General features: G+C 38.6%; 2 protein-coding genes across 6 annotated transcripts; both read left to right on the forward strand.

Annotated features, from left to right (window-relative positions):
• The first annotated feature begins 9,877 nt into the window (after positions 1–9,877).
• NSMCE4A (NSE4 homolog A, SMC5-SMC6 complex component) lies at positions 9,878–20,571 on the forward strand. Its single transcript, XM_050899176.1, has 11 exons — positions 9,878–10,180; positions 11,459–11,539; positions 12,130–12,260; positions 13,334–13,485; positions 15,484–15,583; positions 16,999–17,089; positions 17,578–17,672; positions 18,434–18,482; positions 19,196–19,287; positions 19,870–19,961; positions 20,485–20,571. The coding sequence occupies exons 1-10, from the start codon at positions 9,892–9,894 to the stop codon at positions 19,951–19,953; spliced, it is 1,164 nt and encodes a 387-aa protein (XP_050755133.1). The 5' UTR covers positions 9,878–9,891; the 3' UTR covers positions 19,954–19,961; positions 20,485–20,571.
• Positions 20,572–21,436: 865 nt separating this feature from the next.
• On the forward strand, positions 21,437–107,134 carry ATE1 (arginyltransferase 1). Of its 5 annotated transcripts, none has more exons than XM_050899005.1 (12): positions 21,437–21,509; positions 23,085–23,148; positions 23,501–23,563; positions 24,298–24,401; positions 25,215–25,487; positions 31,254–31,486; positions 34,396–34,524; positions 46,426–46,458; positions 53,018–53,199; positions 57,765–57,864; positions 85,301–85,421; positions 103,992–107,134. In XM_050899005.1, the coding sequence occupies exons 2-12, from the start codon at positions 23,087–23,089 to the stop codon at positions 104,168–104,170; spliced, it is 1,479 nt and encodes a 492-aa protein (XP_050754962.1). In that variant the 5' UTR covers positions 21,437–21,509; positions 23,085–23,086; the 3' UTR covers positions 104,171–107,134. The 5 variants fall into 5 exon arrangements, with proteins under 5 accessions (XP_050754962.1, XP_050754960.1, XP_050754958.1 ...); XM_050899003.1 differs by lacking the exon at positions 34,396–34,524 and adding an exon at positions 33,217–33,345 and having other exon boundaries at positions 21,451–21,509; XM_050899001.1 differs by lacking the exons at positions 21,437–21,509; positions 34,396–34,524 and adding exons at positions 21,817–21,919; positions 33,217–33,345.
• Positions 107,135–144,179: the final 37,045 nt, after the last annotated feature.

Genomic DNA, 144,179 nt, shown 5'->3' on the forward strand with positions numbered 1-144,179 from the left:
CTTCAAAAATACCTTTCTCCCATCCAGCTGAATGGAAGTTGCCAATGAAGACAGGGACCCTACCACAGCCTGCAGGAGATTTCAAAACCTGAACCTTCACAGAGATGTCTCCCCCTCGGCCCCACTCTGCTGCCTACTCTGGAAGCTCTCCAAACTATTGCTTCTATTTCTATTTCTATCCTGCTTGCTTTGTATCAAGCCCCACAAAATAACTAGCAAGCAATTTACAATGTAAATTATTTTTTGTATAAGCAGGAAACAGTCTGCAGGCATACCTGTGAGTATGAAGTATAAGGCTGGAACTGGGGGCATTTATTTTCTTTGTTTTTTGCAGTAGGCTGTTTGACTGGCTTTGAACAGGTCTCCTTTCTAATCAGCCCCACAAACCAGTGCCCATGTGACAATCCAAGCACATCCAGTCATTGACAACTTGCTTTTCTGATAAAATAACCAAGCTATAATATAACTTAGATCAGCTTCTTCCTAGACTAGGCTGCTTTCCACAGCTTGCCCTGGGATTGTCAAAACGCTTGATGAAAAATAGGAACTAGGTAATTCTGGAGCACATGCAAAGTGATTACTGACCTCCCTAAGCCAGGGTATCCAAGCCTTTCATTGTCACAGATCTCTGTTTTAAAGATGGAAGAATGCACGGATGTAGGTGTAGATGTAGATGCAGATGGCAGGGTACTGAAAACTAAGCCAGTGAGGATTAGATCTTCCATCCATAGGCCCATCTGACATTTCTGGCCAACTACTAGCCCTTCTACCTTTCTCATTTCCAAAATCTCTTTAAAACAAGATTTATGGATATATGTGTTAGAATCTACTTAATTAATCTCTGAATCTATAATTAAGAAGTTTTGACATGAAAGGATGGAGATTTTTTTCTTAACTGCTACATGTATAGCAGGTTTCTGACTCATCTCTTGGGCTGTGTAAAGGGAAAAAGGTCTGCTCCTAGATAATTAGCAGCTTGATCCTGAATAGCTGAATCATGACAAGCTATAAGCAGTCTATTTTTTGGATAAGATCAGGTTTTGTAGGAAATACCAACTTTATAATACAGATAGAAGCAAGTCTGCCATTGTCATCCTGTGTCTGTCAGTATGATTGTTAGTTTCTGCCTGAAGATAAACCTATCTTTTTAAAGACAGATTACTTGAAAAATAGTTTCCAAAACATACCAAAACATTGTGGTAATATAAACCTCTTTCATTAAAAAAAATCCAGAAATAATTGAAGTGGCCATGGTCTTACATGCTGACAATATATTTCAATATAATGTCTGCAACATTAAAAATAATAACATAATCAAATTCTTGTTAATCTCAAACTAGTGAAGTATTATTTTAATCTGATTAGTTCTCCTAGTGGTTAAGGCTAGAACTGACTTCAACTACCTGAAGATAAAAGGTTTGGGTCACCAGAGGCAATATTCTACCTACAGATGTTCAGTGTTGTGTTTTAGAGCCTGAAGCAAACTTCATTATGCATGAAAGGACAAAACATCGTAGTCAGTTCTCACTTAAGAACATCGTCAAACATCTGCATAATCTTTCTAGTGACTAGCCAGCTAATTTTATCTCTGAAATTCTGCATGAGAAACACACATTCTTGTCGTTACATGGCCACTTAAAATCAACAAGCAATCCTTTCTGAAACAAATCCTTAGAACTATTTCTGAAAAAAAGAACAACGGTGGAAGAGAGCCATATTTAAAAACTTGAGCATTTGCAAATAGCTATTACAGTCTGTAATGTTGTAACATGTTTTTAAGACAGCTCTTTTAGGACATGCACACTTAATGATCAGTCTCTTGGTCTTAGAAGGATACTGACTACATAGACATGATCCTGTAGACTACTTTATACGTTATCTGGATTGTAAAACAAGTTATACAAGAGATCATGAAACTATAGAACCTCAAAGGAGCCACTGTTTTTTTCTGGTAAGGAGAAAAGATTCTTTTACTTATAAGACACTCCCTTTGCCTTTTTGTAATGTCTAAAACATAATTAGTGAACTGTTTTGAGTCTAGACATTTTTAAATTTAAAGAACTAATAAAAAATTACTTACCCAATTTTCCTCTAGACTAAAAATGAAAATGCACCACTCTGTCCCTGATTTTCATAACCTTCTGCACTCCTTCACTCCTAGCTGGTGTATGGATCCCCTTTCTCCCTGGATCACATGAAAGTGTTCTATTAATGTGAATTGGCTTATGTTTGAGAACACTATGCTGGATAGCTATGAAGTGTAAGGAATCTGACCCAGGGAGCTGTAGGGCTATGACACATCAGTTCTTCACAGGAATTCTCAGATGCTGGATGAGAATAACATGAGATAGGTCCTGTACACTGGGTGCAGACGACCGTCATTGTTGTTGTTAGTATACTGTTTGCTTAAGGCAGTGAGACAAGTTCATGATACACCAATGTAACTGGAATTTTACCCTCTGGCTTTTCACTCCAGGACTATAACTCCTAAGTATCAGGCTGTCTCTCTCACCTGACTAACTTAGTAAGCGAAGTTCGGCAAAATGAATCAGTTTAGCACATGACAAATGTATATAACCACAGCATGGCTAAAAGTGATAGCTGCCTTAAGAAAACCATTGCAAGTCAGCACTGCTCCGCATATTTCATGAGGAATGCTTTGCTGGAGTTCAGAATAAGCATTTGAAGTCTGGGAATGCTAGTAGATTACCTGGCAGGAGGGAAAGGAGGAAAAAGAAGTCTCCTGCCTCCATTCCATTCTTCATCCCTTTGCCTGTGTTCAGCCTTCTTTTGCCCACACCGTCAGAAAAGAGGGAAAGCAGCTTGTCTCTTCTCACGATGGGTAAGATAGAACTTTCAGCCCACTTGTTTCAATGTAGTGGTTGAAGTCAGAGCGTTACATCTGTGAGCCTTTCAGGAAAAAAACATGCCACTTCAGTATAGAGTTGTCTTAACTATAAACCCCCAAAGCACATGTCACTGGAATAGGAAACCCACACCAATCATAGAAATGACTTTTAAGTAGAGCATGTTTTCAGTTTTCTGGTACTTTTGGAAAATCCTCCCTTGGAATACATTATTTCAGAGAGGAAAAAATTATTTCTTTCATAATAGGTTGTGAGTTACAGGCCTTTAAACACATGTAACAAACATACATTCACATCAGCAGAAGATATGAAGAAATGATTGCTGTGATAGGATTAAACCTCTCACAGAAGTGCTTAGGCTTAAGTCAATTGTTTGCATGGTGTTGGCAATATCTAATAGGTGATAACTTCTAGAGATTGCTATAAAGAAAAGTGAATTCCTATGAATTTTCTGGGAATACAGACATTATTGGCAAATTAAAATTTCAATGTCCAAAAAATTGCCATGCAGTTATGCAAAATATGGGCACAACTCTACAGAGCACTAATTGGCTTTTTCTTTTGCAAAAATCTGACATTGTTCTGCATTTGCTTTTAATTCCTTTGTTCCTCCATTAGAAATGTACTGGGTGGACCACCAAGGCAGCAGCTGGCTGGCTATTCTGTGCTCTGAGGCATCATTGATATATGTATCTACTTCCTGCTCCTTCTTGCAAAGATTTTTTTTTTTTATTTTCCTAAACTAAATTGCTGTTTGATTGTAGGGAAAAAGTGGAAGGTTTTGAGCATTTTAGTCTCCGCCAGCATGACTTCCACATGTTGTTGTAGCAACCTTGTGTCAATCTTTCACTTAATGAAACCTTCCAAGCCATTAGAAAGGAGTTCCTGGTGCCAGTGAGGGTTTGATCCTGCCAGGGTTTTTTCCCCGACATCCCACCAGATTGGGCCCCAGTTTTTTTTCAGAGTTCTATTAATAATTGTTCTTTCATATTCCTCTGAAAATACCTTCTTCGACTGGCACAACATATACTGTGATTTGATGGTCTGTAACCTAATCCACTCTGCTGAAAGAATATCTGGTGCCAGATTTTTACCTCCCACAGGATTATCTGTAAATATGGAAATAAAAGCTTCTGCAAGAACCAAGTATATGAACTTACACTTCTACATTGCTAAAACAATTTTTTTAAGTTAGCTACACTTATTGAAAGAAATTCCCCTCATCTGTGTTTGCTTGCAGAGCTGGCAGCTGAACGGCAAGTATCTCAGATGTTTTGTTTCTGATGTTTTCAATTAGTCTAGGCCCCATTTCAGATTACCAGGATTATGTTTATGGCAGGAACAGCCATCACTGGGCAACAGGTCCTGTGTTGCAATATTCTTAGACAATGAATTTCTCGCTTTATCTCTTTGTCCTGAATAGTAGCATTTATTTTGGTGTATTCAAGGGGAATGCAAAAAGTTTATGCTTTAAAATCATAAGCAACACTCCTGGGCAGTGACTAAACTGCCTCATTTAAAAACATGTCTTTTTCCATTAATGCCTAGGAACATCTGCTAGCAGATCGGGGATCTTCACATCAGGAGACCAATCTTCCAGAACTGGACAAATTATTAGATTTGATACTAAATCGAATGGTGGTAGATCCACAGTTTATTGGCTCTAGATGCATGCTGGGCAGCTCCCGAGCTATCTGACATGCACTGTGAACACCACTGGTAATTCACTTCTCAGCACGGTAAAAAAAAAACAAACCATTATTGCTCTGTATTTGATGACAATGGAGACTGCCTATTGCTTGCTGAAATACAGTATCCATATGAGCTGCTGCATATCATGGTATATATAAAGTATGCAGTGTTAAGAATCAGAATTCAGTTGGAGATCCTCTGCTAAATGCCAGAAACTTTATGTGCATTTCTGCACTCTGAGAGGAGGCAAAAAAGGGAATGGTGAAATCTGCACACAGTGAATCTCTGCTGAGATTTTTGAATATCAAATATATTTGAAATATTGAATTTTAAGATTCCTCTATGTGAGTCTTCTTATTTCAATAAGGTTTTGCATATATGCATGTATGAGAACTGAATGAACATCAGACGAAAAAATAGTCTCGGTGAGTAAAACCAATTTGAAAATCTCACAATCAGGTGAACGTGGACCATTTTCTTAAGTTACTGTTTCCACTGTTGACGATAACAATTGGCATATATACACCATAATAGTCAGGAAAGTAGAGATCTAACTATCTGGGCAAGCAGAACTCTCAAAATAAAAATGCAGGGGAATGTCTGGCAATATTGCAAGATGTTTAGTTCGTATTAAGCATAGTCAGATGGTATTAAAAAACTAACTCACATTTGTTAAGACTATATTTGCATCCTGACATCTAGACTCACTGGGAGGAGAAAGTCCACATACGTTAAGGGCATATGTGGTCCTTTCTTAATAATATCCCCCTATATTTCCCCTTTTTCTGAAGCCATGTGTTGTGAGTCAGCTTACAGAAGGCAATGGCATTATTTTGGAAGGTGAGGTCTGGGAAATGACAGGTGATATTGCATGTGTTGTAAATTAATTTTCAGATAAATAATGTAATTCTTAAACAGAGTTAGTGGCATAGGAGGCAGAATCTGCTGGTTGCATGACGCCGCTTCTGGCTTCCAGCTGTTAAACTATGTTTGAAAATCGGCTTACTGTACAGTCTGCTCACGTTTTCCTAAGAAAAATGAGAGGGGAACACTGCTGCGAATTCTCTTGAACAATGCACAATATGCCCTTGCTATAGCTGAGACTGGTAAGAGTTCCTCACAACCTGTCCTATAGCCTGAAACACTGTTTTCAGCCCTCATTCTTCTGCTTTTCTATGCCTTTCACTGTCTGTATCAGGAACCTGCTGCCCACAATACTGCTACAGCACAGGTCAAAAATCATTCACGTGATAAGATAGTTTATGGACAACTGTTACAGCAACAGCTGGAAATACAGGATCTAGTTACTGCACAATTTAGGCACTTCTTCCCACTGAAATCAACAGGAGTCAAGAACCTAGACATCTTTGTAGACCTAGGGCAGGCCTGCAGAATGTATGTGCCTACCTACATGCAGGATAATCAGTGCTGGCACAATGGCTCTGCATCACCCTCCAGTCATGAGACAGCACACTGAGGTTTGTGCTGGCTGACACTTCCACCCCTGAAATTCTGTCCTCCTGCAAAAAGATGCCATTATACCTTTACTCTCGGTGCTCCCAGATTCAGTTTCTCCAGATGACCCAAGATGACGTGATACTTGGTTATGATGTCTGAAACTGCCAGTCTGTTCTCTGCAAGAAGATGGAATAGGAATTAGGAGTCCTGATAGCACCCCCCTTCTGTCTCACACATGGCTGCATGGTGCGTGCTGTGACAAGCTGGTCCACATGAAGACCAGCAGTAGGCTTTTCCTCTCATTCCTACCACTTCCAAGTGGCGTGTGTGGCTTCAGTGAAAGAGGTTTTTGTGATGAAACTGAAAACTGAATTCATGTTAAACTCCACCAGTCGATGAGGAGTGGTCTTATTTCACATATAAATACAAGCTACTGTAGGAATGTGACAGTAGTTGTTGAAATCCTTTTATAGTGCACAACATTCTTGTTAAAAGTGAATTTATATGCTGCATGGTATTTGTTGTACTATTGTGCTTTTTAGTGTTTAATTTTTGGTTAATGTGGCTTGCCTCTTTAAGAGGCAGCTCAGTATTTTGCATTTTGTACTGTATTACAAAGTCTTTGGAATAGGGAATATTTCTTACTGTGTGTTTGTGTACTACATTGTACAATGGGCCCCAGTCTTGCTTGGATCCTCTCTTGAGACTTTCTGTGTTAGGGTCCAAAAGTGTATTACTCATAATGAATTTGCAATGCAAATTTGACAGCACTCTACTAGTCACACAAAGTATAAGAACAGAAAATTGTTCAAGAGTCCAAACTATAACTCAATAATTTTGTATTGAAAAATGAAATATTTTAAACATATATTTTGAAAGATAGCTTATGCATAGTTGCAGTCTGTAGTCCAGCAGAAGTACTGGTTTGGGGAAGACAAGGTAGATCCATGACTGTTATACTGAATCAGTCTGATCTATGAAGATGTTTTAGAACACCTGCTAAAAATACTCTAATTAAACACCACAATAATTAGAGCAACACAATAGTATTAATCACATAATGAAGTACTAAGTGTTACGTATTTATATTTTGCAGGATTAATTTGAACTTGAAAATTAAGCAGAGAAACCTGCAAATAAATTCCTAGATTCCTCACAATGAAAAGGTATGATTTTCAGAAGTCATTAGGAAAGTTCCTAGAAACCAACTTTTAAGATACTATATTGTTATTTTATTCGTGTATTATAATAAAACCCTTATATTGATAATTTGGAATTATATTAAGTGGCATCTGTTATCTTTGAAACAATGTATTTGGTTAAAATCATCCTTTAGGATAGCTTTGTTGGAGTCTAATGGATTCACACAAGGAATTCAATTTGATGGGCAATATCTTTGCATGGATCAGAGCTTTTGCAAACTTGTAAAAAGTTTCATATTAATTGTACCAACCTGCGGTAAGTCGTGCATTTAGATTTTGCCTCAAGTTTCACAAGTATGTTAAGTTCTCAGGAGAACCCAACACACCTCTGGATTAATGCTCAACTAAACTATGAATGTATAAGAAAATTTGGAGTTGACTGACGTGCACTACGAAGAAAAGAAGATTGTGTTTTGGGACTTCAGGGGGATGGAAATCCGGGCTATTGTATGTGTTCTTTTAAAAAATCTGGGATTCATCAATGCAAGTAACAGTATGTTTTTGTTTTTAATGACCTGCCCTCTTAATAAAACGACTTTTATTTTCTGTTAAAATTACAGAATACTTCATCCCAATGCCTTTTCTGTAATACAAAGTGTTTTTCATTCTGTATCAATAACGTGAAAGATTCCCAAATTTGAAAATGTCCTATAATGCTAGGGTTCATTGTACCTAGAATGCCTTCTTTTTCTAACTAATTTAAGAATATACATTAACAGCGAAAGAAGAGCGAGTCAGTTGGGAGATGTAGTCTTGCAATAAGAATCCTGTGTAATAGACCTTGCTTTAGAATCAATACAAAATTGGACTTAAATTATCCGACTGATGATGAAGCCACTTCTTTTTGTCTCTCTGGCTGTTTCACCAACAATTTCCAGCCTACTGAAGCCCTCAAGAAGTCACTGTGAAATTGTGAAGGTTCTGAACTCTTTTCTCCTGTTTCACAATTCACTGAGATTGTAAAAACTTCTAGGCAATCCTGTCACTATGTTTGAACACTACGTAGTACACTGAAGCAGAGAGCATATGCATTACAGTAACATTATGAACTCCACGATTAAGGGGAGTTACATGCTGTAACCAGGAAAGCAGGAATTAAGCTTTTAGCATATATGGCTGTTTTAAATTTCTTACAGATTATAGCAACTTGATATTGTTACATATTCTTTTAATTCTCTTTTCGTCAGAATCTTGTGCAAACTCTATACTCACACCTGAAATAGATTGCTAATGATTGTTTTATCTGATTGGTGTGATAACATAAACCAAAAGTCTGTTTCAAGGAACTCTTAAAGTAGGATCATCAGGATGTCAGAAATAATCATTCAGCACACTTCCTAAACTACTGATATTTATACAGGAGTTCTACAACTTATGATGAACTATGAGAAAATAAGGGCAATGAGGGACGTTACATGGCCCACTGCTCCAAATTAGAAGCCAGATCCACCATTACACCAAACTCAACTCTAATGATACTGGCACTGGGAAAGGAATAGGAGGAGAGGAGAAACTACATATTAAAGAAATTTTTTTTAGTCTGTAATATAAAATGCTCATAATTAAATGACAATTTGAATACCGCTGATTTTCCAGACTCGTAACGCTTGGTTGTGGATAACTTAAAAATACTGAAGATACATTTCTTCCTGGTAAATTAATAATACATATTCTTACATTTAACTTGACCTTAACTTTGTTGTCTTTTGTATAAACAATGCCACCAGTCACGATTAACTAATTTAGGACTCTATTCCACTTCAAAGTATACATTTGTTACTTTATTTGCCAGAGCACAGATCCCTGCTTAGTGATTAATCTATACATATTATAAGGAAATATATATATTAGAGATGCTCAGTCAAGTATATCACCCCTTTGTCTCTAATTTTCACCTCTTCTGCTCCTCAGATGTTAGAGAAGCTTAAAAGTAGATGAAAGGTTTGTTACGATCGGATTCATCATTACATTTCCACTCCTTAATAAAGGTGAAAGTTCTAGCACTTTTCTGCTCAACTTTTTAAAAGCAGAAAACTTGCTTAATGCAAGAGGTAAAACGTCACTTCTCGGACGTGCGTGAGCGGACCTCTCGGGGATTCATTCGAAATGACTGACTTCTTAGGCGCAACTTACTTGGGAACGCGCTAAGGACAACTACCTGCCAGGCTCGACACCGGCCGGGGGGCTGTGGGCGGCGGTCGGTCCGGCTGCTGCCTTCCCGCCCCGTTACGAGGCCGCGGTTACCTCAGAGAGGGGCCGCCGACCCTCGCGCGCCTCCCGCCGGCGGGCGCCCTGAGGGAGTGACGCCGCCCGCCCGCTCAGCCTGCTGCCGCCGCGCAGCAGGGAGCTTTCCGCTTTCCGCCTCCCGCCCGCTCCCGCCCGGCGGGCTCTTCACTCCTCTCCCGCCCCGGCAGCGACCTCGCGGGGCGGCGGCGGCGATAGCGCCGGGGCCGGACCGGGCGGTGGCGGCCTTGGCCCCGCCCCTCCGCCCCGCCCCATCCCCGCCCCCGCCCCGCGGGTTTGGCCCTCTCGGGCCACCGTCGCGACCGGTAACGGCGTTTCCGCGCCCTTGGTGCCTTCCGCGGGGCCGGGCTGCCCGGGCGGCGGAGGCGGCGGCGGCCTCCCGCGCCTCTTCCGCGGCGGCTCGTGAAGGCCCGGGGCGCCGACCGGCGATGTCGGAGGCGAGTGGAAGCGGTGATGTCTCCTCCTCGCGAAGCGCGGGCGCGGAGCGCGGCCGCCTCTCGCTGCCGTCCACCTCGGGCGACGGCGCCGTGCCTCAGCACAATCAGCAACGGCTGTCGAGCCGCCCGCGCCCGCCGGCCTCCGGGGAGGAGGGAGAGGAGGAGCCGGAGGCGGCGGGCCAGCAGCCCAGGCGGCCGGAGAGCGCCGAGGGCGCCGGCGATGAGCGCAGCAGGAGGATGATCCGGAACCAGTACCGGGAGCTCATCTACAGCGTGCAGCGTAAGCCCGGGGTGCGGCTCCCGCCGGAGCGGTCCAGCCCGCGGTGGGGGCCGCCGGCCTGTGCCCGGCCCCGGGGCGGGCGCGGCTTTCCTCCGGCGGGGATGCCTCTTTGTGCCGGGGAAATGGGGGCTGCGAGTGGGTGCCGAGGCAGTCGTTTAGGTGGCAGGCTGGTAGCCTGGCGAGCTAGTTGTTTGAGGAACTCTTAAAGCTTCCGTGGAAGCTCCGAGTTCCTTGGACTGCTGCAATTTTGGGCCTGTAGTTAGGTCGAAATTTGTCTCCCTGGAAGCATTTGCATGCCCGAGGATAGCAAGATTGTGAGGGATTTACCTGCACGTGACGTGTGTGACTGCACTGATGCAGGGAAGCTATCAGCTTTAGACTCGGAGATGTACTGAAAGCCTTCAATTTTGCGTTCATGGTGTTTGAGCTTTAATTTGAAACTGCAGGTACCAGTATTTGCTTGTACCAGAAAGTTATTCTCAGGCTTTCCAGAAAGTGCTATGGGATTTTTAGCGTCTCTGTAGATAGGTGTGTCAGTACTTCTCCCGTGTATGTTTGGAGTGTGCTGTTTTTCTCATGAAAGCATGACAATGGTTGTTTGAGTAAGCACTGCCAAATTTGACAACATGGGGTGTTGTTTTTCTGCATACTTGCTAAATTTGTAGGGTTGTTTTACAAGAGAATACAATGCAGTTTATGGATGATCGAGTCCGTGTAAACAACAGTGATATGTCAGTGCATTAAGTATGGTGTATGTCTTTAAAAGCAGTGCTGTGAGTAGCTGTTCAGAGTGGAACACCTGAAAGCCTTGTTAAATCGTTTGTATACTGTTACATATAAGTAACTGTATTTGACATGGTGATCTTCGGAAGTCACCAAGCATGCATTTTTGGGGGTTTGTTTGTTTCTTTCATGAAAATCCTTAATAACTTACAGGTAGGATGAATAACATACAGAAAACTGTGGTATCTGGTAGCTGCTTTGACACAGATACAGATATTTTACTGGAACCAAGAAGAATCTGGGATCTGCTAACATAAATTCAACCATATAAATCTTATTCCATTGAAGTAAATTGAAACTTTCTACTTCAAACTGAGTTAATGCATAAGCATTAATAAAAATGGAGCCTACATAATCTTGCAATTAATGTACTGTAACTATGTTCTGTATTTTTGTGTGTATGATGGGCCAGTTTTGATTAAGGTGTAAGTATGTATTTCTCGATGCTTCTATATTTAAGTAACTTAGGATTTCATTTGTGTCCCTTCCCCCCAGAAAATCGTGAGGATATGCTGAGTTCAAAAAGCAACAGACTGACAGAAGCTTTGGAAGAAGCCAATAAACTGTTTAGTGGAGGTAAAACAAATTCTGTGGTCCTTATCAGAGGTGTTTGCTTGACAGCTGGCCAGGTGTGAGGTGATGATGCCTTATAAACAAAAACGGGCAAGAGAATGAAGTTGAGGTCCAAGTGCTTTATCAGAATTATTGAAGTATAACTTGAAATAGGTATGTTTAGTTGAAGAGGAATTGTTTGAGTGAGTTGATATGGGAAAATAAATATCATTACTTTAGTGTTTGTTTGTATTTAGAAATACTCCTTCCTTTATCTTGACTCTGTGGAACAATATATATAAGTAGTACATATAAAAGATACTGGTGTAGAGGGGTTCATTTCACTTGGAGGGATGGAAAACGTGTCAATGAAAAATGCATTTTATTCTTTAAGGTAATGTGTTATTTTTCTGTGCTTGCATTTGTCAGTGTCATCCTCTCCTTTTCTCTCTTTTTTTTAAAATGCAAATATTATTATAAGGATTATGTAACTGTGTTAGAGGTCATTGCAATAAAATGATTTACAAAGCTCTATACCCAGGATGGTCTGCTAAGTTTTATTATTATATTTTTGACAATTTCATATTACTAACATGAAGTCTTTTCTCTAACAGTTTCATGTGCCCGAGAGGCTGCGCTGGATGCCCAATTTCTTGTCTTAGCATCAAATCTAGGAAAGGAGAAAGCCAATGAGTTGCACTCTGAGATGACAGCATTTGATTCACTAGCATTTGCAGAAGACTTGGTGAGTTCCAGACTCTGAATTTGCCAACAATTTTGCTAGAGGTTTGCCCTATTTGTTACAGAATCACAAAATAAAAGCCTCAGATTGTCAGGCAGTACATGACAGTTCTGATGGAATTTAACACTCTTCCTATGAATTGCTTTGATTGACTTTCTGGTTAGTGTTGTTAATTGTTTTAAACTACGTATTAAGTATTTCCAATATGCATAGGGGAAAATCTAACTTAAAATGCAGACATCCCACCCATTGTTGCATTGCTGCTACTTTATCACAGTTCAGTCAGTTTGTGCTCTTAGGGTAGTCTTGTGCACTTTTTTTATACCCATTGTTTTGTAGTTTCCCAGTAGCTAAGTAGTTTCTTTATACTGTCCACTGCTTTATATGTTTTTGGATGGAGTTCTCAAGGCCCTGTGTCACTGACAAGAAATGGGACTTTGGATTACTTGCATGCTTTTAGACTTGACATGTTTGTCTCTTTGTACTGTGACTGGGTAGAAGACTCAGTTCAGAATAGCTTTGAAGCAGACTCCCCCCCCGCCCCCCCCCCCCCCCGAAAATTTTCTCTTATGTTACAGCAGATTAGTAAGGAGTCTGAGTCTTTTTGGTCAAGTCTAGAGCTGTGCAGTATAAAAAACCATCAAATTCAGTTGTTTTATTTAAGTTTTCCCTGGGGAAGTCTGGATTGGTGGATGCAGGGTTGGGCCAAATGAGTTGTTTTATGGTATTTGAGGAGCTAGGCTTCCTGGAAGTGTGTGGTGTTCAGACACTGTGAGACCTCTTAGCTTTGTAGTGCAATTTAAGTAATGCTTTGCTACTTCATACATCATTGAAATTCTATTGGAATATAGGCAGTTTTATTTACCTATAGCTCCTTTTTTCATTGCTTGCTGAACACAAGTCTGTATGTGAGTGTTTTTCTGTTTTCACAGTATCTTCAGGGAAGTCAAGGTTCTTATGCAGTGATATTAAATATTAATCTAGCAGGACAAACACCATAATACAGTATTTCACCATTAATGTATCTACTGATCTTTCTCTAAGTGAATTTTCATTGCAGCTTTTTTCTTTTGTAGCTAACCTTCATGGGTATAAATCGCATAGAAGTAGAAGAAAATGATAGTGATTCTGAGGGCATTTCAGGTGGCTATTTACCTAGTAATGCCTGGCATAAACTGGGAGAAGAAACAGAAATGTACTTCAGAAGAGCACCTTCTTTTCACTATATGTAAGTTTATTTAAGGAAATAGTATGTACTGCAGCACAAGCTAATGGCCTTGATTGATTCTTATCTTTAATGCCCTGAGCTTGCATAGAGTTTAATCTGGCGTCACAGAGTGTCAACAAGAACTTCTATACGGTCTCTCTTCTTATGGTACAGTGAACTCCTTGTCTCCAAAATATTTCACAGTATTTCTCTCTTCGATTTTGATTTGGCTTGGCTACAAAATAATATCACTTGTATCTGTTAGAGATAGCAAGGTATTCTTGATTTACCTGTTTCAGACCAAAACCAGTAGAAGTTATCTTCTTTCCTTTCAAAGCTGACTCTTCCCTCATCTTTCTCTCCCGGTAGAAGCTGCAGCCAGAATCTTGAATAGAGAAACCTTTTTTTTTTTTTTTTTTCTTCTTTTTTCTTTTTCCTTTCCTAGACAGTTATGGAAGGTCAGTCCGTCAGGGTCTATATCTTTTACCTGATGATCGTATTATCATGAAGAGACCAAGAGTTCTTCTTGTACGTCTGTGTTAATGGGTTGTCTTTTAGAATCTTGCTTTCTGGCTCTGCCTTCAGAAGAAATCACCCGATTACTGGGAAATGGCCTTATGTAGAATTAGCGTCATCTCTCTTTATGCGTAGACAATCCATTTAGTAGGAGCCTTTTTAGCTGCTGTCAAATGATCCTTAGTCACCTGGCTTATAGACAACGCTCCAATTTAAATCTCGCATAAAGTCAGCCTACAATAGCAGGATCTAGTTCAATGAAATTATCTACAGTAGAGCTGATAGAATATTATTCAGTTGTCTATGCTTTTACACTTGTTCCACCCCCCAAGAAGTATCACTGTAATTGTAAGAAAGTTGCTGAATATAATAATTTGATCATACATTATCTGATATTTAATGTTGGATAGCTGATTGAGATATTTCAAACATGTTTGCACTTTCAGGCTGTAAGCTCTAAACGATAAGTATATTTTCCAGTCATTTTTATGATCTTAAGACAAAACTGACTGCAAGAAAGACTTTTTTTTCTCACTAGTTGCGTTTTGACATCTTAAGTAATGATGGGCTTCTTTTGATGGAGGATGTGTGAATATTCGTGAAATGTTAATTTTAAATAATAAAGTGTAGTTCTCAGTTTAGGAAAAGAACTACTTCTTTCTGACTCCATCTATTCTTATCTGAGGCCTGAGTTGTTTTTTTTTTTCATGGTCAGTCCGTGACTTCTGAAATTGAGCAGTCGCAACTCACCCAAGATAGGGAAAAATATGTGCTGCAGAATTTTTGGGTACCTGCTGAACTGACTTGAATTGAGTCTCGATTCACACTCTCTCCTTTAGGCATCTAACTTGGTGGAGATTCAAGGCAATCAAAGTTAGGAGCCTAAGTCCCTTATATAGTCAATGGAGAGAGGTAAGCACTTCAAGAAAGTGCCTAAATCTAGCACGTATATTACACTCACATTGTTTAATGAGAAACTTTGGATCTCTTCTTAGTGTACTAAATGTTCTATCGATTGACTATATTTTAAAAATTTGTGGCTTTTTTTTTTTTGAAAGAAAAAGCTTACTGCAAATCTGAACTTATAGAAACTAAACAATAGATGAGAGGTAAATATTGTATGGAGAGAGTTTTCAGGCAGAAAAGTTTGTCATAAATTCAAATGGAAATATTGGAGGATATGAACCATATACTCTGTTTCATTTCTTAACTAGCTTTAAGAAAAGTAGATTTAAAGTTTTCAATTTAAAAAAAAAAAGTTGGAATAATTGCATCAAATTTTATACATCTGTTGATAATTCTGGTATGAGGCTGCCCACATATATTGGGAGCAACTTTTGGGGATGGTTCTTTACAGAAATATCTGAATGTGATGAGGCTTTATTTTTAGATATCAGTCATTACTTTGCAGTTTTGTCAGGAGATCAACTGCTCAGTATATCGATTTCTTAGCATACATTGTAAAACTTATTTCCATATATATGTTCTTTTTATTTCGGTTAGGTTGGGATCTTTCAAGTCTGATCCTCCTGTACCAAGGCAACGGATTGAGAGGCAGAAAAAGACTACAGGAGGAGAAGAAAAACGGGCAATGCCTGCTCAGGTTTGCGAAGTGTTCTCTTTATTAATGATTTGTTATGGCATAGTTATTACAAGTGACTTAAATCTTTCTGTTCATGTTGTTCTGGGTTTTGTAGTTACAAACCGTGTAGTACGAAAGGATTCAGACTTTATTCGTTATTAGGCTTCTTGATTTGTTTTGTGTGGATTGCGGTATTTCACTGAGTGGAAGGAAATAGTATTTACAGACTGATTTCAAGTTCAGAAATAGGATTTACAGACTGAATTTTCAAGTTCAAATTAGCTTATTTGCTCTGATGCTCATTGCTTTGAAAGGAAACAAAAAGGAAACTTCTTTACATTAGCATGTCTTCAACTTTTATTTAAAAAGCGTAACAGTGTGTGGTGTTTGCACAGAAATGTGGTTAACAGCAAACTAATTAGCTCACTTCACCACTATTTTCCCAGCTTTCTGTTTCCCTGTTCTTTCTGTCTTGCTCTGGCAGAACGGCAAAAGTCTGAGAATACTTACGGAGAGGCTTACATTTGAAACTTTGAAAAAATAAACCATGTTGTTATGGGCAACCTCTGGCTGATAATGCCGGTACATAGAGGCAAAATGTTGAGTATGTCTTTTTAAATATAGCCTACTTCATAATAATCCAAATAGTGATAGAAGTTATTCTGATACAGTTTGTACTGGGAAGAAGAGGAGCTGGAGGGTTTGAGAGAGTTGCTTCCAGAAGTGAGTGACTGCTCTTTGTGGTTTGCTTAGGTAAACACTGATGATCAGCATACATGTTACATCTGTGTTAGATACACAGTTATGTGTGAAAGTTTCTGTAGCTTGCTTTATTGCAGGGTGGTCAAAGGGTAAGTTGTTAGCTAACAGGAACAGCAAACAGGTTACTGAAGACTGTACTTGAGAAGTGAATTTGGTACTCTGTTGATTACAGTACTTGAAGGATGATTTGGAGTACCCTGCTTTACAGATAATGAACAAATCTGTAAAATCACAATAATCATGTCCTTTGACCATGCCAAACTTCATGCCATGATGTTTCTTACACGTAAACTTAGGTGGCTTTTCTGAAAAAAAGTTAAAGATCTTAATGAACTGCCCTTCTACGCTTATCAATAAACTTCTTCAGTAAGCTCACAGACTATGTACCACTAGAGGTAACCCGTTCCACTGAACTATTGGAAAGCAAGCATAGACCTGTAAATAGGCTCTAAACATACAAACTGTGGCCTTTCAGTTTGATATTATAAGATGGGAATTAATTCCTAAAGCACTTTGTAAGTTGTCTCGTGTTTGCGTAAGTGTGCCTGTAACTGCATGTGTGGCGTAGAGAAAAAAAATCTATCTTTTATGTTATGTGTTCATAAAAGGCCCTTTTCATATTCGTGTTTTACAACAGTGGTTATTTGAGGTGAAACTATGTTTCTTTTTTCCAGTTAAAAAAAATGGAGGAGTCTCATCAGGAAGCTACAGAAAAAGAAGTAGAGAGGATCTTGGGATTATTGCAAACTCATTTTAAAAATGATCGTAAGTATGATTCAATTAAGCTTTTAAAGCTTTAATTTGATGAAATGAATACTCTTAATCTTCTACAGTTAAGAGTGGTTAAACTATAGAAACAAAATTAGGTGGAGTTTGCAAGTAGAAATCTTTATGTTGAAGGATATATACTATGTATTTTTTATGAACACTGATCAGTTGTTGTTTGATTGCAATGTAAATTTAAATCCTACTCTCTCCCTCTTGTTAGGGCATGCCATTTTTTAGAAGGCAATCAAATAGTCACTGCGTATGTATATGCATCTGGCAAAAGACAGAAGAAAATAATATTCTCTAGAAGCCGTTTCTTTCTGCAGGCAACTGGGAATTCAGCATTGTAACTAAATTGACATAAACATTCAGTTAGCTTTTAAAAGGAGCACTGACTTTCTTAAGTTTGTGTTTACATATATTAGCTCTGTGTATACCACCTGTTTGGTGGGGTTTTTTTAACAAACCCATTTTTGCATCTCTAGCTGATACACCTATTTCCTTCTTTGATCTTGTGATTGATCCAAACTCTTTTGCCCGCACTGTGGAAAACATCTTTCACGTGTCCTTCATCATAAGGGTAAGGCATGACACGTTCTTGACATCTTATTTTAGATACTAGAAATATTGATTTGTTGTTTTTATGGCTTCAATATTGACAGATTAGGATTTAAATATTAGGAATCCTAATTTGTTTTCTACAAACAGTCTATGGTATTTTGGTAACTGAAAAAAAAGGAAAAGAGTTGACAGACTATTTTTTTCGTTAGATTTTTCTACTACAGTCAATTTACCAATAAAACGAGTGAAATTTTTGCTGTCAATACACTTTACAAAAAGGGATTCTAGCTCACATTATTTTAGATTATAGAAGAGTAGTCATGGAGTATAGAACGGTTATTGAGGTTGTAGGAAAGTATGTCAGTGCAGTGTTTTATGTTCTTTTCAGATTTGCACTTCAAACTATATTTAGTTTGTCTAATAAATAAAATTAATTTGGGAAAAGAGAAAAACTTACAAATATATTTTGACTAACTTCAGGTTTATAGTGAAGAGTGATGTGATTATTAGGTGTTAAGTATATTTAATGAATAGTAATGATTTTTAATAAAATAATTTTTTTCTAATCCAACAGTTACCAACTGTCCTATATCAGCTGCATTCTTTATGAATAAGTGCTATATTTAAATGATTTTTCTTATTTGGTATGCCAATTAAGATTCTTTATCAATATATCTACCTGTTTATGATTATGTAATATATTAAGTAAAAATATGAAATATCAGTGCATTATCCTAATTAGCTCTAATTTCTGAAACTTTAAATCCTACTGTCTTTTAGGATGGTTTTGCAAGATTAAAGCTGGATGATGACAAATTGCCAATAATAGGTAAAATCTAGCTTTAAAAGACTATAACTGTTTTTTGTTACAACATTGAAAAGTAGCTACATCTTATGTGTTCACAAAGTTTTAGGTATATGTTTAGCTGCAAGAGTAGAGATTTGGGGATACGCAGTGAATGTAATTGAAGGCATGCAGAGATTTATGAGAGGAACTGAAAGGACTGAGTCTCTTTAAATATCAAAATATGGAAAATGGCCATTTGCTGATCTATACAAATTAATTCTATTAATAGAAATAAAAGATTATTACCTTTTCTTTTAAGTGATATTTACACTAATAAGTATATGAACATTGTTACGCTTTGCTGAGAAAAGATATTTTTGTGTGCAAGAAGTCTCCTTTGTCTATCTGAGTTGGGAAGTGCTGCAACTTCAAAACAGTTGAAAAGGAAATGCCATCCTATGTACGAGGTCTTTGGCTTTCATTCCCCCAGGATATCAATGGGATTAAGACTTAGGTGGGATTTCATAAAGGATTAAATACTTGGGTCCTTCTGGGACTCTGAGAAATGTTAGTTTCTAAATTTTTAGGAGGTAAGACTAAAGAAATTTCTGAAGTAGTATATGGTACAGGCTATCGATAAGAGACTAACTTTGTGGAGCATGTATAATTGATTTGGGTTTTGTGAAGCTTTTGTGTTCCTGGAGGAATCTGACTTTACAAGTGTAAAGACTATGAAAATACTATATTTTGAACAGAACCTTCAAAAGACAACGAGGGAAAGGAGGATGACCATAGTGCTGGAGCACGGAACCAGGTTGTCATCTCTCTGAACCATCAAGAATGGAAGGTATAATAGATAGCACTTGATACTTTTGATTATTTTTTTTTTCTTAAGTGTAAGAATGCATCCGAGAGCTGTGCTGTTATGTACTCTGATGAGGAGAGGTGTTCCTGTATATATTATCACTACATTTAATTTTATGGATTCCAGAACACTCACAAATCTAATGAACGCTTTTAACTGCAAGAAAACTGAGAATTGGGATAGTAATTTCATTGTTGATCCTTGAAGCCCGGTCAGTTTAAGTGCTTTTAAGTTGTGCAGTGACTTGCCTTTACTGTTTTATATGAGGACTGCATAAATTATGGAGTCTGTTTCTTCCCTTATATATCATACTTGCTTCTAGAGGGGAAGTTCTCCATACGATTTCCTCGCTGTTTCCTGTTTGTAATAAATCTTAGACAAAAAGTAGTTTTTAGCACATACAACTCTTCTGCTTTGTCTCTCACTCAGAATGTGCAGAAGAAACTTAGTAATTTGACATAGTGCTTTAGTATGAGAAACTTATTACTTACCTGTTGGTAACTGCAATTAAATTGAAATAGTTCAGCTCTTGTAACTTACTTACTCTTTGTCATCTCTAACCAGGAGATTGTAGAAACATATGAAATAACAGAACCCATGATTAGCCCTCCTTGTCACAGAAATGAAGATGAAATGGAGATAGCTTAATTCTTCAAGTAAGTTCTTTTAATAAATCAAACTAAATAAGGATACAGTGCATGAGTTCCTTATGCATGTGGAAGAACTGCAGGGCAACTACCTGTGACTTATAAATGTAGAAAAACTGTAAGCAAGGTAACTGTATAATGTCTGGAACATTTCTATATTCTTGATCTCTTCATGGAGCAAAATGTAATCTAGTCTTCTACGCAGTAACTAATTGAAAAAAAACTTTATTTTTACATTTGACGGTCAGTTAAGGGATGTACTTGAGTTAATTTTTGGAACTTTATACTCGTACTTGGAATGCAGTGCTGTGAAGAATCGTAGCTTAGTTTTTGTATTTTTTTTTTTTTTTTATAACCTACTGACAGCTGATGTTGTCCTAAAGAAGGACTTAGGGAAGCAGGAGACAGCCTGGTTCCCTCTAAAATCCTTTAAATGATAGGATTGAATTCTTTTATTGTCACAGTTGTTTGGTAAGTTCCAAATCTTAATGCATATTGTCTTACTGTCTTCTCTTATTTTCCTTCCCCCTAGGTGCCTTAAAGAAAATATTTTAAAATGTTTCCTTCAGAAAAGATTTTATATGTATATATTGTAAAATTAAATTTATTTTTATTGGAACATCTCGACACTATATACGCTGTCTTGTTTATACCTGTCCCAGGGTTATTACCATATACTTTCTATTTATTATGGCTTTGTTTACTTATATAAAGTTTACTGACACTTAAAAGCTTTCATAAAAAGGAAATGCTATCCCCCTTCTTTCATCCCTTGTCTCTCCCCAGTAGTAGCCTGCAAGTGGAATTTACATGGTTATCCATCTCTGCTGTGGTAATCTTGTTATCTAGATGATCTTGGGTGCTGCAGGAGAAATTGATACTGTCTTTCTGTTCTTACTCTTCTGGAAATCAAGGTTTGAGTTTGCAAATTTGGTCTCAATTACAGATAAAAATTCCTCCTTCCTTTTTTCCTAAGTCCATCACATGTATTTGGGTTTGTAACTTGGGTGGGACAGCTATATTAGGCCATGACATTATTTTCTTCAAAATAAATACAGTCTAGCTCCATCTCCAGAAAATGCTCTTCGGAGGACCACCGTCTCTGGAGTTTTTAGGACTTCTTCTTTATCTGTAGGCAGGGTTTCTGATGGAGCAGCTGAGGTAGTAAGTACCAAGTGATCTGCTGTCCTGCTACTAGCACCACTGTTAGAGCATGTTTCTGGGGGCTGATAAAATGTGGTCAGGCTGTGAGGGTACGCGAAAACGTAGTTTGATCATCTTTGGTCATCTACAACAAAACTGAGAACTAAGTTTTCGTGCAAATCCAGCAAACGGGGGGGGGAGGCCTGGCCGGGGCACGGCCTGCACCTCTGAAGGCGGCAACCTCCGCCGCTTCGTCCCGGCGGGGCCGCGGCCGGGCGGGGCGCTGCCGGGCAGGGACACTGCGGCGAGCGGGGCCGCCGAGCGCCATGCCTACCGCCGTGGTGGAGTACAAGGGCTGGAAGGAGGGCTACCGCTGCGGCTACTGCTCCTCGGAGCGGGGGAAGGTCTCCGCCGGTAAGCGGGAGGAGGTGGGACGGGACGGGGCTGCCCGGGCGACTGTGGCGGGAACCGCGCCCGGGGGCGGGGGAGCGCGGCCGCCCTCACTAAAGATGGGGGCGCTTGCCGGGGCAACCGCCCCAGGTGCCCGCGGTAAACATGGCGGAGCCGCCGTTTCCTGTGGGCGCTGCCCGTGGCCGGCCCGTAGCAAAGATGGCGGCGGCGGCGGCTGTTTCCGGGCGTCCCGGGGTGCCGTGTGGGGCGGCGGGCAGGGTGCTGTCCTGAGTCGGGCGGCGGGGCAGGGCGAGTGGGTCCCTCGGGGGAGATGGCGGCGGCCGGCAGCTCTCCGAGCATCGTCGAGTACTTCGGCGGAGAGGATGGCTACCGTTGCGGCTACTGCAAGAACGAGACCGGCAACCTCTCCCATGGTGCGGCCCGGGGGCAGGGCGGGCTGTGAGGGGAGCCGTGAGCGGGCCGGGCCGCGCCGGTGCTGCCGGAGAAGGGGGCGGCCGGAGGCTACGGGGTTGCTCCTGGCTGGTGCCGGCGGGGCCGAGAGAGGCCTGCGAGCGGCGGGTAAAGGCGGCGGTTTGGCAGCAGCCTCTGCCCTTCCCGCGGCTGTCCTGCCGGCAGCGGGCAGCTGCCCTTCCCTCCGCAAAGCGCCCGAAGCCGCTTGCTCTGGGCTTGGGGGGGCGCGCAGCGCCGGCTTCCCGAGGCAGCCTGCGAAGCGAGACGGGGTCGGTGTGGGGCCGGGGCCGCCGGAGGCCATGGGCTCACCGGGAAACCTCGCCTCGTGGTCTGGTTTTATAGGAGTACTTCGCCAGTCGAAGGGCAAACCATCAAGAATAACGGGAAAGCTTTGTAAAGGATGAAAAGTTTTAATGATTACTATCATAATATACGCACCCTAATTAAGGATGTAGTTAGGATCTCACCCTAAGTGTTCTCTCAGTACGGCTTTACTTCTCAGGTGCAAGTGCCCTGTCTGACCCTCCAGCGACAGTCCGGCTTAACCCGTAGATAAGAGCCTGTGTGCCTGGCAAGGCTCGATGGCTCTAAAGCTGTGGCTGGACAAGTTTCGCTTAGGCCAGTTTGAGGGGAAGCAGACTGTATTCTTTTCCCTGGTGAAGAGGTGGCCGTCCCTGAGCTCTGCTCAGCTCGGTAGCTGCCTGGGCAGTTGCTCTCCGAGGTGTCCCTGGGAATGGTCTGTGTCAGCTTCAGCGGCTCTCTGAAGATTTCTTCTGGCCCAGTGTTTCTGACTGATTTTAACAAAATTAAGGAGCAATTTTATGTGATTTTGTTGGTGTATCTCTGGGAAAGATAGCAGGTGGAGAGGTAAACTTTTAACTTGTACAGTCAGAGCAATATAGCTGATTGCATCCCAGGATTTATGTTGGTTTCGGTTTTTTTTTACACTTCATGTCGGTGTTGAAATCAGTAACTTATGACATCTATGAATACGCCAAATCGTTGAAAGATATCTATTCGAAAGTCACCATTAGCCACTCAGATTTACGGTAACATTTCTGTAGAACTTGTTGTATTTTAAAGCATAACTGTGGTCAGTCAAGTGTGTTACTGTATTCTTTATTTCAGGTATGTGGGCGCATTCAATGACAGTTCAAGATTACCAGGATCTCATAGACAGAGGATGGCGAAGGTAAATTTAAAAAGAAAATACAAAGCTGTGTTGTCAGTTTAGATACAATTTAGAATCCAGATTTAAAATTTAGGTCTGTGAAAACAGTTAACTGGTTTCCATAAGTAATTGAAATAGAACTATTTGTCCAATGCTCTGCGACTTTTTGTAGCATGATGCTGTCAAACACGAAAATATTCAGTTATTTTAGAAGGATAGTATTTTAGTATAGCAGCAAAAGGTTAAGAACTTGCTTCTTGACTTTTGTTACTCATGTAATATTTTGATATTATTTTAATAAAAGAGGTTGGTCTTCCATTTTTTTTGTAGTCTAAGTAACAAAAAATCAATATATATTTATTATTATTTTTAGAAGTGGAAAATATGTCTACAAACCTATCATGAATCAAACGTGTTGTCCTCAATACACAATAAGGTAAGAAGCTCAAAATATACTACTGTAAGTGATTTGACCACTTCAAAGATGTTCAACCGTTTGTGTTTACTGCTTTAAATACATAATACTTGAAAAGTTTATCAACTTTCAATGATACTTTGAATACTAAATATATGCTGTTGGGTTTGTGGATAGGCACATCAGCAGCTTTGTGATATTTTCCTGTAAGCAATTTGCTAAGCGTGTACCCTTGCCTTTTGCTTCTGGTTTGCAATCCAAAGCAAGAGTCCTATGATTGCTCTCTTGCTTACTGGTTGCAGGTGACCCAGTATGTCTGTATCTCACAAACACTGCTTTAGTAGCCCAAATAAGAGAGGCTGTCAGTTGAATAGTTATGAATAATTCTAGATACACTTTTCCTGCATTAGTAGTTAGTATCAATGCTGTATCTATAGGATGGATAAGTGAAAAATTCTAGTGTATTAGCCTCCTAGGAAAGCTTTTTTACGCAGTGCTTGAGGACACCTTGACATATTTTAGTGGTTCTAGTGATATACACGCAAAACATGCCATAAAGAATGATATTATGCAGTACAAGGCAACAAGTTTATTAACTCAAAAATGTTGATAAAATATTTGACCACTTACTATAGGGAAACTTAAGAAATAATTAGAAAATACATATACAGTGTAATTTTTTAAAGTGGTTCCTTAACATTTTTTTCTGAAAGAATCTTTCACAAACGAAATGGTCATAATTTTTTCTTTTTAAGGTGCCAGGCTTTGCGTTTTCAGACCTCCAAATCTCACAAGAAAGTTTTGAAGAAAATGTTGAAATTTATTTCCAAAGGAGATGTTTCAAAAGTAGTGAGTGAAGGTAAGAAATTGTTAGTGTTTGAAAACCAATACTGATGTTTGAAAGGAGGATCAAGTACCTGCTTGAGTGATTGAATGGCTAATATGCTTTGATTTTTGTATGTAGACCCCTTTATAAAGGTCTGGCTAGGTTGTGTCTTTACGGTGTGTTTTGAATCAAGAGCCCAGAGACCAAATTATGCAGCTGACTTGCTCTATTGAAGAATAGTTTCTTTACTTTTTGCATAGACCAGCTTATTTTCTTTTTCATCTCTGGGCATGTGCTTACTTTCTAGCTGGGTGCCATAGAGAATTAGACCCTGTTTTTACTTCTGTCGTAAAAGGGATAATGTGGAGAGGACTAAGCAGGACAGTGGGTGGCAGAGAAAAGGAAGAGCAAGCAGGGAAAGGAGGGTTTTTCTTCCAGGTGATTGAACAATCACACTCCATTTATCCAAAATCAAAACCAGCTGTTCTCAGTTGTGGTGGAACTTGTTGTGTTGGTTCTGAATCATTATTATTTGTCTCTCTTTTTTTTTTGTGTGTGTTAGTGTTAGGGTTCTTGGATTTTTTTGTTGTTGTTTGTTTGAAGTTATGGCATGAGCTTAGTTGACTGCCCCATTTTAGTGGAGAAAACAAAACGGTTCTCGTGAGTGAGTTGGTGCTGGTAATTCAGGGTCATAAAGGAAGCTTTCTGTTTTCAGACTATTGCAGTCACTTTGTTGGAAAACAGTTGTAAAATTGGAAATGAGTTAATATTAATGTTAATTGTGCAAAGTGTGAGCTGAGGTTATACAGAGAGAAATTCACTTATGCAGTTTTTAATTATTTACAGAAGAGCCTATGGATTCCCACATAGAGGATGTGGCTGCATGCGATTTTGCATACAAAAGTGAATCTCATGTCAGTCAGTCCGAACTGACTCCCTTGAGTGTGGATCACGCAGAAAGGGTGGAGTATGAAGATAAGGACACAGGAGAAACAAAAGAAGAAGTGAATGTGCAGACGGTGGAATCGGCTTCTCTTCAGATATGTGCAGATAAAGACACACCAGTCCCTGGAGAACCATCCCATTCGGCTAAAATTGTTCATGCACCACCTAAGCCAGGTAGTCAAATTTCCGGTAGTAATTGGAATATACTATCATGATTTCGCATGTTGTTGAAGTCCTTCTTTTTATCTTGCCTAGTAAATCAATATTTTTTTCTTTTTATTCCCTATACTCTTCCCAGTTTATGGAACTATAGTGTATAAGTTGAGAGGTGCTGTGTGTTACATGTTTTCTTAGTTTTTCCTGAAAGTTGCATTGATTTTCATTATATTCAGTTTTTTGAGTTTAGTTACTGAGAATACGTATCTACAGCTGATAGTTTTCTGTAGGCTATTTAGATTGCAGTCAGATAGGTCAAGGTGATTCAATCTCATCAGACATTGGGACCGGTTTCCAGTTCGGGATGCTTTTGTGTGCAGAATAAGATGTACATCCAGCTTTCCCTTTCTTCTGTAGGATGTGGTGACTCAGGCTTTGTGTACCTTGAGGTATGGTTCATAGAATCATAGAATATCTCAAGTTGAAAGGGACCCAATAAGGATCATCGAGTCCAGCTCCCTGAGTTGGACTCTCTGGTTGTGCAAGACTAAGAGCTGGATACAGCTCTGGCTGGTGCTGTAGGAGTGCTAGTTACTGAGTTAGGTTAAGGCTTAACCTTGTCTCTTGTGCAGCAGTCGGAAACTAGTTTAAGACCCAAGAAAAACACCCTACGTATTGTTTTTACATTTCTTCATTTCTGCAGGTCATCTTGTTGTAGTACAAATTGTATTGTTTACACCCTGTGAATGCACCCCTGTGAGTAACTTGTTTAAGGCTGTGTTTCTTATGCTTTCTTAGACTATTTGCCACAGACCTAGCTGGCATTGGAAATGCATTCAGTATATTACTGTGTTTTTTATTTTGTAGGCTTAAAGGAGATTATATAGCTTTCTGCTGATTTAAAAAAAAAACCACAAAAAAACCCCCCGAGAAAACGTACAGAGACTTCTGGTCCTCTATAAAGAATTTTTCTAGGTGAGCTTTTTCATCTGTTTGGGAGCTTTCCTTGTTTTATGTTTCGGCTGACTTTAGATTCAAAAAGCAGTGTCACTAGAGGATGTGAAATTATGTAGTAATTTCTCCTTTTTGTCTTGCTGTGACCTTAATATTACATTTCTGTAAGAAAGTGCAGTAAGTATGTACAAGAAGTGAGGCAATCTCCCTCACTTTACTTCTGATGCATTTACACAATGCTACAGCTCTCGTGCCAAAAACTGAAGGTAAATGCTTATTAATTTCTACAGTTTTTTGTGAAAGTACATGGAATATTGGTGGCATTTTAAATATAATAGTATTAATAATTTTTAGTATAATACTAATTTTAATAGTATGGTCACTTCTTTCCAATACGGAAGTTATCCCTCAGTCAAGCTTTTGTATCATAATTGTAAAGATTTCCGAAATGCTGCCTTTGGGCTGAATTCGAACATGAAATCTTTACCCTAAAAAAGGATAATCTCATTGTCAGTCATCTGACTGTAATCTTTTTTGTGTGATAGCTGTTATGGTATCCCTTGCTGTGGCATGAGAGCCTGGATTCTACATCTGCTTGCAGTGGTGTTAAGCTTTTCACGTAGCTTGTTGTGACAGGGAAGACTGTATGTCACGGCTGGTGAGTGATCCTCTGTGTGGTGTGATCATACCTGTTGCACATGCAGAGGAGTCCTTGAGGGTCCCTGAGGAAAAAAAAGTAGTGCTGGAAACTACTGCTACTAGGGCATGCCCACAGAGAAGCTACAGCTTCTCTTTTGTGCTGGCTGTGTTCTTGTGGGACGTGGGTGATTTCTGGAAGGAAGATGGTTAAGGGGTGGATGGATTATTGCCAGAATAATTCATTTGACCAACAGCTTGCACTGGCAAAGAAGGCAGAATTGCTGACAGGCTCTTTGTGGCCCAGAGGTTGCAAATGAGGCAGCCTTGTCTTAAAGATCATGTTTCCAGTTTTGCATAGCCTTTACAATGGCCTATTCAGAAAAATAAAGGGTATTTTCTGAATTGCAGTTAGTTACGTGGTCAGTAATGTTAGTTAAAATCCTAGTGGCGACTGGATGCTTTAGAGTTTCTGCATATGTTGGGACATCATACTAATTCCTAATTTCACTCACCTATTACATGTTATGCCAGTATTTATGAGAATGTCAAAGTACCTTTTCCTTCACAAAGATTTTTGTCTCCTTCTATAGGGTGGCTAATTTCAAGTAAAATAATGTTGTTTTTTCCTTAACGAACAGTCATTCCAGTCAGATCAAGTTTTCACCAGCTTAACAGGCAATTTTGCATCTAAACAAAAAGGAAAGTTTTCAGAAATGCTTGATCAGAAAACCAATAGTGCTGCATAGAAGCAGTACTGTTACACATTCCTGGAAAACTATTTCAGAATTTTTAAGACTGTATTTTATATTTTGATTTTATAAAATGCAGTCAAAACTTTTATAGCCCTGATATAGTTTATAGTTTATATAACTTTTATTTGTTGTGCAAATTTTCAAAACCCTCTTGTTCTTAAAATAATTGATGACAATCTTTGGGTTATGTAAACTTCATTTTGGAAGCAAACTAAGTAGATATTGACAGCAGATGGCAGTCTTGGGTAAATTATTAGTGTAAACCTGCCATTGTTTTGAAAAAGCGAGGTATGGTCTTCAGTTATGTTAAGAATAACATTGGGTAAAACTTGAAACACTGGAAATGCAGATAAAGAAAGCCTGAAACGTTGTTTGTACTCTATTTCAGAAAATGGGGATTTACTTTTATAGAGGAGAAATATGCATTAGTGTGCTTCTTTCTTCCTGGAGGTTTTAAATGAAATATAAAAGTGAATAATACATGCATCAGAAGGCTTATTTAATTTGTCCTTAATTCTTTTTTTAAGGGTAGGTGGTGTCACAGGTCAAATTCAGTTTAAAATTTTCCAGATAGAAAATTGTTTAGTTTTTATCTTGGAAAATGTAGACTTATTCCGTAATAAGATTGTTTAATTGCATTTTATTCCTTTATAAACAAAACAGGTCATTGTCCTATAGGAGTAATGGGCTGTTTCTGCACAGTTTCAGATAGAAAAGAAGGTTTGCTTATGTCTGTATGCACATTCATTGTTTCAAGAAGTTTTTCTTGCTAACTTACAGCTTATAGAAGATACGAGACATGAAACAGATCCCGATACAGATGAAGTACTCATTCTTCGAATGTATCATGAGTATTTTAAATAAACTCTTGCTCTGACTTGTTTGCCCTTGGACAGGTCACATAGTATGTGTAATTTCCTCATAATATTTGTCCTTTTCTGGTGAATAATTTTAGCTTTATGGATGAAACAAATACTCAAAAACCTTAGCTGAGAGGTAAGAACACTCAATCAGACATCCTACAATTGCACTAGCAGATTTTATGAAGACTGCCAAGGTGGTATTAGCTCCTTTTCTAAGTCCCTGAGATGCTCACAACATTTCAGTTGTCATGGAGTCTATGTGGAGAAACCAGACTGGGACTTTTCTGGGCGAGCCACGAAGAGCTCGCTGCTAACTTGCCCCAGGGGTGCACTTGTAAACTCTGTAAATTCTGTATGGTACACACATTAAAAAGAATAGTTTACAGCCTTACTGATACTTAAAAGTTTATCCCAATGTAAAGTATTTTACCAATTTCTATGATGTATCTATTGGTAAAGAAAGATGCAGGCGGTGACTCTGAGGGCTGCAATTCTTTGCAGGTGAAGTGACTCCAAACACATCAGTGAGCTTTTAAAATACCAGTGCTCTCACCATTTCCAGTTTGCAGAAGGATACCACTGTTCTCATTGTCCATGGGAAGGTTTGACATGGGTAGAGGACAAGAAAGATGTCAGTTTTGGCTAATAAGTTATTGGTGAGGAGGAGGAAAGAAAGCTCAATTTCCGTGTAATTTCCAGGCCTTCAAGAGAGTAAAGTGGGATTAGCCGTAGTTAAGTCTGGGTTTGGATTCTTCTTTATTACTTATAAATACTAACAGAGTTGGAAATGTGTCTTCTTCCTAATGCTTCAAATGAAAGCACCTCACCGTTCAGGGTACTTTCCCATTTGAAAAGGTAAGTCTTTCAAAAGTTGCCAGTGTGTCTTTTGCAAACACATGGATTTCAGGAGAAAGCCAATGGCGTAAAAGACTTCTTCAGCAGTTTGTCATAATATTTGTTACAGTTTTGATTCTGTGCAAGGTATATGACTGTATTTCCCTATATGGGAGTAGTTTTTTCCACTCCTCCTCTCTTTTCGAAATTTTTAATATTATGGCTCTTTTTCGGCCTCCAACTCATCTACCACTGCCCTAAAAAGTAATTAAAAAATGCAGAATTAGAGTTACTTTGTATTACATTAGCTGGCTGCTGATGCAATTTTGAGTGCAATTTTTCCTCTGCATGGAACTTGCAACAGCAGCTGCTAAGCTGAGCAGGTATTCCTTGAAAATAGATTATTTCTTCCACCACTGTTTCCAGCAGTGCAGCAGGTTCATACAGCTCTTAGACAGCTTCTGGAGTGAGGTATGGTGTTCAGTTACTTGCGTGCACTACATGGAATAGCCAACAATGATGTACAAATTTTAGGCAGAACTGAGAGTGTTAGGAAAATGTTTCTCGCATTTTGTAATTTTTACAAATTTGAATTTATGGATTTACAATCAGTATTAAAAACATACTGTCTAGGGAAATTGCTACTTGTTTGTTTGGTAACCATCCTTTCAGTGCATGTAGTGGGTAGCATGAGGACCAGCTGTCTTTTTTTTTTTTTTTTTTTTAATTGAAGAAAATTCTGTATTAATTTTTCTGGTACTGGCATTCTCATATCTTGACTTTTTATCTTACACTAGTGTCCTAAGTATAAAATCAATCTGGCCCCTTTGTTGAGGAATTTGGACCACTTGAATTTTTATCTGTGCATGTCTTTGGATTTGTGTTGCTTTGAAACTGAGTTCTTGTAGCACTACGTACTGTTTTCCATGCTGATCCATTTGGTTTCTAGGTTTGACTTCTTTTTTTAAGTAAATAACACTTCACAAATAGAACATGGTTCTATGGTTGGTTGATCTATTAAAGGTAAATTGATAAAAGTGAATCAATTAGTAAAAACAGACAATCTGAATATAATTTTGAGCAAAGATGTAAGCCTATGTGGCCTTTTACTCTTCTTTTACGTGATATTTGTAGCATTGCCACTAATTGTACTGGCATTGGCAGCGTTTCTATATACTGCATAAGGATTCCAGGTGACAAAAAATAATGCTTTTTTGTGTGTGTGTCTTCTACAGGAGTCTGTTCTGTAGCCACTTGGGTTTTTAATGGGGTAGAACAATTCTCTGTGAATTTGGCTGCGAGGTTTTGTGATTGTGGGTTTTTTCCTTTCAGTATTTCAAGCTGATCCTGTAGCTGTTTGGATGTAGTACACCATCATACCATACATTAAACAGGAGCTTTTCTTTGTTTCCGAGAGGGAGATGTGGCAAAATGATTTAAGGACAGACTTAGCAGGAGGTCTTTCCATTTTAGTTTTTAAATCTATCGTTGGCTCTGGGGTGGAATTGTGGTCAAGGTGTTTCCATAGTAAAGTGCTGCATTAAACACCTGTAGAAGAACCACCATTGCAACTTAGCTTGGCATCGGGCATTCTTGGTAGTTGTAAACACGAAAGACCATGTTATGTTCAGACCACAGTCTGCAATTAATGGTGATTTTAACCATTTCTTTTCAGTGATTATGTAAGAACTACTTGTTTGTTGCAAAATGTGGTGTTTAATTCTTTGCCTGTGCCCTTGTAGGGAAAGGGGCTGATCTGAGCAAGCCACCGTGTCGAAAAGCAAAGGACATACGGAAAGAAAGGAAACTGCAGAAACTCCTTCAGAACCAGATGCGTGCGTTTGAAGGCTCTCAACTTCAAGCAGGAGATCAGGTTTTCCTCTTGCAAAACTCTAAGTCTAAAACAAACCAACCTAAAACCATTGAAGACTTCGTTTTTGTCTCTTTGCCTGATGATGCACGACACAAATTAGAGGTAATGTCTCGTTCACTGTTCTTGGAGGCAAACTGAAGAAAAGTCTAGTTAAAGAATTTTTTAAATGCTTATGTGTTTAGTATCTGTGACTTTAGGGAATGGTTATAGTTTAAATCTTGAAATATATGTGGTATTCCATGATACATATATATATGGTGCAGCTGAGCTCTGTGTAACCACAAGAGGGTACTCTTGCGCTTGCAGTCAGTCGTAGCAGAGACCAGTAGTTACCAAAATAACTTGCAAATTGATTTCATACAGTGACTTCAAAATGAAAGACTTTGAATTAACTGAGTGTTGAATGATGAGAGAGATTCAATATTTAGTTCTGCAGTATATAAATACTTAAACTATCTATGGTAATGAATCTTGACAAGAAAGCAGTAACTGTTCATAAAATTAAACAGATAAGAAGATAGCTGGTCTTTATAAACGTCATTGATATGTGTTGATGTCTTTGGAAGCTGTAAAAGTGATGGTAGAAAATTTTGCTTAATATACTGGTTGCCATTAAATCTATTAGTAATACAGAGACAGTCATCTGGAAGACTTTTGGACTTTAACATTTGTTAATCATAAACCCTTTTTTTTCCTCTTTTTATTTTTTTCTGGAAGCTGGAAAACTACTTGAATATAATTATTTGCCTGTAGTTATTGATTATCAATGATGGTATTGGAAATTAAATTTTTAATATTCTTTTGGTAATTATTCACCGAGGTAGTGATGATGACTTAAAAGATTCATCCTGAATAACTGACAAGAAGCCATGAAATTGATCCATCTCACTAACTCCTTCAGATTTTCTGATGAGTTGCATAACACAAGTATGATGGCTTTGTCTGAACATCTTCATTTAGAAGATGCAGAGAGAGTTAAAAGGAGGATGGTTCCGGCAGTGTTTTCCCAGATTGTCTTTGTGCTCCTTACTATGGCTGTCAAGTGTGGGTTGTGGGTTGGTTTTTTTTTTTTTTAACAGATCAGAACCACTGCTATTTGTGAAAATAGAACCATACTGAAAATTATGTGGTTTTTGGAATGAACTTATCCTTAAATATGCTTGAAAAGAAATGCACTGTTGCTCATGTGATATCATTCTTTTGGTTAGGAAGCAATCATTTTTACTAAGAACACTTTTTAATTTATAATTTTTTTTTTAAATTATTTTATTTTTGTGTGTGTAAGGATGTTGGTGGGGAAGATGGATAACTTGCTATTATAATTAACTTGTAATTGAATATGGGAACATTGTTTCCTCTTCCTCTTTCAATTTGAAAAATACCTAGAAATCCCCTTGGGATTATTGCAATAAAAACATAGTCTTTATCTAAAAAGCACAGATACAAGTCTTCCAAATGCATGGGTCCTTCAAGTATTTTTCAGTATAGTGTGAAACTACAAGAGAAGATTTTTAAAAGTACAGAAAATCTCTTTAAAATGTTGATCTGCATACCATTTGTTGGTATTATTTCCTGAAAACTATTTGTATAGCTCTTCTGTAGGCATTTTGGTTATCTTAATTTGTAGTTTGAAAACGTTGTATGTTATTCAGTGTAAATATAGAAGCTTTCAGTGGCCTGAATTGAGCTGAAGAATTGTCTAATATTAATTAAATTGTTAGAGCCCTTGTGCAGGAAGTCACTATTTCTCTCTGTTTTGATGTTTGTATATGTATAAATATATAGTTATTGCATGATATTGTAATAATAAATGTGTCTAACTTCTTCTGAAGGTGAGGGTGGTGAGATCATCTCCACCAAGTTCACAGTTCAAAGCCACATTTCAGGAGTCTTACCAGGTCTATAAACGTTACCAGATGGTTATTCACAAGGACCCACCTGATAAACCAACTATAAATCAGGTCAGAAGGCCAAATGAATTTTATGCAAAGCTCACCTTCCCCTCCATTTCATGTGTCTTGTTTCTAGGAGAAACAAATGTGGATTTTATATCCATTGTATATTCAGGAGCATGTAAAATACTGCATCAAATAAAATCAACATCCTGAAAGTGCAAACTCTTTTGATATCTCTTCGTGAATGCCACAAATATTTGGTCTTAATTGCAGACAGAAAAGTTGGGGAAGTTACATGGGTGTGCTATTGGGTAAGAGATGGAGAGGATGAGGCTTTTGGAGATAGATGTTGTGGGCCCTATAAATACAAATCCCATAAGAACTAAAACCAGCTGGACACTTAGCCCGATAACTAGTCTCATTGGCTTTGGTTTGAATGCTTCCATAAGGAGGAACTAGCATGATCAGGGCCAACATGTGAGTAAAAATTTATCACACATACAAATTGTTGGTTTAAGGTTCACAGAAGTTGCATAAACCTCTTCACTTTCAATTTGAGCCCTTCAAGAAGTAATCTGTGCACTCCATCTAAATTACACATCGTTACTGCTTCTTGTAATGACCAGGCGGTGTGTAATAGCTAACTGTCAGACATATTACCTCTCTAATACTATGAAGAAAAAAAATCAGGAGTTTGGAGAAAAAGTATATGTAGCAAGAATATGTAATTGCTAAACCGGGGCAATGAGTGATGTGCCATTAAAAATAATACATTTTAAAAGTCCTTGAGACTGTACAACGAAAATAAAATTTATGGTTGATTTGTTAAATAGCTTGGTCAAAAAATAGGTTGACTAAACTGGTGCTTTGGAGTGTTCTGGTGTTACACCATTTTTATTCTTTAATGAAAGCATCAACAGTCAGTTTAAGCTTAGTGTTAGTTATCAGACTGTCCCCTGTAGGAGTATTTTCTTGTTACTATGTTTAAAGTAGAGAACTGACTTCAGAGGCTTTGAAGTGGATAGGAGGAGATCTTTCACTAGCCTTACCTTCAGAAGCATATTATCTGATGATACGCACTCAAAATAGTATGCTTGTATTTTCCTTGCTCTGAAGGTGAGGTTAGTACCTGTCTCCTTTGAGGACCCCCAGTTCAAATCATCCTTCAACCAATCAGCCACTTTATTTGCCAGGTATCAGATGGCTATACACAAGGATACACCTTCTGACTGTGGCGAAAATGAGGTACAGTTCACTGCATGCACCTTTATGAAAACATTTTTTTTTAATGCGCAGTTAAATGGTGGGAAACGGTCTCTCTTAGAGTGACTCCAAGTATTAAAATATTACAGTTTCCATTTTGGGAGGGAAAGCATTGTGGTTTTTAGCAAGCTTCTGTTGCAGGCTTCAGCCCAGGGGAAACTGAGCTGAAGAGAGAGGGTTTATGCACCATCGTAACTAAAAAACTAATGTTAGTAATGAGTTAAGTAGAGCTGCTGTTTGTACATGATTTGTAAAGAGGCCTGGGACTGAGATTTCCACTGGAAATGGGATAATGGTATGGAAGTGCTTTTTTGATGGCAAAAGCGTCTTCTGCTTTAAAGCTGTTCGGTACCTTTTCCACATTTCTCCTTAATTTTTTGTGGTCTTGCTTAATTTAACAGGTGAAGGTTTTGAAAATCTTAGTTTTATTCACACTTCATTGCTAAGCATACCTCTCAACTAGAACTCACCTTTGCAGTAGAAATAGTGCAAATATTCCCGCCAGCTGACTGTCTGAGATTCAATGAGAGTACGTTTCATATGAATAAAGCCTGCTTTTAAAATGGTGTTTACAGGATGCTAATCCTTATCTAATAAGTAAAAAAAAAAAAAAAAAAAATGCTTGTGGGATTCTAAACAAGCAGCAATTCTGCATTTCTCTGGCAGGTGGCACAACATTTTCATTAGCAGAATTAATAAAATTACTTCAGATCTGTCATTTCCATCTACTGCAAATGTACGACTTCAGTATTGATCAACTGTCTAGTAAGACTTCTCTGTTCTTGAGAGCAATACTTGCAGAAGTGATACCTAGCAAGCTGTGGCTGCTTTCCAGGTAGAATAATAAAACCACATAATCATTTTTGGCTTTAGTTCAAAAGAGTGTAAGAAGAGCTTTTTTGTGAGATCTCTGTAATGCTACTGTGAAAAGCCATAAAATTTATTTCACTTTGTTTTGTAAAATAATAAGACTCATAACAATAAGTAGTAGTCTCTGCCCTTTTTATAATTACTGACATAAATTAGGTTAATTATAGTAATGTAAAAATTGGAAACATGCTGAGAAAGATTGAGCTATTTACTAGATATGTACCAGGCATTACCTGGTCTGATTAGGGACTTGATTTGTCTGCTACAATGAATGTATTTCAGCCCTAAGGCATATATAGCAGCCTATATAGCATATATTCCACCGTGCATTTGCTCTGAAAATCTTGTTGCTGCAGAGAGGGTGCTAAGAACTTCATATACTTACTTATTCTTTGTTTAAAATTATGGATTTTTTTTTTTTTAATACAGTCATTACATCATGAAGCATCGAGAGCAAAATCACGATGGCTGCTTGCAGTTCAGTTCTGACTAACAGTTACCTCTCAGTTCATCTAATCTCTGTTTGGGTTAGAGTGCATGGTTTGGTGTAGACTTGGGTTTGATGGCCTTAATCACCCATGGAACTTTGGTTTTTAACTGAGGGAGTCTAGGGAAGGAAAGATGCGTTAAGGACAGTTCAGGTTTCCACCACCTTAAGGTGTAAAGTCTATCTTGGGAATTCCTGTTGAATAGGAAGGAAACAGATTTTTGTTCATACTGCTAATAGTTTAATGGATTTTTATCCTCCTCTTTTTCCTTGTTACTTGCCATAGGTGTTTCCCTGCTCTGCCTTTATCTTCTCTCTCTCTGGCATCACGTTTGTGCAGGCTTAGTATAATATTCCAGGGGAGACATAAGACCTTCTCTGAAGCTTCTAGTAAACATAAAAACTCAGTCTGATGCTGATGGGTTTTTATTTAGGTCCTTCTTTAGCACTAGTAAATTATCTTGTGTGTTCACGTGACTATCTGGCTAAGATGATCTTTCTATTCAGTTATTAGGCAGTAAAGCTCAGTCACTTCAATCAAAAGCATTTTGTATTTGATCCCTGCAGGACGTAAACTGAAGAATACGTTACACAAGATGTATTTTGGTGCACATTAGAAGCCTTTTTTCTTTTTTTTTTTTATACCGAATCTGTGTGGGAGGAGAATTATCCGAGTCACTTTTAAGAACAGAAGATACGAAGTAGGGTAAAACTAATCCAAGTTATTGAGAGGAAGGTTGTAAAATGCTATTTGAAAGACCTCAAACAACTTCTTCCTCTTTTTCGGACTTTTTAATATATCATACAGACATTATGGAGCCAAGCAGCTCTTTAAGTAAAGGTGGAATGAAATTCTGTTCTATACACAGGGCTTTTTATCAGGGTGGTAACAAGTCTGCTTTGGGCTTTAAACTGGCAAACATCCAGGAAATTTTTGCATCTAAAAATTAACTTTAGCTTTTAATCTGTGAAAGCTAATACATCTGTGTGTGGTGGATGAACCATCTTTTGAGGGAGACTCCTGCGTACTTTTGTGTTTGGAAAGTTTCTAGTTTACGAAAAGTATTTAATTTTATATTTGGCTGAACACTTCATATTCAGAAACCTGCCTATATTTAAATTCAAAATCCAACAAAAATTGTTATGGGACATATTAACAACTTCTTTTTGGAATATATTCTTAGATTGTTGGCATTACAATATACTGTCTGCCTATGTTAGCTGCTAGTCTAGTTTAATATTAACCTTATTACATTAAAAGCCAATTTTAGAAATAGATTGAGAATTTTGGTGATTATTTGAAAATAACACTAATGTGGAAAGTTATAAACCAGTTCACAGTATTAACAAAAGGTATGTGAACTATGAAGCTGATTATTGCTCAATGAGTGTGAAAGAAGGCCCTCTTTTTGCACCTGTGTAATGTATATACATCTTTTCATCAAGATTTTATGTGAGAAGGGGGAATAGATGATTTCCAGGCCAGGGAATCCATGGAATACTTGACACCAAAGATTACTTTGAACTTCTGGGCACTCTCTGGTTAGTGCCACTTTGAGACCCGTGATAACTGATGTTTCAGTGCCCTTCAAGACGGTGGGTCTTTTTGAATTTTGCCTTTTCCTCCTTACTTTCTTCTCCCCTTCTTCTGCATCTCTGATGGAGACTGCAGTAGCACTAATAATAGTGTGTGTTCATTAAAAAGAATGTAGTTTGAGATTTTGCTGGGGAGAGTCCTGCGATGCATTTTGGTGGTGCAGTATTGATTCCTGATTGAGGCAGTGACTTCTGTTTGTTCTAATAAAAAGCAAGGTAGAAATTTCATAGTGGAACAAACTTTTTCCAAGTCCCAGAGTTGGTGTTAGCCCTGCCGTGATGGAACTTGCCTTTTCTATGGAAGCATCATCATAATCTTCAGTGCCGCTCTCATTGGCGAGTCGAGGATTTTGTAAGATAGAAGTATATATGTTATCTGCCAAATAAGTTAATATTCTAGGAACAGTTTTGAGTTTGCTTGCTGCTCTAACTAAAAGCAGTTTAGCTTGCACATCAAAATTTTTCAGATCTGTTTTTATCTTGACATAAAAGCTACAACTATTTTCTGCGTAGGCTCTTGAACTATTGATTATCCACTTTTCTCTTAGTTTGTCTGGTATAAATTGAACTTCCCTTGGAAATCTTCTCAACTCTCCCAAAAACCTTTGGTCAGTTGCTACAGGATTTCAGCTTCAAAACTGACCTGATTGTCTCTGTGTCTAACTGATGTTACGCAAAGTTGTTGGCACCTAAGAATATTTATGTCAGCATGTTTTTGTTGAATGGAATTGGTGTCTTGAGGAAAAACATAGCAAATGATTTTCTAATTAAAGGTTGCTTCATAATACTTGCTCTTAAATAGTGCTGTGGAATAACTGATATTTCAGTTTTTCTCTGTGGGAACACAAAACCTTACTAAGCTGCTATGTAAATGCATAGTCATCCACTGTTTTAGCAATATGTATACTCCTATCTTAAAATGAGTTGTTGGAAAAAATCAGAAGAATTAGGGGGAACCTCAACAGATTATTAAGTGGTAAAGTATAAACAGCTTCTGAATGAGGTAAGATACAGTCATGGAAAATAGGGGTATCACTGCTTATTGGAGAAATTTATCCAAGGCTACTCTTGAATTAGCCAAGTCCCTGAACTGCTCACTTTTGGAAATTGTGAAAATGTGCAAAGGAAGAATCTGTTTTAGTGTTTGTCATATTCTATGCATTTCTTCTGGCCCTTAATGGAGGTACTATATGTGGACCTTTATCTCAGGTCCAAGACCGTAGTTGTTGTGTACTGTTCCCAATATAACAGAGCTATTATTCACTACCTTTTTTTGTTGTTGTTGGTTTTTTTTCCCTAAAGTAGTGGAAGACTATGATCATGTTTAGTATGAGGATCTGTGTCTATAACATACAAAAAGCTACTAATGTAATCAATTGCAAGGATTTATTTAACATGTCTACAAGTTACTTGTTTGGTTTTTTTTCTGCTTCGGTGGTGGTTATATTTATTTTGTGAAACGAATCAGTCAATAATGAAAAAAATTGCAATCATGAAAGCTTAGAAAAACTGAAAAAGGGAGACTTCTATAATGAACGCAGAGGAGATAGGCTGAGCGTCCTTTCATTGAACAGGCATTGTTTCCCTGTATTATCAGTGAAAGATCAGTTGGAGCACAAATTATAGAGCTGATCAGCAGATCAAGAGTACCATAATTATGCAAGCAAATTGTATGAATGGAGGTTTGTCCACCTCTTTTCTTCATTTGTCATAAATATAATAAATCATACTATAGCTTTGTCGTAATAATTCATGCACAGAGAAATGAGTAAGTATGGTTTTCAAACCTGTATATTTTTTTTTTTTTAATTGAGTAACTTTTAATAGCATTTGGTTGTATTTCTGGGAGAAAATGTGTAGATTAATGTATAGAAGGATGATCTGAGAATAAGACAGAAGAGTGAACTTTTTATGTGTCTTGTATAATCCCAAGAGGCAGAAATACTTTGATAATTCAATCAAGTGCTGGTGCTAGACAGTGCTCGTGGAGGTAGCTTTCTCTACAGATGTACTGCTGTCTGTTATTCTGGTTTTACCTCCAGAAACAGACAAGACTATGAGAGCGACTAGGTAGTGTTTTATGCTTTAGCTTTGTAGAATTACAGTACAAAAATCTGAAAACAAAGTAGAAACATGATAGAAACAAGATAGAAACAGTAACTAGGTCTGAGGGCATAGGCTGGCACTTCAGATGAGAATGCTGGATTTAAGGAAGCTTAGTAATAGATCTGGCTTGTCTTCTGCTTCGCTAAGAGCAATCCATATCTGCAAACGTTTTAACTCTTGCTCAACAGCAAAAATACCTGTGTTTCTGTGTAAGAAATACAGGGAGGGCCTTGCAGAATACAAATCACCTGGAAGATGCTATGATCCAACTCTACCCCAGCTTCAGGATGATTAACAAAGTATGTGGAAATATATGTGTAAATGTTTCAGAACATTTTGCCACCTGCATGTCTCTTGTGTTTTATATGAACTGTCAGAATTTATTTCTTGGTATTTAAATGATGGATACAGATGTGGAACTGTGTAGCTCTGGAGGCAAAGATTTTAAATGAAGTTAATACAGTGAAAACATTTCTTCTTGGCCTTTCATCCCAAGAAGGAAATTTTTTGATCCCAGTGATGTAATCAGTGGCTAATTTGGATAGAATAGGGGTTATCTCTAGCAGTTCTTCTTAATGAAGTATCATCTCCCCAGAGGCATTGCATTTCTGACCCAATGTTGTCTTTTTTAGAATGCTGCTTGAAGTGAATTATAGAAGCTGTCAGCATGTTTTATAGACACACACACATATATATATCTCTCTAAAAGCTCTCAGCTAGTTTAGTTCTTTAGCCGTATTCAGTTCTCGTGTTAAAAAAAAATTAGTGCCTATCGTTCCAAACTGAGTTTTACATATAACACATGTCGTGTAAAAACTTGAAATTAAGAATTTTTTTCTTCCTTCCTCTTCTCTAGGGAAGTTTATGATTGATCTGGGTGGTTTAAAACACTGATACAATACACCTAGTCCATTAATGTGATTTTTAGGCTTTAAGTCTTTTTACAGTAGTCTGTCTTTAAGAAACACGGCTGAAGTGTTACTGAAACAAGCTATGTGGCAGCTACACAAGTTAGAAAACATCTCCATAAAAGATCATAAAAGTTCTACAGTAGTTTCCAGAAGGAGCAAGAGCGAACAGTTTATTGCTGTTTAGACCTTCTGAAGCAAACATTTTATTTAACTTTTCATGAGTGTTTTATAATGACAAACTTGTAGAAAAATAGTATGTGTCTCCATTCCCTCTGCAAAGCTAGCTGGACACTCTCTTTGCTTTGTGCTTAACTAAATATTTGTCTTGGAAGAAAAGAATTTCACAACACACAAAAGATACGCTGTTTGAAAAGGTGCAAAAAATTACTGAAATAGGTATAGTGCTTTTTTTCTTTCCCCCCCCCTTTTTTTTTTTTAATTGCCTCCCAGAAATCCACTTGAACTAATACAGAAAACTGAGTGAGTGGTCTGGGAAATGCTAAGGAGCACGTTCCGATCAATTCGAAAGCTGGTATCAGCGGCCGGTTGCAAACTTTCAGGTCTCTAACCTAGTTTCCTCTTTCTTTTTTTATTTTCTAGGGACGGAACGCTTAAAAAATCAATAGCCTTTGTGGTTATTTTTAACCTTTTGTAGCTTGCCTTGGCAGCCATACGTTTTTATAATGCTCTTGAATTAGTTCTTTTATCATTTCGGTTGATGGCAGTGCTAATCTGATGATTGGCTCTTCGTGGTCGGCTGCTGCTGCGGCAGAACGTCTCACTGCAATGAGCTTGCGTTTCAGATCTCTGATAATGCTGACTTAAAGACTTAGAATGAGTACTTCTGTATCAGCCTGATTCCTTCTGCTTACTTGTGTGGCCCTCGTGACTGTAGTGCTGTGGATTCATGGATTTTATTCTTGAAATGCCTATAAGAGCCAAAGAATTTAGGCATCCAGAGAATTAAGGAACTTGTCCCCAGTCATATCATTTCAGTTCAGATTCTTTTTGCATCACAGTTTACATTGTTCTTCCTGATTTTGACACTGAGTTTTCTATGTAAATCCATATAAAATTAAAAAACCTTTACTGTAAGACTGACAAATCTCCATTATTTTGAGAGTAAGTTTCTTCTGAGCAGACAAAGCCACAGTGACTTTTGTCACTCCGTAAGGGAATTGAAATTGTAATTCTGAAATGTACGTTCTCTCCCATCAGCAATTATTTCTGTTTCGTTAGTCCAATTCCTGTACTGAAAACTACATTTGAGACGTGCATTTAAACTTTAAATCCCCTCTTTCCTTATGTACTATGTCTTGAAGGCTCTTTGTTCACCTTCGGGTCTGTGGAGATCTCTGAAACTGTATTTTGTTAGCATTCCTATATTTTTGTAAGTCACTGTTGAAAATGCTAAGTAGAGCCAGCCGCGGAATAAGCCTTTGATTCCTATGCTAACGTAGCTCTAGTATATTGTCCGCTTCAAGGATAGCAGGATAGCTTGGCACCATCTTTCCTTGTAAACATGCTACGTTTTGTCCCATTTTCTCGATTTTTACAGAAAGTTACAGAATTTTGTTCATTTTCCAGCTTAATTTCAATCTGTTTTCCTAGATAGTTTCTTTTTGGGGGGGGGGGGGGGGGTGTGGTGGTGTGTGTCATTTAACAGCTGCTTCTAGCCTTGCTGAAAGTTTGACTGACTTTTTTGCTGTTTATTTTTTACTTTTTTCACTCCACAACTTTATGGTTAATATTGATTCTAGTCTGTTTTGGCTAGAGAAGATTATTTCAATTAAAATATGGCAGCCCAATGCACAAAATAAATCCTAACACACTTCCTAGGACAAAGTGTGCTTTGACTATGGACCAAGTTCTTCAAAAAGTAAATGGCCTCAGAAACAGTTTTTGTTTATCAACAAGGAAGACTTAACGTTTGAGAGTAAAAACCTGTTTATTCCGAACCTGTAAGAAGTGCCAGTGTCTTGAAAGTAATAGAGCTCAAAAGGGGGACATTGCTCCTTTCTTTGGTGGTGGCAGGATGTCTCCTCCACACTCATGCAGGGTTTGCATGTAGCCAAGAGGAGCTGGATAAAACAGGAAAAAAGTTCGACCTGGAAAGGAGCTTCTAGAGAAGAAAAACCCAATTCTAGCTCTTCATTTCCCTGCGTATCTAAAATACCTAAAGATTGCCCTACTTGAGGAGGAGAAACTCTTTATAAAATGAATATATAGGGAAGATTCCAGGGGCCGAAAGAATGCCATCTTTTTGTGGCTCATTTCTGTTAGTGGGTATGTTAAGATTCGTTTGGCCGCTTTTATTTCCCAAGATGGGGAAGTGTTCATTGTGTTTGTCATGGAAATGGGAGGGAAGAGAGGATAAACTTGCTTGATACATGTGAAGGTGTTACACTGGAACTATAGGTTGTATGACTTGTCTTCTGTATGGAAACTCATAACATTATGTTTTATTTTATTATGAGCTTGGCACGTTTATGAAAAACAAAACCAAAAAATAACCAACACTTTGGTTTATTTTAATCCCATTCAGAGATTAGATTTAAAAAAAAAAAAAGGCCCAAATCCCATATCTGTTCCTCACATCTCCTTTACTCAAAGGAAGAGGGCAAATACTCAGTTTTCCTTGATGGTGAATTGCAAATATGAGCAAATTCTAATACTGTCAAAAGGAAAATTATATATGAATGCCTTTCTGTGATGTCTTTGCACTGAAGATCTCACATAATTTTACAGTTACTGGTGATGACAGCTCAAAGCTGTTTTTTCCTGAGAAGGCTATGACATCATTGTGTGACATCAGTAACGCTTGCTTTCAGAAAGTTACTGAACTACCGGGTGAAACCATTCTGGTTTAGCATCCAAAGCATTGGAATATCTTCCCCCACCTGTAAAAGGAAGCAGGTGTTAACAGTCTAGTTTTATTACAGGTTTTTAAAGCTGTGCATGTGCTTTTACTAGTGCAAGTAGCTCTGAGTTGAACCAAACCTTCCTTTTATTTTTCTGCCTTCTTCCCCCCTTTGATTTAATTCTCAGTGATGTGTTCCTCTCTTAGTATTATTTATTGTGTTTGAAGTTATTTCCTGTTGTTCTGTTGGTTCTTTCTGGCAATTGTAATTAGTTTGCCCCAAAGTAAAAATGTTGTGGATTTCATATGTATTACATAGTTTTTGAAAGACTAAAGTTTATGTAATTCAGTTTGAAATTAAAATTAGAAAAGCATGACTTTGTGAAAGGAATTTTAATTGTGCTTGTGTGACAGATTGAGTTATTTTACATGCAACACCAGCTTTTGACTGTACTTCTTTCATGGTTTATTGAATCATTTTTAAATTGTGTTCATAATAGTCTTGCAGTATTAAATGAGTTTGTTAATTTAGAAACTGAATCTTACGTTTACTTCAGTTCAAATAAATATATAGACTAGGTATATTCCTAGGTTATGATGAAAGTGGTGTGGATTTTAGGGATGGGGGGGAGAGTAAGGGTTGAGAAGATAATAGCAGAGGTCAGTGGATCTAAAATATTTATTAAATTCTCCAGCTCTATGTGTCAATTAAATTCATCCTTAAAAAAACCCCAACAAACCCACAACAAAAAATTGTTGGGTTTTTGGGTAATTGTTTCTTAATTGACTTCTAGAGAAGATTCACAGTCTTCTGAAGTTTTCTAGGACTTGATTAAGAAAATTGTCTAACCTGAGAACTTTAGCAAGTCTCAACAGGTGAAATAATATGTAACAAGACTTGCAATGTTTTTTTCCCCATAAGATTGTGATACAAATTCAACTGCAGTTAAGAATTTTTTATCTAGCCAGCAGTATAGATAGTTGTAACAGTATATACTCCCTAGCAAGCAGCCGTTATGCTCAGGTACACTTAAAAAGTCCCCCCTGACTCCCAAAGGCAAGGGGTTGTACAGCAGTGCCTGGAGAATGGATAAAGCTATTCGAAAAGTGTTGTTGGCTCAGTTTTCTCACCCATAGGGTTTAACGTGCACTATAAAGCTAAAGTTACAGATTAAGAACTATTGGGGGTCTTCTGACATGAAAATTAATAACACATGGTTTATTTTTTTCTGAAGCCTGCACATTCTAAAATAACTGGCTGTAAGGACTGATGCACTCGCCGTGTAGGAATTTGTAACTCTCAGTAGTTCTTTTATGGGAACATAACTCAATAATTCAAATTTTGAATTACTTTTTTTTTCTCTTCAAGTATTATCTGGGGTTTTTTTTCCTCTTGTTCTCTCTTTCTATCCACCAAATCAATACAAATTCTAGAATTTAATTAAGATATGTCAGTCATTCATTTTTCCAAACTCTGAGTAATTTAGAGTGGTAGTGACTAGATCTGAAATGGTTAATTATAGGAAATGCACAATCCCCTGTCTTCACCAGCACCTTACAGAAATTCAGTGTTCTTCCATAGAGTCTGTGTCCAAAGGTTTACCATTCATCCATAGATCAGCTACTGCTATGTGTTTGATGCGGAAAAGTCTGAAATATGACTTCTGCAACATCTTGATTCTTTTAGCATCAACAGATGCACTTTCTTAGAGACACAGTCTTACAGAAGGTTAAGGTTGTGTTCACTCCGAGCTACAATGAGAATGGTCCAGTTAATGTTTGCAGATTGATACATATCTATCTACCAGAGGCTGTGTTTTTATTTCTAAAATCTGCTTTATGGCACCTTCTGAAGAAAAGAGAAAGTTTTAATTACTTAGGCTCTATATGGAACTCCGTCCAAAGTCAGCAATTTACAATATTGGCACTTTTTATTGTTGTCTGCCTTCCTCTCCTCCCCCTCCCAGAGAAAAATGGGATAACTGACAAGTAATCAACCTGTTTTTTGTATTCCCCTTTAAATAGAATAGTCTTCTTTAATTAATGTCAGAAATTCATAGAATTCTTGACAACAAAATCTTGACAACAGTCAGGTTTTTGTAGGTGTCCATATGTATTCTTTTTATCAAACTTTTAATTAAAAGTTCCTATTTACTATTACTTTGCAGTTTGGGAACTGCTGACTTATTAAATCATCCGGCCATTACAAGAGGGGGGAATTAAACCATGTAACACGTACTAGGTTTTTAACAAAGGAATGTTTTAGAGTTAAATACATACCAGAACTTTGTAACATGTTTAATGTGGAATCCACCAACAAGGAAGTATTTGTATCAAATAAGTAAATGATGGTAAATAAATAACTATTACATTTTATTACTCTTAGAATCTTGAACAAGCTCCAGATCATTAAAACCTTGCCTTTTTGGTTGATTATCTGCAGCACATCATTTTGTAATGAGTAAAGAATCTAGATTAGAAAATGCTTGCACTTTCAGGAAGTTGATTTTCTTTTTTTTTTTCTTTTCTTGTTCCTCTTCTTTAGACTTAAAACAGGCTTGCTTATGATTTTGAATGTAAATAAACTTTATTTATAGTAAGAGCCATGAGGGCCCAAACCCTGTTGCTTTAGTGATGGGGCAAGTACCAATGGAACGGTGGGAAAAGACTCTCTATTGCAGGCACTCACAGAGAAGGGTAATGTGTAGTTTAAAATAAAGGACACCAGAAACAGACCTGTATTACAAGGTGATAATTCTCTCACATCACATTTTAAAAAATCTTCTTCTATTTTATAGAAAGGAAGTACTTTGGATAGTTAATTATTGTATCTATTTGTACTTCTAAACAGAATAGAATGTGGGAGTTTGTTTATGGAAATTTTATTTTAACTCTTAAAATCCGATGGTGCTTTTCAAATATATGGTTTTGAAAGAGTGTATCTGACTGTTAATGTATCCTGAAGTACTGCTAATATTTTTCTTCTTTTTCTGCTTTGCATATTTGGACTGTTTTCTTGGGCACATATTTCTGATGAATCTGCCTCGATGCAGTTCACGCGATTCCTCTGTGATTCTCCTCTGGAGGTATGTATTCGTTCTAGATGCAAGTTTTGAAATGGATGTATTCTTTCCTCTCCACTCTCTGTGGACAGCAAACCATTATGGTATAGGTGGTATAGATGGGTGTCACAGTATTTGTGTCATTACTGACTGGTAAGGAAGATAGCACTGTGTTTTCAAAGGAGTCTGAGGACTCCTTTGCTGGATAATAAGCTGGATAATAAGATACCACTGGATTTCATATCACTGCATTAAGAGACAGTAGCAGAAAGTGCTGTGTCTTTTCTGTTATTGATTTATTTCTGTGAAAGAAAAGAGTGTATTACTGAATAACTTGCTAAACTTGTATTTGACTACAATCTGAGTTAACAGTTTAGGAGAGATGCTGTTGCTTCATTTCAGCTAAGCAAACTGCTACGAATTTCTTGCACTGTCTTTCTTGTTAGTCTTAAAGAGTTAAGTACCGCGTGACTGTAATGAAATTGTCAGGTTATAGTAATTACGCTAGTAATTTGATATGTCGCAGTTTGAATGAATCCATGTGTGTAGAGTTTGTTGCTTTTCTCTGCTGAGTCCGCTGGCCTTTACATTCCTGAAAGCTGAAGAGTAATAGAGCTCATTAGACTTTATAGGAAAAGGGCTTTTATCACCTCGTCAACTCATGCAGCAGACTGCCATTATATTCTTAATTTTGTATGGCTATGTAGATGTTGATGCACACTTCCCTGCCAGGTTTATACCAGTATTGTTTCTTACAGACACTTTTTATTGACATTTCGAAGCTTGAATTAAATTTTGTGTGGCACCACTACAGATGTCTTCAATTAGATGAAGTTAAATAAAAGGGGTTGTATATCAGAGGCCAAGGGATTCTTGAAATTCTTTATTCTGAAACAGTTGCCACAAGCAAATCTAGTAGTGTGTAGTCTGTTTACTCTTTTGAACAAAAATAATTTAAAGTAAAGTTTAAACCTTACATGATTTCAATTTGTAATTTTTTGAATTTTTAATAGTGTTATTAGCTGCAAATAGTATGAACACTCAAACTCTTCCTGTCTTTTTTTATTTCCTCATTTTATTATTATGCTTAGTTTTCTGTTTTGGCTGTGGGCTCTGGCACAAAAAATGAATAGTTTAAAAAAAAAATGATACAGTATGTAGTAGCAGAAAACTAGGCAATTTTTTAGCAGTAAACAGGATAATGTAGAGAAACTGTTTGTCTTATTTTATTTTATTTTATTTTTATTCATCCTTTCATCTTAGAAGCTACATTTAAACATTTGCCATTTTACCACTTCAGATATGCAAATACTGCCTTGTTTGGAGAGGTACGGTTATAATGGTTCGGTATAAGAGAATGGCGTGCAGGAGTCTTAGCCAAAAACCAGTGTGGCCTGGTACCCTGTTGTTGCCAAGGTGAGAGTGTTTATGGAAGAAGGGCACAGCGAAAATCCAGACCGCTCAGGGTGATTCCTAGTTTTTGGTGCTCAGTGAGTTAGGGGGGTGTTCTGGGCCGGTAGTTGTATCGGTGTCACTAGTAGTCATCTCTGCGTTTGTCCTTCCCAAGTTGTTCCATGTCGTCTTGATACAACTGTTGGAACGAGCCTCAGCACTCGGATGCGCCATGGCATTACGCAGTCGAATGATGATCTTGTTTTGTTTTGTTTTCAAATCCTTCTTTAACTGCTCTTTAGTCTTTTTCCATCTTGACTGATGCTAAGCATTAAATTGATGGTTGCGTAAAATTGCTCTCAAAAGCATCTTTTTCAGAGAATGCTCATTTATACCCATTGTTTTGGATGTGCATATAGCAATATTTTTTCTCCCATGCATTTATGTTCCATGTGTTTATGAGTATTTGATATTTCCTTTGCCTTTTTAATCACTCAGTATTATGGGATCTTTCTGTAGTTGTTTACACTCAGCTCTTGTTTAACCATCCTGAATACTTTTAAATCATCAGCTCAGTTTGGTGCAACATTATTCAGTCTTCAGTGATTCACCTGCCAGTATGAAGAACAGAATAGATCCAGCACCATGGAAAGTGAGCTGCTTTCCATTATGTAAATGATTATTTATTCTCACTTTGTTTCTATTATCCATATTGAGATGCTTTCGGATTCTAAAGAACTGAAAGATGTTTGTGAATCTAGCTCTTTGAAAAGCACATCAGCTTCTGCTCTGCAGTATTTTGATTATTGATATGTGTTAATTTTTAGGAGATCTAATAACAAATGATACTGTTACCGGTCTGTAATTCCCAGGATCACCTTCTGTAGAATGTCCCATTTTACTCACATTCAATGCACTGCTCAGGACTAAATCACAGCTCGTTTCATTTAGAGATATTGGCAAATTGCTTTTTTTTCTTATAGTGGTGTAGACATCACGATGATGTCTACACGGTGATACTCAAAGTGTTTTTCTACTGAGGTCCCTTGTACCTTCACAGCTTCACTAATCTTTTTAGCGTTTTAAGCTTACTATCGTTGTCCTGATTAAATAGTTGGCAGTATAGCTCAAATACTATACTTTTCCAATAAGGTACAGAAATTAGCTCTGTAGACAGTGTCTTACATTTTGGTGCAGCAAGTTGATTTACTTTGTTTTGATGCGGAATCACAGAATTGTTCAGGTTGGAAGGAACCTCTTGAGATCACCTAGTCCAACCCCCCTGCTTGAGCAGGGTCGGCTAGAGCAGGTTGTCCAGGACCATGGGTTTTGAATATCTCCAAGGATGGAGACTCCACGGGCTCTCTAGCCAGCCTGTGCCATTGTTTGACCACCTCCTCAGTTAAAACCTGTTTCCTTCTGTTCAAATTGAATTACATGTGTTTTAGTTGGCACATGTTGCCTCTTGTCCTGTCAGCGGTAACTACTGAGAAGAATCTGGCTCCCTTATCTTCATTCCCTCCCATCAGGTATTTCTACATATTGATAAAACCTCCCCATGTCATCTGTTCTTGAGGCTGAAGAGTCCCAGCTTTCTCAAGCTCCTCTTACACAGCAGATGCTGGAGCCCCTTTATCATCTTTATGGTCCTTACGGGCTTGCCTCAGTAAGTCCATACTTTTCTTGTACTGGGAGCCCAGCACTGGACCCAGCACTGCTGGTGCAGCCTCACCAGTGCTGAGCAGAGAGGAAAGCTCACCCGCCTCGACCTGCTGGCAGCACTCTGCCTGGTGCAGCCCAGGATGCTGTTGGCCTTTCTTTCTGCGAGGGTGCCTTGCTGACTTTTTTAAATGAAAACATGCAGTGCTACCTCTCTGCTGACACAGCCTATGTTTGCAGGCTGCTTTCACAGCATCTCCACTAATCCCTAATGAAAGGAGGACGTAGTACTGAAAAGGAAATATGTTGCTAACCAAGAGATAGAAATCTACCATCTGGTAGGTTGTATGTGTGTGTGCCTTTGGGAAAGGAACTGCTGGAATTAATCACTTCACTTATTCGGCAAATAATTTCCACTGGAGTGTAGAAGTCAAGGGTTTCCTGGCTTTTTTTTTTTTTCTTTGTGTAAGGGATAGCATGGATTTCATATCTTCCTCCTCCCTCTATCCACAGCAGAGGGTAAAATGGAGAAGTTCAAAATAGGAAATTTCATGAAACCTTCCAGAGAAAAATAATCATGCAGTTAGTATGGTCAGGACCCATTTTAGGTAAGTGAGTACGCAGTGCCTTCTGCAGTTGCGCACTGGTCTGGCAAGTGGGTTAACAAGTGCAATTTCCGTAATAATTATAATATAGTAGTAAAACATCTCTTAAAAGTAAAGAGAAAGACCAATGTGCTTTGAAGAAAATTGAGCGCTCTTACCATCATTGAAGTTCCATTATAAGCAGTTATTACACTGAGGTGTACTAATTGGGGCAATATGTAATACTGGTTGCTATTAAATATTTAAATTTTAATAATGTGTTATAAAATATGAGCGATGAAATGTGTTCACGGAATCATTAGCTAGCAGAATATGAAGACAGGTAGAATTAACATATGTTGGAATATATTGTATTTTTCTCTGCATTATAGTCTAAACAATGGAGAGAAAATTATTTGTTTTAATTTTTCTCCTCGATTTTGTTCTTATTTTTTGATTGTTTCAATATCATCAGATTATAATAATTCCTTGTATTGAAGTTTGTGTATAAATTGTTAATTTTAAATAAACTGGTCCCTCTGGATTGATTCCAGGGCTAAGGTATAATTTCGGGTAGATAAGGTAAGCCCTTTCTGGTGGGACTTGCTCACCTGATGTCACTGGTATATTTTACATCACCTTTGACAAACACGGTCCCAGGTGGACATGTCAGTAGTGTAAAATGGTATAACCTGCTTCAGGAAATTGTTTCATATTCTAGACCTGTTTCATGTCAAATTGCCTGGATGGTGCATGAGAAATCAAGGAGCCAAGTATTCATTGAGAAATTGGAGAAAAAATAACACTTATAAGCATTACAAAGGATTACATTGTATGAAAACTTTTGAAGGAGGAGGGAAATGTTACTCTTTTTTAAAAATGTTATTTGCTTAATGTAATGGAGATCCCTGAACATTTTGCCTGGAATCAGTGCTGTGCTTATTATGTTTGTTACAGAACATAGCCTCTTTTATGTTCATGACATTTCATTGTAATTGCATTAGTGAAATAACAGTAGTTTATACTTTACTAGAAGTTCTTAACTGATGCTAATACTTCAGTTTGCAGAGGTCCGGTGACCGAACCCACGCGATGCTGTTCAGAGGTTTGGGGTCACACACAGACGCAGCATTCATTTAACTTCAGAAGACTTTGCTTTCAGTGAAAATCTTTTCCATGTTGGCTTAGACTATCTTTTTTTTAACATTCATTAAATCCTATATGATGAGTTTTTGACAAAGAAAGAAAATGTGGTTTAACTGAAACTTATTTAAGCAAGTCTGTGTTATATTACCAATCACATTTCCCCTTGGCTTGCAGGAGATGTTTCATTTTTTCTGTCACTGGCTGCACCCTGGTAGCTGAGAAGAGAACTTAACGTGTGCTGAGAAATCCTTAGAGAAAATCTCTTACTTGACTGTGTCCCAGCTTAAAAGTTTTACTGCTGACCATGTGATTTCATTTGGCTGTACTGAAAAGTTGAGGATATTGTATGAAACCTTAACTGTTGAATAAGTAGGCTTTACGTGAATGAGCAGAAACCCAGTTTAATATGCTAGTATCCAAGTCTAATATCCTCATGTACTGCAGAGTGAGCTCTCAAATGTTTGATCGTTTCACTTTTACAGTATCTGTAGCTCTATATCTAGTTTTATGCTATATAACTATATAAAAATGCAAAAATTTTATTATATGGCCTTTATTTTGGGACTTATTGTTTGGGTAAGTCAGTTGAAATGATTTTTGTTCACGTGATTGATTTCTTTTGACACATGTGGTACCAATTAGAATAACTTCGACTGCCCATCATCTCTTCAGTCTGTGCTACTGTATCAAAATACTTGATTAAACCCACCTTCTGTTGTTGTAATGCAAAACAGTTGGTAATAGTAGGCAATATTGTCAGATTTATTGAGTGAGAAGCAGCTTTCTGAAGATCTGGCATTGCAGTGAAAAACATGACTAGATGGATAATTAAGTTGAGCACAGTGGAATTCAGGATTAAAGTAAACTTGACGTGGGAGAAAATGGCATGCCAAAGTTGGTTGTGTAATACAGTTTAAATTAGGAGATCATTTTCTTCTTTATTTGAAGCATCAGTTTCTGGCTCTAAGTGCCCCGTCCAGAGACATACTTCACTGCACATCCAAAACCGCAGCACAGAACAATAACGACTTCCTTAGTGTTTTTGCAGAAGATACTCTGATGTGGGCTGACAAAGAAGAAGTTCCACAGGTTTTGTTGCAACACAGAGTTTCAGGTTCTTGGATAAAAGGTGTTTCGTTAGTCATAAAGAGTAAACCTTATAAAGAGGAAACCTCACATAAAGAGTAAGCCGTTCAGTTCTTTTTATCAAAGCTCTTCTCAAGCAACTGTAATGGCCACTCTGAGAAAGTGGATTTCTGCGGCCAAAGTGCTTCCAGTACTTGGGGGCACGGGGGAGGCAAACGCTAGGGTCCTTGCTGTGGCAGAAAGTGTTGGAGGAACTAGGCAGTCACAGCCAGCTTTGGGAAGCGCCAGCATAGTGAAATGTCTGCATTTCACCTTTCTGCCTTTGGGCTTTGTCTCTTGTTGAAGAGTAAGTAGGTCAAATTAAAGAGTATCTGCAGAATTTGTTTGCATGTAATGCGTTAATAACTTGATGAATCACGTTGTTTTGTCATTTCAGTGCTATAAATACTAGATGGCAGAGGCTATTTGCAGATTCGTGTTTGGGATGCGTGATATGTAGAGTTTACTGATCATGAGTACAGCAAAGGTCACAGATGATACAGTGAACTAACATTGTTTTCCCTGGTTCTCAAATTCCTTTTTTCCTTTTTCTAAACACAGATGGCAGGAGTAATTTCTCAGAGTATTTACTTTTGTGTTAAAATTCTTTCTAAAATTGTTTTTATACTGAAAGTCTACCTGTCAGACAGTTACATCCCTCTTTTGTTTTTGCTTAGGCAGAGAATGCACCAAATGGACCAGAATGTGGCTATGGTTCTTTCCACCAGCAGTATTGGCTGGATGGGAAGATAATTGCTGTCGGTGTAATTGATATCCTGCCCTACTGCGTGTCCTCCGTCTATCTGTACTATGATCCAGACTATTCTTTCTTATCTTTGGGAGTCTACTCTGCGTTGCGGTAAGAGGACATTTTTGTTATCTGGTTAGACGTAATAGTAAGAATTGATACTTGCTCCTAAACTTGAGCTCTTATTTCCAGTCTAAAGATATACTGGTAACGCTATCTCTAGCGAAGTATTTGTGTGTGGTTTTTTTGGTTTTTTAATTCTCTACGGTTGATTGCATTTCAAATAAATTTTTAATTGTCATCCTTGAATAGGGATGTATCTTTCTAGTTAGCTAAATACTTTTAAAGATGAAAAAAACACTCAGAAATGAAACACTTAGTTTTTATTGCCCCTGAAAATAATTTAGTATTGCTTGGTTTCAGCAGGAAAAGCCCCTTTTTTGTTTGAATAGAATTAATTTTTCCTTTGACCTTTTTCTTAGCCCAGTCACCAAATGAAATTAATCACTTTTATGGTTTTATGCACATTGAGATCATAAATAATAGAGTACCTAAAAACCGTTGTCTTCTAAATTAGTAGTCTCCTGCTGTACTAGCACTAAGTATATTTTTCAGGTATGTTAATCTCATTATCTTTGTCTCTAGAAAGCCTGATGGAGAGAGTAAATCTATGACTTTTAAAGCCTTAAATTAGCTATCAACCTCGTCTTGCAAAACAGTAGGAATAGTGAGTAATGCTTTTCACTGTGAATAAGACTTGTATGCTAAATTGCAAGTTACTGTTTTTCTTCCATAAGCAATTTTATGATTCCATTATTATTATAAGGAAAAAAGCCCTAAACGAGTGGAAATATTTGTGCATCTTAATTTTTTTCTTAGCTTTTTTGCTTCTCTGTTTACATGAGGTAAGCTGGTCACAGACATGCGGTGTTCCCAGGGAGGTTCTCATGAAGCAACTGGGTTTGAACCTCATGCCAGTCATGTCTGTTTTCAAGTTTCCCTGGGTCTGAGAAGTTCTAGCAAAAGTCTTTACCTGTTGAGATTTGCACTACACTTTCAGGTGTGAAAGAAGCTCTAGAATTGTGAGATCCAGCTTTCTTCTTTCTCTAAGGCATCCTGTTGAGAGGCATCTTCTCTATAGGTGGAGCTTCTTCTATTGTTTAGTGTTACCCACCAGGATGGGTAAATATGACATGACTTTTGAAATATGTAAAGCACAAACACTGTTTTTAGGATATTTTGATTTCCTAAGATTCTTTTTTTTTAATTCTCCTTTTGGATGTATTCTTCTCTTTGTAGTGGTGAATTTTGTGATTTCTGAATAATCTTTACATGAGTTGTTCAAATGAATATGTCAAAGGGTTTTTCCCACAAAGTTCACTGTTAAGTTTCTCACATAGGTCTAATGGTTTATTGCTGCTGAGATGAGGTGCTGCAATCACTCCTCTCCATCTCTGCTATATGCTGGGCTTCTAGCAACCATACATTTAGCCAGTTTAATTTACTGAGCAGAAGACTGTTTGCTTTAGCAACCTGGTTAGTGAGCTGAGTTAGCTCAGTGAGGAACCTGTTAACACCAGAGCTGGTGCAAGAGTTGTGGTGGAGCCACATTGTGCAGCTGAGAATGGCTAGGGAGTGCGGGAGCAGGACCTCCTCCCACTCTCTGATAAGCTCTTAGATCAGTTAAGTCCTAAAGTGCAATTTCTAGAATGCTTCCTTACAAAGGAGAAACTGTAGAATCATAGAAGAGTTTAGGTCAGAACGGACCTCTGAACGTCATCTGGTCTGGTTCCAGTGCAAATCAGGGCTAACTTCAAAGTCGTCACGAGCATTAATGTAGCTGTTGCTGTAGCATGTCCAGTGGTCTATGTCTAAAAGAGTCTGAATTGTCATTTTTCTAAGGCATTCAGTGGCACTGGTGATTTTATAAAATTAATTAGAATTAACACTTGTAGAAAAAATGTTGGAACTCCTGTGATTTAGAATTGACCTTTTTTCTGTCTATTAGTGGTCTAGATTTTTCAAAGTATTTTATTACATATGCTAGATACTTGAAATTAGACTGATTATTACTTTTTTCCCATACAAGGTGAGCATATAACATAAAATACTAAATCCTCTTAAGAGTTGTTTTTTAATATTTGTACATATCACATTACTTTGTGTAATAATAGCCTGACATAATCCATGCTTATGAATTCTTGAAATTATTTTAAATTTTCTACATAAATTTAAAACTTTGTCAGCGCAACATGTGTGCGTGGCTCAACTAGTGAAAAAGCAGCTTATAAATTCTGCAGCATTTAAGGCAATAAAAATGAGTTCCCAACAGTCTTAGAGGGAGCCAACCTCGTTCTTCTTTCAAAAAGGGAAAAAAACCTTGAGAGTTAGGGAGGATTTAGGAAGTTGCAAAGGAATCTGATACCTTCAAAGCTGTTGCCAATTTTACTCTGAGGAGGTTAAACTGCATTGCAGTGCTGTCACTTCCACTTCATGCTACTTTGAGAATTTTTGATGCTGAGTCCTAGAAAGGATGGGATTTGAAGATCATTTGAAATATGTAGGCATGTAAGTAAAGAATGAGGGGAGAAGTAGCTACTTTTGAAATACCAGTCTTACCAAAGGAAAAAAAATCATCAAGAAATATTGGGTGATTCTTATTCTAATTTGCAGGAAGAATTTAAACCTTCCCCCGACTACCTGAAATCATGAATAGTAGACAAGCATAGTATTCATAATCTATATTTAGTAGGAGGACAAATACTTGAACTTCTTTTGGAATTGGGTTATGTAGCACTGAAATACTAAGTCTGAATTTTGTATTGATGAAATGAATATATGTCTTCCTCCCTACTTGACTACTCTTGCCAAGCTCTAACAGCCATTGTCACTCTTTAGATATGTACCATAACTGAAAGCTTTACAAAAAGGTAATTGCAAGTCTGTTGTCCCTTTTCCATAGGAAAGATTTAGGCAGAAAGAATGCAGGTAGATGTGTGTTATGCCATACAGTGACACCTCATTGCTGCTCCTGGTGTAAAATGATGGAGTTGGAGGCTTCTCTTGCGTTGGATCACAGCACACGCTCCTGAAAAGCGGAAAGAGAAGGATGTTTTAGCATTCTCCCAATAAAACTTTGCCTGGAGTGGGGTTGGCCGAATAGATAAATGAAAGATAAAGCAAGAACTTGAGTTAAGGGTCCTTACCTAGGGCATATCACTGGAGACTGTAGTACATGTGAAGAAGACACTGGCAGTAGTTCTAAGCAAGCTAGCCTTGGTATCACGTGCACTAGTTCACTTGCACGAAGCTTTGTTGCCCATGGTAAGACTTGCTGCTGCAGCCCAATTTTTACCTCATTACATTATGGTCTATTTACTTCACTTTCTGTTCACTTTGAGTCTTTTTGTCTTATTAGATCAGATAGTGTAGTCCAATTGGAAAGAGTGTTTAAGAGATTTTGAAATGCAAAGATAATGTTTTTTCCCTGTAGCGTTCCAGCTTTTTGAATTGCAGAAAGGTATTTGTTTAATTAGGTCCAGGATAATCTGCATGAAACGGTAAGGTTGTTTAACTTCATACCATGTCTGAAAGATTATGTATATGAAGTGCATGTTTGTACATTTTTGGTAGTACATAAATCTCACTTCTGGAATCTGTTGTATTTACCTGGATTTTCAGATGTGGAGTAACTTATTGCTAGGCTTTCTCCTCTTTTTGAATGGAGGTATATAGATACAGTTATAACGAACTCATGGTCTCAGCAAACTACATGCAACTGAAATGATAGGTTTTCAGTACATACAATCATCCTTATTACTAACTTAATATTAAGTGATAAAAAAACCCCAGTATTTGTACATGCTTCCTATAAGCACGTGCTCATATTTTCTTATACCTTCGACATTGAAAGTAAGAACCAACATCCATGTTTTATCAAATTTGTTACAAAAATGAACTGCGAAGTTACAAATGCTGTAAAAATGAGCATTATAGTGGAAACACTGGCTGAATCTTTGTAATAATACTACTTTTCTTGTGCTAGTAAAATAAAAAGGAAACTTATTTTGGAATACATTGACAGTTCTCTTTCAGAATAAATGAGAAAATCATACAATCAAACATGGGATGGGTGAAAAATACCTTTTGTTGCATAAAGATGGATGTTTTTACATGTAAATTGCTAGAACACAAATAATAGAACAAACAAGAGGCTTATCCTTGAAGCTTGTTTTTTAAAAATACTCTGCTGTTTTCCTGAGCCACGTTAGCCAGTCTGTGTACAATAGCTGGGCCAGATTTCTGTAGAATTCCAATGTACATGAATATTAACAAGAAACCTGTTAAACAGAGGCTCTTAGTCACTTTTATTTGAATTTCAAGTCAGTCAATTGGGAGGACAAAACACAAAAATGAAAGTATTTTTAAGCTTTATATGGTGTTTTGCATTTTGGTGATTTGTTTGTTTGGTTTTTAAGCATTAATTTTCAGTTTATTATTTTTGGTTTTTTTTAAGCATTAGTTTTGAGTTTATTATCTTCATTTTTTATTTGATAGAAGTCTAGTCCTTTAAATAGGTCAAGAGCCAGGTAGCTGTAAAATATTTCAATATGAAGAGGTAAAATGAATGTAAAAATTGTATTCAAAAGTAATTAGTCTTTTCTTTCCTGTCACAGGGAAATTGCTTTTACTAGGCAACTTCATGAAAAAGCTCCTGATCTCTGTTTTTATTATATGGGTTTCTACATTCATTCATGCCCCAAAATGAGATACAAGGTAAAGTGTGTTTTTACTTATTTCCTTAGTGTACTATTATTCAAAGCATTTGACAGTGTTCATAGTAATATAATATTTTGTAATTGTCATTTTGGATTTTAATGTAGACTTTATATGGTTAAATTTGAACATTGGTTACTATTTAACTTGGCTTAGGATTTTTTTTTTTTAAATTTAGCTGCATGTGGTATTTATTACAAATTGGCTTCAAAGCAGTTCACATGGAGAGGTTTTCAAGGCTGTCAGATAATAGTTTGTCATTTGGTTACCTGGCTATCTTATGTTTACAGTATATCTTCCAATAGACTAAAATTCTCCCTTTTTTAGGTTTGCATATTTTTGGAACTGTTGCTTAGTGACTGTAGGCAGTGATAACATGCCTTCGTGGTCTTGGCTGTACTTGGGTTTTTCCTCTTTGTTTTTTGTTAGAGATGGGGGACTTGCTCTGCCGATGAAACCAGTGAGAAGCTAGGTTAGCAGCAATTTTGAGCCAGGTAGCAGATTTTTGAGGAAAGGGTCAGGAGAATCCACAGAACGTTTAGAATAACCAGTCTGTCACCAAACCTCCTTTGTAACCCTGTTAGCTTCAACTTTGTTTAGACCTGAGTGCCTAAGGGTGTCTCTCTTCTGTGTTTTTTAGATCTCGTGAATGTGGTATCTTTTCTTTGTAAATGTATCCATTGGTTTTTGAATATTATGATAAAATTTCAGCATACTGAACCTTGATAGAAATTTGCTGAACATTTACACGTAACCAAATATATCTGTTAATAATGTGGAAAGATACAAAGCTCATCAAGTCTGGAGTAAGAGGTGCAGTGTTTTCTTTTCTTGTCTTTTTTTTCCTCAAAGCGTGCTAAAAATCTGCAGTGTTTTCAGCTAGTTTTCAAATAGCCCAAAAATTGTGAGGCTCATTGAAGTGATGGTTGTGAAGGAAAAACCATTTCAGCTTTATTGTGGCCAACACTACAGGTGACCATGATGATTCAGTCTTCTGAAAATAACAAAGCCCTCCTTCTCCTTTTGGTAGATGTTTGTCTGTCCTTCGCCCCTGTCTGTCCGTCCCCCGTCCCGTGTCCCCCCCCCCCCCCCCCACCTCCCCCCCTGCCAACTTGAGTTTATCATCTACATCTGCTGGCCAAACAAAGAGAATATTAAGTTTGAGGGAAGCAAATGGGTGAGTTGAAAAACACTGCCTCTGTCATCTAAATCATCTTAAAGGCTACTGCATCACCAGCTTGAACCGTAGGTTCTGATTACTTGCTCTACTCTTTGGAAATATTTAAAAGTTTTGGATGATTTGTTCATGTTGAGACACTGCAATTTAACATCCCTTGTCTATTCGACAACCTACGTAGTTCAAGACTTGTAAAAAGAATGCATTTAGTTGACTGGGGCACTTAAGAAAAGAAACAAATCTGACTATAACGGCAAAAAGCATCCCAGTTCTGAAAGATACCATTGCTAAGAAACTTTGGGTTCAGCTGCTTGTAGTAAGTTTTAATAAAACGTGAACTTTGTATACATGGATTAAACAAAGCTCATACATGAGTCAATGTATTAAAGTAGCCAGCAAACTATTTAAATACAAAGATTAAATGCTGTAAAACTGGGAGCTAACCTTGGTAGCCACTATGCATTTGTATTATTTATTATAATGTGGTCTCTCTTCTGTTGGGCCTATGCTATTTGAAAACGATTGCATCAAGAATATAAGATTCTCACGATGCTTCTAGTTTTCATTCTGAAATAATGGAAATTGAATAAATTGTAGTGGGAGTATGACAATTCCGCCCCCCCCCCCCCCCCCCCCCAAAAGCTCCTTTTCTTCCCTTCTTCCATTGCTTAAACTTAATGACCATCTGATATGACTGTGATTTGGTAGAATATACATTTTAGTCTTCCAGAAACCTATACATGTCAATGTGCTTAGGTAATTAAGTGTGGCCCAGTATGAGAATTACTGGGGCAGGGGATGGGGAGAAGAAGAAAGCCTATACATATATATTTAGGACACACACAATAGCAGGTAAGTAATGCTCTGTGTTGGGAGAGTAATAATTTAATAAATGAATTGCAAGGGGTTTTATTTTATTTTGTATTTCTTTTCCTGTGTATATTTGTTTTAGAAGTGCCAAATGTAATGCAGTTGAAAATCAGGTTGACATTAATTCTGTAGTTCCACTTTACCCTCACTGAAATAATACACCGGAAATGAATTTTAAAACTAAGCTCTGAAATGCGTCTGGATAATGCTACTACTCTTGTGAAGTGATTGGTAGTGGTAAAGTAGGGTGGGTAAGTACTGACTTTGCAGATTAAGTAATTTCAGTAATGCCTGGTTGACTTAGAGGCATTACATGTTGAAGACTTTGCTTTATTACAGTTTAATAGAGATGTTAGAGGCTCCCTTCCCTTAATGATATTAGTCTGGAAGAATGACAGGCTGTAGGTAACTGTTGTTAAACTGACATCAGGTAAGCAAATTAAATGAAGGAAAGAAAAGGAAGGAGCTGAAAAGCTAACCACTGGTTTTTATCCTCTGCTTGTAATTTTCTCTGCAAATTATTTGTCCTGGGACGTTTAGAAATGGAGGCTAGGCACAGCATCACTTCTTTATATAAGCAGTGTCTTATGAAGAACACATGCATGCTATACTTATTTACAGTGAAGTCCCAGGATTTTGGAAATCTTTGAAAATTTTCCTTCTTCTAGTCACAGATTGTGATCAGTGGAAATGCCTAAGCTGACATTTGCATTTGATTTGTGATGGAAACACAGTACCAGACTACTTCTAGCAAAGATGCCTGAGCTTGACTACTGGTTTGTACCAAACTGCTGTGTCTCTTCCTGCTGATTGAAGAGGGATAACTGATGAATTGGGATGTATAAGGAACAGTGACTTTATGATGTTGATTTAAGGAGTTTGACAGTGTTCCACTTTGCATGGAGTAAAACTCAGTCTTCTGTACAAGACGTGGTTGGAGTAATCGAGGATCTGTGCAACGAACTGTTGTACTCTTATTACAGTCCAAGACTGATGCATTAATGTTGTGCGCATGAGGACATAGCTGAATGTTTTGGTTTTAAATACACATGACTCCTAGATTGGAGGTATAGATATCCAACAGCAAGTATTGAACCCTTGTTCTTCATGGGTACTTTCTTGGAATGCAAATTGTAGACATCTCTCCTGGATTCTAACTTTTTTGTGGATGTAAAGTAGTAGTCAAACATTGTTTTTTAAAGCATTGGTAATAGGTGATCATATATACCAGTGACTGGGCCATATATAGGAACAGCTCCTCCCCTCTGCATCAGATCATCTTGGTTATGTTGTGTGCTCTGAGGAGGTCCAAGGCATTGATAAAATATTTTGTTGAAGTATTTATTTTTTAATAAGGCTGCTAATACGCTTGTTCTGCTTTTTATGCAGTTCTTAAAATGCTATCTATATCTTTAGCCTAGAAAGTTTCTTTGAGCAGTCACCTTCGATATGGCCAGAACGTCACACCAGTTGCCCATAGCGCAACTGTGCCGTGCAGCTGCTGAATATTTTTAGCCACCACTGAGCAGGTCAGGGGCTGAACTGGCAGAGATTACATTATTGGGGGGCAGTGTGTGACCTTTTCATCTGAAGGATTCTATTTCCATGAATGGTACCATTTTGGGCATAAACAGTGTGTAATCCAGTGGAAGACTGGAGGCCTGAGTGTTCTGGAAGAGGATCCCCAAGTCAGGATTCCTATGGCTCAGTAACAGAGTTGGAGAATTCTGAATTATCTGGCAGGAAGATAAATGGTTAAAGAGTATCATCCACCCCATGGATCAAATGTAATTACAGAAGTTTTTAAAAATAAAGCTCCCTTTTGACTCACTGTTCCCTTCCCTTTCCTTTTGTTCCCAAACAGCTTGCATTTGATTGCAATGTGATTTTAAAACAGTGGAGTACTGGTGAAATTACTTAAGATGGGGGAAGGGAATATATTGCAATATTAGGCTATTTTTTAGTTCCCAGCTTCTCTTAGATTTGTTCCCATGTATGGGTTAATATTTATGAGCTGGTAAAATAAAATCTACATTAAATTGAGACAAAAGGATTTCTGTAGTCCTATTAACTATGTTAAATATGGAAAAATCCTATGAAAAACCTTAAGCAATGGCTTTGTTCCATTTTTTCTGGGTAGGTTAGGGTAATACAAGATTAAAATGGTCTGAAGAAATTCATGACCTTGTGGTAAAACTTTTCAGGCTCTGTTAGATGTGGTAGTTCTTATGTTGGAAAATAGTCTCCTGGAAAATTTTCCAGGACTCATAAGATGCAAAGTCTTTTTCCTAATGCGTTTTGGAGTCTGTGATAAAATTTTATGTATAAGAAAGTATTTTACTTTAGTATGATGTTGGTCTCAGGCTTGCTTCTCGTGTGTTTAAGTACTGTATCTGTACTTGTTAATGCTTTTCAGTTAAAGACATTTGTTTACAAACATATTTATAGAGTTACAGAAATAAAGGAACCACCTTTAGTGAACAGCCATATCAGAGAGATGCTTGAGAGGATCTTGGATTTTTTTTCTGTACTGATGCTATCTGTTTTATCCTGCATCTTTCCAAGCAAAAAAATTTTACTCCATGGCTCTATGTTACTAAATTCACATTTTCCAGTCACTACTGAACTCTTTGAGATCCTTTCTGTTCTTTCCATTACAGTTCTTTGATACTGATTTTGAGTCTTGTGGTGGGTGACACTAAATAGATTTTGGGTTTGGTGTAACCAGTAAGCGTACTTGCTGCTGTGCATTTGCCGTTCAGACTTCTTTTGACCTTAAATCAAGTTCTCCTCTAAGTTCTTGCATTGGAAAGGATTTGTTGGTGACATTTTCTACATGAGTTTCCTTAGTTCTGGGTTTTCTGAGGTTTTTTCAGTGTCAATATTTGCATGCAAATACTGCAATTGAGCACGTATTGTTACTTGTTGTGGTCGATGATCTGCTTTCCCTGAAGCCGCTCAGCTAAGCTTGTAAATAACTATCAGTGTACTTTGAAGTGCGTAACAGATTTAATGTCTTCTTGCTGTGTTTTCTCTGTGTACCATTTTAAGACCATTCTATGATGTGAAGAGGTGTTTTGACTGAAATCTTTATCCAGACTTGTATGCAGGCCAAAGTAAATGGAATTATTTCAAACAGTCGCCTTCGATATCAAGGCATGGCCAGACTTCAGATAGATGGAATACTAGAAAGGGTTCTGAAATGTCAGAAAAGAAACAAAAGGCTGATTCAACTGTGATTAATCATTCTTAAACTAAATACCTCGGACTGACTGTGGTCATAAGCGGTGCCCCTGGAATTTTATGGCACTGGAGAGCCAATTTCTTTGGCTGCTTTCAGGAATTTCGGCATCGCTCCTCCTGCAGCAGTGAAATGCATCCAGTGGTAGCCTGGTCTTCCACATCCACAGGATCCACAAAGGTCTGGCTCATCCTTGCTTATCCTGACTCTTTCGTCGTTTCTGACCGTGGAATGTAGTTAACCTTTTCAGTAAGCTTGGATTTGCTGTGTAAGCTGAAATGTGGGAGGGAAGGAGACTTAATGTGACATGACTTAATGTGATCCTCTGTGATTTTGGGAGTATAAGCACACGCCGTTATGGTTCTGCCACTGAGCGGCAAACAGCTTTGCAAAATGTGTCACTAGTTCCACACAAAAAGAGCTGGCATTTTTATACCTCCATGCGTGCTCTTTTTATTCAGCACGTATTGAAGTTGCTACCAGCTGTCAGCCTGCTTTTCTCAGTGATATTACTATTTACCTTGATAATGGGAAAAGATGATAAGCTGAGAGTAGTTTGGAGGACTGGAGTTGCTCTGCTCAAGTCTGTTAGCACTTGTACTAGTGGCTTTTCCAGGATTAATTTTGTCAGTTTATAGGAATAAATATGCATTCAAATTAGTACAAAACAATTTTTTTTTTATAAACAGGGCATAAATAGTCAACTAAATATTCTGAAAAGTCTGTACTTGTTATAGAGTGCCAGGTTGTTGCTTGCAATACCATTTGGTAATAAAGAACTGAAATATCTGGGTTGAAAAACCATTATCTACTCTAAGAAAGCAATACAAGTTTTGGCAACACAGTGGTTTTGCTTTTTTGGCAAGACTGTTAAAAACAAACAGCAAAATAATAAACAAAGACAAAAACATACAATAATAATAATAAAGCCCTGAAAATTAGAAGTTACAGAAGTGGGGGGAAAATCCCTGTTTTTCTTTGTGTCTTGTTAACATCACTTTTAACTGCCTCCCTTCTTCCTTCCTTCCTTCCATTTCTTCACCGGACTTCCCCACTGGCCAGGATACTCCTCCACATTAGCATCAGCAGCTAAAATTGAACACTCATTTCTTCAGAGCTCTGAATTTACCCTGTGTGTTCCTTCTAATGGTTTGGGTTAGTGACTGAGGGGAAGAAGACTACTCTGAATTATATTGGAGTTTTGGTGTTAAAACCCAAAGCGATTTTGAGAAGTCTTTTAAAGTGGCTGGCCAAGACTTCCAAAAGTATTTTGGATGATTGACTCGGTGTACATGTGTTAAATGCTTCTGAAAGTCAAGTTGCTTTAATATTCCTTCAAGTTGTAACTAGCACAAAAAGTCCTTGTCTCTCTACATATATTTTGTCAAATGTATTTTGACTAGAAGGCTGGTTGTCTGTTTTTTGGATCTGATAAGTCATATGCTCCATTCAGGATTGCAGTGTCCCTTACAGCTTGCTGCTTCCCCCCCCCCCCCCCCCCCCCCCCTTTTATCTTCTTTTTTTTCTTTTGTTCCTTTCTTCCATAAAAGCTTTCTCCTTTCACCTTTCCTCATCTGGAAGACTCTTACTAACTACGTAGAGCCCACACTGAGTAAATGGAACTAAACATGTTGGAATAAACAACTATGAGAATGTGGGGCAGAATAAAAAATACAATGGGTGAAAAATTATTAGTTCTTTAGTTCTTGATGTAGTGCTAGTGATAAATATCTAAAAGTATTTCTTATTTACTTTGAACAGCATCTTACAAAGTGTTTGAGGCCACTTTCTAGGTTGCTCTTCTTTTTTTCTTTAAGATATTTATAGTCAGATTGTAAAAACTACATAATTGTGAGCATCAAAAAGCAGGAATAAGGAGATGCTCTGTGCTGGATAGCAACAGGAGTTACTGAATGCTGACAGTGGATTTCCACTGAAAATATAATTATTAAAAGCAGAATATCAGTTTCCATATTGTTTTCATAGCAGGTAAAGATAGTGAATGCAATTACTACTTTTTTTTTTTTCCTAAGCTGCTGTTTTATACTGTGTGTAATTGGTAAATTATTATAGTTTTTCCTTGGTGCAAGTGTTGAAGCTGTGCTGAATTTCACACAGCATTTGCAGGGTTAAAACCAGTTGGAATCCCATTTTTCTACTAGAAACAAACACAGATCCCAGCCATGTCTTTTTTTCTTAACTTTATTTTTCCTTTTAAAATATTTGAAATCAGGACTTATTTTTTTTGTCAGTTAGAACTCCCTTGGGAAAAATGTGAACATGTCCCTGGGGCTTTATTTTTCTAATTTTGGAAATGTGGATTTCTTTTCAGTTGTTTACCTGAAATTTAAGATGATTGAAGTGTAGCAGAACTGAAGTGAAAATAATATGTGTATTTATGCCTGACTGTATTATTTGTAGACTTTTATCAGGGCAGAAAGAAATGTCTGTTGTATAGGTCTCAGCTGACCTCTGAAGTGAACAAGTCTCTTTCTCATTACTGTACTGCCCCTTGAGAAAATAAACATGTGTCCAAAAGCAGAAATTTTGGGGTGTGTGTCGTAAAAGCTTCGAAGGAATTGTATCTGAAAGTAATTTTCAGAGTGAAGTTGTATTTGTGAGACATGGCCTTTCTACAGTTTTAGCTGTATACCTGTGACTTTTTATTTGATGGGTCCTTGATTACAAAGCAAATTTCCTCAAATTGAGTAAACTTTTTTTAGTGCTTTACTTCTCTATACTGGAGCAATAAATGTTATTAAATAGGAGTAGGTCCTCTTAAAACTATCCATTTGTTATCTGCTGTATGAGGCTTGGATCAGGTTATGTTATTTTCATGCAGTCTTTAAAAAAACCAAACACATCCCTCCACCCAAAACCAGCCAAACAAAAAACCTGAAAAGAACCAGTTCCCATATAGGTTATTTCAGAGAAATGTTCCAAGTCATACACTGTGTCTTTTAAGTAATTCCAAATATGAGGTGACTTAAATATCAGACTTGAATATTGATGATGTACTGATTTTGATGATTATAATTTTGATGCTACTAATGATTTTAAGATCTATCAGTAAAGATTCTTTGTTCTGCATACAACAGGGTATGTTTGTGCATAAAGACGTATATATTCAGGATTCACAGTTCAGATGTTCTGAAGAATGAACATAGAAATGTGATAGAGATGGTATTAACTACCTACATACGCACATCAGCAGGGATAAGTTCTACACCTTTTACTTGTTACAGGAATTTTATTAACTTGGGACAACTTCCCTATAGTGTTTCTTTAATAAATGTGATTTTGTTAATTTGTGTGAGGCTTAAGTAAACTAAAATCTAACCTCATTTTCATAAAAGCACAAGAATAAGAGGTATGGTTTGTTAAATTGTAGGCCAATTCTGTACTGGTGGATGTTTTCAGAGTTATTAGAGGTAACTTGCCTGTCTCTGTCAAAAGGAGCTGCTAAAAAGATTTATTCAGGATCATGTTGTTAAACCTGAGGCAAACCATCTTCTGAATGATAATAGCTGGTAGAAATTTATCATGTCTAATTCATGACTCTGCATAGTCATAAATTCACTGCTTATTGCTGACTTGTACTAAATCTTTTTGAAGGCTTATTTGGGGACTCCATAGCAACCATTAGCAATTAAAGTGAGAACTGTAAACTGTGAAATATATAGACAAAAGAGGTGTGGGTTTTGTTTGGTTGGCGTTTTTTTGGAGGGGGAATAATATACTTCACAATTCATGTGTCTTTAATTTTTCTCCTTCATCTGAGGAGTGAGGTCATAATTCATGTTTCAGAATTTTCCAATTATAGTTCTATAAATCCATTAGTCCTTGCTAGTAAGTGTAAGAATGCGTGGTATTTAGTGTATTTTTAAAGTTTCTAACAAGCAAATGAATTAATATAGTGCTGCTTTGTCAGCTTCACTTCATTTTTTGTTGATTTAATCATTTTTGGATGGTCCTCAAACACTAGTTAACATTCTTTACTTCTGAATTTTGTCTCTCTACCTGTCTCTTTGTGGGTATTCCCAAAAGTGAGTGAATTTGAATATGCAGAGATGGACATCTTACAATGCCATGATGCAAAAGGTTAGAACATATTTACGAAGATAATACTCTTCACTTTTCCTAACATAGTCTCTGTGTGAAGTTGTTCATAGCCATGCCAGTTTTCAAGTGTTGGGCAAAATATCAAAGTTCTTGTGTCCTGGAGAAAAATCAGCCCTTTAAATCTGTCACTGAAGTGTAAGTCATTGAAACACTGGTTAGTTTTATCTGTGCACTACATTTATTGAATCTGGCAACTTGGAGTATTGGATCTCTCATTTAGTTTCAAATCCGATTGCTCTTATTGTATTCTTTCTTACTTTTGCTGTTTTGCTGATTATATTAGCTCTAATTAGGCAATATTGTCAAGTGGAATTTGTTTGGTCTGAAAGCCAGGAACTCCTGCTTTTCCTGGCTCTGCTGTATTTCACCTTGTGGTCTTTACAGTAGGAGCTGGCTGACAAGTCAGTTAATCTACACAAGAGATGTTTTTTTCTCCAATTTTCCAGGAAAGATTTAATGGTAGATACTTTAATGAGGTCTGGTTTTACTAAGACCTCATTAATTTTACAGAGGTATCACAGTACACTTCTCTGAAGTGTTACATTTAATCTAGATGACAATTCATTATTTTGAATGATTATTTTCTTTGTCTGAGTTTGTTTAGCTGCTGACTGTACTGAGTCTCCAAGTAAAAGTATGTTAATGAGGTTCTATTATTTATCGTCAATCCTGATATTAAACACAATGCTTCTAACAGTCTAGTTTGCAAAAAGCTTAACATCAGTGTTTGAATGGGAACAAGAGTCCCCCATTCCTATAGCGGGGAATGATTTGGAGCCAGGAAGGAAAAATGGAATCGTAGAAAAGTAGACTTGTCAAGGGCCATGGGGGATTATGTAGTCCATCCCCTTACTCCAATGCAGGTTCAACTATATTTGTGTTAACTTTTAAGACCCATTGGACATATGTGTGCCAAAGGCCTCCCTTGACAAACTTATACACATCTCTGTGCGTTGGCGGTTATATACTTGTGCTTTATTAGTCTTCCCATTGAAATTCTTTTTCTTAATGTCTGACCTGAACTTTTCTTCCTAAAGAATATTACATTTTGTCCTACCTACCGTGCACATTAAAAAAAAAAAAAGTTTGTGGGTTCCCCCCCCCCCCCAAAATCCTTCTTTCTAAACTGGATGGCTACTGTCATGTCTCTTCTTGGGCTTCTCTCATTTTTGCTAAAAACCCCAACCAACCACCCACCAAAAAAACCCTTCAATTCCTTCTTTTCTCCAAGTCTCATTTTTTAAGCTTCTTGTCATTCTTTATGCAGTCTAGTGGTTTTTCATCAACTGCTGCATTTCTGTCCTAGAGAATGATATCTAAAATTAGGCCTTCTGTCTAAGGCCCTCAGATGCTGAGGTCAGCTTCTACCGTTTGTTTATACAACAAGAGTTCTTGCCTTCATTGTACTAAAGAAGACAGTAGGCTCTGGAGGCAAGGAGAAAAAATGGGAATTATTCAACTGCAAAGTTTTCAGAATGGGCTAAAGTGGGATGTGGGCTGAGTTATTTTTAGTGTCAAGGTTTGTGACTAAGTGACTATGAAAGCACACGTGTATATCTTGAGTCTCTCTGCTGTTCATTCTGGTTTAGCTAAGTCTCTGTTAAAAGTTGCATTTTCTTTCTTTCAGGAGAGAGTATGGCATTAAATGAGGTGACAAAACATAGAGGGTTTTATAGTTGTTCCTTACAGTGCCTACAGAGATCTTCTGGACGAGTTTTATCTTCCTTATTATAGCAAATTATTATTTATAGTATTATAGTAAATGCTGGAAGTGGCAACTCAAAGAAAGTAACAAATTAAGAATAAACAAAACCCAGAGCAGAGATGTGTTAGTACTGGATTGCAGATGATGGTAATTAATTGTGTTTTCACACCACCAGCATATCACTAGTAGAGGAGGAGCTTACTTCGTGTTATCCTGTGGTAGCCACCAATGTTATTCAGATGCAAGTAATTTAAAAAGAAATCTGTACGCTCTTTAATTGGTATTAGAGGCAGTAGTTGAAGTTTGTAGAGCCTGGTAAGCTCTTGGATGGTACTGTGTTTTCACGAAGACTATCATGAGGGCACTGGAGCTCTGGGAGATCACACAGAGCAGGGCCCCAAGCAGAAGGGTCAATGGAGAAGTTAAATATTTTTGTTACAGCTTCTTTAAAGCTTTTTCTTAATCTAATAAAATCAGTTCCCAAAGGCTTTCAAAGGTTACCTTATTGGGGAGGCCTGTCGAGACCTGGGAGCTTGGCGAACTGTTGTCTTTTGAGTGTGAAATGAAAAAAAAAAAAAAAAATCCCACAAAAGCCCCTTGCTGTTTCCAGGCACTGCCCTGAGGTTTCTCCTTATCATGTGAGAGAGTTAACCACTGCTGAAAACTTTATTTTGTTTAGTTGTTTTCAACTGAATAACTGAACTGTTATAAAAGGAATGACTGAAACTGTTACGAGTAGTTATTTGCTGTGTTAGATGTGTAGGATAATTTTGGGATTCTTACTAGAAATGTTTCAAGTGAGTAGATCATCTTTTTTAATAGAATATTATACTGTTTGCTTCCTTCCCCTTTCTTGTTTGAAATAAAAATGTTTTCACAAATAACACTGAACTAGAATGACAAAAAAAGGGTATGTAAATGACCCCATTGTCAGCTAATTGAAGAAGAATGGGTTCATGGAGCAAAAGTACACAGGAACCAAATTCTCTGTTCGTCCCAACACAAACATGCTGTTGTTCTATGAATGGACAGAAGACAAGATGAGCTTTTTGTTCCACTGATCTATTGATTTTATTTATTTATTTAAGATATTAAGGCTAGTGTTCTGAAGGGCTACTTAGTGCTAATAAGGTCAGTGAGGTCGATCTATGATTTATTTTATGAATTTCTTTTTTTTAGATTCTTTCCATTTTAGTCTTTATCAGTTGGCATTGTGTGGCTTGCTATTAATGGTTTTTAATTATCTTCCATTCAAGGGGAAGGGGAGGACGGTGGAGAGATGTTACAGTATATTGGGGGGGGGGGGGGGGGCTTGCTAGACTTTGCATCCTCCATATATGTCATACAGTGGCAGTGAAAGACACCGAGTAAAATGCGGTAGCGCCGGCTGAGAGCCAGAGAGCCCGTCCCAAGTTATGCCCCTGCTTCTCAGTTTGGGCAATCTGAGGATGCTGTGCAGGAAGATCAGGTGGGAAGGTCTCCATAGGAAGAAGCTTTGGGGCTGCTCCACCACAATTCCTGCTAAATTAGGTGTGGCATTGAGAAAGGATCCAAAGGACAGCACCTGTGCAGCCTAAATTATTGTAAGACGGTATTTTATGTGTTTCTCATGAATCATGTGCTTCTAATAAAGCTCAATTTGTAAGCCCTGACTAAATCTTTATTTTAGAAGATAAATTGGTTTCTTTCTCAGAACTGTATCTGTTTTGCTGTTTGTTGCTGATGATGGTTTAATGGCTTTATAAGCACAAAATGATTCTCTATCAGTGGGGGATGGTAAAGAAACTCTGTGCGTTAAATGTCTTCTTGATCGCATTGATGACTGAATTGTTAGTCCTCAAATGCCTGTACTAACAGCCCCACCTTCTGATGAAGTTTTAAATGATAGTACATTTACCTCCTTTACTTGTGATGTGGGAAGAAGTTAGTGTGATGATCCAATAAAAAAGATGCTGATATTCCTCAAGCCAATACTCATTAAGTTGGAAAAGTTGCAAACTGCCACAAAAGTGTCTAAAATCTCTAGTAAGCTACAAGCTAAATTTTGGGTAAGAGGGGCTTTCTTTAATCCTCTTACCTCTGTGGTGGTTGCATGTCTTTAGAGCAACAATAAACAAGAATGAGTGTGAACCTTCTCCTGAGAGTCTCTTAAAACTGCAGATATTGTTTCTTCCCTGAGATTTATGAACTCTTTTTGGGTTTACGGCCAAATCTTTGGCCCCTGGCTGCGTTAGGTTGCTTGGACAGTGCAATACCAACAGAAAACTTCCCTAACGGGGCAGCTGGAGACCTTCTGCAGGGGGTGGTGGTGGAGTTGGAATGTGCCATGCTTCTGCCAAGCCTCATCAGCACAACAGCCTCCCAGGGCCCGCTGCGAGCTGCTGTACATTGAAACAGCTTTAAATGCCACCAAGGCAGAATAGGAGGCAGAAAAGTTTAGAAACATTTTTGGCCGCTGTCCTTTAGATGTGTAGATCTGGATTAAACTATTGTGTCAATATTTATTGGCATATGGTGCTAAGCATACAAGTATTTATTATACTTTGTTCTCTATTTCAGAAATGTGTTAAAAATGCATGGAATTGCATGAAACTGCTTTCATGTTTCAAGATATGCGTGCACATGAATACAGTGTGGAGCTTTATTGATTTTAAAATAAAGCAACATGATTGCCTGGGCAATTTTTAATTATTTTAACTCTGAAAAGCGAGGATTATAAAGTGTTAGAATGTCAACAAAGTGCTTGATTTTTAGAAGTGCAGTTCTAATTTTAATACTCCCCTAGTGCTATATTTGGATGTATGTTTAATATACCCTTGAATTACCAGGTTTTGGTATGATCAGGACTTAACGTAGTGTATAGTATAGTTACTGATTCCAGCCCATTTGCCTTCAAACTTGTTTTCTTCTGCGAAGGTGATTATAAAGCAAACAGTTTCCAAACATCTGGCATTAAAAGAAACCTGAAGTGTTGATGTTTCAACTCAAAGACTTTGGGGATACATAATGTTAAACAGTATGTTTTCCTAAACATGCAAGTAGACATTCATGTACCTTTTAATGGTAATAATTTGGATGAAAGCATAATAGTGAATCTGTTCTAACCAACTGTAAGAATAGTGTTGAACTGGGGCAGTTTTACAGAGCCACAAGCATGCACGTGTGCATTACATTGCTAATAGATGCAGAAGCTGCGTGCAGAATTACCGCTACAGAATTTGCTAGTATAATTTCATTTTGTTCCGTTTTGTATAATAAAAATGGACTTAACTTGACAAGAATTCCAGTTCTCTAAGTTTAATATTTTGTTTATAATTAAGGAGACAGAATTCATTAATATAAGGAGGAGTTTGAAAACAAGTCAATGTCAAAAATAACATGTTGAAAGGATAGAATTATGTTTATTCTGTTTTGTCCTCAGGCAGTTATTATTATCTGCAAAATAGCTTAATAAAAATTCAATACATCTCTCTAGCCATATTTTCTATGTCTTATTCCTACATTTGTTTGGTGTTCCTATATTTGGATTCTTTCCCTACTTTCTTATATTTAGCATGGTCCCAGAGGGACTCAAATGCATTGAAGCTCAGAAACTCTGGGGCTCTCCCTAGTATTTCTTCTGGCAACTAATGTAGCTACAGCCTGGTTTTCAGTTTTGAGTGTTAAGACGGAGAAGAGGAACGGAAGCTGGTACGGGCTGTGGTGGCAGTTCAGGTTCTGCTTTCTGCAGCGTTGGGGTTTTTGGCTCTTACAGTAGATGTTTGCGTGCGCTGTAGGGGAGCCGTGATGCCTGGCTGCTTTGCTTTCCGCATTTCCAGTTTTGGAGACCACATACCATCTCTTCTATGGTGACAAAACTTACACGTTTTTGCAGTAGAGATTTTTGTATCATTTTGAGACTGTTGCAGTGAGATCAATAATGGCTTCAGTTCAGACATGTGGTCTGGGAGCTCCACGTGCTGAGATGGTCCCAAGGTGAAGTAGGATGGTCTCCTGCTGAGAACGGACTCCTCGGAGAGCACAGAGAGGCTTTGTTTACAAATTCTCCTCTCCCAGCAAACAAAGCAAGCTTGTTTAACAAACACTTGACAAACAAAATGGACCTAAAATTAGAATGATTATTTCATGAATGAAAATTTACTATGAAAATAAACATTTTTAGGGACAATAGAAAAAACTTCTTTTAAAGTGCACTTCTTTTGATGGTCCAGAATTTTTGTACAGTTACTTGTTGATACTTTGTCTGGATAGCTGTTGCTTTACTTGCTGTTAAGCTTCAAGTTCTAACACATGCTTGGAATACTGTGGTAAAGTGAGCCATTTTATTTATTTATTCATTTTTTAATCTGCAGATGTAAGGGAGACAAGTAGGTTTGGATTTTTTGGCAGAGGTGTGTTACTCTATCCTGATAATATAAATTGTAGACACTTAAACACTGAAATTTATCCTTGCCTTATTTTCTCCTTCAGATCTTTAGTCTGAATAACATCTTTTTTTGTGTGTGTGTGTGTGTGTTAAGGATGTGTTAACTTGAATTTCACAATATTATTTAGTCAAGATCCTGCAGAAATGAAGTTTTTACTGATAAGCTTTCCTGTGCTGTTTTCTCCACTTTGTCCTACAACTTTACTCTTTTCTACTATCCTAAGATTACTGTTAACACCTATTTGCGTATATGTACCACTGTTGTTGAAGTTCTTTCTTCAGTACCGGGTTGTGTATATTTCAGTGTTGAATGTCTACAGGTAAATTATTTGGCTTTTACCAGTTTTTTTTTTTTTTATTGTTGGACTTGAAAAAACATGTCAAGTGTACCATATATTGATAGAAAGCCTTAAAGTTAAAAATCTTGTACTGTTCTGAATTATTGATTCAGAATATTATTTCTTGTTCTTAGATGTATGAAAGCAAATAGAAATGAAAAAAGCCAGAGTGGCAGTTTTTAAAGTGACATTGGTTTTCAACATGATTTAGTTGCGTAAATACTGTAAAAGCTTTTGAAAATCCCACATAGCATATCTTAATCTAAAGCCAACATCTCACATCTGAATTCATAATTAGGAGTATATTTCAACTTGTAAATATCAGTGTTTCACAATTTGAAAAGCTGTCAATTAGTCTAGTATTTATTGTGTCTTCAAATATTCCACAGACTGAGTCAGTAGCTGGGCATGAAGGTGAAGTATGAAATTATTTGTTTCAGTATAAGGCTACTATCAGTCCAGACTTTCCTGGGTAGGTCTTATTTTCTTGCCTTCAGTGTCTTGTCTGGATAGATTTTTGGCAAGTTCTCTGTGTTTCTGGCTGAGTTTTTTGGAAACCCCATTAGAGGCAGAAGCAGGACTTTGGGAAAGTCTAGTACAGAGGTAGTATTCCCGGTGGTGGTGTGATGGGTATAGGCGGTAACGCAGAGATAGATCTGATGTGTAAGGCTGAGCAGAAGAAGGGGCACTGAGTAGCAAGTGCTAGCCTGTGCTCTGAGCGGCTTGGGGCTCATGGGTGATTGAGTGGGATGAAGGGTTGAGTTTTGGAGCTGGCAGAAGAGAAGGTTTGGGGCTCCAGGGAAAACTCTGAGGAGAGTCGTTGGAGAGATGCTAGGAAAGATGGGGAAAGCTTGGACACTGATGAGCACTGGTGCTTGCTGGGGAGAATGTCACCAGGTCTTGGAGGTAACCACAGAACACAACGGCTCTAGTGGGGAGTTTGATTTGAAGATAGACACATGGGCCAAGAATTGTCAAAAGCATTAAAAATACAGAGGAATTCATGGACAGGAAGAAACGCAGGTTTCTGTGCGCCCTGTTGGTGCACAGTAGCGAACAGTTTTATCCAGAAGCCAAGAATCTGCAGTTGGGTTAAGTTGCAAGAGCAATGCCTGTGTTATGCATGTATAAAAAGAGTAAACTGGAGACTTCATAGATACCTGAAAAGTAAATACTCTATCTTGCTGTAAAATATACCTGCTTTTCTCTTCTGTTGTCCTTTAGAATTATTGCTTTAAAAGATGAGAAAAACCAGATTTGAGTTGAAGTGAGTCATATGAGTAAGAGTAGCAGGTTTAGTCCCTGTTTTCTTTTAATCATCACAAAGGATTAAAAAGTTAATTTGCATTTGTTTACTTTTTGGTACATCATAATCATTGTCAATGTTTTTAAAAAATAAAAAATTACACACACTGCCCTCACACCCATTTCTGTTGTGCTGGTGGTTTAGTTCTGGTGAAAATTTTCTGGCTCCCTGTGCAGTTGTACAGAAAAATATTTTCAAACATGCTCACTTTCATTTAAATTCTATTAATTTAATTTTGTGCTTGGATATTTTTTTTTCTATTAAATAAACATGGTCTGTAGTGTTTTTACTTTGATAACTAGACAGTAGAAGACTCTTTGACAGGGCATTAATTTAGATTTCCTGTGGAGTATGTCTGTAAGCTGCTTAGATGAATGCTGTTCTTTTAGATATGACTCCAGCTAGTGAGGTATTAATGAATGTTTAAAGCTATTTGATATCAATGTGACAATTTTGTGTATGCAAGTGTAAAGCGTGAGTATGGTATATTAGGTTGTGCATATTTTTCCTGTGATTATTTCACTTTATGTTAAATATAAGAAAATAAACTTTAATTGCATACATTTAATTTAATGAACTCAAAAAATAGTATCAGTTTATGGCAAGTCTTCAAGAGAAAGATATGGGATCCACATGATTGAAACACTCACTTCTTTTTCTTTTTTCTTTTGCTTCTCACAGCTGCCAAAATAAACTCCTTTTCAGATAGACCTAAGTCAACATAGTTGGTGTGTCTCTAATGAAGCATTCCTCTTGAGGCCCCTACTTGGGTTTTATCTTTTTGTCATAGTTTTAATCTCTCTTTCCAAGTTTAATGGTAGGGTCTCCTAAGCATTTCTGCTGCAGATTTAAAGTAAACAAGTTCAATTTCAGTAATCATATGATTTTTATTCCCCAAGACCTTTGGTTTTTTGAAGTAAAAAGGCAATGTGTATTACATTTTTTCCTGTAATATACTTGATATTTTTTTAAGTTGTTGAAAAAGTTGGCTAAAATTCCAAGAAGCTAATATTCATCAAATGTATAAGCTTAACTCTTCTTTCTTACTGTTTTCCACTCAAGCTTTCTCAAACAGTGCTATTTTTTTTTTTTAGGATTCTTGAGTAGCTTCTCTATGGGCAAGATGGATACTAGCTTCCAGCTTCAGAAGCATATCTGTGTGGTATTTTAATTAGCTTGTTCCCAGCCAGATTTTTAATGGCAATTTCCAGTAAATGTTAACTGGTTTTATATGTTTTATTTAAAATCACAAAATCATGCTTTTTCTCTAAAAGTTTTGAACATATGGCTGTTTTAAATTCATAGGGAATCTCAGTCTCTAAATGTGTACAAATACACCTTGAATTGGAAGCATTCTTTGGAGTTTCAGTCTTGTGTTTATGTCGCTATTCTGCCAGTTTAGTATCACTGATACTAAATACTAGTAAATGAGAGTGATAAAATGGCAATATTTGAAGCTCTGCAATGTTTTAATATTCTTGGTGGCAGTCTCTGGAATTCCAGCCAGGAATGTACAGTAGAGTTTTCCCGTAAGTACCATCCCTTATCAGCATCTCTTATTTTTGTATGCCAAACATAAAGTTTATGTAGCAACACTGAAAGCTAAACTTAGTTTCAATAGTCTGTTTTAATAAAATGCCATTGTGTACAGCACAGATTAGCAGACATAAACAAAAAAGAAATAATAATAAAAAAGGAACCTTGGGAAATACAAAAAGGCAAAATAGATACATCAATAGTTTGATGATGTAAAAGTACTTAAAAAACATGCTTAAAAAGTGACCCTAATTTTATGTAAGCTTTTTTGAGTAGCTACATACTTGTAATATTTCTCTTTGTTTCTCAGTTTCAGGAGTTGTCTTTATACTTGTCTGTCATTGGATATTATCATTTCAGCTTTGGATAAACAGTCAGCCTACTTAGGGCAGTTCAGAATCCATAAACTTGCTGTTGCTGTCATCAAAAGTCTGGAACCAGGGTACAATAGCTCTTGTAGGTTAAATAATGCATCTTACTGGTCTTGAAGGGACCTTTTTGTAATGTTTTGTACTGTTGTCTCTACAGTGTGAAACACCATATACATGGCAAATCCAGCCTAGTAGCATTCACTGTTTAGATTAAGCTTACTGAAACCTAAGAACAGCAAATGTAGACCTTGTATGTATGTATCTATCCATCTTTCTTACTCAGAAAAAAAAAAAACCTGAGTGAGACCAGAGATGGGATTGGAATAGGCACAGATATTTAATGGCTTGTGCCCAAGTTCAGAAATGTTACTGTACACTAGACACCCATTGGCTTGAGTAAATCTCAAAATGCAAAGAATGTGAACATAAAAGACTGACAACTGCCCCCCTGCAAAAGTTATCTTTAAATTGTGTTTTCATAAGTATTCATTTAGATAAGTGTTTATACTTTTAACTTCTTGATGACTAGATAGACAGTTTTTATGATGTAATTCCTGAACATACAGATTTTCTTCCTCTTTTGTGCAAGCCTTATCACTGGCTTTATTCCAGGTATAGTGGCTTTAATATGGTGACTTCAGATGGAGTGGCTTAGAACAAGCAATGGAAAACTCTGACTTACTGGTCTTTATAAATGAAAAAGAACAAACTCCTGGCAAGAAGTCTTAGAGGAGAGAGCAATGCTTGAAAGTGGCTGACAGAGTATGCCCAGAGCTGTGCGTTATCTTTAGCTCTGGACAGTTGCATCCCAAGCTGATAAAACAGAGATGATAAACTCCGGCCGTGCACACATCACTTCTGCAACAGCCCTCCACGACAGTGAAGCAAAAGTCTCTTGAGCATACCAATTACTGTTAACTTTTAAACTTGAAACCAGAATTATCTCATTGATGAATACGGTGGTGGTAGAGAGGATAATGGCATCTGTTTGAGTATGGTCATGGATATACGTTATCTCAAGCAGCACTTTGTTGGCTTCTTGGATCTTGCTGATGGCACGTTTGTATATTAATGTGTTCATAGCTTGGATCTTGTGACATAAACATCCATAGCATGTTATATTCAGTGAGTAGAGGGGAAGATAATATTGGCATATAAAAGGAGGAAGAAGAGCTGGACAGAGTTAGAGACTAAAGGGGAAAGGAAAATAAAAACCTGTCCCAAATTTTCCCCTTTTTCCTCAATGGAAAGCAATTTTTTCTCTAGCAGTCCATGAGCCTTTTCAGACACCTGTTGGCCATTTTCCAGCATCAAAAGCAAGCTAGAAAGTGTTAAATATTTCAGATGATTTTTATGAAAGATTATAAGGTCAAAGCAGCTATTTAGGTGTACACTGGGTTATGAAGATAGCAGAATCCAAACAATTCAGGAGATTCCTAGGAATAGCATGTGTTGGGAAAACAAAGAAATGATAATACTTTCTGAAAGTATTTCAGGGTGGGGGGAAGTATTTCTTTGTAAGTGCTTCTGTGCAGACCACAGTAGGCAAATAAAGTGCTGAGATTTACCTTAAATCTGAGTGAAATTTAAGATGAATTTAATTTAATTCCATTTTTGTGGTGGATTAAGAGCATGTAGACAGTTAATGGCCAAATAATGGCATGATAGTTGTAGGATATTGAGCATGAATCTTGGCTGTCTTCCTTTTTGTCTTTTAATCATTATCTTAATCTGTTTTACACTTACCTGAGATATTTTATTTACCTGAGGGACACTATGAAAACCTGAAACACTAAAAAGTTTTTATATTTAGTGAAGAACAGCTAAGTATGGATATGTAGTCAATATTTGTAGGAAACTATTTGTTTCCTACTAGTTGTAAGACATATAGGAAACAAGTGCCATAACTATTTTCTCCTTGGAAACAGTTTATCGTTAGTTATTTCTGTTAATACTTTACATTGAACTGGGAAATAAACAGAAGAGAGGTGAAAGTTGGGAAATTATACCATTGCTTTGGTCAATCAGTTTAAAGATTGTTGGGGCACATTTAAAGAGAAAATAGCAAAAAAGTAATGTCATAACAGATTAACTGACCTAAACAAGTGTTGGTATACTTCTATTCGAAATACGACTTCAAATGATGTTTACATTTCACTTACGGGAAACCAAACAATATAGCAGAAGGTGGGCATTTGCTCTGAGTTTCTGTGTTTGAGATGTGTTGATAAGCGCCTTACAGCTCCCAGGCTGGCCTGTAAAGTTCCCATTACACGGGTTTTGTGCCTGTGATAATGTAACTAAAAGAATAAGAATCAGCACATTTTTTTGAAGAGGGAGGAGTAGCACTTCATGTACTTCTCTAAAGTAGTTTGAGTTCTATGAGCTACAAAATGAATTTTGGTTATTATTCATAACATCTTTTAAGGATTACAATGCATTAATCTTTAATAAAACAGTAAGGTGGCTAAGCTTTCAAGAACGCAGCTCTGGGGTCCTAAAAATGTTGATGGCGTAATTAATTCAAAGTTTGCAGTTTGGATAAAATCAGCTTGTTTGATACTGGCACTGGAGTATCTGGCAGTCTGTTTGCACACGCAACTGTGGACCCCACGGTTAAATCCAACTTGTCGTTACTTATTCATTGAGTTGCCCACAAAGTATACATTGACTGATTTAACTCCTCTTTGGTATATATTTTCTTGTAGGCTGAATACTTTTTGATGATAAATCTGAAGTCTCCAGCGATCTCTCATTGATAAAGCAAGCTGCTTTCTTTATTTCCTATCTATTAATCTCAGGGGTTTTTTGTTTGTTTAAAAAGATTTAAAAAAGAAAAGTGAGGTGGGAGTGAATTTTGTGTAGGTTGTTTTGGGGCGGGGTTTTTTTGTTGTTTTTCTTAAGTCTTTCGGGCCTTCCACAGATGGATCCCATGTGAGGGACTGCGGACGGTTGGAAGCACAAACGGATTCAGATGTTCAGCTTTTTGTCCCCGCCGGCGCTGGCTCACCGCGCGGGCGCAGCGTGGCACGGTCCAACCTCCGTCTGTGAAAACACAGCAGTTAGAGTTACTTGCAAAGGACTCTCCTGGGGATCGATAAAGTCTATTTCTGTTTATGTAATGAAATCAGGGAGCAAGGGTCTGCTGTAGTACTTTGCTGATGGGATTCCAGCGGGGTTGTCTTTCAATGAAAAGCCTGAATTTAATAAACCTGTAGTGTGGCGTGCTCTTTCTCGGGCGGTGCTGCCTCGCTCTAATGGATTGCTGTTGATAATTTGGGGTTACTTTGTTTACGTAGTCCGAGAGCTTCTTTTTAAGCAGCTGGCTGGAAATGGAGATGAAGGCAGTCTTAATTCACTTTTAATAAAAGATCAATGGGTTTATTGTGAAAAAATAGAATACAGATGTAAACTGTACCCGATAAAAGAATTAAATGTGTGTTTAACCTTCCTATTTTGTTTTTTCAGTGCTACTGGTGCTTGACCTTCTTCGTTTTTGAGACTATTCTCTTTCTTGGTAGTTTTACATTTTAAATTTTACTTAGACTACAAAAACAAACTCTGCTGGTGTTTTTCATCTCAAGTGCTTACCAAATCCCTCAGATTTTACAAAATATTTAAAAAGTAATCTCCAGACTAAAGTCTCATTAAAACCTTTGCCCTTCCTGTGGAACAGAAGTTCAGAGAAGTTCTGGTCGATTCTGATTTGGAAACTGTAAAACAAAAAATATCATGGTGTGAGGTATTAATTTAGGCTTGGCAAGCTCACTGTAAAATTTATTTCCAGAAGCTTCTAATTAAAATGCAGCATGTCTAATAGTGTAAGGGAAAGCACCTTAAAGGCCCTTTCTTTTATATTATATAGGAGGAAAAATGCCCCAAACATTAGTGAAAATAAAACATCTTGGAGGTATTTTTTATTAAGCAAACAGTCACATTTGTATTGCAATGAGTTGACTTGGTAGAAGAAACCACGTACTCAGGAATTTCTTAGGTATACTAATTTTCAGTATTGCTTTTTAATCAAGCCAGTTGATAGATTAGTCAGATATTTATAGAGATGCAATTTTTTGGGGGGGGTTTCTTTATATCTTTATTATACCTTGTGCTCTCCTGCTCCTTGAACAATGCAGTTTGGATGTTTTCCCCCTGTGGCCCTTTCCCCCTGTTTCAAAGGAGAGAAAGCAAAATTGGAAAGAGGACAGATTGAGTAGGATGGTTAAAGGTATAGAATACTTTATGTAAGAGGATGCAGTAAAGAATTTAGGTCCCTTCAGACTGATGGAGGTACCGTATTTGTCTGTAAAATCATGAGTGGCATGGTGATAAGGCAATGATTGTTCACTGCATATCTGTAATTGAGGTAGGAATGCTCATCAAACAGAACTACAGTTTGCAGATTGAAGTCAGTCAAAGCAGTTGTTTAGGATTATTGAATGGCAAAATGCATTATTACTGAAGTTATCTGGTTGTGGAAGGATCTGTATTGCAGACTGTTGGAGGTCAAGAGAGTATTGGCAGCGTAACACTATATGCTTATACTGTTCTTTTAGTCTTCACTGGGTATTTTCTATTGACAGCTGTCAGAGGTGGGATATTTGACTATACCATGGACATCTGGTATGACCTGCAGTGGCTGTTATGTTATAACAGCTCAAAATGTGTTAATGTTCTGTCTCAAGAAGGGTGTTTCTGCATGTCCATTAAAATTTTAAACAGCATCAAAAATAATGAGATGTTAGGCAAATGGGTTTTTTTGTTTCCAGAAACATTTCAAAATAGCACATTTTACATCTTGTTGGATATTTCTCAACAAAATGTAGATGCACAGACAGAAATATGTGCAGTTGTTGTATATTGACGGAGTGCATTTCATCAGCAGGTGGTATTGGATTTAAGAAGCTGAAACATAAGACAAGTGCTTAGGGATGGTCTGTAAGATGATACATTTTGTTGAAAGTCTTGTAGTTAAGTATTCCCAAGACGATCTGGACAGCATAAACAGTGCTACTGTGCGAGAACTTTTATATTATGAGATAAAAGAAAGCAAAATGTTTTCAGTTGTGGAATTTTACCGTAGACAGAATTACTTCTGAAGTGTATGCTAGTTTAATCTGAAGCCAAAGAGAAATGATTTTCAAAAACAGTTTTGCAGATCTGATTAAGTTCTTCTACTGTGATAGATAGCTCTGCAGCAGTTCCCTTCAGGAGATCCCCTTTCTATTTTGGATTTATGTTGGGGGTATACTGCAAATCAGCAATATTAAGAATAAGGAGGAATATAAATAGTATGTTTAGAGGCAATTTTTTTAGATGATGTAATCATTTTAGAGTGAATAATGAAATTTGAACATTTTCTTGAAGTGCAGGTGCTGTACGTGAGGCAGAATCTGGCTGGGTTCTCAGGTTCAGATTTTTTCCACAGTCCAGGAATAAGGGGGGGGGGAGCAGGGAAGTGAGGTGGATTCATAGTTGTTTATTTTCATATTGAGGTCTTAAATATTTTTAAGAAAGTAAATTGAGAGTGGTGCTTAGGGGAGGTGGGGAAAAAAAGGCAAAAATCCTTAGAAATTATTGCATTTGATTTAACAAATTCTGTGGATTCCCTTTTTAATTCTGTCAATATAGACACAGTGCCAGTGCTGTTCATTGGGAAACTCGCCTCGATGTGTCTGTGTTCCCACTTCATCCACAGAATGAGTCATGGGATATGGGTTTAACCAGTAGTGTAAATAAAATGCCTTTATGGGAGAAATAGCTTACTTCTAATATGTTTGGAAATACTTTTAGAAAGGGAAGATATTGAAGAGCGTCAATGGCTTGTTTAATTTTTACCTCTAATTACATTGTGTGTCACTAGTCAGTGATGTGTCATCACCTCAGCCTCACATATCTTCAGGGAAGTTCATTAACAAGATTCTAAATTTTGGGGGAAGAAAACATCTAAAGGAAGTCACCTCAGAACTATTTCTTCCTTTTTCCCTCCTAAGTAGGGTATTTTGGCATCCAAAATAAATACTGACTCTGCAGTGATGGATTGGATAATCAATTTTTCCCCTTACTGTTTTGCCCCTTACTGTTTTGCTCAGTACTAAAGAAGCCCTTTTTTGTTATAACCAGACTAGTAACACTGCAATGCAGTTAATTTTATACATCCCTTTTTATGACACAAAATGACATTGTAGAAGTAATTGGGAAATTTAGAATAGGGCTGCATAGTGATCTGATTTTCACATGTGGGATTCACAAATGCAATATATTTCAAGATGTTGGGGCAGTATCTTCTAGGAAAACTGTAAGTGGCTGAGCAATCTTTACTTATAGCCATGAGTATACCCATGCTACTAGGAGAGACTAAATTGCCACCTTGTATTTTCTGTGCTTAAGCGATGGCTCTGAAAGATGGTTACTTGGCTATTTCTGCCTTCTTGGCCAGTTGAGAAAATGTCTTTAAATCAACAAGTAATTATGTTCTATTTATTTATTTTTTTTTTAAATCTGACTGAAAAGGCATATTTTTTTCCCCAATTCCTTCAATTGTTTCATCTGCGTTAATGGTGACTAAAAGTGTTCTTTAAGCATTGCCTTCACATACCTTTCAACTATTTCTGTTTAGATAGCCTAACATTTCAAAGTGGTTTATTTAATAATGTCATTTCCATTCTGTAGCTTTAGAGGATTTTCTAAGGCCTTGAGGTTTAAGCTTCTGCATGGAATTGGAGGAATATTGTTTTAATTTAATATTAAAATTTGCATTTAATTAAAGAAAAACAACAACAGTAGTTATAAGTCAATCCTGAATGTTTTTCAAATGAGAAAATCAGAGCCATACAGGCTCATTTCAGAAAGAGACATCAGGTATTTGACAAAATTCAGCATGAAGCTTGGTTTTGGGGGTTGGTTTTTTTTTCATGTGGACAGTTATGACTTTGTTTTTATCAGAGATAATTTTTGTATTTCTTACTTAACAATTTACAGTTGGTGGGAAACACATAATAAAAAAGTTAATTCTACTGTAAATATTGTGAAGAGTTGAACAGTAAGAGAATAAAAAGAATTGGGTATCTCTGCAAACATTCAAAAAATAGCTCTTCTGATTCTCCAAAATTGGGTGTTGCTGCATAAGGGTGCGTGTAAAAGAACAGCAGAACTTGTGAATGCGACTTTTTAAAAATATGTCTTTATCACCAGACTGTAGTCACAGTAATTATCTATGTCCCTTCCCAAACATTTGTCAGCTACATTCAAGGCCACTTTGCCTTTTTTCATAGTAGATGTTGGGGAAAAAAATCAACTTCATATCAAGATGATCATCTTCATTACCTATTTGAAGTAACTGATAAGAAGAACTCTAAATTGCATCAACTGCACTGTGACTTCTTATAATGCCCAGTCTTTTAACTGTTGCTTAAAGACCTATATAATTAAGATCCTTAAACTTTTTCATTCTATTTACTGTATGTCTGTTTTTCAAGCTGATACGTGTAATGAATTTTCAGTTTAAAAAGCAATTTGATATTGCCACCATATGGCTCTGAACGTTGAGAGGGTATGGATTAAATGAATAATGGCTCAAAGATAGATTTTTGACTTAAGTTATAGGCCGATGAATAATCTTATTTTAAATCAAATGAAGATCTGATTAGAGGAGGTTATTATTGCTGAGGTGGTGATTTTCTGTGTAGCTGAAGGGAAAATAATTATGGCTGTTTAGTTTCTGGGAATGTCTGCAAAGAATATCTTTTTAATAAATCAACAAAAAATAGCAGAATTTCACTAATCATTACCTGTGAGCTATTCCAGGAAAAACTCCATGAATTAAAAAGAAAATGTTACTATTTAAGTAGCAATGAACAAAATGCTCCATCACTAATGCAATAAAAATAGCATCCTGCTTACTGTTAAGCGTTTTTTTTCCATTAGATTTTTTTTTTTGGTCTCCATTATTTGCTAGGATTACCAACACTTGAGACGAGCTGCTTTTGGAGGTGCTGAGTTTTTTAGTGTCGGCACCAGCTCGGCAGAACTCTAGAGGATAACTTAAATACAGAGTTTCAGAAGGCAAAGCCAAAACTTCACTAGTTCATCTTGGATACCGTAAAAATGTGTTATGTTAATTTTACGTTTTCTTCAAGTGCCAAGGTTAAGTTTGTATTCCTGAGATGGTGCTGAAATTACTAAAGAAGTAAGCCTGTGATTTCAGTGAAGCTGTTTCTGAGTCATTTGGTGTAGATTAGATTAAAACTATTCCTTGTTCGTAGGAAAATCTGGAAAGTTGTAGCCAGAGTGTTCTTGTGCAACTGGTATGACTACTCTCTTTTTTTTTTTCTTTTCTCCTTTCTAGGGTCAGTACAGGCCCTCTGACTTGTTATGTCCAGAGACATACGTCTGGACACCTATTGAGCAATGTCTACCCCTGCTTGAGCACTCAAAATACTGTCGATTCAACCAGGATGTAAAAGCGGGTAAGTTTACAAGTAACGATAGGCCTATAAATTGTCTGTCTTGTTTTTATAATGTATTGGTATCATCTGCTGCTGAAGCATTATGGAAATCATACCTGTAAAGGATAAAAAGTGTAAAATTCACAACTCCTCCAGCAAGGATTAGCAAATAGAGAGTTTTATGTTTTAAAATAAAATAAGCAATACAAATTTTAAGTACATTCTGTTTTACAGACTATATGTAGTTCAAAATTAACATATATTGCTGCCTTTCAGAGAATTGTATTTGTTTTTCTGTACATGAACAAAACCGACCAAATAGGTGTTCCTCCCTTACATTCCAGTCAGATGAATGCATAAAGAAAGGAAATTAGGATCAATACAGGACAGTGAAAGGGCTGGAGAAGCTTAAAGGCATCAAGTGCTTTTGTTAAGAAACAAACTGGCAGATTTAGTTTAACAATCTGTCAGTGAATTTGAAGAGTACAATGAACAGCAGAAACACCTTAAACATCTTGAAGTAGATGGGACATAGATTTTTACGTTCTGTAAAATAGGTATTTAGTGACTTGCCAGCATAGAATGGTCGAAAATATTACTGACCAGAACATAATACAGTAATGATACTGTAAAACAGTGCAATCAAATGGGAAAAAATACATGTACTTGCTTTAGCTACTGACTCTGTGGGCCGATTGCAGGCCCCAAGGGAGCTGTATTAGAGAATGCTTGGTGTGGTGTTTGGGTGGAAAGGAAAAACTGATTAACTTTTTTATTAATTGCAAATTGCTGAATATCTTTTTCTTGAGATTTTCTTTCTCCACTGAATAACAATTGAGAAAGGTTGTGATATTATTCAGAGATGTCAGTCATTAAGCTCAAGAGTACGTAACACCATGGTCTGTTTCTAGCCATCAAAATACAGATTTACCTGTCTCTGAGTTTGAGCAGTCTTCAACAGCTGTGTCTTTCTTTTTACTTTTCATGGCTGTAGTTTAATACAATTTTGATTCACTAGCCAGTTAACTGTTGGAGGGCAGAATGTAGATAAATGAAAGGAATTTGAAGAGAGATGACCACTGACCACAAGCAGGATTGTGAACTTCTGGAAAAGCTGCTTGAGTTCCTTGCTTTTCCTCATCCTGTGCATGTTAGCATTTATGCTGTGACTTGATTGCTCAACTGGAACACTAAGATAATAATTGTAAGAACTACAATAATGAGGTTCAAATAAATTTCTAGATATAGATACCGATTTAAAAGTTTTAGCAGCAGAATTACCTTAAGTGTTCTGTGCAAATAGAGAATGTTCTTTAGGGATTGTGCAGGTAGCCGTGCGATGTGGTGGGAAATAGACTGGGGAGCGTGCTTGAATGCTCTCTGAAAAGAGTATTTATCACCATGGGAAAAGCTCAATATGTAAGAGATTTAAACGGGCGGCACGTCATGTCTTGATCGACTAGAATCATCGTCAGATTGGTGAGAGGAAATTGGAAAAAAATTACAAAGATAGGAGGAAGAAGGGAAATGGTTTGGAGGCCAGTGGTGTTCAAGATACTCTTGTTATTCAGAAAGAAAAGAGTGCATTCATTTAAGCGCAAAAATGACAACTAAACTACTGCCTTTGAAGATGTTAACCCCGTACAAGCAAAGGGACATCATCTTCTCGATTCTGTGAAATTCCTGTGGCATACCACGCATTTGGAAACTCCAGGATATAAAACTTTGCATCATTATCAGCACAGAATATCTCACTCCAGACACTACTGGAACTGTGACTTATGTCCTGTGGTTTAAGGAAATTAAAACATAGCTACACGTTGAAATGCACTGGACCTGCTGTGAGCTTATAGTCATTTGAGGTTTAAGTAGTTGCTAGCTCCAAGGAAGCTATTTCTCAATAGTAAAATCAGTTTCCTTCTTACTTCTCTACTCTCTACAATAGTCAGTAATATGAGTTTAATGACGTTACAGTGAATTTAAAAAAGAGTAATAGGAATGATCGCGTGCTTTATTCGTCTTGAATCAGCTTTCTATAATACTGCCCATAATTATGTCAGTTAAGTAGGTCATGATTTATCAGGAGTGGGACTTCCAATGTAGAAACTGAGGGCAATAACCAGGTCCAGTAAACAACTGGGAGAAATAGTGCGACTTGCATTGCTGCCTGGGGCAATAAAACAATCACTGGAAATGGTCATTTAATATTGTCTGTAATGTCAGAAAATTTCTGAAACGTTACCTCTCACTAGTTTGTTCATCCTGTTTGGCAATTTTTGAACTTCTTTTCCCTCCTTTTAAAAAAATAAAAAATTTACCTAATAAATCTACAACTTGCAGGTTATGAAAATGCATTATAGAACAGCAGCGAGTGCTACTTCAGGAGAGGGTGCTATGCACTCTGACCTTCCAAGTCTCTGCAATATGAAAAGGATTTATGAGTATTCGTACACATTACATTGCAGAGCTCCTTCCTATAATCAGATTTATTTTTTCTTTTCTGAAAAAAAAAAAAGAAAAAAGAGATGCTCACAAAAAGTAGCAAAAATTTTCTAAAGTATCGGAAAGTATTAATTGATATTTGCAGAAGATTTTTGCCTGTTTTGCATTATGTGGTTGTCCTGAGCTTGAGCATTTTCAAATCATTTTAAAGTGTATTGTTTTCCATCCCCTTCTCCTCTGACGTTTAATACTTTTTGTTAACAGTTGGAGAATGAAGAAGAGAGGACAGGCAAACTAAACAAAGTTCTTAACTCTCTATACCACAGAGATAAGTCTAAAAAAGTGCCTAACAGTTAATAACTTAAAAAAGCAATTGTAGGAACCATAATAACTTTTTATTGTTTAGGGTGGCAAATCATGGGTGCCTGTTGGTTGAAATAGGTCCAACTCTTTACTACTTCTGGCCAGTGTAATGAGATTCAACCTTACCTAACCTCAAAACACTCCAGTCATACAGAGACAACGATGAGGTCTTGTGCCAGCAAACGCTCAAATCTGATACTTAAATAAACTGCTAGTAGGCTCTTTATGTGCAGTTCCTAACATGTATTGAAAAATGTCAGTTACTCCAGAAAAAAAATTGCATAGCAACACTCAGACAACATTCATGGATGAAAGGTCATGTTTGTCAAGTATTCTTGCTTTTATGGGTTACCAGTTTTGCCTAAATCACTCATGCCTCAGAACAGATTTTTCACTTTTGTTGTCTGTTCAATTTGAAAAATTCAGAAGACCTGGCATCATCTTATAAATGAGAGGGGTTTATTAGGATTCTGATGTATTTATTATTAACCAGTGGCCAGTCATTTACTTACAAATAAATAAGCAGTTAGTGAGGTAGGGCAGTAATAGAGGCTTTGGATACTGATGCGTTCTGAAAATTGAGATAGTGCTAAACTTCATTTAACAGGCCATTAGCTGTAAGTACAGATGGAGTTACGTTAAAGAAAAAAGTTAATTAAAAGATTGCTCTGCAGATAAGTACTTGTCAGTGACTTTGACAACATATCAAAACCGATGAGCAAAATTCAGTCACATGATAGCGTCTGCTGAAATATTCCTGGGCATGGTCTGTCTGTCATACTAGTTAACTTCCTCCTCTCAAAACTGGTCTTCAGGGTTTTATTTCGTTGGTACTCTCACTAACAACTTTGCCCATGGAACAAATGCAGTATGAAAAGAATTATAAATAATTTACTTGGTATCCTAGCAATACTTTTATCCTTCCACTTTCCATTTTTCTGAGACTAATCCAATGACGTGTCTTTTTTTTTCTAACATCTGTTGAGATTTTCAGTTTGTTGCTCCTGAGAGAAGCCTGTGAAAAATGTCTTCATGAAGTAAAATCTTTATGAAAACCTACTTTTGGGATGGTAATTAGATTAGTGGCAAACTTCAAATCTTTCTTCCCATCAGCACTGGACTGTCAACACCTTTAAGAAGCAACTTTAGATAAGGGCAGATACGATCCCAATCTTAAGGCGGTGGCTTCAAAGCCTTCATAGTTTTATAGCCTCCTGACTGTGTCACGTAACGTGGGGTGTACGTTGTGCCAACCAGGGTGAACAGGGTGCTGTTACCCAAGCGAAAAAGCTATGCTTGATCCAAATTGCTAGGCATGGCCCATGGCAGTCTCGGTGGTGGAAGCTGCTTCCCATCTTCCTGTATCCGCTGCTTTGAGCAGAAGCTTTGAGTAGTGCTGATCAAAAAGGACTTTAATGCTTTTATTTTTGCTTGACTGATTTGTTTGCTGAAGTTGATAAATTGGCTAAGCTAATACACATCTGTTCAACTTCCTGTATATCTAATAATAGAGTGAAATCAAAATGGAATCGAATGGAATACATTAATTAAAATGAAAGTACTTTCTACAATGTTGAAAAATACAGATAACAAAGGCATACATAGACTCCTCTGTGTTGGCTTTGTGTGTTCTTGGAGACAAAACAGTCTTTGCTCCAGAGAGTATAGTCTAACACAAGACAGGATGGATGCAGAAGGATGGTATAAAGAAAGAGAAGCACTTCTGGTTTGTCTGGTCAATTATAGTAATAGACTAAATAGTAACTGACTAAACTGTATGAATTTTTTTGTAAACATCACAGTGAAGGAGTGTTTTGAAGAGGGATCTAAGGAAATATATTAATTATCTTAGAGTTTATGGAGAAATCTTTTGCAACATGAGAGGTGTAGGAGAAATGAAGAATGGGGGAGACACAAAGGACAAAAGACACGAGTTCCCTTCAAAAACAGATAAGCTGGTCTGGCTAAGTGGTCAGATAAACTATCAGATCCCGTAGTCAGAGGTAGAACTTGCATTACTGCCTGTAGTAGGGATGTGCTAGGAATGAATATAGGGGTGAAACAGACTGTGGAAAGCTTTAGAAGTGAGGTCGGTCCGATGCGATCGGGGTATGGGTAGCTGGTAGAGACATGCATGGAAAGACAGGGAAGTAAATTTTGCAGTAGTTCATATAGGTGGAACGATGAGAAGAAGGACTTGACAAGAACAGAAGCAAGCTGTTGAAGTAAGTAGTGGTAGGATTAAAACTTGAAAATCTAGATAGATATTTGTAGAGATGAATAAGAGAGACTGTTTTTTAGATAGAAACTAGATGTGAAAACCTGAAGAGATTATGAAGCCAAAGTCATATGCCAGCAGAAATTTGCCAGTGCCTAACAATTCAGCAGCCACCTTCCTCTCATTGTTCTTGATGCAGACCAGACTTTGCATCTTGGAGCCGGCTGGCATGGGCTCTGTCAGACATAGGGGAACCTTCTAGCAGCTCCTCACAGAAGCCACCCCTGTAGCCTCCCCGCTACCAAAACCTTGCCATGCAAACCCAATACATAAATAAAACTTAGAATTCTTACCCAGAAATCTGCAGGCTTGGGCAGTTATACAAAACTGTTTATTTTAGAAATATATTTGTGTGCATAATGCTTTCACTAGAAAAATAATCTGTCACAATTACTTCAATAACCTTGATTTCTAGTACTGTGTTTTTCAAAACATTTAATTTTATGTACAATTTAGATACTATTCTTTGCTAATAAAAAGGGCGTATTTCAAACATGTTTTACATTTATTGTGTATGTGAATGCAAGTACTTTGTTGATTTTTTCTTTTTTTTTCCCATCAAGTACAGAGGCTCTTTAATTTTAACATGTATTTAAAAGTACAGTGTATTAGCATGATACTGGTCTTATTCCTCCTCCCTCTCTTAACAGAAAAGCCATGATCACATATTTGTATCCATGAAGTGAACTGAGGTTGCCATTTGGTCACGTCTGATAGTTTAGATCCCTGGCAAAGTGATGGATACGTGTAGTGTTGCAGCTTTGAATCTAGTCAGATGGATTAATGCAAAAGACAGTATATGTTAATGTTTATAAGGGTGGTGTGATGCAGATTAATGTTTATAAGGATAAATGCACTGAAGTTCTTGACACGATGAAAACGTAGTCACAAAACTATCACAGATGGAAAACATTAAACAAATTGTTTAGAACTGTGCAATCATCTGATTAGGGAGAAATTGCTGATCTGCTCTAAAACAACTGCTGTTTACAATTTTTTAAAGATACAGTGTTGTGTACTTTGGAGAGTTAGGAAACAGTTTAAATAAATTGTGATAGATCATGAACTAAATTCTTCTAAAGAACTAACTTTCCACTATCTTATCAGAGCTATAGGTAATAAATTTAAATTCTATAACCAAGGAAAAGGCAGACATATCAATTATTTCTAGCAGCTCCTCTAGAAGAGACACATCTTACAAGTTTGTATCTGTTTCTAATTAAGTTTATAAACACTTAGAATCATCAGAATGCATATTTCTCAATCCAGTGTGATCCTTGAGCATAAAAGATATTTAAACAATGAAGATAGTGCCAATAAGGTGTAGCCAGGCAAATTTTTCCCTCACTTTTTAGTATATTTGGATTAAATTGAAATGACTGGCCTGGGGGTTTAGCCTCCTATGCGAAAATATGCTCAAATATTCCAGTGCTTCTGTAATAAAAAGGTAGTGTTATTAACTTAATTTGTGGATCCTAAACAACTGGCACTGCATAAATTGGCTTGTGGGTTAGAAATTACACTGAACCATCAGCTCTGCAACGGAGTCTCCCAAAACAATCAATTGCAAAGACAGAAAGGTCTTTAAAATGCGATTTGAAGTATGGTCATAGTATGAGCTCCATTTTGCGTTGTTCTAGCAAATCTCAAGCTTTGCTAAATATTTGTGATTTAAAAGTTTGTATTTATTGATATTCTAAATATATCTGCTTCTGACATACATGTAGCAGAGTAAACCAATGCCCCTCAAGAAGCACCATCGCCTGACTTCTGGTGTAGTTCATGAAACATTTGGCTTGGACTGCAAAATTCCCAAAAATATGTTTTAATCCAAAATGACCATCATAGAGGTTGTGTAATGAACAGATGTATTTTGAAATTACATAATTTTTTGAGGACTTTGCTTGAAAAATAAAGATATCCTGGCACACTTTACTTGTCCTCACATTGAATCTTAGATGATTGTGTGCTCAAGATACTCCTTCACCATTTGAATGTTGTGACATTTGATTCTCTAGCAGAATAGTTCTGCTTTTTTTTGTGACTGGACCAGAAGTGAACTCATTAGTTGGTGCAGATTCAGGGGAATGCGGGGAAGGGCCAGGACTGCCAAATCTTGTAGGAATCACTTTCCATACTCAGAAGGTGTTAGAAACACAAGAACAGAAATTAAAAATTAAATAATGTGGGATAAGTAGAGAGATCACGCAGATTTATTTCATGCCGAGGACAACTAGCATCTGGGATTAGTTTCAAAATGTGATAAAAGTAAAAAGCTGTAATGAGGTGCAGATACAGAGCAGCTGTGGAAGCGACACCACAGGCATGCGCTGAGCCCCAGCGCAGCCACACGCAACCAGCCACCCCGGCAACTTTTTCCAGGGTCAGACCTTTTGTAACGATCCTCGGTGCCTCGGAACGTGTTTACTCTCTGCGCTGGTGACATCATCCTGACTTCTCACATGGAACATAATTTGATTCCATGTTTTAATTAATTTAGCAAGCAAATTCGTTGCTGTAATCTGATTTATTTAGCTGATAAGCTACTGCCAATTGCTTCAATTTTGCCTATTTCATGGAAATGCTTGCATTTGTAATTCTCAGCTTGACTCTTGTATTTGTTTTTTTTCCCCTCCTTCTCATATATCAGTCTTAACGAGGACTTTGCTTTGCCCTTCTCTTTGAAAGATCCTCTTAGTGCTTTCTGCCATTTTCATTTCTATACAGTTCAAATATTTTAATAAATAGTATTTAACTCTTTCACTCTTTCAGATTTTTTCCTGTTTCCATCCCATTTTTTGGAGCTGTAACTCCCTAAAGCATAAGCCTGTAACTTTTGTCTTTCGTACTATCTTTTATTCCGTTGGTTTTACTGTCATTGTAAGCTTGGGACTCAGTACTGTGTTTTGCTGTTGGCTTGAAGTGTCATTAAAAACTGTGATTAAAAGTCCCTGGAAGTCTGGTTGAAAGTGGAACTGCCTCCTGGAAAGCCTTCTTGTGAAAGTCTGAAGTCCTTGTTAGTACCCCTTCACTGTCAGCTGGCTTGGGGTCAGTCCCACGGGAAGACTTTGCTTCAGAAAAAGAAATGAAGCTGCCAGAATTTTTTATTCTTGCATAAATGTGATGAAAATAAGTATATGGAATTATATTTATAAAACAGAATTTAAAAAACCATCCAGAATTGCTAAAATTCCCTTTATTTTAATTAATATTTCTATCTCAGCCACAAAAATTTTTTTTTAATTCCCTGGAAGCAAAGTTATAATCCAGAGGGTGACGATGGCCTGTTAAATTTACAAATTTGTTTGGGCAATGCGAAATGACTCTAAAATATGTAAAATGAGGCAATAACGCTATTCCTCCATTGTTAGGCCTTGTAAAATTAATTTGACGTGAAAAATAAAGTCTGAAACACTTTTACATGTCATAAATGTCAGCTTTGCAATCAGTGGAAGTTGCAGAAATTCAGATACTGGGAAGGACAGTCACGATTTGCTCTCACACGGGCATGAAGGTCAGTACTTCGTCTTAGGCACTGTTCAAGCTACAAAACTTAGACTGACTCATTAGTGTCACTTTAGTTAGAAAATTACTGGTTTTAGTGGAGTTGAGTATTTGGCTTCTCGGGTAAACCTTACTGAATTACGAGGTATTTTAGCTACCAGTTGAAATGAAAATACAGTTTATGTAGTGTTTCTGGTTTTTCTTATGCAAAATACGTTCAGGAAATAGATAGAATAAGCTGTTCTGTTTGAGATGTCAGTGTAGCTACTCAAGTTCTACTAGAGTTAGTAATGAGGTAAGCATTCTGTGTTTATCTAAGAAAAATATTTTTTCATGTTTTTCATGAGAAATGAATGAAATATTTCATTCATCCCTAATAGGAAGTGTTTGTGTGGCAGTTGCTTTCCATCCCTCATCTTTTCTATTTAAGATGCATCCCTAATTTAGTATTCTCAACCTTTAATTCACAGATTTAATGGCATGTTTAATGTGTCTCTCCCAACAGTAACTGAGTCACTTTTGATGATGTTCTTGAGATGACAGGTACCTTGCTAAACTCTCTGGAAAGATGTGTGCAGTTTTAATTCCCTGTTAGCAAGTGAATTAAAGAGTTGCTTTCATGTGCTGTTTCCAAGCGCTCGTTGGATTTTGACCGTGATTTTCCCTTCTGTCTCTAAAGAGAAATGAGCAGCTCAAAATGCTGAAAATTCCTGTGTTCTGAATAACTCGGATACTTTTGAGGAACAGGAAAACTCAGCTAGCGAAGGTTCTGAGAAGCATGGGGAAGATGCATCTGATGCGGGATAAAGCTTGGTCAGGCTCATCGATGCTGACCCAGAGCAAATAAACCTTCCCAGAACCCAGTGTGATCAGAATCAGGCATTAGTAATGCCTGCAGAGTCCAGCAAAAATGAGTTGGGGCATGGATGAGCTTGTAAAACTTTGACCTAGCTAGTTTGAATCTGCAAAACTACCTTGTGCACTCTGCTGATTGCCTGGGTGCTGCAGTCGCAGAACCTGGTTTAGGGAGACAGTTTGCAGGGCCAGGCGCAGAACTAGTGTCTCACAGTGTTCATGCGTTTAAAACCGAGCTGTACCTGCTGTAGTTCTGCTTCTGGTCCTTGTATGCGTGGTGCATTTAAACTGAAGGCATAATTGAAAGTTGACTAGATAACCAAAATGGGTATTTAAAACAAGAAAAAAGAAAAAACCACAAAAGCCTCCTGGGTATGCAGTTAATATTCTTCATTGGCAATTCGCATTCTCATTTCTCGTATCTGAAGTCATCAAGAATAGTGTCAGAGAGACGACTTCAAAATAATTGACTAGTTCATTTTGTCTTCTGGAAGAGCATCTAAAAGTGAAATAGTTATCTTTGTCAACTTGCCATCTACTAGATTATATTTCTTTTTTTTTTTTTTTGTCTTAGTGTCTTGACTTTGGAGGCACTGGATACTGTTTTCAGATGGGAAGGTCTTCTGTCTCATTTAACTAACATTTTCCCAGGTACTACTGGTTGTTTTTTTTTATAGTGCATCCCTGAAAAGCAAGACCTTGGAGAAGTATCAGTATCATTTAAATCTAGCCCTTTGGTAGCCATTTCTAGGTCACCATATTTCAGGTTAATAAATTGAGGTAGGTTAGAATAATTGTATTATATGAGAGCTCCTCATAAATAAACTGGGAATTTTATACTTATTGTTTTATGTGCATCTCTTTCAAATGTATCCAGAACAGTGGGCCATACTTGGATTTTAGTGTTAGGCAAGGTAGTCAAAGGATTGTATTTGCAGGTAAGCCAGAAGCCTTTGCAGGTTGCTGTGAATTACAGCTGAAAACGAGAACTGCTATGAATTGCTGTATTCACAGGAAATGTTTTCCATTGGCCCCTATTCATGTTTACTACTAGAATAATAAGAGTCAAAACACAATGAGTTATTGTTTCCGTGTGGCACAGCAGGGTTAGCGGATTTTGAATGCATTCGTCAAGTGATTAGTCTGCTTGCTTCTCAAGATTGAATTGCAAATCATAAACCAGTCGTATGATTTCAGGCACAAAGCCCAAAAGTTTTGTTCGGAAGCTGTCTTTAGGATTTACCCTTGTTGCAACTTCCTGTCTTTTCCTGCTTTAAGGTTCCCTATAAGTTATATTTGTAAAACTGTAATTCTTCTGTCTTCATGTTATAAGGATCATTGATAATATTTTGATAAGGTGCATTTTTCCCCTTAGAAACATTCTCTTTTTGAACAGTGATTTCAAAAGTTCGTATTTTTTTCTCAGAGTCACTGCAAAGAGTTGGCTGATTGAGAATATCCTGAGCATTTTACTGCACTTCCTTTGTGACTTGTGCTTTCTGGTTTTAATTAAGAATTCTTTTCACTGAATTTTGTTGTTGTTGTTGTTGTTGTTGATGCTTCATTTTAACTATACTCTTATTTTGGTTTGAGTTAGTATTTTTATACCTCAAGGCATACTGGTCTTTAATATTTCTTAACGTATAAGTCTAGTATGAAAGAAGCAATATGAGGAAAAAACACATTTCAACTCACTGTTTTATATAAGTATTACTATTAATGGGTGTTGCTTATCTTGTCACTGTGTATTGTCTATTTTGTTTTTGAGGATGACTTCCTATGCTTTGCTGGTGAATGAAGAAAAGAATGCTTTAAATTCAGTAAGAAACGAGCTTAAATTCAAAGGTCAGATACATTAGACTTGTGACTGAGGTGGAAATATTTTCTTTTTCCAGTAATTAATATCTCCTATATTTCAGTCATAAAATTTGAAAAGTTAATTTGTTTCTTCCGTTTAAAGTTTCTTTGTTTTAAAATCATTGATCATTAACTGTGACAAGGTCATGTAAACCAGATGGAGCTTTTCTTTAAAAAGAATTTGACAAGGCTGTAGTGTTTCTCAAATAAATTAACATTGCCGTAGTGTAACCAGCAAGGGATGGATGCTTCTTTTGATCATTTTTACACCTAGTTTGAAAGCTCGGGTATCATGAAACCTTTTAACTCCTTGTAAATTGAATTTTAAACCTGTTATTTTTCTTTGATTTGGAAAATGTGAACACTGTGTTCATCTTTAAAAATGTTGTAAGTCCTAACTGCTTCAAAATTAAAAACTAAAAACCAAGAACAACTTGAAACAAAACCAAGCATGCTCTTTGGCCTGTCAGTCTGAAAATACGGCAGTTGTCAAGTGTTAATCTTTGTACTCTTTTTTTTTCCTGTGGATTTAATGCTTAGAGGTAAAAATAGTTTTTCTGAGATTCCATTTTTAAGCAAAATGGAAACTAATTTATAATGTGAATTAGTTACGTGGGAGTTTCCTTCCAAGACTGCTTTCAAAGTGAATCACAAGTTTCAGTTAATGGCACAGTTTTAAATATTTTAAATTTTGAATTAGGACTGGTTCTTTGCCTGATTCCTTTCTTTCTTCCGTGGTTTCATCCTGCTATGGAGAAAAAAAAAAATCCAAGTTCTCTGTGTAGCATGGATACAAAACCACAAAGTGAAGATGGCCAAATACTTTCTTTGTGCCAGGGGGTTTAAGTAGCATTTAAGGAGACTGAAACTTATCAGAAACAGTGTCATTTCAGAGTTTAGCAGGAGTGCCATGTTTCTTTTTTGAATTAGAAATACCAGACCTCAGTCAGGCTTCTTACTAATTCTGAATCCATTCTGTACAGAAAATGTAAGAAATATTTTCCTGTGACTAATGTGGATTTTTTTGAAAATTGGCAGTTGTCCTTTTTCCTATTTAAAAAATAAGAAAGTCAATAAATTTGTCATTTTTAATTATTTCTTCACTTATTTTCCTGTAAATGGAAAAATGTACTTTGAAAAAAAATGTTAGCTTGCTTGCATCTCTAGGTAATATCCCTGACAAATTTAAAAATGTCAGGTTTGTGAGGAGTATATTAAAGGGGATGAGGGAAGAGGTACCATTGACTCGGCACCCATCACACATGGCTCTAAAGAGCAGCGGTACAGAACACTGCCGCTGCAGGCTGTCTTTCCAAATCAGTATTGATCAAAACCAGGTTGACCCAAATCAGCCACCGCCGAAAAGCTGGTTTAGTAATCGTATGCTACAAAAACCTTTGAACCATCACACTTTTTTCAACGCGATGTTGGCTCCAAGCCTGCGTAGAGTTGCAGCAGGCTGTTGCAGAGCTTGCTCGCTGCTTTCTGAGTCTCAGTTGTACGGCTTTGCACGTGCTTACCCAGGTTTCTGACCAGGTGTAGCTGTTTTTCACTTCAGCTTATATTAGGTAGTAGTAATAAAGGTTAATGCACTTGGAGAGTAAAAATATTTGGATATCGGCTTCCCAAAATAATTTTGTAAAAATGGCAATCAATTCCTATGCTGTAAGAAAAAAAAATTCAGAACATGAAACTTTGAATTTCTGTGTAAAAGCACACTGATGCCCTTTCGCTATTACTGTGAATAAAAATGGTAAAATAATTCCTCCTCATTTTATGTTGGTATTTTAACAGGAATGCATATCAACATTTGAAAATCATGGTTTGGTTTCAGGAGGGAGCTTGCAGTTTTGGAGGGAAGCTGGTTTGGGTTGTGCAAAGAAATAAAACCTGAATTGTACAGGAGCATGTCAGACTTCCTGCTCTTCACATTCCTCCTAGTCCCTCGAGTATACAAGCATTTCTGGGGCTGATTGCTGGATGAGGCTGCCTGTGAAGACCACTGCTGTTACTTTTAGCTTATTACTCCGTGTCGCTCAGCAGTGCTGCCTGTGCTTTTGACGAAGGTGCGTGTGCGTAGCTGGGCCAAGAAATCAAACCAATATCTGCCTGACATCGGCCAAGACAGACCATTGCGTAGAGGGTCTTTAGATCACTTCTACTTTTTACTTTGTTTTTTACCGATACTTAGCAACGTAGCTGATATGCTTTGCTTTTTCAGAGAAGAAATCCTCCATGTATGAATTGCATTTAATAGTGATATGGGAGTGGGAACAAAGAATTTTAACACCTCTTTGCAATCTTTGCAATTTTTTTATAGGATCACGGTGACAAGGTTGAATTATATATGAAATCTCTCCTATATTCAAATTTCAATAGACGAATGCTATATAAATAACTTGCTGTTTTAGGAGTATAGGGGAGAAGAGAAAGAAGTGACAGTTGATTTATTCAACAAGAATTCAGCTGTGTTTTTAACTTTGAGACTTACAGGATGATATTTCTCTGAAGACAGACAGTTGGCATCCGCAGTTGCTCAGTTTCCTAAAATGACAGGTACTTTCAATCCACAGAATCGATTTTTCTGAAGTTTAGGGTTTTTATGTATCTGCCATCCAAACTATATTGATAGATGTAACTGAATTAAGGGATAAAACCTTGTATGTTTTATATGTCAAGTGACAGTGTCTCTTCTGTAGGCTACAGTTAATCAGCAGCCCCATGAGAAGATAATCTTCACAAAGGCAAAGTCCCAAGAATTCAAATGGACATTAGCAGTACTGTACCTCTTTCTAGTCCTATTGCTCATTTATAACGCTTTGTTAATAGAACTGCTTCTACCAAATCCAGCCATTTCAAGTGATAAAGATGAAGTGTTTCCAGAAGTGTCAGGAGAGAATGCACAGAAATAGATAAATTGTAAAAAATTGTAAAAAAACATAAAAATATGTTCCAAGACCCAGTGATATTTGCTTAGATGAACAAGATGTGGACTTACAGGAGGATGGTTTCTACAATATTCTTAAGAAGCAACTTACCACGTGAGCTGCGTGGCACGGTCTTTGAAACCATGGTGTACAAGGTCTGGTCTTGGTCATACAGGGCTGGACTGGGGTGATGGCTAAAGAAGCAAGCCTTAGAAAATGAAGTGGCTATAAATTATAACTTGATGAGGCATCCAACAGTTGTGCACTTGCAAAAGAAATTCTGTCTTCAAACCCATGATTTTATCTTTTTGAGGATTATATAAATTAATGCACCAGCTACTTGTGAGGTGAAGCATAGGTTAGTGGGAGACTCAGGAGGTATAAAATGAGAAAGTGTGAGGAGGAAAAAATAAGCTTTTTTAGCTTTTTAATGGTAACAATACTGCATTCAGTAATTACAGTAATGATTAAAGTTGCCCTAACATATGTTTCTGCTATTTGATCAGTCTGGGTCTTTCCAGAAATGGAAGTCACTAACTGAAATTTCTTTAATAAAGCATGGAAGTAATACTTACTGATAGAGATGTTTTTCTTATTTTCAACAAGTAATTTTATTTAATATAGCATATGATCTCATTTTGAATTGGGATTGCTCCTGTATCCCAGCATCAGTCATGCAGAGAAGGCCTGTTAGAATTCAGTTGGCATCTTCTTAAATATAAAGCAAATTTTATCATGAGCCACTCAGCAGGAGCAGATATTTAATTTTTCTTTTTGGGAGGGTAGTTTCTTTTTTAAACAATGCCGGAGCCCAATCTGCTTTTATTTTCCATTAAATTCTCTTAAATCTATTCTGCTTAGGTTTAAGTCATGACTAAAGGGAGTGCTTTCCTGAATTCATATGGTGTTGCCTCCAGAGCAGTAGCAACTGAAAGGTGGCTGAATTTTAACTTACGGATTTGTTATTATGGTGACACAACTTCCTATTCACCTTCTCTAAAAGCTTAACTATGTACCTGCGATTATTTTACTGATAGTTAACATTTCAGTAAAAGGTTTCTTTTTCAGATGGAGTTTAAATTATATATATTTAAGTACTTTTACAGAAGGTTATTTTTATCATTGAAGTTTTTATTTTGAGGGGAGTCAATGGAAAAATGTTCACTAAAACAGGTAGTCTTTGTAGACATTTGGACTATTATTTTTCTGCCTTTCAAACCTTATTTAAGAATCTGGAATCAACCATAATGTGTAGAACAAATATAAATACAGTCAATCAAACGTAAATTTGTAAGACCAAACAGATCTGGCTTTAAACTTTTCCTGATGATAAACTCATTACCAAGTTTTTATATATGTAGTTTATGCACAGAACTTACTGTCTGTGTTAAGCTTAAAACATGCCTGAAGTATTCGTGATTTTTTTCAAGATACTGGTATTTTCTGGGTTGCTCTGGGAGAGCCTTCTCCTGCCTGAGGGTTGTGTTAGAAACCTGTGCCGCAAACCTGTCCAAGAAAGGACTGATCTTACAGCATGGTTTGGCAAGCCTTACTTCTCCCCAGAAAACGCTTGGCCGCAGTGCTTAAAAAATTTGCTAGAACGCTGGGTCATAATAACAGTTTCATATGGTTGTAGAGCTAGAGGTAGCGTGGACCTGATTGCAAGGAGGATAGTGCACCAACTGCGCTTGATGTAATGAGTAAAAGTGGAGTAAGGGTATAAATACTGAGCAACAAGAACAGAGTTCAGCTGAGCCAGTAAGGCTATAGTGAAACTGAAGGTACAGTAGCTTTAGTTACTGTAAGAAATTGAATCTGGGGCCAGGAACACTACAAGCCAAAAGATGAACTCATCCAGAGTATCAGGCTTCAGTATTATTTGAACGCAGTGAGTATCAAACAGTGAGTAGTGAACGGCTTTGAAAGTGCTTTTGGCATGAGACTATGAAGGCTAGGCTTGGCGTAAATCCATTTCAGGACACAAACTTATAGTCAGCCTAGAGGTGCAGTAAATATAAACTTTTCAATTTAAGAAGTTAAAATAACTTTACACTTGTGTCACCTCCAGAAGCTAAACTTGCAAATTTTTCCTTGGTGAAGTTTCAGAAAGGAGGAGGATGTAACAGAAGAGGCAGTAGGGCTGGCAGTAAAAACAACCTATTGGGATATCAAAAGGTGTTGGCCACACATCAAAAACCTAATGGATTTCAAAGAGGGAGAGAAAGCCATAAAGTGTTTTTGACTTGGTGTTTATCTAAAGCAATTGCCAACAATAATTAGTGGAGAATGCAATCTTAGCAAGTAGTATTCAGATTTTCTTCCTTCAAACCACGTTTTCCTAGTTAAGTCTTAAGAAATACATTGTGCTTTCATGTTAAGAATCAAAACATAGATAAAAGTAATGAAGTCATTCTAAACTTTGTAAAGCAGGCTTCGTTAAGTTTCACATACTAAATTCAGGCAATCAGCAGAAAAATGTTTATAAGGCATTTCTGTGGATGAATAGGTTCTTAAGAATGTCTTGCAAAGAAAAGCATTTCATGACCTCCTTTGTCTTTATTAAAGCATAAAGAAGGCCCAAAAAGGAGTATTAAGCTTTTCCATAGTAAGGGCTACATTTGAATAGAGATTTGTCTTCTAGATTTCTTTAGTTTCTTCTGGACAAGTTGTTTAGCTTACCTGTGGCAAGTCTAGTGAGCAGGTATGTAAAAAAAAAAAAAAAAAAGTAAGACAGGACTTGGTGACCAGTTTGCTTCCCAGAGCTGGTGTCATATCCTCTGCACTTTGCATCTACTGCCTTTTGTGAAACTTGCTGAGAAAGTTCTACCTCTGTTTATTCTCTTATAAATAAAACCTATTTTCGCCCATGAAGTAGCTATTTGAATTACCTGGTTTCCCACAGCAGTTGGTTTGATTTGCAGTCAGCCCGTGACCAGCAGAAGGCTTCATTGCGGGTGTTGTAAGCAGGGAACGGTGTAGAGTGGATACCATTCAAATCCTGTTCAAGGAGCCTTAGATGTTCTAACCTAAATGAGGCAAGTATGTAAACATAGAAAATATTTTAATTTGGGGCAGACTGATGCAGTACTTAAAGCTAAGCAATTACACTTACCTGTGCTGTCTCTTCGGTCAGAATAATGTCCTGATGCCGAAAAAGGATTGAGTCATTGCATAGTTTATGTCCCCAAATGCTGATGTTCTAGTAAGCATCTCTTCTCTGTCACTATTTGAACTTACATGGTTCTATTCTCAAACTCATATTTCAGATTCTGTGTTTAAGTTGACTCTTACATTGGTGGCTTTTTAAACCTGAAGTTCAGAAAAGTCCAAGATTTCTTTTACCAGTATTTTGTAATAATTTTAATTTATCCTGCAATGGCCTCAGGTGTGTGGCATGTTCCCTCACTTTCTTCAAAGAGTTTTCTAGCACTGTGGAGCCAGTTTTTCTGACACACAGTGGCTATATAACATTATTATTCAGCAATAGTAGCATCAATTGGATTCATAAAAATAAGGAAGTTTTAACTTGTTCAACGATGCTCTTCTGTGTATGATTCTGGTTAAATTAAGTCACAAGGGGTCTGTAGATGAGGTTAATAAGATTCAACTATGGTGTGTGTATATATCTTTGAAAGCTTGAGGAATTATGTCGTGCCCACCCAGCTAGTGCTTGCACTGCTAACTGCCTGTCGGTCTGCAGAGCTCGGGGATCAGACTTGAAGTAAGGGCATGTGTTTAACTTCATTCTACTAGAGAAACTCAGAAACCAGTATGAATGAGGAAAAAAAAAAGATGGGGGCTGGAGGGCCAGGGCGTTTCACCTGGGAAGGTAGTTTATTGCCTGATGCTTACCTAAGGCAAACAGTGTGGTGGCTTCTTGCTGGTTTTAATACACTTTTCACAGTTGGGGAAAGGGAGTGCTCTGTGCTGGTGGATTTTGCAAGCGGTGTACTAATTAAGTGCAATATGGCAATAACAGCAAGTCTCTTCTGGTCAGTTGTGTTTGAAAGTATTTCCCAGATAGAGTTTCACTCCTGGCAGTGAGCTCCAGCGAGCATTAAATAAATGTGAATTTTAAAATACAGCAGTAGAGGTATTTTCAGAAATGCTATATATCACCATTAGAAATGTGTGATGCATGATTTATTTTTTCACACACGACACATACAGTTACTTTGCAAGCTAGGTTTTGTTTTCAGCCATGATTCCAGAAGACTGCTCTGTAGATCAGCTCTGCTTTCATCTGCAGATTAGTTTTATTACTTCATACAGTTTTCATTATGCATATTGAAGTCAGTTGCATAAATTAAGATCGTGTGGACAATATACATAACTAATTTTTGTGTTCTCTGATTCTCTTTGCAGTTGATGAAGGTCGTCTTAAGGAACTGGGCAGAGTGAGAGTGCTCCACAAGAGAACCGTGATGCCTTACAGTGTGTATAAGAAAAGAAGGAAGGGGCCAAGTGACGAAGCCAGCGTTCAGCAATATGCAAGTTTGGTTGGACAGACCTGTTCAGAAAGAATGTTGTTGTTTAGAAGTTGAAAAATCATTAAACGGCATTTCGATGGAGCTACATTTTCCTGCACTGCCACTGGATGATATGTACTATAGTTGTGTGTTGGTATGCCTGCTCAAATAGCAGTAGGAAATACAGGCATATATCTAGGCTTGTGTGAATACATGGTACTGTGTTTAAAGGCCAACTCCAATAAAACTTACAATACAGCAAGGCTTTAGCAATATAAGTTTAGAAAAACATGCTTGCAATATATTTTAATTAAGTAGTTCTAGCCTTTCTATGCATTTTGAATAATTCTAAGTAAGCAAAATGAAAAACAGGTGTCTTTTGTAGAGACAAAAGTTGACTAAATTTAGATTAACAATAATTAAATTACAGATGTTTTCAAATAGCACCTTGGTATCTGTTGTTAAAAATTGCCTTGAAATTTATGCTTGCATTTGTACGCTCCTAAACTCTTGCAAGAGAATTGAAATGTGCCGTTACTTTCTAATGTGAAATCTGGCATGGTTTGATTTTATTTTAATAATATATTTAAAACCAGGAAGAAATTATTTCACTGCACATTCTTCATTTGTTTAAAGCAGTGTCTGAGGTCCTAGTGAATGTAGGAGTTCATAGGAGATTCTCAGTGGCAGGGGATGCAGTGCTTTGGAAAACTTGCCCGTTTAGAGATGAAACAGAATAGTTGCACTATAAATATACCAAAGATACGCAGCTGAGTGGCACAGTGGTTTTTTGGTATAAGCCTTATCCTTTGTCTAAAAAGAGTGGATATTTTAATGCACATCACTAATGTGAAATAGAGCTTGGAAGGTTTATCCTATAGCTCTTCAGTGCACATTTCAGAACTATGCTAAAAAAAAGACATGAGGTACCACTGCTGAGTTTTGTTGCAGTTTTTTTCTGCAGAATTGTATGGGAAGACTTAAATATCATATTCCTGCGTTTTTACTGAGTGTTTTGTTTATGGTGCAGCAGCTCACAGGTTAACATCTTTAATAACATTTTACTAAATAATTCTGTTGGAAATACAGGAAGTTGTGATGCTTTATGAAAGCACTTTATTATATGATAAATGAACGTTGTCATTAGTAGTCTGTGTCCCTATCAAGTCATACAAGTTCCAGGAATTTTGGGAAATAAGTGTTGTATAATTCGGTAATGTATTACAACATCGTAACGATACCTGTGCATTTGTGTTTCTTATCTTCTTGGATAACAGGAGCTAGTATTTACCTTCAATCAACTCGAAGTTTCCAGTTTCTTTGAAGAAAGATTCTTATTCAAGAATGTATGCGTAGGTGTTTTTCCCCAGAAAGGAACCAAATTCAGTTTTACCCTCTGAGGGTTACATCTCCTATCATTCATGGGCTTGATTTAATTTTAAACACTTGGCCAATATTATTAATCGTTGATTTTTATGTGGAACAGATGTAAGAATTTTGGGATTCAGGTGCGTTGCAGATTTAACTTTTTTTCCCATATCTGTTTGATCATTGTAATAGTATTGATATAGAGTACAGCTTCAACGGTAATTTTTAAAAGTAATTTTATGTTTTATTAATTGGGATGTATTGTATTGATCTATTCCCAGTCTGCAACAAAAGTGATTATTTCTGTCAGCATTATATCTGGTATGTGTTTCTCTGTTGCCTAGTACCGAGAAGTTTCCGTACGCTGTACAATCGAGTTTGTCCATGTCTTATCTAAACCTATTGCCAAGGGAGAATCACTAAATACTACTTACGAACATTATTATAAAGAGTTCCTTTCTGTGGAGAAAATACTCTTGCCACTCAGTGAAATGTCAAATAGAATAACATTTTCTGCCTACACAATGTGTTGAAAAGCAGTGATGCCCATATGGCTTAAAACCAAAATAAACGAGAAAACCTTTTTATATGATATAAAATCAGTTAATGGGCACAGAGGAATTCCAGTATGACTTGCAAAACCTTAAAGATTATCAAAACCATTTAATGATGGCCTCGCTGTGCTCCGGGAGAAGTTAAAGTTTCTGTTAAATTGCAAGGGAACAGACTTAACGTCACCACTGAGAGTTCTTGACGAGCTCCATCTTTTTGTGCCCGCTATTTGTTACTGATATGCCTTCTAGGTATGTGTTAGACTTTTATCTGATGCTCTGTTTCTCTTGGGGAGCTTTTAAGGACTGCAGTTGAAGAAACGTGAGCTAAGTAGAAAATGGAACATTGAGTACAGCTTGAAGTTGTCGTTAGTGTGACCACTAAAGGTAAATGACCATTTCCTGTGAATTCTGAAGCGGTGCTTTCCCTTCTGACCTCCACTGGAACTGCAGCACCATGGCACGCTGGGCTTCTGACTCTTACTGAATTCAAAGAGAGAGAGAGAGAGAGATTTTAAGAAAAAAAGTCAACATTGAGATTAACTCAGAAATTGAGTTCATCTGAGGTAGTATGCCGAGATCTGACTCGCTTCTTTAGTGTTATTTTAGAAGGAAATTGGGGCAGTATTTTTCAGGACTGATACCTCTATCCCTGTTTCAGAAGTGGAATAGAGTCTGAGGAGGAAGTTCTGTAAATTTTGCCGTTGACTTCAGTGGAGCTGAAAATTCACCACTATTACAATTTTATTTAATAAGATGTTGTCATTGAGAATTATTGAATTTAGAGATATTTAATTTAGTACAAACTATTTTATAAGAGTTTTTTTTAGTGTAGTTAGTTTGTGAGAGTTAATCCCTAAAATAAGGTTGCCTTGTTCTATTGTCTGTTGATAAATGAGCATAAAATGGTGGTAAGAAAATGCAGAGCTGTGACCAGTGCTAAAAAATACCGTTCTTTGTTTTATTTGGAAATAAATGGGGAGCTTACTTATTTCCAGCATCAACACATTTCAGTAAATGCAAAAGAACCTGCATGTTGAGTTTGTAATTGCTTTTCAGCAGGCCTGTTTGACTTGTAAGTATAGAAAATAAAGTTATTTCTAGTCTCTGTGAATTATTATAAGTAAGTAATAGCTCCGAGTGTGACTTCTGTATTACTTTGTAGGAATTCATTATCTTGGAGGTTGACTAAGTGTCCAGTGAACAGCAAAATCAGGGAAGTCAAAGAGTAGCAGTCATTAGAAGGGATACCTACCAGTTCAAAACACATGACTATTTTAGAACTAAATTTTAGTTCTAGCTAGACAGATTAATGAAGAGTTTATGCTTTGAAACAGAATTTATAATTCTTTTGTGAATAGAATAGAATAAAATAAAATAAAGAGGTTTTTCACAAATGGGGACTAGATAGGACTAGCTATTTATTTTAGTTAGGCTATACCATTTCTAGTTCGTTGAAAAAAAAACCCCTTTCTCTGAAGTAAGCAGCCAAACAAGCAACACAAAAATCTGGATTCTGTGCACAAAGATAACCAAACACTGATTCGTTTTCCAGCTGAATGAGGCAGAATTCCAGCTAATTCTGGATTCCTGAATGAGACTTTTGTCGAAGCCCAGTGCCAGCATGGCTCGAAATTTTGGTGTGCCAAGGCTTGCGGTGGTGCAGTGCACAAGGCTCTGTCCTTCAAATCGTACTTCCTGGGAGCATTTTTTTTTTCCTGTTTCATTGCTCCTTTGGAGTCTACATCCATCACTCTTTTTGAAGTTCTGTTAATATCTTTGCCGGGTGATCATTCTGAAGCTACCAGCCTGATCAGCCATGTATTTCTGAATTTCCTCTCATTCTGGTTGCCCCAGATAATCCTTCAGACGTGTATTATTATGTGCTCTCCTCATCAGCCTTTCCATCTCCACCGTCCCCACCAAGCTTTAATGGTTCTTCTTGCTCGTTCCGTCCCAGTCCTGCTACAGGAGGAGTCTACATTTGGAAGGGTGTTGACAATATTTAGGGCAGAAATCATCACCACATTTCAGGGAAATCGTCAGCGTTTCCAGAAGCATCGTAGCCACATATCGTACCCAATATATTTATAAAACTGCACCTCCAGAGCCGCTTGCATATGATCTCACATACTGAGCATAAAAAAAGCCAGATTACGTTTCCACTTGCCAAACGATTTGTTTGCTTAAGTGAGTCGAAGTGATGGAGAGTTTCCAAGCCCTGACTCTGCGGCTGTCCTTAGGAGGCCAGGGTGGTGAGCTGTGTTCCTCGGTCAGGCTTGAGCGTCAGCTGAGGAAGGTGCTACAGAGAAAACACCGAGGAAGGGTTGGCGATGACCCTGCGGGACAGAGAGGGACTGAAGGTGGCTGCTGGTCAGAGGAGCATTGACGGGTAAGTAGCCACAGGATTTGCCTTTAGTTATGAGACAGATATGAGTCTCACTGGGGAAATAAAAATGCTCTGTGGAAAACAAATTGTGTAAATAACACCATTTATACATGATGTTAACCATAGCTGCTAACAAAATGAGTATACCAGCTAGGTTGATTATAATAAGCTCATTTTATATGAGTTTTTTTGAAAAGCACGGTGACTGAGTCGCCAAGTATACAAGCACTTACTGAACAGAACATTTTGTGAATAGAACTGCTTAAGTGCAAAGATAATGAAGGGTGTTAAAATACGTCGTATAAGCCAAAATGCATTTACAGGAACAGATGTACAATAGTAACTCATACTAAACATAGTATCCAGGTGGTAGTTGTGGTCAGTGGATTCCTAAATAAAACAGTATTCTATAAATGAATCTACTATATGCATTTTATAGCACATTTAAAGCTCATCTTGTGAGAGCTTTGTTTTCTAACAGCATTAAATAGGAATGTAAATAGATGAAATTAACATATAAACCCAAGTATAGCATATGTTAATGCTATCTATATTAATATGAAACAATCTTAACTCTGAAAACAGTGGCTCTTACTGATCATCTTAGACAAGTAACAGCTCAGAAGCTTTCTGGCTGTATCTCTTCATGGTTACATTTTACTGTTTTGATGTTTATTCATTTCCTTATTATAACTATTCCCATCAGATTTTTGTGCTTCCCATCAGTTATTTCCACTTCAGTTTTGACACATAATACATGTGTCTGCCAAAAGTCCTGCTGAGAGATTGCTGTCAGGACAAAAGAAAGTGTTAGAAAGTCTGTTAAGTAGTGAGAAGAGAGCGGAGTCCACAGGGACAGTCAGTCTGCAACCTTTGTGCTGCAGAAAAAGCAGGATTTATTTACAATTTAGTCTGCTGCAGGCTTTAAAATAAACGTGTCAGATTTCATTCATTTCCCTTTGTCTGTGACATCTGATTGTCATTGTCCAGGAAGAATCAATGGTGCATTGTAGAATATTAAAAATAAGGTTTGTGTGCTGCATTTGTGGCAAAAAGCTCGAGTTAAGGAATGAAGTTGCATGAATTCTGTTGAAATTCTCACTCAATGTCTACACAGGAGCAGGAAAGTGTAGCCTGGATGGGCCTTTCAAAAACTTCTTCCCTGTCTTCTCTTCTCCAGGCTGAAGCAGAGCAAGAACACATCCACCATTCCTCACAGTGGTGAACCTCACTGTTTGCATTAATCTCTAACGAAGGCAGTTCAGTAAGCTCCTTAGAATGATTTTCTGCAGGGAATAGTATCCTTGTTATTGAAAGTTTTTAATACGTGGTGTCTAATTTTCATACTTTTGGTTACAAGTGAACCTGGTTTGTTTTGTCCTACCTGAATATGAAGAGCTATCACTGAGGTTCCTCTTTGCAACAGCTCTAGACACTTTCGAAGACTGTTGCCAAGTCAGCCTGCTGGGTTTTTTTCTAAACTAACCGATCCCCATTACCTTTCCAAATAGTCATGTTTTTAAGATGCTTTATTGAGCTTGTTTAAGTATTCCCCCATTGGTCCACTTTTTTAGGGTGATGCCCTGGTGCCAGCTGCTCCAGTAATCAAAGTAATAATTATTTCAGTGTTTTACATCAGCAAATAAATGTTGCTTTTTCAAAATAATAATTGTCACTATCCTAACTGATTTTTCTGTTTAACACAGTTCCATATTTTCTGTTTATCTACCACACTTCAGTAAAATACGGTGAAGAACCAACCATTACTATACCAGCAAACATAATTTTTCTCTCCTTAAACGCAGCCACCAGAGGGCATGTTCCATCTTGCGAAGTTCACCGTGGCACTCGACGTTGCTTCTTGTCTGAGTATCCAAATTTTCTGGGTCTCTTTTATTAACATCTCATTCTGAGTTTAATTTTTTACTCTGCTCTTAACTGTGGTATATCGGAAAAAAAATTATTGCCAGGTGGGGTTGACAAAAGTTCTGTGCTTCATTAGTTGAATGAAGCACAAATTTGTTAAAAATCAGGATTAAAAGCTATTTCAAGACCAATAGTCTCCATTTTATAACACTAGATTTATTAGATATGTTTTACTAGTAGTATATGACTGAAATTAAGATCCGTAGAACACTTAAGGAGGGGTCAGCTGGCAGTGTTACCTATCTCAAAATGCTTTTGATGCTATCCCTTTCCATGTTGTTTCTGTCAAACTGTGTGCAGTAGGAGCATGAATAATTTCTAATATACAGTTTATTGCATGCATTTTGACAGCTGCTCTGTATTTCTTGATGGGATTGCAACAACTAAATCAGTGCATCTCAGGAAAAATGCTGTCTCCAAAAATGAACAAAGTGTGCTCGCATCTTCTGGTGCAAGAGAGGTGTGTATTGCGCTCACTGACAAGTAACTTAGCAGTTGCACTTTCAGTGACTAACAGCTTGTCCATTGCCTTGCTAAGGCCCTCTCTTTTCAGAAGCCAACTGATTTTTAAGTCAAACACAAAATTTAAAAAAAAAATAAAAATGCTCAGTTCACACCTGCCCCGAAAAAAAAAAAAACCCCAAACCTCTCTTCATTGTCACTAGATGTCTTGGCGAGGTTTCTAGCGCGTTGATTGTGAAAGCTAAAAACAAAGAAAAAAAAAGTCAAAAGTGCATTATTTTTCTGCTTTCTCCTTATGCCTCTTTTGTTTTTAACCTAAGTTATTTTGATACCAAGATTTCTTTCTCACCTATGCAGGCAATAAAATGATGTCGAAATAAGGTTTCTAATAGTGAACTTAGAGGTCAGGAGACTGCAACGCTTTTCTTTATTGCCAAGGGCATTGCAACCCATTTGTTTTGTGAATGTATTAGTCTCTGTTGCTCAAGATGAAAGCGGTCAAAGACAGATCAGTTGAAAAAACAAGGTTCCCAGTTTTAAATTATTTATTATTTTTCATACAAATACATTATTGCAGTGCCCAGAAACCTGGAAGAGGCTTTGGTGTGACAGCTGCTGCTTGTGTCCTCAAGTTGAGATTATCCTCATCCCTGAAATTTTTGCAGTCCATAAAATCCCAGATGTCTTATAAATGCTCCTTTCTAAGCTGGCTTCAGTAAAGGGCGTGAATAACTGCTTTCCAGGAACAAGGCGGAAGGCTTGGAGGCACTGGGGTTCAGAGGAATGTCCTGCTCCAGTTATTGTGCCTCTTCTCAAGGGACTGGGGTGCCTTAAGGCTCACCCTGGCCGTCGAGAGTAGAGGGGACTTCTCCCTTGCTGGCCTTTCAAATCAGCACATTTGATTTCCTGGTTATTGTATAATATTGTTATTGTAGAATATTCTGTAACATTATTGTATATTGTATTTTTATACCCTTCTTGCTATGTTAGCATCCTTGAGAGCTTGTACACTTTATGATAACTCTTATAGCTTGTTCCCTCTGTCTCCTAAAAATACTTTTATGGAGAGGCATTGTCATTCTTACGTGAAATGGGGACGTTCCACGGCACTGTGAGACAGCAGTATTTCTGTCCCTTCCTTCTTTCAGTTGGAGGCTGTCAGCACATTTCAGCCAGGAATAAATTAGCACATTCTTACCAAGTTGTAATAAGGAGATACGTGAGACACTGCCTTCTCAGCGAAAACAAACATGGCAGCAGTCTGACAAAACTCTTCAGCAGTTTAAGTATTCAGTTGGGATGAGAAGGGCATTTGTGCGGATAAGAGGTAGCGGCCCCAGGTGGGACCTGGCAGCAAAGCTGCTGGAATAACGCTGCACCTTGACTAACGTGCAGTCTTCAGTTTTACACCGACCAGCTTCAGCTTTTGACATCATGCAACTCCCTCTCTCATTACTGACGCCCTTCGCTCCAAATCAATACCTGCTTCAGGTGGTGATCCTCTAAAACCTCCTGTATTCATGGGCCTGTTTAACAGGATAGAGAGATTCTGGGAATCTCAGTGCGGTGTAATGAAATTGGAGCTTATGTATCTTCTTTTGGTCTGCTTTTAATATATTAAATGTATATTTTTCTTTTATTGCCTTGTATTGTAAAATAATAATAATGATTTACATAATGGGAAAAAGCAGAACGCTGAAATAAAAAAATGAGACTTGCTAAAATTAAAAATGGACATTCCTGAAAAGGCAGAACTCTCCTAACAGAAACCCACTCAATCCAAAGGAGTGAAGTTGTCAAAATGTACCTCCCATTTACAAAGAGGAATACACTTTTTATGCCTGAAGATTTTGATGCTTTTTAACAGCTGATGTCCATTCACATTTCCTTTGGGGTTTTTTTTTGTTGTGTCCTCGGTGTTTCTTTTGCACATATGAGCATCTTTCCATTCTTTAGACTCTTTAGAAATTGAGACATTTATCCGTAGCTAGGAATTCAAAAGCATATTTAGTCAAGCGATGTGTGTTCTTCATTATTACCTTGCAGAGTGACCTCCAAGGAAAGAACGAACGCATTGACATTTACAGTTGATAATCTATTGATTCATGATAGAAAACAAAGGCAATCAACGGGAGGGCTGTAATTGTTTCACGAAGCCCTGTGAACAGCACGTTGTACATTGATCCAAAACGCCTTGGAGCTACAGCTTCACAATGTCATGACTCTCCCCATGGGCACTTTATTTTTCAATTTGCTGGTACCTGAAAATGCTTTGATAGCCTCACAAAATCCTATCATTCTCAATCACTCTTACCGAGTGTGACTGTGTGGCAGGTAAGCTACTCTAAAATCTAGACAGCTGAGTGCAGAATCGTTTCCTACCCCTACATAGTTGTTGAGGCCTTTAGAAGTGACTCCAGTTTTCTCAAAAGTAAGGTCAGGGAAATCAAATATACTGGTATCTGGCCTTCAGCGAGCCTGAGCTCTCTTCTGGATGGGCTCCATGGAGTGTAATCATTTTTTCTCTACTCTGCATCGAGCAGAAATGATATGGTGGTTTTAAAAGCCAGCAGTCTGTCCTCATTAGAAGTCCTGCAATCGCTAGTGATGTGTAGTAATAGTTGGATATTTAATAAAAAGTTTGATTCGGACATAACAAGAAAGACGTTTCCCAGCTCCTGTTCCAGCCAGCATCTGGGATCCTTTTCAAACCTCTCTATACCATTGTTCATGAGTGTATTTTATAGTAAGTAAAATCAGGATCACAATCTCCTGAACCTTCTGGTGGTACTACCAATGCAACAAATAATTGTCTATGCGTCTTGTTTTTGCTGGAGATAAAAATAATCTGGATCAAGAAATAACTGTGTACTATAGCAAAGGTGTAAACAGTTGTCCTTCTTAAAAGGTTGAAGTTAGGGTGTGACATGAATTCATAAGCTCAATGGTTTGTCTTAATTGTGTCGCCTCTGACTTCAGGAGCTCAGCAGAATAATTGTACATCTTGTGATTTCATCCCTTTTCTGAAAGTTTTCACGTGTGGCCTTGTCCCTTTTCCCTGCTGCACACCTGCAATAGTAACTTTGGTGTGTCTAGCCCATAAAGATCTCATGCTTGTCATACTTCTCAACAATTTTACCTATAGAAATGTGTGTGGAAAGATGGTATCTGACCGTTAGATGCAGTATCTGAGATTTCTCAATGTTCTTGCTGTGTTAATCCTCCTATTTTTCAAGGATTGTACTATTAAGAAAGGCCATAAATTGCCTACAGTATTTCTTTTGTTGTTAACTTGAACCAAGAAAAATGGAAGGCTTTTTATGCGCCAACTATTTGCTTAGTTGCCTGCAGTTTTAAGTAAGGGTCTCCTGTTCTGGGCGATGAGGCTTTTCACAATAAGTGTGGTCATGTTTGAAATTGAAAAGCCTTCCTGAAACCCTTCAGCAAAACGGCCAGAGAAGTTACAGCTCTTCTCATGACGATGGTACAAACTTCCACCAAACTTCTAATGATTCTGATGTTTATAGCTTGGAATATTTTGCACACATGTTCTAACTTTGCATTCACAACATTTGTTAAACCAACAAGTCTGTAGCAGACATGATAGCTACCATCAGGAAACTTGTTTGACAGTTTAAACAGACAGCATCTGTGTTTCCTACATTTCATAGTACACAAAAAGAACGAGGATTGCCCGTAGCTCAATTAATTCAAGATGTTGTCGCATGATGGAACTCTGTTTTGGAGATGTTAAAAACATCTAATTGAAAAAGGGGATTTTGCTCTTGTATTTGGCCGAGTTTCATCAATATCACCTCCTCAGTGGAATATTACTGAGAGCAGTTGGCTTGAGTTTGGGGGATTAAGATGAATTGGTGTACATCAGGGCTGTCCTCCTGTGCTTCCAGCTATGTCTTTGTTGAAAGTGAATTTAGGATTTTCAAATTTCACAGCAATGTTAGAGACTTGAATTGGGTACCACTTCAGCATCTTTTAAAATAACGCTGAAATCGTCACCATTGTCAACAAAAAGGCAATCAAAAAAAGAAAAGAAACCCCAAATGCAGCAAAGACAAAATGCTGGGATGTTAGCGCTGTGAAATCAGGGTAGTGGCAGGAAATCAGAAGTGAGTTCTCTAGTTGCGTGACGGGAGGTATCCTATGTTTGCATCCTTTATATTGTGTAATGACAGTCATTGCCGTAATGATAAGTCAAAATTGTCATCCTCTGTGTCAGTGAAGTAAAACCCAGAACTAAACCAAATACAAAGCACCGCACATCGAAATGCTACACAGCGATAACACCCAGCCGCTGTAGATTAGCGTAGCTCCGTTGATAAAGGACACTTCTTGTAGGGAACAGTTGCATTGCACGGCTTGGGCTCAGCAGACCGCATAAACAGATCCTTAAGGCTAAGCCCGTGAGGAATGTTTTGATGAGGTGGCCTCCACGAGAGCCAGGACACCACAGCGTGGTTCAGCATTGCGATTTGCTATAGAGGACTTAAAACGTTACAACATTTTGGTTATAATTAATAGGGCCACGTTTTGGCACCTGCTTCAGGATTTTCCAGATTTATGTTGCTATAAAGAACTAAGATAAAATAAAAATTTGCTCTTCTATGACAAAATCCCTTCAACTTGTCTAAAAATTGGGCGGAGGGAAGAAGTGGGAACGTTTTCCCAGAAGCTGTAATCATGGATCAAATTGTGATAGCTGCGTTGAATGGTATCTGAGCCCATGATTTCATCTGTTGGCTTCAGTGAGGCTCTTTGCAGGGTACGATATTATTCAACGTATTATGTCTGAGCCTCTGACTCTTGCCTCCGGTAACATGAGGTACTTCTGTCTACAGAAGCAGGTTTTTATACAGACTGTTGATCTGCGCCATGGCGTGTGCTGGTACAACGGCTGGCCTCTCTGGTGAAATAGTCCACAAATATACCAGTTTTGTGTCAGTCTCTTTATTGGATGTCTGCTCAGAAATCCTTCCCCACACAACTTTCTGGCTTTTTTAATAGAGAACATGCAGCGAAAATCATGCACACTTCTTTGAAAATTTATGGGCTGACCTGAGTATTATCTCTGGGGAGGAGTCCTTGGGTCAGTCAAAGTGAATTAAAACCAAATGTGTCTGTTTTTCATGTTTACTCTTTCCATAAACATAGCACATATGCAGTGTGCAGCTGCTATCCTGAAAGGGTTTTTTCCCCTGGTATTTAAGGGATCTGTACTTTAAGAGCATATTCTATTGATAGCGCTGTAGAAAGAACAAGTGATGCTGGACCACTTCACAATTCATTTATCAAACTGTCTAGAAGAATTTCAAGTAAGGTAAGACAACAATGAAGTTGGAGCTAAGACAGTCAGTATACAGGGTATTTGAGTAAATAAAAAGTAACAAAAAGTCAATGCCTTTCCCCTCTGCTTGTATCAGCTCCAGAAGAAATGAGAGAAAAAGGTACAGAACATTTCCTTGGGGGAAGATTACCGTTTATTTTTTTTGATTAGAGCCCTCAGGCTGTGACCTCAAACACTCCTGACAGTTTCTTCCTCCTCCTTTAGTCACTCCTCACCGCTGATTTTTGCTTTGACGAAGTGGTTTGCAGTCCCCTTCGGCAGTGACGGCTCCTGAGAGCTCGAGATGCTGTGATGCTCCGTTTCGCTGCGGTGCGGCCGGCTGGGCATGTCGCTAACGCGTGGGGCAAAGCCTGACAAGAGGGATATGCCGAGCCACTTAATCCTTTGAAGGCACCATTCTTCCTTCTGTAAAACAAGGGATGATATTTAATCAGCCCCACCAGGAACTCTGACATCCTCAGACAAGGGATTGTAAGTGCAAAGAACTACTGTGAGCGCTGTGGGAGGGTGAAAGTCCACCAAGCAGTTGCTCTATCAAGAAAATGACAGATAAGGTGAAAATCAAGGACAGACTACAAGAGAATTTTTAGAAATTAAAAAAATAGCTGAATGGAAATGTTTGGATAACAGGGAGCTGGACCAGCTGACCTCCGAAGGTCCTCCCTTCCCACCTAAATTATTCTTCAATTCTATGATTGAGTGAAAACTGAAATCAGATCCCCATGAGGTCTGCTGGAGCGGATGAGGAACACAGGATTGTGTGACTAACCCAATCCACAGTCAACGGGGAAGAAATCAACGGCTTGGCTCAGGCTCTGCAGAGGATGGCTGAAGTGCTTGATGGGTTCATGCAAGGCTTTTAAGACTCCTGTTCTTATGGCAAGTTAATGGCATTTGTGAACTGAAAGTGGAGAAAGACACTGTTCTGCCATACAGGTGCAAGGTTCTCCAGTGAAGACAAAAGCACAGTATAGGAACTTGCCCCAGCAATAGGACATTCACCAGCCTAAATGCTCATTCCCTGTTTCTTCCCTTCGGAGTGTAAATGAGGATGCCCTTTCTTCTAGGTATTTTTTTGTATCATTACCAAGTCTCTGGGTAGCGGGATCTACAGAAGATGACAGCAATCAATGGAAAAGAGCATTGACATTTTAAGGGAAAGACATCACATAGTCCATCTATTGAGAAACCAGCCATAGCAGCTGTAAGACCCAGGTGGTGCGTGTGGCTTTTCGGTTGGCGAAAAGCGTCACTCCTGTTGTTAAGCCGCAGTCAGTCCCCACGCCAGGTATCTTGTAGCTCTGGGTATGCAGTTCGCTGAATCAGCTGATGAAGCAGAACTTAATCTTTGCCTGAGCTAGTGGGAAGCCTCAAGCTGGTGTTTTTCTTTCCTTGTTTTTTTTTCCCCAACAGCTTCAGCAAGTAGCAATTAACCATGTCCTTCTCCCTCCTTTTAGCAGGATGGTTTCCTTTCAAAATCCCACCATTTTAGGGGTCTGGATGAGCTCTCTTTTTCCTGCTCTCTTCGTGTCCCATCCCTGGCAGTGGGCTGGGGGGGAACACGTGATGGGACCCATCAACCTGGGAGAAGTGCATATAATGAAACCCTTTCCTGGTTGAATAGGCTTGCAGAATGTCAACCAATTTCCCCAGCCAGCCAGGACCTTTCGGAGTCATTCTATATCCTTTTATTGCCGTTGCCATAGCGAAAGACACTAATTCACCTTTGTGTGAAACTTAATAAAAATCAGCCCATCATTCACTTGTCCGTAGACCATTAGAAATGCTTGTGCTGAATTTTAGAGACGGGCTTTTCACAATCTATTAATCCACTCGCTAAAGAGCTGGTTATCTCATTCTCTTGTGCGGGATCTTTACCGGGCACCAAGGAGTCGCTGTACTTGCTTTGGCTACAGTCGTCTGGAAATAGGCAAAAAGGCACACAGTTACTGTGGTCTAACTTCAATGCCAAAATTACCTTTGGGATGAGCGTTCTTTGCTCTTCGGAGGAGAACGGAGCTGTCTGGGAAACCCCTGCAAAGTACTGAGAACACTAAATTGACCTGACGCTAATCAGAAATAGTCTTTTATGAGCTAAATTAAAAGGGCTATTTTACAGATACCGAGGCTTGCGTTTGGGCTGTTAGGCAAGTTAACAGGGCAGCATATTGTGCAGAGCCAGATTCCAAGTGACAGCGTGCCGTGGGTTGGTCTACCTGGGTTGCACGTTATTGGAAAACAAAATACACTAATTTACCCTTTAAACAGAAAGAGCTGCTTTTGGTTTGAAGGTGTATGGACACCACGGCTCTTGTCAGAAGCTGCTGACTGTAAAGCCTTGTTTCTTGGCGTTCTCTAAAATTAGCCTAAAAAGGCAGGAGGAAGCAAACAGGCAGAAACAAACCAGTATGAGCACTGGGATGTGAATTCAGTAGGTTTTTTGGTGTTTCATTTTACAGCAAAAATTTTTGCAGTAGTGCAGTTTTGCTTACTGGAGTGCCTGAACAGTCGTGCGATAAATGAATGTTTCTCACGTTCAGGCTAACACAGCGGCTCCGTCGCCTACAGCCAGACTTGGATCACTGCAAAGAGGTTCATCCTACCTCCCAAAAACCCAGATCCAAACTGTGGCGGGGATCCCCCTGGCACGGGGCGGCTGAGCTGCGGCCAGTCCCCGGACCGCGGCGGGGATCCCCGCATTGTGCTCCGGGTATAAATGCTCTCAATGGGATTAGCGTGGAGAAGGGGCGAAAGGCTGTGGGAAAACCTGCGTGTGTCATATTTCTCTCGTCTGCTGTCGCAGCTGAATGTCGCCACTCGGCCGACAATAGGGTTAAAAAAGTTAAGAGCAACTGTTGTGGTAGCTTGATTTTGAATTATGTATTCATGAATCTGCATAATAGCCTTTCAGCTGCGGTATTGTTGTTTAAAGCACAATCTGGGAATTGTGAGAGGGGACGGGGCGGGGGGGAAAGAGGGATGGAGAAGCACAGAGGGTGAAAACGGGGAAAACTCAGACTTAATCAAAGGACAGTGACAAATTGTATGAAATGAGATTGTCTTCCCTGCTTACACTGTGCCTACAAACAAGTTTTCACTTGGAAATGCTGACTCCTCTCCCAGCCTAATAATACTCATATTTTCTCTCTTGGCTAAGCGCTTAGAACCCTAAGAGGGAATGGAGCAAAGCTGTAAATGCAGACATCTGCTCTGCTGATCCTTGTTTGCCCGGGTACTACTGGATTTTCCTGTCTCTTACGCAGGTAAGATAAGCAATGAGCTACCCTGGTTTGCTTAATGCTAGGCTGCGGCAATTAAGTGTCCAGGCGAGGAAGAGACATCTTTGGAAAGGGGTGAAGCTGGGAAGCAGCCAACAGGGGCAGAGTGGTCGGCCAGTTTTAAGGAGAGCGCCAATATGCAGCTCCCGATGCGATCTTACTGACAATCGCCTTTTATCCTGTGTTTGAGGACTTATCTCCTACAGCAATAGCTGTAGGCCCCAAGGAAGACGAGGGCCGATGGGCAGGAGCGGTAGGAGGCAGCGTCGGCGTCAGCCCTGCCTGCCCACGGTCCCGCAGCGCCCAGGAGCCGAGCCAGGACTCAGCCTGGGACACAGGGCACCAGAAGCCCTCCCTCTCCCGCTTGCTTAATTGACGCAACACAACATTGGGCTCCAGACACATTTTCTTGGGAGCAAAAATGATTTTCTGTTATTTACCCTATTTTTTTTCCCCCTAGATTACATAGGAAATATAACAGGGGGACAATATTTTCTCCCCCCGCAAAAGATCCATTCCAAAATGCAAGAGCCTCCAATCACGCTGTAGTAGACCCTCCTCAAAGCCTTCAAGACCCTTGTTCAGTGTGCCAAATGTGCTCCTCGACTCGGAGAACACATCCCCTTTATTCCATTGAGCTGGAAAGTTGAAGGATTTTCTTTCTGCTCCAAGTCGATGTACAATTTGCATGAATGTGCCCAAATAAACTAGCTGATTTGGCACAGCTAGCATAAAATTCATTAGTAAAACATACATTATAAAGTCCCCAATCAGCTAGATGTGGCCTGCGTTGCTGCTTAACAAACGTGCACATTGTCAGTTGTGACAGCCTCTGGAATTTGGCCCAAAGCTGCAAGGGCTTAAAGCACAGGGATTTTCCATAGCATCTATTTTTAGTAATTATATAGACTCTGCTTAGAGTAATACCTGGACTCCTCTTGATGTTCAATGTATTCATTCTCCCTGTGAGGTCGGAAGGAATGAACACAAGCCAGTTTAGCCATGTTGTAGCTCTTTTCTGCTGAATAGCTGGAAACTGGTGAGGTTTATGCCTCTTCTCTATAGGTGAGGCACAACCACGATATGCAACAAGTTTGAGGCCTTTTTAATGCATTAGATGCAATTAAACATATTTCCAGAAATGTTAGGTGTCTGCCTGCTATAGGTGGAGTTTAGACAATGTGCCGTGCTTTTCTCACCCCTCATATTTTTCTTGACATTTTCTATGTAAAATATCACACTTATGTAGATTTAAACATAGTCCATTTTGCATAACGACACTAATTTCATTTCCAGGAACTTACGAGCCAAGGAGGAGATGCAGTTGCTTTAACTGAGTTCTAAAGTGACTTTTTGGAAGTGGATCAAAAGTGACTTTTTTTTTTTGTTCTTTATCCTCTGCCTGGAGCACCGGCTGCTGAGCCGGTCCCGCTTGGGCTGCCCGGTTTTGCTCGGTGGGTCTTGCTCCCTAGCGTAGCTACACTCGCTGTGTGAGGCTGTTCCTGTGAGCCCGCCTGTGGCTCTCCTCCGTGGAGCCGCAGCTGACCCTGTGTCTTCTAACTTCTTCCTTTCGTGCCATCTGGGCTGAGTTTTTCTCTTCTGCCACTTGTGTTATCTTTTGTTTTGCCTTGACTGGTTTTTTTTGAGTTAGTACCTGTCTCCTGTGACTCATGTTTTGCTGCCGTTTGGCTTGTTACTGTATGCCATTGCCTTGAGTTGCTAGTGGATGAATAGGCTGCATCCAAACGAACAGGTTTTTCCTTGGGCTGGATTTTTTAAAGCTGCACAGACTCGTCCTCCTCTCAGCTGTGGTACCCTTCGCACATCTACTTTCTGCTTCCTGTATGCTGGCCCAGCAGATAAATCCTCTGGCTTCCCTCAGATTTGAGCGGTGTCTCTGCATCATGATGTCAGCTCTTTCAGCTACTGAGATTGCTGTAAAATTCCTTCAAATAAAATCTGGGCTTGTATGTACAGCTGCTCTCTCACCTTGCCTCTTATGGCACTTGATGAATTTTGGCCAGTTCCAGAAAATGAATGGTTTTACTGTTTTATTCGCTCAGTGTGAAGCTCTGTTGGGTTGCCTGGAACTTCCCTCTGAGATGTGCAGATACTGGAAATAGGTGGCCAGACTCTGGCTCTGGCTCTGTTTGCATGGTACGCCGCTCCCTGCAGCCCTGCTGGAAATGGCTTTCTTAAGCACAACCATGTCTTCCTCCTCCACGGCCGCAGCCTCGGAGAGCTGTCTCCTGTTTACTTTGGCTGCATCCCGTGTGTTTTCTTCGTGATGCTCTGAACCGCTTGGGACCAGCCTGCCTTTCCTCACTGGTGCTTCCCCCTCCTTTCCTTCCCTCCCCAGCACAAGTCTGCGGTTGCATTTGCTCTGCCACGTAACTGCTGTTTAGTGTTGTTCACCTGGGACTGGATTGCTTCTTGTTCCAAGTATGCCAGTGAATTAGCTGTTAGTCATCTTCAGGGCAGGCACGGAAAGGGCCTTCGTGTCTGTTCAAGTTCTGCCATTGACGTTCTCCTCAGTAGGGTTATCTAACTCTTCAGTGCTGCTTTTTCCATGAAACGGCTCTCTTTCTGACAGTCCTTCACCAGACATTTGTGAGCCGGATATCCTTTTCCCCGACTTTAAAAATGCTTTTTGCATTGGAATATGATATTCATGCTCCATCTGTCTCCATCCCATGAAGCCTCTATCTCAAGTCACCATACATGGTTCTGCACTAGTGGCTTTTGTCATTCGCTTGTCCTTCTGGGTTGTCCAGCTGCCACTGCAGCGTGGAGGTGTTTCTCTAAGCCTAGAACAGTTTCTCTTAAAAATGTCTTCTGTTGAAGAAAGTTTATCCATGTGTCCTGCAAATGGTCCCACCCCTATTTGGCAAGCCGTTTTGTTTTCCAAATTAAACACAGAGCCCCAGAGTGTTTTGCTCTGTGGTGCAAGTATGCTTCCCTTCTTTTTCTTCATGATTTTTCTGTGGGATATGTGTGAAAAGAGTGATATCTCTCTACAGCCTCTTTCTGTTTGAGATCACAGGACTCCCTGAACACTTTTATTAGGTGTTCTAGAGTTCATTATTCCTGGCAATGGCACATCATCCACTTCTTGCCTCTTTTCCCTCGTGAGACAGAAAGAAACTTTACTTTCCTTTTTTCCTCTTTATTTCCCTCCTGGTAAGCTCTGAAGTCAGACACAGTTCTTGCTTCCATTGCTTGCACAAGTGTTTTTACTCTGGAAACTCAAGTTGCTTGGCAGCCTGAGTCCATGTGGCTGAGTCCAAACTTGTTTTCTTTGTTAACCTTATGTGGGATTCAATAGTTAGAGCCTTTGCTATCCTCGTATGTCTATTTGTCACCCCTCAGATGTGTGACAGATGTGTATGAGAGAAGTCCATGTTCATAGACTATACACGCTGGCTCACATGAGAACTAGGGCTCCAACACAAAATCAAATTGCCCTGTGTCAGCAGAGATTTGGGAACAAGCCTCGTGTGTGCTCCTGACCTTTTGTAGAAGTGATGCAATTCATCTTAATGTAATCTGAAGGAGAGAATATTTTGCTAAGGCTCGTTACTTTGCCTTTGCTGTGGGCATGCATGGAGTGAGCTGTAATGCCTCAGCTGGTGGGTAGTAGCTTTCTGATCATGCGCCAAAGTCCGGTGAGATGTCCTGCTTCAGAAGTCCTCTGAGATGTCCTGCTTCAGACGGCGCTGACCACGAGCAGCAGTTGAGGAGGATGGCTGCCACCTCCCTCGTACCAGCCGGGTAGCTGTGCCAGAAGGTGATTCACCTCCCTAAAGGGCAGGGACTATCCTTTACTAGAGGTTTGTGCAGCACCTTGTGGGTTGCAGGCTCAGTTGTAGCCCTCGGGTGATGCTTTGAGTCAGTAACTATAATATCTGTATTCAGGTAAACCGGCAAATTATGGCCTCGACGAATCCTTGCTATTGATTCCCACTCGAGACCAGTGGTTATGATGGATTATGAGGCACTGTGATTTTCAAAGACAGGTTTGAATTATTCTCTCTCATTTGCCTTGCTATGGGCAGATCACCTAATCCCCTGGAGATCCCGATCAGTGTGAACAAAGAGTTCTAGGTTTTATGGAAAATGCTTGGTGCACGGGGGATTTACTGCTGTGAGGTGATTAACATTCTTGAGGTAATTTTAAATTAAATGAAGGAAACCATAGCATCAAACTGTAGCATTTCCAAATAACTTCTGTAATGGAATATCACGTCTAGATGTCTGTGACGTGTTTGATTTCTTTTAGGCTGGTTTTCTAATGTTATTTAACCAGTGCATGAAACCTTACAACCAGAGGCCCGAGATGTGCTTTTTTGGAAAAGTATGAATACCTCCTTGGCAATACTTGAGAGGAAAAATTTAGGTAGGTTGTAGGGCATAGGCCAACAAGCTTGTCACTTTGGACGTAGAAAATGAGGTCATAATGAATTTTTTTCTGCTGTTTTTAAACAGGTTGTTGGATAAAACATTATGCAGCATAGCAAGTTGGTTCTGTAATCTGTATTTTCTGTTTATTGAATATTGACCCGCTTCTGACTGATTTAAGGGAAGGAAGGAAATAAGAAATGAGGAGAGTATGCTACCAAATACTTGGTTTGCAGTGCTTTTTGTAGGCACTGTTATTATAGACCATATGTTTTACATGAATACCATGGTACATATACAAAATTTTTGAATGTTGCATTTCTGGTATGCAATAGCATATCAATAAAGTAGTCAAATCGTGTTGATTTTAATTTATGTTGTATTTCTCCTGAAAGGCAGTCATAACAAAGAGTTTACATTTCAGTTGCTTTGGAAAATAGTACTTGATTGCTTTCAACTGAAAAAAGCTAGGCTGCATTAGAAAAGCAACACTTCAAAGAAAATGGTCCTTTTCCCAAGAAGTTCTTAATGAATTGTGATTTATTTTAGCAAAATACAACAAGGGATTTTATTCTAAATCATATGTAAGAAAATAGTAATAAAGTTGTCTTTCTGAAGCAACATTTTGTCATGCAGTTATAGACTTGCATTTGTTCATGGCCCTGGGTCTGGTGTATAAGCAGTGGAGAGCAGGAGAGGCTTATTAAAACTCTGTTTTAAAATGGCATGTTGAGAGTTAAAAGTATAAAACCACTTGGATCTAGATAAGACTCTGGGGATCTTCAATACTGAAGAAAATGAGTTAGACAGGAAAAGTAAATACTTGCTCGTATAAGAGTGCTAATGCACGTTTAAAAGCCCAAACTCTGAAATCCTTACAGAATTGAACAAATACTTTTTTTTTTTTTTGTAAGTAAATTGCCTCTTTCTGTATTAGCAATTTTGCTTCGTGTTGACTTAAAGCCACCTCTTGTGTTTGGCACCCTTGACTCTCCCCTCGCTGCCACTCCAGCCCGTGACAGATCTCCCCCGGGTTTCGATAGAGCGAGCATCAGCCCCTCGATGAAAAGCACTCTGCGGCAGGAGCAGAAACCGCCGTAGCTGCGGAATTTCCTGGGTGTGCCTTGCATCTCCCACCTCGTGGCTCTGCTTTCATTACCCTTCACAGCTATCGTGTCCCAAAGTCGTCGCTTCAAACCTACCCTAATGAGTTTCTTAACAGTTATTGTGTTGGGAAGCTGATTCCCGGAGGTTTTTCGTATGTAATTGACTGTCTTCCGTTCCTGCCAACAGTTGACCACGCTTTCACTGTAATGAGATGATAGTCGCAGCCTCTTTTTCTGATGTGACTTGTAAACATTCAGATGCTTTTAACTCCAACAACTGAAGATGGAAGCAGCTTTAAAAAAAAATTAAGTTAGCTAGACACCATACAAGTTGTTCAGTGAGAACTGTCTTTGTTAGAGAGGGAGAAGTGTTTTAGAAAGGATAGCTACAATGTCATGCGTTTCATGGCATCCTACTATACGTGCAAATTCAATTAACTCTGTATATCTGGGTAGCTGGAACTATGTATATCTGAATTTGAATCTGATCTTATACTGAGATACGTTCATACTCATGCAGTCTTAACGGTTGAGAGTAGGATTTGTGAAAGCATGCAGCGGCTGGAAATTAATGGGATTTGCACTCCTAAATCAGTCAGACCCTTGAAATTTTTTTTTTTTCACTTTTTCTTTTATTTTTTTTTCATTGAACTCAAATCAGAAAAGCCAAAACCAGGTCTCCTCACCAGTCGTATTTTTCCTTCCAAAAACTGTGCTTACCCTAAGCCTGAATTTGGCTTCTTTGTCTTTGTAGGTAGCATAATGCTGCCTTCCATACTTTTGACATCCTACATAAGGCCTCATCTCTCCTGTGATGCCATACTGTACATGGCTTGAGAAGTAACTTAGAAGACCACATTGTAGAAACTGGCTAACAATCCTATTTTTTTTTTCCCCCCAATTTCCTTGCTGTTTAATAAGGAAGTTGCCACTACATATTCCTTCACCTCTATTTTGTAAACCTCTGCGGCATTTAAGAAAGTATCAGGATTCGCTAACATTCCCCTAATCCTTCGTATTAGCTCTTTTGAAGGTGGAATGAATCCCACGGGCAGTTTGGTTTCATCTTGAAAATATTTATAAGATTGGATACAAAAATGTGAATATTAGAGTGAATGTGTTCTTTTAATTAAATGAACAGATTGTTTCAGGGTATATTAGTAACTGTTAGAACGACTTTAGAAGTAAGCAAAAACCTGTCAAAAATGGTCATTGAATAATTTGTACAAAGGGGTAAGAGAGAGCTGCTGGGTGAATACTAGTTTAATCAGACCTGATCGCGATGTAGAATTGCCGCTCTTCCTAATTCCAGTTGGGACCTTTCATCTGGTACAGCCATGTCTCTGAATCCCTACAGATACAGTATTTGCAAACTTAATCAGGAGCAACAGGTTTTTCTCATGACCTATTGTATAGTCTCCCTTCTGAATGGGCTGTTGTGCCGTTGCATCTGCAAGCGGCTCTGGCTGCAACATAAAGAGCTCTGGTCTGCCCTTATGCCCCTCTGTATTTCACACTGGTGCGTAGAAACGGCACTACACATCTCTGCTTTCAAGTGACACCGAATGGTTCATTTTCTTCTCTATTCATTGAGGATTTAATTGCCCTGCACATCAAAAGCGGAATATCCCCCAATTACCATCCTCCTTCCTCGAAAATAGCTAACTGCCTATCTCAGGAAATTTGCCAAGAGATCCAGGCACCCGGAGGAGAATGGAAGTGTCCAAACACAGGCCAGAGGAGCCGGGAAAAAAGAAAGTGGCACAGACAAGCAGGTGCTAAAGCACTCCTTTTTTTTCTGTGCACCTCCATCTGCGAATGTCTGCGGAACATTTCATCTCCTGGAGCATGGTGCTTTTTAGCGGCAGAACAGGGAGATACACAACTGCCTTCTGACAACTTGCAGGGCTTGTGCCCTTCCATCCCAAATGAAGACGCGTGGTATTACTTACAACTTTAATGGTGCCTTTAGCAGTGTTTTTGCAAGGTGCTAGATGCCCTCGCCTTAAAAATACTTCTCTCCACCTCCTGCAGCTTAAGCTATTTGCCAGTTATAAAGAATTATTTGATGAAAAAATCAGGTCAGATCCAAACCGTGTCAAGAACTAGGATTTTTGTGAAAAACTAGCTTTCAGGTTGCTATAGGGTTGTTGAGTACAATCTTACAGACAATTAAAACTGATTTTTTCATCAAAAGGTGGTAATCCCACCAACCCTGGAAATTCAAACTCTCAAAATTTCAAGAGAATGCTTCTATGTTGTTTCTTCCTCTTCACCTCCTTTTCTGCCTGGATTTCTTTTGCACCTCTGTCACACACCTACTAGAAGATGAAGCTCTGTTTTGTTTGTCACCGGTCGGGTTTTTCTAATGCAAAAAAAAAAGGTGACTGCATTTCTACTGTATGGGAAGCTTGCTGGGTGTTTGTAAAGATTTTCCCTTCCAGCTTTGCTGCAATGTAGATCTCAGCCAGAAATGCTGACTTTAAAAGTTTGCCATCTCATACAGGAGTCAGGAAACTTTCTAGGCTGATTATAGAGATATGTCTTCAAAGGCAACTAGGAATTTAGAAAAGACTTCACTGGAGCTGCATATCAAGGTAAAGAATGCCTTTGAATTGGTAAGCGATGAGAAAATTATTCAAACTCCCTAGAGGTTGCCTAGATAGGACAGTCTGGAAAAAAACTGGCAGTGACTTGAAACCTTTCCAAAGAGACTTGCAGACATGAAAATTGACTTCTGCTCACGTCCTGCATCCAAACCCTTTCCAGGAAGCCTAGGAAATGCTTCGCCTGGCCGATGCCACTAACTCTCCGGGGAACTGGCAAAGTGTAGGGGTAGCTGAGTAGATGCAAAAGTGATAATTTGCACCAGCGCATGGCTGGGGCTCCCAACCATTTTAGGTTAGCCCAAGTAAGACTCAGTCTTGACCTCTGTCCCTTCTTCCTCTCGCCCTGTCTTGCTATGCTACGACACTGCTGCCTGCACTACAGCTTTTCTAAGTCACAGTTCAGAAATCTCTTTTTGTGTGCGTGTCAAAGCCTGTGCACGAGGTGCACCTTCTGACCCCGATCCTGCAAATACTTTCATGTTCTTAAACATATGAATAGTGTCCTTCAGGGAAACGGCCCTGTTTACGTGCTTCAGGTTAAGCACAGGCACAGAGATATTCAGTATTGGGGCTTCTGATCATTTCCTTGTACGTGTATGTTAGTGTGGCAATTTCAAGCGTCTGTCTGTAAATTAAAAGATTACACAGTGACGAAAATGGAGAGGGACAGGAGTGTTTTCAAGTTTCTCCTGGATGGAGGCAAGCATGAGGAGACAGTATTTTTGTCAAGGCTGTTTAAGCAGCTGGAAAAAATGCCATTTGTCAGAGAATTACCATAGTCTAGTCTAGACAAGACTAGTGCCTGAATTGGTTTCCAAATCCTGACAAATTAATGTGTGCTGCAACTTGGAAATATAATTCAGATTTTCACAGAGATTTCTATTGCATTAGTATAGGTACACACACATATGCATTAGTATATGCACATGCAGAGGGAAAATTCCATTTGGTTTACCTTGTGGATTTATCCCTGTGGTTTGTAAGGAAGGTGACTGTCAGTCACTAGGACCACAAACATAGCAGGATGTTTGCAAATGCCCAATTCAGGCTAGTGGAAAGCCTCTTTTTTCCCTTGGCACTAGTTAAAAAAACCCACTAGCTGTCGTTCAGACCTGGATTGCAGACACGCAGGTGGTAAGCAGAGATATCACCTCATTGCACTGCGTGAACAGGCAAGTGTAGCTGGAGATCATCTTCATAAATAGGAGAATCAAAGTCAAATTTAAATCATCTTTCTGGTTTTTTGGATATTTTTCCCTTGCTACTTTTGCATGTTGGACCGCCCTGCCCCTTCTTCTCCCTCCTCCTCCTGCGAAGGAGAGCATGATGGACTGTGCATCCTGCTGCAGAAGATCGTACTTTGCTGGGATAGCACCCTAGCTGGCCAAACACTCATACAAGTACTTTATAATTCAGCATATCAGCAGTATCTAATGTCTACAGTAAGTAGTCTGTTCCCATTTGCTTCTGAGCATAAGACAACCATCTGTTTATTGTCTCAGAAAAAAACTGCGTGCTTTTATAGGTGTAATAAAACACAATTTCATTGTCTGCGAGGGGTTATGGCTTTTATTTTTAACCAAGACTGAGAAGACCTGGAGACATCAGCTCCGGCATTCCCTGTTGTTGTCAGCTGCTTTCAAACTGTCGCGACCTGTTTCATTAAAACCTGTTCCCCCTCCACGCTCCCCGAGTGTTGTGTTTTAACGACAGATTTTTCCCTGCTAGCATTGGTTTTCATTATTGGTCTTTGCACTTCTAGCATCTGGGAGTAGCGTACAGAGCATATGTTCATATAATTTATTTATATTTAGGGAAAGTGTGGTGTAGGTTGTGCAACGTTAAATTCCCCTTTGGATGGCTGTTTCCTTGATGTGTTAGCACAGTGTTTTCAGAGCATTAGTGTTTCCTGTAGTAAAGACTTGATTCACTGTTGTGTCATACCATGAATCCCCCGATACCCCTGCAATGATATTTTTAGTTTCAAATGAGAGTTCTGATGTTGTGCAAGGCGCCGTGGTCAAAAAACTTCTATTTCGCTTTCCCTAAACACCTCTTTATATCTTTGTCTTTTGGATCTTGTCTGCTTGTGGAGACCGAGGTCAATACTCTTCAAAATAAAATTGGATGGCATAATTATTGTTCCGGCTCAGTTAAAAGCTTGAATGTTTCCATATTAATGTCTGTCATTCTCTTATTTTGGATGACAGTGCTTCTGACTGGGAGCTGCCAAGAACAGTTTGAACATTAAAGATGCATGAGTAAAAACACAGTATTTTTTTAAGCCGGTCCATTTGAATGTCTTAGAAATATGCGTTCATATCACATCAAAACTGCCAGCAATGGCAGGGTTTTTCCTTTGCAGAAAGGGGGCCTTGTAAATAGTTGTATTCATTGGAGTTAAAATTAGGTTTCTGTGGTGTTGACTTGCAGCCAGCTTCTCCCACAGGGCAATTTATTTAAAAAAAAAAAAAAAAAAAGCCCTAAAATAGTAATGTGCATATGACATATTCTGTGAACTTCAGAGTCCATTTGGACTAAAGCTTTCTTTGTATTTCTTTCGTCCATGGTGCCTTAAAGGAATAGTGTGGCAGTAAGCTAACTTCCCTTTCTAACGCAGGGAGTGTGCCACATTTTTCTCCAATTTGAGCTTTTATAGGTGTACTCTATGGGATTATAGTTAGAGAAAAGGAATAAAATTCTTCCTCGAACCATTGGTGTGGGAGAGTTTGCCCAGGACTTGGTCCATGAAGATACCCTTGGTTCTCCCACTGTGTTGCCTGGATTTAAAAAAAAGTAGGATTCAGATGGAAGTCAGTGTATGTTTTTTAAGAGAAAATAGTAAATTTTATGAACTGACCAGTACTTATGTGCATCACTGAACAAGTAAACTGGAATTTGTATTGCACATTGTGGTTTCCTTATTTTGGTACACTCCGAAGGCAGAAGTCCTCTGTTTCCCCACAGAACTGCCCGCCTGGGTAACAGCGAATTTTCTTCCTGCCTTTTGGCCAGGGTCAGAAATAAATCTTGGACTTTCTCCCAGGCAGACATTGTTCATTTTACCTCTCTCTCCTGCTTTCTCCTGGCACGGCTCCACAACGCCTTGGAGCATGGACTGCCAGCGCACCACCAGAGTCCTCAGGAACAAGGACTCTCCCGTATTGAGTTTGTCAGTATGAAACTTCGTACGGAAAAAAAGTTCCCCTGATTCAACTAAATAGAGGAAGGGAGATGTGGTGTCCTTGACTTCCACAGGGAATTAGGATCCACTTGCCGAGTCCTCTACCGACCTCTGCTTTTGGCCTGCCAAATGATTTTTTGGGCAAGTTGCAGGTGGATGATTATTTTGATTTCTTTTGTGAAAGGTCTTGTGGATATTGATGGAAAAAAGTGACTTAGGGTTCAGGTATTACTATCGCATGGTTAATTTGTCCATCCTGCTGAGTATTTCAAGGGGATGAAATACCAATACTTGTATCTTTTGGCAGTATCTGCTTTGTGCAAGGTTTCTTATCCTTAAAAGCTATCTACTCGCTATCGGTCCCAGATAGTGTTGCTATACCTGCAAATCAATTACAAGTAAAACGAGCCCCCACATACGCACATTACATCACTTGATTTTGCGGGGAGAAAAATGTACCAAATGAGGTTAGATTTCAACCCTCATTTTTTGGTTCCTGCTAACATCCTTGTCTGATTCACTGCTACAGCTGAATGTCGCAGGTTTCCCTGAGCAAAGTGCAGCCAAGGTGGAGTCTTAAAGATGGTCATAAATCAACCGAGATACAATAGCTCTCTTTTTGACACCTCCCGTAAGCCCCTTGTGAATTCCACTGGGTTAATTTGCAACATACTATGGTTTAAAAAACAAAATCCGCATTTTGAGGGCAACGTTACTGAAGAGTTATTCATAAAGATCAGTCACCCAGAAAAAAACACACATCAAAGGAAAATCTTTAAACAGGATCTCTGTTACTGACAATTATAAAATGAATGCATGATGCTTTATTATCAAGGAAACTTCATAAACTTTGTGATGGTATAGTAAAGCAGTGTAACTGACTGCAGTGGTTAAGTCTCCTTCCAGTAGTGGTCTAGATCATGAGGTTATAGATATAGTAATATATGTCTTCTGTCCTCTGCTCACTCTTTTGCTCAGAAGAAATACCTTCTATTCTCTACCTCCCACCTTTTTATTTTTCATTAGCATCCTATTAAAGAGAGCCAAAAAAGTATGAGAAAGAGCATATTTTGTTTCTTAGCATGCAAACCCCAGCTTATCTAAGAGATTTATATTTATCTTGTAGACTACACCTAACTTTTGTTCATTTTTATTTGAGGTTTCAGTAGACCAAGAGCCACGCAGTAGCTGTATCTGTCTGTATGAAGGAATACCGAATGGGCATATGAAGGTGTACAAAAGAAGCAGAATCAATAAACTGAAATGAAGATGCACTGAGAGTCCCTTACAAAGCTACTGAGATCTGTGATTTTTTGTCCTGTCAGACTTTGCCTAGGTTTTGAAGGGTTTGCTCTAAAAAATGAACTTATCTACTTCTCATTGAATTCAATTAACAGCAGTGAATAAATGTGAATAAATGAATAAAGCATTCTCCACTCCTTTAGTTTTAAAGCTTTGTCTACGGCAAAGTCTCTCTGCATCTTGAGTGGAGAAAATGAACCATTCTGCCTTTTTTTTTTTTTTTTTTCAGGGTATGACAGCTAAACTAACATTTCTGCCTGCCAGCTTGTCTTGGAGAGTGAAATTGAATCGAGGGCAAGAAAGAATAGTATAGAGTCTGAAAAGCAAGGGTTTTTTTAACATTTTAGGTGTGTAGAAAGACCTGTTTCTGTTTGCGTTATGCGAAACTTGTAAGGAGGGCTTTGAAAGTTCCCCTTTGCTTGTTTGCATTGGCACGTACAGCAGTAAAGCTATTGAGCATCTGCCATCAGGCTTGTGTTTCTTCTGAACAGGGGGCTTGGGGAAGAAGATTCGAAGAGGCTGGGGGCTAAACTTGGGTTTCATAGCCAGCCAGTCAACTTTTACTAAGTTTATTCATTTATTTATTGAAGAAACTGGAGTTTGATCAGCTTCTTGGGCCAAGCCTGGATTTTAATCTGGCTCAGTGGAAGCGGGGACTGGAGCCTGTGTGGCGGGTCGTCTCCTCTCTCCGGCCGAGCTGGAGTGCTGGCATTTCTAGCGGAGGCAGAAAAGCCTTTCCTTTCCGCACACAACCTTTTGCTTCTTCGGTGCCAGTAAAAATAAGAAAACGGCATGGCTTAAATAGCAGACCTCCCTCAAAATAACTCTGTGGTCATGAGCTGAGGGCAGAAATTGTTCCTTCTCTGTAGCACATGTGAGATAAATGATTTGCGTGATTATTTCTTTCCCGTGCCCCTTTTTTAAAAAAAGCGTTCAGATTTTTGAGCAGTTTCCTTCAAGGAAGTGTATGAGAGCTATTAAACACATATTTGTCTTGGAAATATCACTGGAGCCTTCTTTTCCTTGCACTGGAGGAAAGAAGTAGATTAAAATATTTTCACTGAATGGAACTTCATTGTACTATTTTATTGGGTTGTTCTGCTCGGTCTTATCTATTCTGTGTCATTTTTAGTTGAAGTGGTTCCTCTGGCAACAAATCATTTTTCCTAATCAGACAATCCAGCCTGGGAATTCCTCTAATTTACTCCACGACGTACTTCAGTAGGTGGAGGAATAGGGAAAACTGAGGAATGCTGAAGCGCTTTTGCACACCCCCACTTACTGGCATCCTGAGATTAAAGTTCTTTTTCTCACCACAAACCCCTGACCCCTCCGCTTTCTTGTAACTCAGCATCCTCTAGATGGCCCTTAGGCACAGCTTACTGCGTGATACGTGCAGATAGCTTAATAATAGAGTTTCCTGCTGTGAAGGTCTTATGGATTCTGTGAAATCCCAGAGGGATTCAAGGAAATCTGCATTATAATGCACTGTTTGGTACAGGTCTGTGCACTGAGCGGGTACACAAAAGGTAACGGAAACTAAATGTGTCAGGCATCATCTTTCTAATCCAACGTGGGGTCTGTTTAATCTCTTTCAAAAGATGTCTTAAGAACTCCCAGTGTCTTCATTGAGTGCTGGGTTTTCACCCCTGCCCGTATGGGGGCTGGGGATGTTGCATGATGGGGCTCTGCTGGCCGCTGCTCTGCATCGTGGTGAGCTGCCGTAGACGGAGTTTTGCTTAATTAACACATAGAGGCACGTCTCCTGCTAACCCATCCTTGCCACTTGGTTCAGCCTGGGCAGGAGACTATGATACTCGGTCTGGAGGATGCGTCTGTAATCCTATAAACAGCTCACTGAGGGGCAGGAGGAGAGAATTGGGAATTCCTTCTCTTTCTGTCTCGGCTAGGAGAAATAGAAAAGCCCTTAGACCTGACACAGTCAGGCCAGAAAGTGTCAGACCATCCTGGCTACAGCGATGCTAGCATTAAACTCCAACACCTTGACACACCTATGCTTTCACAGGCCCCAGCTCGCTTTACAAAAATGTAAGGCTTCCTGCAAAGTCCTCTGCCTCAGACCCCAAGCTCAAGACTCAAAATTCAGTTTCTGCTCTTTCCTGTGCAAATGTCAGTCTCCTAAGCCAGCTATGGAAAGCTGAATGCCATGGGAAAGTGGAACGGTGTTTGGAATTGGTGGGGGGGAAATGTGTGTTGAATAATAATAAAGTCTTATGGCCCTGAAAGCTCTAGCAAGCCTGCAACTCCTGTTGGCTTCTGGAGGAGTATCATGCTTGTAGCGTAAGCCCCACTGCTTCATGGAGTTATGTTATGTTATGTTATGTTATGTTATGTTATGTTATGTTATGTTATGTTATGTTATGTTATTGAGGAGCCTGGGGAGGAGAAAAGTCTGGGTTCTTGGAGGACTTAATATGACGTTAACCAATAATAAAGTAAGAGTATTATACCAGGAAGAAAATGGATGCGTTGAACAAGCAAAAATGGATGAAAAATGAAGAACTGGTACAGGCAGGCCAAACTTTTATCAATATTGATCTTTGCCTGCTTGTGTAGTTTTGCAATAGTAACTTTTGGCTAGTTTGGACAGCATAACGCGTGAGAGCAAAGAGTAAAAATAAGGACCACAGGGGCAGATAATGAGAACGATGAATAAATCAAGCAACCTTTTCTTCTCAGTACTCAGAGATCATCTTTATTGTAAAATTCGGAGTGAGCCTAAGAAGAAAATCTGAATACTTAAAATGGCAAAAATCAGCAAAGGGGACACAGTTCAGGGAAGGGTACACATCCTGCGGTAATTAAGAGCTGGCTGTACCGGTTGTGACTCAGTTGAGCTACGTTATGTCTGTGTACAAAAAGCTATAGACTTTGCAAAGACACAAAAGAAGGTGAGAGGTAGGAGAAAAATGCAGAATCCCTTTCTTTTAGTCCACTTTCCAATGTTTGGCTTCGCTACAGTGTAAGCAATAACAAAAGAACAGTGTGTATTTATTAACTGAATGCTAAAACTTGTATATAAATGTCTACAGGAAGAAGAAAACCATAACACTTGTGAAACCAGTCAAGCTCTGTCTCTCCTCATTGGCACTGGGATCTTCAGTTTTGTCCAATTGCTGTCTAACAGGTCTTCAGCTGTGCTCCGGGGACGAAGGAGCTATGTCTTTCCAGGGTATTGACCACCACCACCACCACCACCATCACCATCACCAACCTGCGCTCCCTCAGACAAAGTGATCTGCTTCCTGGTCTGAGTTCTTGTGGCCGTGCCCAGGGAAAATCCGCACCAGCTCCCATGGGGATGAGCCCGTGTCTGCGTTCAGCCAAGAACAGAGGTTGCAGCAGAGCCTTTGTGCATCGTCGGTCTCAAATTGCCTTGGCCATTGCACCTCCCAACCTTCTTCATTCAGCTTTCGGTAGCACAGAAAGTGGCACTTGGAGTGGCCAGAGCCTGAAACGTGGGAAGTGTTTCAGGGATGTCAGTCACCACACGAGCCGTGATCTTCCAAAGACCCACCTGGAGTCCTAAGTTACTTTTTTAAGTAAGTGGTGCTTAGGGTGATGTTATGGTGGTAGATACATCAGGAATGCCCAGCAGGAAGAGGCTAAAGCTGTTACTGTTGGAACCAGTATGTCAGTAAAGCTATGTATCAATAACTATTTACAGATTGACACCTTGGGAAAAATTCTGGACTTTAAATGTTTCAGTCAATGCGTTGGCACTGGTCTTCACCACTCGAGGGCAGAGGCCCCAGGGTTTACTAGCAGGGCTTTGAATTACATTAATACATTTACAGTTGATGACAGGCAACTGGAGCATACAACATGTTGCCCTTCTATATCTCTTCTGGCCTTTTCTGACGGTATTGTGTGGTCAGAGCTGGTGGAAAAGACTCAATTGCAAAATAAAATGTGAAAATACATTGAATATTTTTAAAAATTCCAGACTTTAATAAAAATGTAGCTATCTCTTCATTTATTTGTTTTAAATAGCTCTTTCATGTGTTGGGACAAAAGAACATTGTATTAATTGTGAAGTGTGAAATGTTTTTCTTGTTTGCTTGGGACAACAACTGGGAATACATGGATTTGCCTATTCACGCTTTATTGTTATGACAACATTTTTTCACAAAGTATTTGAAAGCCAGCACTATGAAAGGAATAAAGTTGGCTATAGATCTGGAGGAGTTTCATGCTTTTGTTTTAAGCTTGCGTGTATGAGCTTTGTCAAAATTGTGAGTCTTTCATCCATGGTGTCTGCCTGATTCAAGGGTTCTTTTCTTGTTCAAATATCCTTTAGTAAAACCCATTTGACTGAAAGGCTGTGCAAACATGAGCTGACTATGATAAAAGTTCTACATGAAATCTTTAACGTGCTTTGTCAGCATGAGTTTTTTTCAGCTGTGTGCCCTAGTAAATATTTTTTTTTCCCCTCTACAGTAAGTTCATTTTCTTGAAGTGCATTTCTTATTTATAATTGCTGTAATTTTGTGATGGATTTATGACAATAAGCCATTATGCTTTAGGTGAAATGTTAATCCACTGTGGATTAGTGTTACTTGAAAAATACTGCCCTAGTCCAAGCCGTGTTACTAAAACAAGCTGCAGCAGAACTTAGGTCCCAGCCATCACTGAGTTTGCAATGGATCTATTTTCTATGTCTCTCTTTCCTAAGAAGTGAGCTGCCTGTCAAGATTTCTTTAGCACCGAAATGCTAAAAGGCATCGTAAGGAATCTAATCCTGTAACTTTGCGAAGCACAGAAAAGGTGCTAGAGGAGAACACGTTAATCAGCTTAATCAAAACTGAAAGACATGCTTTTTCTTTCAAATGTGGTTGTCATATGCGAGTACATCATTGCAGAGGCAGGAACTGAGAACAGAAGGGTTCATTTAAACCCTGTCTCAGCCCCATAACATCCAGGATAGTTGTTGAAAAAACAGCTGTTTGTCCTGGAACAAACTATTTGTATCATGCAATACACAACCTATTTTCTCTAGCTAGTTTGGTTCTGCAACTGGTTTATAGGCAGAACAAGAAGTAAAACTTTTCTTTGAAAAACTCTTTGTTTCACTGCTGTTCATTCCTGTGTTGCTGTTTTAAAGTCTGAGCTTTTCCAGCTCCTATTCATCTCCGCTCACCTTTGCTTTTCTTGGTAAACGTCTACATTGGCATACGGCTCTAAGACAGGAAAAAAGGAGAAATTTTACCACATGCCTCTGCTAAACACTAACTAATAACGTGCTGGATACTTTCCACTCCACCCAAGCTGCATAATTGTTCACCATATGAAATGAAGTTAATTCTGTGTAATGTTTTGATGAGTAATTTTAATCAGGGTTGTGGAGAAACTGCTCTCAAGTCTGGAAATGTAAGTGCTTCCTGTAGTAAACAAATCTTGTGGTTTTCGCATTTCACTTAATTTGATTTTTCAGATGACAGAACATGTTCCTTCTCTTGCCCTATGGTCTTCAAGGCTTAGGAGCACTTTTGTAGCCCAATTTAATTTGTTCCTCCCTTAAACCAGTTAAAGGGACGAGAGAAAAAGGTAGTTTTCATCCTCTGGCAAAGCAGGAGAAGTCTTGACCGTGACTTCTTTCATTTTACCTGTCCTTCACGCAGCAAGCGCGTGAGTCTGCTGTGACGTTCTCTGAAAATAAGTAGTTTCTTTGCAAAGTCCACAGTGGATCAGTGTCTCGTTGGAAGAATACACGGGGAAACTGGTGAGTGCGAGTTGATTTGACGCTTTCCAGCACACGGCAATGACTGCAGACACCTGGAGCCAAATGCATCTACCAAGTAAACCTCTTGACTTCTGGCAGTGGCTGCCAGGATGAATTTGGTCCATAGGTCTTAAGCAATCTTTATTGCATGTCCTAAGCTCTCTGGTGCTTTCAAGGCTCCTAAATACACAAGCTCTGTTCCAATCTATTTGAAACATTTGAAAGCAGTAAGAAGCTGCAAAATGAGTGGCTGGTAAAAGTACTTCTATTGCACAGTAGTTAACAAGGAAGTGTTCATAGTTGGGATGGAAGAGCCTGATCTGTTTTCTTCTTGGGCTGTCCCAGACAATCTATGGCTAAAAAGGCCAAGGTACTTAGTTGTCCCCAGAAATTATAAAACAGAAATTTGAAAATTAAATTTCCATTTGCTAGGCATGTTATTCACAGGCGAATGAAATAGGTCGTAAGTTCTGTAAGAACTGCAAGAGTACATTAAGGAAAAAAATACCCAGATTGGCTGGCTATTCATTTATTATAGCGATATTGCAGTTTCAAGCTCCCTATCCCTATAGGCTCCTGTGTGCTGCCAGGCAGTGTATCAAAGTGGAGGGGGAGCAGGGAAGAAGGGACTACAGATCACTGTGGATGTACCGTGTGTATATCTGTGTGAATACCCAGCATCAGTCACAAGCACAAGTCTTGGAAGCAGATTTCCTGAGAAAATGTGAACGGTTGCAAATCAGGAATTCACATTTTAAAAATGCCCTCCAATATTTCCATGTAATTCTTTAGTTTTATGAATTTTCCATTAATTTCCCAGAATGTTTCCAGAGAGGGAACACAAATAGGGAAGTCATGGTCATTTTAATATATATGTAAATAGGAAGACAGTGGTGTGATGCAGAGGTTATTAACATTTAGCAATACTCCTCCATTTACTATTGGTAAGCACCATTTCACACCCCTGGAAGTTTAAAGTACTGGTCCCATGAGCCATCCCGTCTCTCTCTCTTATTAAATTCTTTGTCATAGATTTGTCCTTTGCCAAACACATTACCTGCTATTTTAAAACTGAGAATCTCCAGATGTTAATTTTTTGCTAAGGCGGATTTAATGTTGCCCCTGAAAAACACCACGGCAAACAAAAGATGCATGCTATTACAGAAATGACAGGTTTCTTTTTTTGGCAGGTATTCAATAGGCTGGGAGTGCAGGGAGTGCCTGCTGAAGTTCATCGTTCCCGAATTGCAAGAAATGTCTTTTCATTCCACACTGCAGCGAATAGGGATGTGCAGCTTTTGTGACCGTGCAGCACCCGTGGTGCAGGCTTTACCCTGATGAGGGCAACAGGGGAGAAACTGTCCTACCTTTCCCTACAAACAGCTCTAGAAAATATCGCATGAAATCTCCTCGAGTCTTAAGTTTCTTTCAGCCTTCATTTGCTAAGAAAAACCATCTGTGAACATTTGAATTCACGCGTCGTGCTGTGACATCCAGCAGCAGCGTAGCCCTGAACTCCACCTGCCTTGCATGGCGGGTCAGCTACAAGCTAGCGAGGAAAAATGCTGCAAAGCTTTAAAGGGCTTACACTTCTAGTCATTGGACTTTATCCCTTAAAGCACTTCTCTGTAGTAATCATTGTCCCCATTTGTGCAGCATCTGCCACGTGGTGATGTTCTTGCTGTTGTATCTCCCTCCATTTGGGAGGGAGAATCGCACTGCTCCCATTTTACAAAGACCTGAAAAGCAGAGTTAAATGGCTTGTGCAGTGTCTCAAAGGGGCAGAGGTGAATTCTGAACTTTGGTCTCCCAAGACCCTCGCCACCATCATAATTCCTTTCCCTTGTTCCAAAGGTTTCTGCTAAATAAGCCCAAATGGACATCATCCTGAGGGTATGCAGCCACTTCTGCTTGGCCCCAAAAATGCTGCTGGCTGGGTGGGTGAGGTCTGCGAAGGTTTCCCAAATCATTGCTGTCCACGCAGTGCTGGGTAGGGATTTATGTCACATCTGAAGCACTTGCCAAATGCTCAACACAGTAACTTGGGATGTGGAGATTGCAAAAAAATCACTGGGCTGAAAGGAGTCCAAGGCATGCACGCTGCCAAGGTGAATTGTGTGTAAAACATGTATTTAACAGAAGAGTACAACATCGATTTTCTATGACCTGGATGATTTCACAAATTATTTTGGCACTACATTTTGTTACCTAAGCTGTTTAAGGAGATACTGCATATCCATTAAAAAAACTTTGTAGCTCAGCCTTCCCCTGCCCTTCACTGCATAAGCATACCCGAGCTGTATCCATTTCCTCTCAAAAGCATCATCCAATACTGCCCTTCCCTGTGTGTTAACCTGACTTAGTTCTTGCTACATGAAACACTGATTTCTTCACTCAGCCTATTTCTTTTATCACTGGCATTTTCTTTGGTCCTGTTGATAACACAGTTACAGCAAAACAGAGGATTTGATACTTTAATATATTAGTTTTTTAAACGTTAAAGATTTCAATCTGCATTTTCTACAGACAAAGCAGGTTCTGATTCTGTCTGCAATGTATGGTTTTAACTTGAGTGAAGCTCAGAGATGTACATTAACTGTACCCTTTGATCTTCTTCCTCTTCCTTCGTAAGTAACCTTCAGAGCAAGTCCGCTGGCAGAGAAGCTTGGCTAAAGGACATACGTCTGGCTGCTTCCTTTATGTGCACAGACACCGGATCAACACCTGCAACACACAGCTAGGAATGGATACCACATATTGTAACATTCACTTCCCGGCGCTCCCCTGCCTACGTGGGGACAGAACAGATTGTCAGCTTCTGTTGCAGCCATCTAATAACCCACCATCTGTTTTTCATTTTTAATTTAGACACGAGCAATAGACCTGAATCGAAACTGCGGTTCCAGATCCCGTGAGGGTTGCTAGAAATTCTTCTGAGTTTAATAATTAAATAAACAAAAAATTATTTAATCTCTCAGCAGAAATCCACCGAGCTGTGCACGTGCCTGCCATGAGCAACTGCACGCTCATTACCTCATTCGTTCCAGCCCCCGCGCTGTTAGGACTTGTTCCTTGTCACATCTCAAGTCTGTACCGTAATTTCTTCAGGGCAAGGACTGTGTATGTTTGCCTGGTAATGTATCTATGGGAATAACGTAAAATACTAATGGTATTAACAGCAAGTGTGAAAGGTAATTTGGAAACTGGAATTAATTTGGAAGTTTGGCTCTTCAGTTCATCTTGAGTAATCAGGCAGAAAACAGGGAGAAGAAAGAAACATCCCCCTCCAATGTACTTAAAATTAGGATTTGAAATTAGAAATGCCACCAAAGCCATAACTGCTATCAAAGAAATGGCCAGTGACATCAGCAGCCATGCCTGCACTGCTCGTAAGCCCAGCTCAACGCCACCCCAGCATGGACACCAGGACAAGTGCTGCCCTTCGGTGTCTCAGGGCTACGAGCAAGGGTGATGTGACCGGGTGGGCATGGTGCAGATCCAACTAGGGATGTGGCAAACGGCTTGGGTACAAAAGGAGGAGAGGCTGTGTCGGATTGCAGCATTGTCTTTGGAGCCTGGTTTGGGGATAAATCAGTCCTGCCAGGTGGAAGCGATGACTCAAAGGGACCACTCCTCCTCCTGATTCCTCTCCTGTGCAGACGTGGTTCTCTCCCTACAGCCTCTGTCATCGCCTTCTCCTCTTCAGCCCTGCTGATGTGTTCCCAACCTGCCCGCTGGCAGCCAAGGATAGGTGTCTACGTGGAAAACTGAAGGAGCATTGGTGTAAGAGAATAATATTATCAAAATACAGGATTTGAGGGTGAGGCTTTCCAGGGACTGTCTCAAGCTACTGAGGACTGAAGAGTCATCAGGGTCAAGCTTTAAAAAGGAGCTAGTTCCTAAAAGACCTTTTCCTCTGCCTGAAGTGGTAATGCTAGCAGGAGAAAGAGAAAAGGGAAAAATCTATCCTCCTGGTGTACATCACTGGGAGACAAAAAAAGCTGAGTGAGCTCATGTCGCTCCATGGACTTTAACGGCATCGTGCTGCTTTACGTAAACTAGAAACGATTGCTAGAGATACTGCTCTTGCGCTAAATGCTAGACTTCAGCTTCTGTATTGCTACCAGATTCCTATAAAGTGAAACTATTTCAGATTACAGATTTTGATTGCGGAATTAATTGTGTTGACTAGGTATCCCAGCACATAAACCTGGCAGATCTAAGGGCTGGGGCATCCTAGCTCAACTTCTGTGTTTCCAGAAGTCTGACATTTCCAGCATCTCCTAGCTGTGTCAAAATGAGTGAAGGTGTCAGAACGTTGGAAAGCATTTATGGGGTGAACAGGTGAATCTCTCTGCGAGGAAGACAGTGAATGGTCCAGTCCTTTGCTCCACAAGCATAATGCATATATTGACTGTTGTGGGTCTCTGGTACCCAGTTTTTGTTGTTCTGTCTCCAGTTTGGGGAGCCAAATGCTACCTTGGGATTCTCAGCAGCATCTCAGACAGTCCTCAGTAAAGAAGTGGATGTCATCAAATGAGGTAGACCTTCCAAAGGGCAGTGTCCCTGACATGGCTGCAGGGACGTCTGCCATGTGCTCCCGTTCTCCTTGGGGCAGTAAACAGGGCAGAAGCCAGACTCCCCTGGAGTGGAGCCAGGTTACAGGGATGAAGCAGAGCTGGATTTGCTGCAGTGCTGTGTCACAGCAAGGCCTTCATCTGAAGAGTGCCGGTGGGAGAAGTCAGCTGGAACTGCATGGCTGGATGCAGGCAGAGCGATGAGAGACGTCTCTCTCCTTTTGGCATCATGAATAGTTTTATCTGTTTTGCTTGTCCCTGCCATGCCAGCACGGTGAACAAGCTGACAGCATTTGTCTAGTGCGAGTGCCAGCAGAGGAGAAGGGGAGTAGAGGAGCAGAACTGCTGAGAGTCATGAGGAAATTATGTGGGGCTGGGACAGACTTCCCTCTGGGTTTTACCTATGTTTTAAAACCCGGAATGTAGTCTCCGAGTTGATTAGAGAGAGCTTCTACCTTCCTCCAGCTCCAGCCCTACCCATGAGACGGTATCTGAGCTGCTGAGTTGGAGGGACTATTGTCATCCCAGCGCCTCTGCTATTAATTCCCCCAAGGAAAACAAGCATGTGGCTCTGTGCGTGGCGAGAGAGGATTTGAGCATTGCGTTCAGGCCTGGATCTCTGAATGGAAAGACTGAGCTCTGCACACCACTGAGCGAAGCTCCTTGCAGCTTTCTGCCCAGAAGCTGTGTCTCCTGTGCCAACTCTCAGCTGTGCCCAGCTTTCCCAGAACGTCGTGCAAAACCATCCTACTTTCTGCTCCTAATTGCAAGGAGCTCAAAATTAGGATTGGGATACGCGGGTATTGTCACGGTCCAGCTTTGGAAAAGCTGGTTGATAGGAGTACACCAATTAAAATATCTGCTACAGAGATGATCCTGCAGAGGTCATCTAATGTGAAGGAAACAGCTTTTGTCTGACTCTGCCAGACAAGAAACAAAAAGAGATTTTTTTTTTTTTTTTAAAAACGTTTCAGCTTCTGCCTGACTTTTGCAACCGTCCTATTATTTGCTGCATCATTCTTCATCCTTCTGCGGGAGGGACGTGGAAGGCAGCCCTGCTGTTTAATCACTTGCCTTTACTGCTCACTTGTGGCTAATACTTGCTCCTCAGCATTGCAAGTGGAATGCAGTAGCACTGCTTTGCATTACCGCCGTTTAGCTGAGAACCAGGCCAATATCATCAAAATTCAAGGCATTCCTTTCCCAAACGCACTTTACATGGAAAAGTACCCTTAACTCTCTCTAGCCCTGAATACCAGGCTTGAGGGCCTCTTTACCTGCCAATGATGCTGGGCAAGCTTACAGCCCAGATAAATCACAGGCAGCTGGGGAATGGGCGGCGGCTCTTGTTTCACCACTTGAAAGGCAACTTTTCAAAATTGGGTGGAATTCAGGCTTTAATTTTGCACCCACAGATTTGAACCCATAATCAGATGTGAGCTTGGATCTGCAGATCTCATCTGCTGCAGTACTAATGCCGTCACAATGCATATTGCCTGCCTAATCCAAAAGAACAGTTAGATAATTAAATGTCTAAATGGCTTTAGTTTTCCCCACCACTAGTTACAAACAGAGAATTAAAAGGCATTGGGTCCGCCGCACCCGCCCTGCGTAAGCAGATTCTTGTACCCCTTATCTCCTGGTCATTCATTCGGTATCTGTAAGTGCTCCCTGCAGCTTTCCCATTTATCCCAGGCTGCTTTCCCAAGAGAAGCCCTCTGACATGCTACTCCAAATGGAATTATTATTATTATTATTATTATTACTATTATTATTATTATTCTACAAAAACCCAAACCCACACACTTCCCAAAATGAGACTGAATTCA

The sequence above is a fragment of the Gymnogyps californianus genome, chromosome 6 (assembly GCF_018139145.2).
Source record: "Gymnogyps californianus isolate 813 chromosome 6, ASM1813914v2, whole genome shotgun sequence".
Lineage (NCBI taxonomy): Eukaryota > Metazoa > Chordata > Aves > Accipitriformes > Cathartidae > Gymnogyps > Gymnogyps californianus.

Coding starts and splice junctions, on each gene's coding strand:
- NSMCE4A (XM_050899176.1), top strand. CDS start 9,892: ATGTCGGAGGCGAGTGGAAGCGGTGATGTCTCCTCCTCGCGAAGCGCG. Junction 10,181..11,458: donor GCTCATCTACAGCGTGCAGC/GTAAGCCCGGGG, acceptor CCTTCCCCCCAG/AAAATCGTGAGGATATGCTG. Junction 12,261..13,333: donor TAGCATTTGCAGAAGACTTG/GTGAGTTCCAGA, acceptor TTTCTTTTGTAG/CTAACCTTCATGGGTATAAA.
- ATE1 (XM_050899001.1), top strand. CDS start 21,817: ATGGCGGCGGCCGGCAGCTCTCCGAGCATCGTCGAGTACTTCGGCGGA. Junction 25,488..31,253: donor TCATGCACCACCTAAGCCAG/GTAGTCAAATTT, acceptor GTGCCCTTGTAG/GGAAAGGGGCTGATCTGAGC. Junction 33,346..46,425: donor ATAAACCAACTATAAATCAG/GTCAGAAGGCCA, acceptor GCCTCGATGCAG/TTCACGCGATTCCTCTGTGA.